The 137,385-nt window shown below is 38.8% G+C and overlaps 1 protein-coding gene across 2 annotated transcripts; it reads left to right on the top strand.

Moving 5' to 3' along the window:
* The first annotated feature begins 14,627 nt into the window (after positions 1–14,627).
* CPEB4 (cytoplasmic polyadenylation element binding protein 4) lies at positions 14,628–79,807 on the top strand. Of its 2 annotated transcripts, XM_037500964.2 has the most exons (9): positions 14,795–17,163; positions 33,396–33,477; positions 54,347–54,397; positions 65,223–65,396; positions 69,325–69,414; positions 69,758–69,876; positions 71,135–71,249; positions 72,630–72,811; positions 75,162–79,807. In XM_037500964.2, the coding sequence occupies exons 1-9, from the start codon at positions 16,039–16,041 to the stop codon at positions 75,387–75,389; spliced, it is 2,166 nt and encodes a 721-aa protein (XP_037356861.1). In that variant the 5' UTR covers positions 14,795–16,038; the 3' UTR covers positions 75,390–79,807. The 2 variants fall into 2 exon arrangements, with proteins under 2 accessions (XP_054547738.1, XP_037356861.1); XM_054691763.1 differs by lacking the exon at positions 54,347–54,397 and having other exon boundaries at positions 14,628–17,163.
* Positions 79,808–137,385: the final 57,578 nt, after the last annotated feature.

The raw sequence follows: 137,385 nt of genomic DNA on the forward strand, positions 1-137,385 counted from the left end.
CCCCTATTGTGGCCACCATCCCCTATGCAGCTGCTCTGCCATGCAAATAAATCCTGTTCTGAAGTCCCCTGATAAAGGGATTTATTTATCAGCCCGACCTTGGTATCCCATTTGCTTCAGCAAATGAACGGCTCCCCCTTGCTCTCAAACATTGTGACTTGAGGTGCCCCATGTCTATCAGGATCCCTGATGATCTCCCCACCCCCTGTAAACAGCAAGTCCAGTTTTGAACCAGAAATATCTTGCCTTTCTGGCTGCCGAACTGCTTGGCTCACCTAGAAGCAGAGCATGGGGAGGGGAGGGGGCAGACGTCACTGCTGGCCTCTTGGTGACACACTGGAGCCGGGTCCAGCTGCATTCTTTCTGTCCAGCCCTGGTGCCAGCCTGCCGAGGTCTCCGCCCCAGGGACATCCTGATGTGGCACATTCTGGAGTCCAGCGCTGCTTTTGTGTTTCAAAGGAGGACATTTCCTCTTTTGTTTTTTAATTTTTACTCTAGAAGCTATTTTTAAAGGATCACAGAAATACACAGGCTTATTGTAGAAAATGTAGAAAAAGCAGAAAACTACCCACTGTAACAGATCTATAACCCTTACTATCTAGAGATGACCAGCACTCACACCCCCACTTGGGATAGTTCCTCCTGCCCCTTTGTGCCAGTGAAAGAACAGGTCCTCTGGGTGTCCTCTAATGGTGAAGTAACACTAAAGCAGCATGGGGGTGGTGGGGGTGAGAAGGGAGGGATTGTGCTGTAATGTTTACATGCAACAATCAGAGTCACAAGATAAAGGGCAAAAATATATCAGTGACTCTGTATCCCTGTGATTATTTATAACTGCATCTAGAGATCATGTCAAAACTCTACATTTGAGACCTTGACCAAGTGGTTCTCCTGGGCCCCTACCCCACCGCATGGGCCTTAAGCACATCTATTTGTGTTCATATCTATTTGAGACCGTCACACTTTTATATTCTGAATGCTTATTTTGTGAACAGTTTTATGAACCACTGAATTCTTCTGCACCAAGGTTTTGATGGCTGCTAGCATTCTACTATGATGACTTGTCTTTTAAGCTTTTTGCCCATAGTGAACATTGCAGCTGATTTCTTCTTTTTTCACTATGATAAACAATACTGCATTGAACATCTTTATATGAAAATCTTTGTGACTCTCCAGGGTTATTTTTTTTGGATGGATTCCTAAAAGGAAAATTACTGGGTCACAGGATAGGAAAATTTTAGTTTCTTGTTTCATGTTGCCCAATTTGCTTTTAAATAGGTGGTACTGATTTACCCTGAAAGTTAGAACATGATCACTGTTTTAATTAATTTTTAATGGCAGAAGTATTTCACAGAATATACTTTCCCTGTAAGAGGTTTTAAAAGGCAAAACACTATTAACCATCTCTTTTCACTGAAGCCTGCAGAGATACCCATGGTTTTCCATTCAGCAAAACTTCTCTAACAATGCATTTAATTAGTTGTGTTTGTACTGTATAAAATTGCCTATTTATGCACTAATAAAAACTTGCATATATCTGTAGCTATAGAAAATGTGATTTTTATATGTGAAAATTTACTTTACAAAAATGAGATCACACATATTATATATGTACTGTTTGATTTGTTTTTCTCCTTCAATTGTTGTGGAATTTTTTCTGTGAATATATAAATCTACCTCTTTATAACTTTCCATGCATTTCTATGGGACAGATGTAGCCTAATTTTGATAGCCAGTTTTTATGCATATTTAGATTGATCTCAATTTTTTCATTTTTACAAATAGTACTGCAATGTCTATCCTTTTCCATAAGCAAATGATTTGAACAAGCTTCTTCTCTACTGTAGAAATCAAGAAGTGGAATTTCTGGGTCATGAGATTTGCACATTTTTAAAATTGTAATAGACACTTCCAAATTGCGATGGCCTTTTTAAGTTACTTTTACTGGGGATATTCTAGAATGCCTAGGACTCAGGCTTACTTATCAGGATGTAGTTCTGAAGTATTGTACTAGGTAGGATGGGACCCAAAGATCTGTTATGTATTCATTCACTAGCCCATCCGCCTCTAGCTTCTGAGAACCCAGCATGACCGCTGACATAGTCCACAGTCAATGAATGTGAGTTCGGTGCCCTCTTCTTCACAAGCCACACCCTCGAGGGGCCCCAAGCTGACACCTGATCTGGTTCCACACCTGCCAAACCCCAGCTCAGCTTTCCAGAAGGCGCTCAAATATCCCCTCTCCTTGGAAGCCCTCCCTGGAGCCCTGGCTGAGTAAGGCAACCTCTCTGACCCGTCCCCATGGCACCCATATTTATTAGCTTGTCTTGCTTATTACAATTTGGAAATCAGTCATCCCTCCCCAGTTACAATGATGCAAGGAATTTGGGCCTCTCCTGACCCATATTTGTGAACTGTTGGCCGAATGACAGCTTGCAGACAAGACAATCTGTCCTTCTAAAAGGCAGGGGCCAAGTGTGTGCAGCCTTCTTCATGCAGAGCTTAACAGGAAAAGGTTACAAACAGCTAGATAACTGATAATTGACCCTTGATGATGATCATGATGTTGATAGAAATGATGAACAATTGGTAAGTAAACTATACACTTTCTCACACACAAATTTAGAACCACATCATTCACCTCTCCTGGAAAGTGATTCTAACACTCCTTACTTCAATATTTCTCCATGAAATTTAGATGCTTCTCATGCAATTTATCTTTTAAAATGCATCATGGGGAATGACAAATAGCAGCAAGAAAGCTGCTGAAAGAGCTGAAAGCTGGCAGCTTTTTGTTATAAATCCCTGGGTAAGATCTCAACTATGAAGGAAACATATAAAAAAAAAAAAAAGACCCAAAATAAATATATCAAAATGTTAATAGTGGTTGTGCCAGTGGAATTAGAGTAATGTGTGATATTCTTTTCTCTTATTTTTACTTTTTCTCTTATTTTCACCTTTCATAGTCCTTTACTACCAATATAAATTCATCTTAAATTAGAAAAATAGAAATAACCCCCTACCCAAAATCTTCTAGTTGTTAATAAAATTGTTAAGGACAAAACTTTTTAAAATCTGTGATGTATATGCATACATGACAAGAAAGTCACTAATTCAATAATAATTTTGGAGCCTGTGAGGTATCAAGGACTATCTAAAGGTTATTCAGGACCAGCAGGACATTTCATTTAGTGTCTTTTTGTTATAACCTTGATGAGAATAAGAAATCCCAACTGATGTTGAATGAAAGGATGTTATTCAAGGAGCAGGCTGTGTGTCCTTTGCTTAAAGTTGCATTTTCTAAGAACCTGTCAATGACATCCAGCGAAGACTCACTACAGTGATAAACAAGCCAGGTAGTTTCCACCCTCACAAAGCTCACTGTGGGACTCATGTACTAATGGGGGTACAGGCAGCAAGGAGACGGGGATGAAACCCATCAGCAGGCCACTCCTAGTATTTGCTAACATTTGAAGGCCCAGGGAAAGAGTTTACATGGAAATCCATCTACCATATGTCTAAATATTGACAAGTTATAAATCGAGTTAACAAATTAAGTAACTTCTAGTCTCCTACCTGACGTATACCTTTATAATGACCTGGAAGGCCAAGTTCAAAGCTAGAAATCTCAGACGTCTCAGATTTCCTTACCTGAAATTGATTCGAGGGGGAGAACTGGTTCCCAGCTAACCGCTCCCCACCCCCACACTATCCCTTGACACACCATCTGTTCCCATGCCTGACTCTATCTCACCCAGGACAATCAGAGCCTGCACAGCCAAACTTTATTCCCTTCCCTCCCCTCGAAAATATCCACCTTTCTCTTGGCCTCCCCTAGGACACAGGCTATGTCCCCTAGCTGTGCTATTCCCCCATAAGAGAACTAAGGAGAAAAGGACCTCTGCAGGCTAGCAGAGCAGCTCAGACATGTGGTCCCTTGGCACAAGCAATGCAGGCACCCCAAGGCTCCACAGATTCCTGGCTGCATGGGGAAGGGCATACGTGGAACGGGGAGACAGTGGGGCCTCTAACACAAGCCAAGGGCAGTGGTCCCAAGTGCCTGGTCTTGAGCAATTCTTTCAGCTGGGTTGCTAGGGACTATGGTGAACCAGACATCAAAAACTCCATTTAAGAGCAGCAGTGGCCACTTAGCTCCAGGCCGGTTGCCCTGTGTGAGGACATGGATCTAGATATGGATCCATGGATATTTGACTTTTTAAAGAGAAGACCCAAATCTGGGGTTTTTTTTTTTTTGAAATTGCATATTTTTTCATGTTAGAAAGTCAAAATAAACAAACAAATGTAACATCACTCTATAAGTCAAACTAAAAATACCTGCTTGTTATCTCTATGGATGCGATACAAATACAAATTCCTTTGACATGTTGCTTGACTACTATTTGGTTTGAAAATTATATTTGCCAATTCGTTCATATCACTTAAGTCCATAAGCAAATGACGATGTGGATCCATTGCAGTATAGTTGTTTGAATTTCACACATCTCATGTTCCTCAGCAGAAATCCAATTTACTTGGTACCTTCCAATACTGATGTAGGTCTCCATAAACCAGCAGCAAAAGCCTGGTGTGTGATCTGCACATTTTTCTTCCCTGATGCTGACTTTCATTGTGTCTTCTCTGGTCTGTCGTAACAACCTGGGCAGACATATCTCCCTGCACTTCGCACATACTCTTCACATCTGTCACTCCAAGAATTATCCCCATGTCCCCCATACTTACCACAGGGCTTATCATATGGTAAATGCCAAGTACATTTTATTTATTCTGAGCTGAATTTTTGGGTGGTTGGTTCTCTGTGATGACTTATATCTTCCTAGTCATGAATGAATAATCATAGCTGACATTTCTTGGGGAATGGCTACCAGCTAGGTGCTGTGCTAAGAGCTTTATAGGAAATAGCTCAGATAATCCTCTCAACTAAGCATGCAACAACAATTTTTATTCCCATTTTCCAGATGCAGAAACTGTGGCTCAGGAGTCATTCATCCAGTAAGTAGCAGAGGTAGGACTTGAAACAACCTTGCTTGATTTGAAAAGTCAGGGTTCTGAACCAGTTAACCAGTGCTTCTCTAAAAGTGCCCCATAGGAGTCCTTGAGATGTTTTTAGGTGACACACAGAGGAAGGCACTCTTGTTTCAGTTATTAGGTAATTATTTGACTTAATATGTCTCTATTTCAGAGTGTATTAGGAAAAAAATAGCGACAATATCTTTTTAAGGCATTACATATTGATTTTTCTATTTATATTAGTGATACAAAATTTTCCTTTGAAACTTTGAAACTTGACTTTGGTGAAGGTCTACAAAAGTTGAACCCATTAACAAATATGTTGGGGGAATTATAAATAAAATAGGTAGTACAACCCATCAAAAGGAAATATGAAAAGGAATAGAATTGGAAAAACACTGCACCAGAAGCCACCATGTATGGATTAAAAAGTAACACACACACAATAAAACCAATTTTTAAATTCTCACCATGCAATTACACATTCTAGAATGTTGTTTAAAACACACATCCGGGACCCTGCCTAACAAGGACTCTAACCAGCCTCTAAACTTCTAAATTTGAAGCGTGTTTATTTCTTTTTCCTCTTTCTATTTTTGGAACTTAAATGGCCAAATGGATTTAAAAAAATGCCTCTAAATAAAAAATGAGCTAGGGGCCTGGAGCTCTCCTCTGCCTCATTTCAACTCTGAGCAAATGGTGAATTACAACACCCCTGGACATAGTGGTTTCTAACTACCAAGCTGCCAGGCTTTTAAATAACAGCGGCACAGAAGTATGGCCATAATGCTACCTATTTCCCTTGCTAAATTATTTAGGCACTTATTATATTTTACATGGGCTGTTGAATCGGAAGATACTTTGGTGGGGACCAGGTCATTTCAAGAAGCCCATTACTGCGAATCAACTCAGCTACATTAGAAACTGGCATATTCAAATTCTATGTGATATTGCTCATTAATATTACATAATTACTGCTTCTGCAGTTGTTTTTGGGTGATGATAACTTTATATGTATGTGTGTGTGTTCGTGTGTGCACCATCCAATGGCTTCGAGGCAATCCACTTCATTAAGAAGCTGTTTAACATTAAGGGTATATCAATAAAGACTAGCTTAATGCAATCGTGGACTATACCTAAGATGACGGGACCAGATGAAGCTAATACCCTGTGTAATGTGTTTTACACATGACAGAAATGGTTTACTAAGTTTATAAAACCACTCTCCAGGATTCACAGTGACGGATTTGCTGTAAGATCAGCAATGTGATAGAAGTTTTATGTCAGAAGTAACTTGATGTATGCTATTAGGAGATTGCTCTATTTTCCCCCAATAGCACAAAATGGCAATAAAATCTAGAGTTCAGTTTGTAAAATTTTCCAAAGTATGTTTGTTGCTAAATTCAACCTAACATTGATTGGTTTGCACTTGTGACATATAAAAGAACAAATAATCATGAATTCAACCTTAATTCAACCAACACTTATTAAAGACCTACTATGTGCTTGGCATAATGCCCAGGGGGGTACAAGAGATGAGTCTCTGATCCAGAGAAGCAACTCTTTTGGGTGGGACCAAAATAGTCTATTATGTAGGAGTCAGTTATAGGCCAAAAGCTGTGCCATCCTAGGAGAAGACACCCACATGTGCCAGGGGGTCAGGGAAGACTGGGGAGCGTGCCTCAGTAGGAGCTCCCCTGGCAATCAAAGTAGATGTTCTGGACAAACAGACACACCTAGAAAAGCCTAAAGAAACTGTGTGGTGAACATAGGAAACACTTGTTGACTCCTTCAAAGATGTTCCTTTCTCCTTTGCTAGCAGAATCCTGATTTTATTTATGCTTTACGTTGGGGTCCTTTGGTTTCAGGGAAGATGGACTCTATCAAGGCATGTGGCCCAAAGGATATAGCAGGAAACAGGCCAGAGGGCCTTTGGGAAAGACTTTTCCTCCTTGATCAGAGGCAAACTCAGAAACTTTTCACTCTTTGAAGTCCTCTGTTCTTAGCTTCTGTCTGGTAGATACCTTAAGATGCTGAAAGGAAGTTCAAGAGCATCCAGACATCCCAATCCAGACCCCTGACGTGGTGGACCAGGCAGTACCAGCAACCACTCAGCTCTAGATGTTTTGATGTGTAAGGAAATCACCTCATATTGTTTAAGTCACTCTTACTCATCATTCTTTTGCTTGCAACAAATGGCATTCACGATGAGTGGAGAGCTGGTGGAAACTCAAGTTTTTCAGGATGCTTGAAACAATGCTATTGTAGAGTTGCAAGAGATGGTGCTGCAATGTCTTGCAGGTGCCAGGACATCAAATGCAAGGGATGCCACATTAAGGAGGCTGGCAATGCCTTTCAGACAATGAATCCTTCCCCAGTGGGGGGACATGAGATGCACAGACAGGACATTAGTACATACTCTGGAATCATACAATGAGAAAATTTGTGCCTTTTCCATTATTTTTCAGTCTTTCTAATTATGTAAAGAAAATATTTTCAGAAGGACCAAGTCTTCAGTACTTTTCTCAATTTAGGACTCTTTTTTAAAAAAAAAAAGATTTTTAATTTATTTATATAAGAACTGGGGTACAGATCAGAGGAGTGGGAAGGTGAGAGAATTCACCAGAGACAGAGCGGGGAGCAGAACAGGCAGACGGACCAAAGACACTGCTGAGGGGAGCAGTGGGTGAGACAGGAGAGATCTGCTGCACCATGTGGGTTTCTCCCTGGCCGGATGGGAATCAAACCCGCACTGCAGAGGCTATGGGCAGCTTCACAGCGTGGTGCTCAACCCGCTGCACCACTGGGGAGGCCCTCTTTTTTTTTTTTAACAAGAAAAAAAGAAGACCTGAGGATTGGGACCTTTGATATACATAAAATATCTTGGAGGAATTCAATACCATTCTTTTTTCATTCTTCTTATTGTAACAATTGCCTTTTGGTTATAGCCAGTGGTGATAGCTTTTCATTTGGGGTGGTAAATCAGGTTGCCCTAAACAAGTTTTCAAGTGTTTTTAAAAGGTAAGCCAACTTACAGAAAAATATGAAGAAGGAATAGCTCAGGGACTATTCTCTGCAATATGATAAAAAATGTGACACTGAAATGAAAATCACTTAATTTAAAAAAAAAGTTGAATACATCAGGAAGTCACTGAAAGTACATAATCATATTGTAATGTAATTAGATTTCCTATGTAGGAAGGTTCAGGGAAGCCAGGTTAAGTCTGAAGACTGGCATTTATATACAAAAACAACCTTGGTGAGAAATGATCAGGCATGAACCAAAACAGAAGATGGAAACAAAGAGAAGATGCTGAGGAGAGAATATGAAGAAAGCCTGGTATCCAACTGGAAGAGCATAGGGGAGCAGAGGGAGGAGTTTTCAGCACTCCTAAGTTCCCCCAGAGAATGCATCAGGGCACCACTCAGTGACACAGCAAGAGGCAGACTAAGGGTGGCCACATCAAAATGAGGCCCTTGTCAAAACCAGGTGGGGATGGACTGTGGCCCACTGGTTCTAGAAGTGCGTTCATTAGCAACATCATTATCACCTGAAAATGTGTTAGAAATGAAAATTCTTAACTCGACCCCATACCTGTTCAATTAGAAGTTCTGGTTTGTTTTACCTAGTTCTCCAGGTGATTCTAGTGCATGCTAAATATGAAGATCGTTGAGTAGAAGAAAGTGTTCTGAGTCAAGATACCTGGGGAAAATAACTGAGCTGTTTTAGATAAGACCTTTCTCTTGAACTCAGTTCTCACAGCTGCAAAATGAGGGCATTGACTTGGTATAGAGCCAGCAAGGCACAGGGCAGGTTTTCTATTGATTCAGGCAGATAGGTAAAGGAGAGTCCTAGAGCCCTCAATGGCTTTTTCATGCTTTTAATGATCCTTCTAAACCATTTGCAGGGCTGTGAGGCAACTAGGCACAGGGCAGGCAGGGCAGCCTAGGGGCAGGGAGGCTGGCAGGCTTCCTAGACTAAGGTGAATCATCACTCTTTTTGGGCTCTCTGGCATTGTCTTGTGGTCTCTGCTGGTCTCTACTCCTCTCTGGCGCATGGTTCTCCGATGCCCAGTCCTCTGCTGTCCCTCAGTCTCTTGCCTCAAGTGTGCCCACTCATGTACGCCCACAACACACTCCAGGTGCCACCATAAGGCACGTGTATAAGACCAAAAGTGTCAATCATAGATGCTAATGGTGGGATGGTGGAAAAAACCTGACAACTTCCATTTAACTCTACACTTGGCTATGTAAGACTTCAGGTAGGTAACAAAATCTCTAGTCTCAGAACCCCACCCCCAAGTATCTGCCTTCTTTATCTTCTTTGGAAACAGAATGTTAATTTTTAACTAAGTACATGAGTGTGAAAATAAAGACCCGTACTTCCCAATCTCTTTTGCCAGTAAATATGGCCATCTGGCCAAGTTCTAGAGCAATGGCAGGAGAACGGAAGTGACGTGTATGTCTTCTACAAAGTTTGTTCATAGAAAAGGGCTATTCCCTTTTTCATCTTTTCCTCCTCCTTTGAAATATGATCTGAAATACAGACATCATGGCTGGAACTTGATCAGCTAACTTGGGTCATAAGACACGGTTACATTTTCAGGCGGAACAACAATGAGACAGAAGGAATCTGGTTTCTGATAACTTCTTGCAACCACGCGCCAGCCCTTTCTTGACTCTCCCAAACGCCTTTCATATGAGAAAGTAACTTTGTTTTTGCCATTCTTATTTGGGTTTTTCTGTGCTCTTACATTATTATTAGAAAACCCCTAATGCCTAATAACTTAGTGAAAAAATACTATAGAAAAACTTATTCAGCATATCTTGGGGGCAGGGGCTGAGAATGTGCATTTGATAGGCTCCCAGGGAAATTGATGTAAACTAAAGTTGGAGGTTGGATGCTTATGAATCAACCCCTATTATTGTTGTTCTTTAGTAACACGCATTCTCCAAAAATAGGGGAGCAAGAGATGTGGACATAAAAGGAAAGGACCATCTTTAGTGTGCTTTTATATAGGTGACCTTCTTTGATCCTTTATTGCTTAAGGGTTCCAATGTGAAACTAATTTGGTAGTAAAAATTCCTGCTGAAAGGAAATCATCAGATGAACTGGACCAGTGCCTGTGAGTTTATGGCTATGTGGGGACTAGAATTTTGGTTTCTGACTCCCATCTCTCTGACCTCCGGTTTCTGCTGCTTCCCTGCAATCTTCTGAAAAGCTATTTTCCCCCCACAGGATCACAGGTGAAAATCCCCCAGCCTAGCCACAGGGTGTGAGATGGCAGCTGTTAGGCAGTATGACCATGGTTTTGATACAGGGAAGTAAAATGTGTCCAATCAAAACAGCAAGGGGTAATCTAGGTCAGCAGCCTGTCCACATAGGTGGTTGGAGCCACAAAGGAGTCCAAGTCATCCCACGTGATGTATGTCACAGTTTGGAAGGTCAACTCCCTGTTCCACCTCACCTAAATCATTGCCAGGATATGGTGATTTCAAGTGGAGCATGTCTGTGTCCTAGACCTTTCCAAGCTATTTATTCAGCAACAATGCATTGGAGGAACTGGCTTCACCACTCTCCACCAAAATGGTTTGTTAACTATGGACGCTATGTTAATGATAATACTGTAAATGGGGAGGCAGAAGGTAAACAGTGTTTAAAATGTTGCACAGATTATAAACAACAAACAAAAGGAGAAAATACAACCCAACAATTAACTGTAAAAAAAAACCACAATGGCACTTGGTAAGTAAACATGTACACTTTCTAATATTGGAACAGGGTGAAGATCAGAGGTGGGGGTTAATAAAACCTACTTTGGGGGGCTTGGTTTTCTTTCTACCATCTTGCTTTCTGGCAGTGAGCTTCCGGTTACTCTTGGAAAAGAGTCTATTCCAAAAGTAACTTCCTTATTCTCTCTTCCCCTAGCATCACAGGACCTGCCTTTCAATATTGTCATTATTAATTTCAGTAAAATATATATGCCACGACTGCTTTAGAATACTTATCAATACTGCCAGTCAAAGCAACTGCTAGGGGGCCTGGACCATATACCTGTCCAGACTTGTCTTTTTCCCAGAGCTCACTATCCAAAACATCCCCAAGGACACTGTGTCCTTCAATTCCATTACAGAAAGTTCTGGGGCCACTAACTCTACAAGGATCGATTGCTTTACATATTTCTGCTTGCAAAATAAGCTTAGGTGCATTTAATTTATGGTGGAATTTGGTGGCCTTTTTTTTTGTATGGGTGTTGTATGTCCATCATGTGCCTCTGACTGATGGAAAGACGTGGAAGCAGGGTTGCTGCATTGTACAATTTCAGAGGGTGACATTCACATAATGGTCTGTGTTGTTTTAATGAGTTGTGCAGTGCACAACCTGGGCAGCCTTGGGTAGTGGCCCTGATTGCTGAAGTCATCAGACCAGCCCCAGGGGGAGCTTGGGTGTGTGCTGTTGGAAGAAGGCTGACAATATAGACTTCAAGAGCAGTGGTAGAGGACATCAGGCTGGAGTGGGGCAGAGTTCACTCTGTGATTATAGGGCAAGATTTCTATCACTTGCCAAGCTTTAAAAGAGGCTGGTGAAGGAGATATTAGGGCCCTGCTTCCTGGGAGGTTCCATGTTTGGGGTGTGGTTGACTTCAAACCCCAAAGTGGGATGGGCAGTAACCAGCAAAGGTACATACATTTACCAACCTACAACTTCTCGGAAGGTGTGTCAGCCCTCACTAGACAGGGAGGGAGGGAGTAGATGTCGTAGTTTTAATCTAGTAGCCTCTTAATATTTGGGCAGAACTGGCTTTTTCTGCAACCCAAAAGCTTTACAGTATACATGCTTCGTGGGAGGAGTTCTTTTCTGCCAGCAGAGTGTTCAAGATAGCACTCACCTGCAACCAACTGGAAATCCCTTTGAAGATCCTAAGCAGGGCTACTGAGTTAATATCATGGTTATCTGGGCCAGTTTTTGGGTCCAGAATGTTTCCCAGGAGTGAAGCCCTGAGCTGGGTGCCCTGGGTTTCTGAGTAGTCAACTGATCCAAGAGAATTGTTTTTCCCCTTCTTTTCCCATGCTCCTAGTTCTAACTGCCTGACTGAGGTCTACAGTAATCATCCTACCTTCAGCCCAGCCCAAACCTATCACCCATGCTTGATTTAGCTTTAAAAGATAAGTCTGATCTAGCAGCACCCTGACGGGGGCTCAGGCATACCTCCTCCCTCTCGAACTCAGCACAGGTTCCTCGATTCTTTCATGCACACACCTACTTCAAGGCTAAAGACACTTGTAAAGAAGTGCTTTGCCTGGAATTTGTTAATAAGGAACTGACATTTTTGAAAATCTCATAGGAGCCCGCACTTTACATGTATCTTAGATCATTTAACAACCTAGAAAGGGAGGAGTTGGAGGCTTTAGGGGTGATACCCACAGTTACACAACTAGGAAGTAGTAGAGCTTTGATTCAAATTCCAACTGTTTGATTGTAAAGATGGTCCTCTTTTTTCCAAGTCATGGATGCTCTTTTAGTCACTAAGAATTGGTAGTTCCAAAAGACTCTCAGCCATCTTCTGGGCACTCAACATTTATTTGTTAATTCAATAAATATGTCCTGAGTCTGGTCTATGCTAGGCCTTTGGCTGGCTACCGGGGACACAAAGATAAATCAGACACAACCTCTGCCCTCAAGAAACAAAGCCACTGACAACCAGCAGTAATTAAAAAAGAGGAATTTACAAGAGAGAGGGGCAGTCAGGGAAAACCATCTTGGAGGAAATGATATCTAAGTGAACCAGCTAAGTCTCAAGGTATGTTCAGTTGTGGGGCATGAACAATAAAGTAAGACTCACACCCTACACTCAAAGAACTTGCAGTATAAGAGCAGAGACAACACTCATCCTCATGCACAATAAAAGACAATAAAATCATGGAGTAAGACCCCAAACAGGTGTTCTACACCTAAGTGTTGGAGAATTGAGAATCTGAGATAGCAGAAATTAGGGCCATTGAGGGAAGACTGTAGGAATGAAATGGAAGCTTCCTCTGCTCATAAGATTAGCCTTAAAAATCTTTAATTTCTCTTTTTTCCTTAATCTTGCTATGTCAGTTCTGGCTCTATTCCCCCCACTCCGCCCCCACCCCACCCCCATTTTTCATTTCCTACTAAAGGAACATTCACTATACCACATCTTTAGAGCTTGTGCTGAGACCAAGGCATTACCCTAGTCCCTGGTAGTGATCATAGTAGTAGGGGATGTACAAAGATCAACAAGACCTGGGACCCTTGAACAGACAGTGAGTAACCTAAATGACACAAATCTGAGAGATGTGAACGTCAAACACAAACCAGATAGAATGAAATAATTCAAATAAAGGGGACTATGATTCAGGAAAGATTTCATTGTAGCTGGTTTGTTCATTTATTTCTTCAGCATTAAATCACTAATGTTTCCTATCCCCAAAATTCCTCTAAGGGCCCACAGATGAGCACAGGTCTGGGAGATATACCACCATTACAATATAATGTGACATCCAACAAAGAGCTGCACATCGGGTCTTGGATGCTCATAAAAAAGAATTCAGAAGACAGTTGGTAGCTTTCCAACTAATTCCTAAAACGAATTAGGAATTCACCAAATGGAGAAGAGAGGGAAAAGAGCATGTAAAAAGGCACAGAATATTTGGAACTGCCTGACGTGGGGCGGAGGAAGATGGGGTGTTAAGAAATATTGCCTACACAGTGGAATGAATTTGGCTTTTTTCATCGAGGCAGTGGGGAGCCATTGACAAGATATAAGTAGGACAGGGCCATACAATTTTCGTTGTACATGTCTCCCAGGTACACCGGGCAGGGTGCACTGGAACAGGATGGAGATGGGTGCTCAGCCACAGACGCCTGACGCAGCTGGATCTTTGTGCCTGAGAAACTGCACCAGACCAGACGCCAAAACGAGCTAAAGAAGTAGGGGGTGGGGATGGGAGCGGGGGCGGGGGGGGGGCTGGATAAAAGGTGAAGAGAGAGTTCCGCGTGAGGTCTGCATTCAGGACAAGGACGTACGCAGTTCTAAGCACCGGCACAGCTGCTGGGAAGACCCGCCTCTCCTTCCAGATCCCTCTGGGGCGGAGCTGGGGCTCCAGCACGTGACGCCTGGGGAACCACTTTTACTGCGGGCAGTCCTCCCGTTCACAGGCGGTTTCACGGGTCGCCACTCTAATCCCCAAGATGTTGCTTTTCTATAGTGTTCGGACAATCCATCCTCTTGCGCGCTTCCCTCTCTGCTCCTCCTAGAAAGCGTAGTTATGGAAGATAAACGGCGAAGGAGTCCTTTGCCCACACTAAAGATGGCGACGCGCTGCGCTCCTCCTGGTCGGGAGGAGCGGGCTCCAAACGCCAGGCCTCACTGGGCGAGGCGCAGACGGAAGGGGCGTCTGTCGAGGTAACTTTTCGACCTTCCTGGGTGGGGACCTGCCTCTGGGGGCGTGGCCTGGTCTAGATTCTAACAACCGATTGGTCCAGAGGCAGGTAGGAGGGGTGTCCACCGCACCCCACCCCTCCCTCTTCGAACCGGAAGTGTCTCTCGGTCTTTCCAGCTGGTTGTCATTTCACTCGGCTCGGTCCTGAGGAGAAGGACTCAGCCGCGGCTGCGGGACCCGGGCACCGGGAGGCGGTGGCGGCGGCGGCGGCGGCGGCAGCGGCGACAGCAGAGGAGGAAGAGGAGGACGACGGGGAGAAGAAGTCGAGCCGGGCGGAGTCCGCGACAGCGACGGCGGGGGCTGCGGGACCGGGGCACAGCGACGGAGCGGCGGCGACGGCGGCCCAGCAACCGTGAGGAGAAACAAAAGCCTTCTAAATTAGAGTTTCGTTAAAAATCGGGGGGAACGAGCGAGCGCAAAGGGGAGAGGCCCTTCTCGTTCAGAGTCACTAGCCTAGTGGGTTTTTCCTTTTTATTTTTTCCTCTTTTTTTTTGCCCCCCCTGCGGAGAATCGAACTGAGGGAACTGAACAAACCGCCCCCGGGTCCCATGAGGGAGAAAAACCCCGGAGCCGCAGAGAGGGGACGAGGCCGAAGCCGCAGGACCGTCCAGCGCGCCCCCCTGGCCCCCGCACCCCGGGGCCGCCAGCTCGCCCCGAACGGGTCTCGCTAACCCCTCCTGGCCGTCCCCCCCGCCAGAGGGAGAAACGGGTGTTTCCAACCCATTTCATGGGGGAGAGGAGGCCAGGGGCAGCCCAGGAGCAGCGACCGCGGCGAGATCTGCACCCGGAGCCTCGGGAAGCAACTGAGAGGCCAGAGCTGCACCCCGTGAGAGAGCAGAAACAGGACCCGGCGCAGCAGCAGCCTCCCTGCAGTCACCCTTCCATTAGGCAGAGCTGATCTCCTCTCCCGCAACCAGGAACTCACCTCCACCCCAGATAACCTAATATAATCTATCTATATATAAATATATATAATATATAATGTTCTTAAATTATTCCTGATTTTTTTTTTACCCAAGCTGCCAAGAAAAGAACGTATTCTCTCCCTTTAGCCCTATTCTAATTTTTATGTGAGTGAATCTAAACTGCTGAGGAAGACCATATGTGATTGTTAAATTATATATATATATATATATATATATATATATTTTTACTCCGCGCAATGCTTATTCTTCTACATCCATAGATGCTTGAGAAGCTGTGTTTTTGTCATTCATGTACATTTTTCCTTTGGAAAAAGAAAGCGCCTATTTTACTAACCAAAGACTTGATTTTTACCCTCTTCGTTTTTATTCCCGCCTAGAAATAAGCCCAGTTGGATTCATGTCAATGTTTTAAGAGATTTTTTTTTTTTAGTGTATTTTTTTGCCTTTCTGAGACCAGAATTCCAAATCAGAACTATTTAGGGTGATAAGCTGCAATCTTTGAGCTAGCTATAAATAAGACATTTCAAACCAACAAACATTTTGAGTAGAGGATAAGAAGGCGTGAGACATCAGGTTGTCATTTTTTATTGTGAGATTCTGATCCTAAAAATAATAAATGGGGGATTACGGGTTTGGAGTGCTAGTGCAAAGCAATACTGGGAATAAATCTGCTTTTCCAGTCAGATTCCATCCACATCTGCAGCCTCCACACCATCACCAAAATGCCACCCCCAGCCCTGCTGCTTTTATAAATAATAACACAGCTGCCAATGGCAGCAGTGCCGGGTCAGCTTGGCTCTTTCCTGCTCCAGCGACCCATAATATTCAGGATGAGATCTTGGGGTCAGAAAAGGCAAAAAGTCAGCAACAGGAACAGCAAGACCCTCTAGAAAAGCAACAGCTCTCGCCCAGCCCAGGTCAGGAAGCTGGAATACTGCCTGAAACTGAGAAGACGAAATCGGAAGAAAATCAAGGGGACAATTCTTCCGAAAATGGCAATGGGAAGGAGAAAATAAGAATCGAATCCCCTGTGTTGACAGGGTTTGATTATCAAGAAGCCACGGGGCTAGGTACTTCGACCCAACCCTTGACATCTAGTGCATCGTCTCTTACTGGTTTCAGTAACTGGTCAGCCGCGATAGCTCCTTCTTCCTCTACAATCATCAATGAAGATGCAAGTTTCTTTCACCAGGGAGGGGTCCCTGCTGCTTCGGCTAATAACGGTGCTCTGTTGTTTCAAAATTTTCCCCATCATGTCAGCCCTGGCTTCGGAGGCAGCTTCTCCCCTCAGATCGGGCCTCTGTCACAGCACCACCCTCACCACCCTCATTTCCAGCATCATCACAGCCAGCATCAGCAGCAAAGGAGGTCTCCTGCCAGTCCCCATCCCCCACCTTTCACACATAGAAATGCTGCTTTTAACCAGCTGCCTCACTTGGCGAATAATCTTAACAAACCGCCCTCTCCATGGAGCAGCTACCAGAGCCCCTCTCCAACACCATCTTCTTCCTGGAGCCCGGGAGGTGGCGGATACGGTGGCTGGGGAGGTTCCCAAGGCCGAGATCACCGCAGAGGGCTGAATGGAGGAATAACGCCCCTGAACTCCATCTCGCCTTTGAAGAAAAATTTTGCAAGCAATCATATTCAGCTCCAGAAGTACGCTCGCCCCAGCTCTGCCTTTGCGCCTAAATCCTGGATGGAAGATAGCTTGAACAGGGCTGACAACATTTTTCCTTTTCCGGTAAGATTATGTTCCATTAATAGATTAAGATGAATAAGGAAATGGCATGGTGTAATAGCTATTTAACTAAGAGATTTTGAATTGTCCACATTCCTATTGGAGCTCCTCTTAGAAAAATGAGTTAATTGCCAGATATTGTTTTGTCAGGGAAGGAGTGTAATTTGGAGCAAAATACTGAGCTGTTCCTTTGGTGAATTTCTCATTGCAATCTTTCCATAAATCGTATGAATTGGTATAATTATGAATACCAGGTAGCTAGTGATGTCATAATTACTAACCATAATACTCTTTTAGCCTGACAAGCGAATCAGGGTTGGTTTTTCTCTACTCATTTAGGTGAGAATAAATAAAAACATAGATAAAAATTGTGGACACTGATGAGCATTTTCTGCCCATATACAGTAACTCCATAAGCTGAAACACTTCTGTCTCCACTATAAAGTAGCGACTTATTGAAAACCAACTACTGAATTATAATTTTCTCACTGGTCACATCTGGAATCTTTCTGAACCTTACAATCTGAACAAGTGTGAATTTTTCAATTCTGCAACTCCTCTTAAACCTTTTCTAAAATTCTGGCCTGCCTTGGGTCAGCAAAGACTGCTAGAGCAATGATGGAAATGTTTTCCTCATCCCCATTTATTTTTGAGTACAGTAGAACTGTTGATCTCAGAGTAACTGTTTTATGATGCCTTTCACCCATTTGTTTATTTTCCAGTGTTAACACTAGGGGTGTAGATAATTAAACTGTTTCTAAAAATAGATCTAGGCAAAGATCACTTGTCTTTCTTGCTGGCCACTATGATACCCTTGTTCTATAAGTGTCACACTGTTTGATTTTTCTGTACAACGAACAGCCAGTTCAGTTGATAGATAGGAGATAAATGGAATTTCATAATTAATTAACTTTAGATGCCCAACTAAAATTGTTTACTTTGGGGGTATGTCCTTGTATGTGTTAGGAAATTCATATAGGATAAATAAGCTAACATTGAATCAGTCTTTACAATAACCCCACGAGGTAAATTCTGTTATTATCCCCATTTTACAGATGAGAAAATTGAGTATCAGAAAGATACAATAACCTGAGAACACAGCCAATAGTAGTACAAACTCTAGGTTAAAAAAAAAAAGGATTAAAAATATCCGTGTCATCGTGTATGCATGTGCTACTAATATAGGGTTATTTTAGAGCTCTTTCAGCAAGGGCTAAAACAGATTACAAAATAGTTGCGTGTCCCCAAATATGATGTCAGCACAAGCAAAATTATCTGTTGTAATTAATTATTTGCTTAACAGGAGGGGATGTTCGCTAAGAGAGTCCTGTGTCATTCCATGGAATTAAATATCCCTTCCCTAAGGATTCAGATTTAATGTTCAGGGTGTATCTTAAAATATTTGATTTATTAGTTTTAGAATTTTAAAAATAATTTTTAACTTAAGTGTCAGAAAGCTGTTGGCTTTTGCATTTAGAAATGGTTATTACTGAGACTGATGAGCAATTACCTTGCTTTAGTGGTCAGGAAAAAGGCCATTTGAGATAATCTTATGAAGTCTGTTTTTTTAAAGTTGCTTTGGATATTCCTTTGAACATAAATTTAAAGGAAATTGAAAGCAAAGGTAATTGTTATGAATAATTAATATGCTGGCAGTTTAAAAAAAGCTTAGATGGTATTCTGTACATTTTAACTGGATCAAGTTTTGGCTCAGAATTGAAGAGAGTTTTCTTTCTTATTTTGCTGCTAGGCACTGACACAATGAACTTACATGACTTCATGGTTTGTTGTCCATTCTCAGTTTACCCACTTTTGGTATAGGTTTGCTTCAGGAAAAATTGCAGTTTCAGAAAATGAATAGACTGTCCATATTCAAATTACTCATATTTTTATGGGTTTCTGGAATGTGTTTAACCTGTGAAATATTTTCAGTCAGACAGTTTCTTTAAAGGTTAATCTGGTTTATGAAATAGTAATAAAATAGATTAAGATCCATAGTTAAAGGTATTGTTAGAAAGTAACTCGTCCTTAGAATTATTTTTTGTGCTGGTTATGAAAAAAAGATGAGTCAATGTACCTGACTCAAATATGGTAGGATTAGAAAATTGTTGATTTCTGCTCAAAAACATGTGTGTGTGTGTGTGTGTGAGAGAGAGAGAGAGAGAGAGAGATTGAGAGAGAGAAGGAGAGAGAGAAGGAGAGAGAGAGAAAGGGGTTATGCTGAGAGCAAGCAGCATTGGGGTGATTTGAAAGTTACAATAGAAGTAAGTGATTTGCGAAAACCTTTATGACAAGAAATTCCTAATTGGGTTTTGAAAAAAATCATAAGAAATTAATCAACTGACTACATGGTACTTATTTAAATGAATGCGGTTTTATGTTTTTTTAAACAATTATTCTTTTGAGTTGGTTTTTTGGCAAGAAAACATTTTGAGTTGATATGAATGGCTTGGTTAAATTTGATATGAAAAACTTGAAGGAACATACATTAGAGTATATTTGACAGAGAGCGAGGAGAACTAGTTTGTGGTCTTGACTTTATCCAGTATCAAAGAATTTGGGGGCCTCAATTTCAATTGTTGTTAGAAAAACTTAAGTGTTATGGGAAGATCTTGAGATAGGAATTATCAAGAAATTATTCACACACAAGACATAACTCTTGATCATTATACTGGGTCCTCTTCACAAAGACATTATACAGGTGAGAGTGTGGGAGAACCTCCCAAAAGCATGCAAGATGAGAAGAAACTGTGAATAATTGATACATGATGATCAGAAGCTGATTTAAAGTTTTGAAAGTGGAAAAGAAGTGAATATATTTATCACTTCTAAGTAGTCAATACTTTTCTTGGTTGTTGCCTTTAGTATTTTATACACACACACACACACACACACACACACTACTGAGCTAGTGCTTTCACATGTTATCTCACTGCCTATATAGTATTTCTCAACCCTCTGCATAAAGCTTGGTTTTATTGTGCCAGTTTCAAAATGAAGAAAGAAGGTCTACATTCATGTGACTAAAGGTTTGATTTGACCCTTACATTAAGGGAAGAAAAACCCTGCACATCTTGCCAGATATATCCTGGAATACTGATTCCAAACCAAATAATATATTGGGGCACCTGCCAATAATTATATTTGAGTATAGCAAGTCCTTGGAGCAATGCCGCTGTCTTTACAGGAAATTAAGAATTTGTGTAGTATATATTCTGATACCCTCTTATCTGCAGCTCCCAACTCTGGCTCCCATCCTGGCTAAGAACCAGGAAGTAGGAAAAATAAAAGGGACAAAATCTGTGTGTCATAAAACCAATCCTAAAATTTGATTGAGAGGGGAAAATTTTATAACTTTGAGCCTACTTGTTCCTACTTTAGACACAGTCATTGTGGATATGTAAAATTGTCTTAACCAGGCAAATCCTTCATGCCTCTTCAATAACTCTACTTGTGTTGTTAGTTTTGATCTTTAAAATTATGTATGGCATCTTATATTTGTAAACAAAGTTACTGTATTGCTTAAATTCTGAAAGTCATGGTGAATTATTAAAAACTGTCTAAAGTGCAACCTCATTACATTCTTTGTTTCTTAATATAGTCCCAAGAGGGATCTTTGCATAGCAAACATTTTCTTTGACTTTTTTCTTGACAAAACTCACTGCGTTTTTTATTTAATTGTTCAAACAAAATTGTTCTTGTAGAAAAAGAAGGCATATTTTTATCATGATTTATAGCAATGTGTCATTTTTAACTCAAATTGAGTGTATATTCTCATCACATTTTGAATTATTGAAATGGAAGTTCCACTTTCAAGTTTTTAGAAAATACTTAGTAGATAGGAAGATAAAGATGTAGATTCTATTTTTAGTCAGTTTTTGAAGGTGAAACTTGAAAGGCTATTTTCAAGGCCAAAAATGTAGTGGAGTGAACCATAGGCTCTGGATCCAAACAGACTTAATTTGGACTCTGCATTTTAATTAGCTGTGTGACCTTGAGCAAATTCCTCATCAAGATAATAATACCTAACAGTTGAAGGGCTATTGGGAGGTACCATAAGTATATGGCCATATCTGGTAGCTTACATTTTTTTAAAAAAAAGATTTATTTATTATACAAGAAGTGGGGTACAGGTCAGAGGCGCGGGAGGGTGAGAGAATTCACCAGAGACAGAGCGGGGAGCAGAACAGGCAGATGGACCAAAGACACTGCTGACGGGAGCAGTGGGCGAGGCAGGAGATGTCTGCTGCACCATGTGCGTTTCTCCCTGTCCATCCGGGAATCGAACCCACACTGCTGCGGACAGCTTCACAGCACGGCGCTCAACCCGCTGCACCACCAAGGAAGCCCTTTTTTTTTTTTTTAATTTAAAATATAACTCTAATATTGAATAAAATCATGAAATTAATTACAAATATAGTATGAGCGTCTATCAAAGATTTGAACAGTCCTTTCTTTTGCTGATCTTCTTATGCATACTTTGTTTCTCTGGAATACTCCTTTGAATAAGGTAGATACAACCCAAACACAGATACAACAATTAGCAGAGTTATCAATTTTCTTGAAGTTTTATAATTGTATGTATAACTAAATATTCATTAGTATTAGCGGCCTGTATCTTTCAGCATTTTGAAAAATGTTGCTTCTAGTTGTTATTTTAAGAAATTTAGAACTTTTAATTACTTTTGTATACTTTAAAGGAGACTATATTTTATTGGTGATTTCCTTGGTAAGAAATGAAAAAGGTACCATAGATTTGAATTGGACATATTTTAGCTTTTATCCTGGAAATAAGTTTTCTTTTTTATATTTTCATTAACTTAGCATATATTTATTGAGTACCTACTGCATTCTAGTATAGGTACAGAACTAAAGATCCTATAAAAATTGTTTTGATTTGATTTATAGTGTGTTTATGATCTAGTCTTTGACTGATACAGCTTTGCATTTTTTTCTTATTATAAGCAAATTGGCAACAGACCCAATAATTTCATTTCATTGTAACCCATGAGATGTTTAAATTTCCAGCAAACTAACAGATCCAACTCTAGGTATAACAAAAACAATATGCAAATGGCATTTCCAAATATTTTATTAATAATCATGTTTATAAATATTCACTTGTACACACAGACTTTTTTAAGTTTGTTGTACCATAAAAGGCAAACTAAAACCTATGTGTAGCAGGATTCAGTTGCCATTACATGTCAGAGAAAGTCTCCATTAGCTACTTATAGGTCCTCTCTCATGTTTACAAACTGAATTACTATTAAAGTTGAAAGACTTAAGCTGTACAAGTATTGTATTTAGATTGCACAATTTCTATTTGCTGAATATTTACCAGTTAGAGCCAGTCATTATTTTTATAAGTAAATTATAGTTAATCTTCCAGTATTACACATTTTAAACCCACATTTATATTTAAATATTATGTAACATACTTTTAATGATAGTTCTTCCAGGTGTTTTTGAAGAATATATCTGGATTTAGTCAGTAAAATAGCTGCTGTCATTTTACTGTCTGTAAGAACTTTCCAAAAAAAAAAAAAAAAGCCCTCAATATAAGAATATTGCTACTCTGAAAAATCTCCTAACTATAGTACGGAAGTTAGGGCCGGAGTCTAAATATGGTTCTGCCACCTACTAGCTGTGTGAGCTAGGACAGGCTACCCAATGTTCCTCTTGCTTCATTTTCACTTTTCTTTGGTTTATTTGAGGATGGAATCAAATGTTTAAAATTGACTTCCAGAAGATTCTCTTGTTATAAGAAAGCAAGTCATTCACTAGAAATATTAATTAAAAATCTTGTGAGTAGCACAGTTTCTTAAAATGTATAACCAGTGTGTGGTAATTTGAGCTTCATTTTAAAGAAAACTTTAATAAACTGGAGTATGAATTTTAAAATACAGTCCCTGTACTTAAATGATATTGGGAATCAGGCTAGATGATACTCTCATTTTCTTGAGTCCTGCTGGCAATTTTAGTGGTCAACTGGTTTCTCTTTTTTCTTTTGGTAAAGATTTTTTTCCTGCACTATATCTTTTAAAGTGCTCATAATGGAAAACTATAAACATATTCAATAGTAGTCAAAATAGTACAGCAAATCCCCATGTACATGTCACCGGGCTTCAACAGTGATCAGTTCCTGAACATTCCTTATCTAGCTTACCAGCTCCCTTTCCCGCTTTATGTTCTTTTGAAGCACTTCACAGATATTGTATCATTTCATCTGTAAATGGTATAATATGTGTCTCTAAAAGATAAAGAGACCTTTTTTCCCCTTAAACACACACACACACACAAATATTTTCAACTTGATTTTTGAAGAAAGATAGTGAGAAACTGAAGCAAGGCCCACACTTCTGTTGCACCTGCTCAGCCTGTTTCACCACTCAACCTAGTGCTATAATCTCTAAGGAAGCCACCATTGGCCTCATCTCCTCCCTCTGGGAGAGCAGGGTACGTGTGGTCACACAGCCATTTAAAAAAAAAATGAAAGAGAGAGACCTAAGTAAGCTCCCAAATACAGCTGGTGACTGTATTTGTATTCCCAACCTAGGAAGAAGATTGTCTAGTTTCCCTCATTATCAGCCTTACCTTAGGTTAGGCTTTTGTGGACTGGAGAGAGGGAGCTAAGAAAGGAGAGAGAACAGAAGTGAGTGCTTTTTTGGTTGTGTTTTTGTATCTTTTTCTGGTTTTATTTTTAAGAGGAATTTATAGATTTGGACTCTTTGGCAGGCCTTTGCATAAAACTTTTTCATCTCTTACTCTTTACACAAATGTTTGATGCTTTCACTGTCCCATGCACTGGCAGTTTGTGACAAAGGCACCGGTGCCCCGTCTCCTCATGAAGTGTACAGATCAGATGATTTCTTGCTTTGTGCCCTAGTGTTGGGAAGTGACTTCTGCTAGGAAACTGGAGAGCTGAGGATGTGGGCATGGAGACCATGAGGGCCCAGAAAGGCTGGGTATGGGCTGCTTTTTGACATTGCTGTCATGGTTCACCAAAGAGAAGAGATTTCCTGCGCAGCAAGTCATGGGCCTCAGTTTAGGAATAAACTGCATTTGGGGGACCATTCTCTCTATTGACTGTAGACTCTCATCAGACCCAGCCAAACAGAGAAAGGTAATTGACAGCCAGAGATAGAGGGCCAGCCAGAAGGGCCTTTATAATTTCATTCTGTAGAGCTGAGTGTTAGGAGTTTTTACCTAAATTTCCTTAAATGAATGACCTCTTGTTCTGAATAGCTTATGAAGTAGGAGAAATCTTATACAGATATTTTGGGGCTTAAGGGGCTTAAGCTCATTTGGATTATGACAAGGGGCTACAGAAAGCAGCACTGAACAGCTGAATTATTCAGATACAAATATTCCCTAATTTAAAATGTTAGTTTCACTTCAGGCTCTTTTGCCATTGCACTGGAGAACTTTGTGCATAAACCATCATTATCAGCTCCTTTCTCCTCACCACAGCTTTATAAGGGAAGTGTTATCCTCATTTTTGCTGATGGAATCAAGGTTCAGAGATACTGCAGAGTCAAAAGTAAGTGGTGATTTAAACATAGGTCTTGGAATAGATTTTAATTACTTTTCTCTCCATGCAAGGTGAGAATAGACAAATCGCCAACAATAAGACATCTATTGATCCAGGAATGAGCTACTCAAGTCTAGAATGACAGTTTGTATTTTTTAAATACAGTTAAATTGTGATAAGAAATGTTTACCACTTCAAGGATTTCTAGTGCTCAAAATGAGTGTTTTATTTAGTGAAGGTGGGAAAAAAGGAACATTTTCTCTAAGATTTTCTGAAATAATCTGATTCATCAGTTTACATGGAAGCAAATGGAGTTATTGATCCAATCAAGGTAATACACTGAAGACATTCATTCATTTAGTTATAGTTTATAACCCTAAGATCTATCACATTCTTTGCTTTCATTAAAGAGGTCATCATGAGAAAGTACTGACTGAAAGAGGGAACCTGGGCAAAAGTATGCGATGCTGCTAAATGTGGTTTCTCCTACTTCAGATAACTACCCCTTTGACTAACCTCTGACACTCATTCTCCAAATCCAGCCCCTGTATACAAGAAAGGATTTCATCCTTGGCAGGTGTCAAGAGATTGAAATTTCTAGGTCTTCACAAGGCTCATTTAAATGGACCATTCTAAGCTGCTGCTCTGAAGTCAGCCACCACTTATTGTGTGACTTTGAGGGCAGTTAACTTTTTTTTTAAGATTTATTTATGCATACAAAAACGGGGGTACAGGCCAGGCCAGAGGTGCAGTGAAATACACTGCCAAGGGATGCAGCGGGTGAGACAGGAGAGGTCTGCTGTGCCATATGGATTAGCTCCCTGGCTGGGAATTGAACTCGGGCTGCAGTAGCTGTGGATAGCTTCATAGTGCTGTGACGTAACTGCTTGCGCTACCAGGGACACCCCAGTTCGTTAACTTTTCATAGCTTTACTTACCTAAAATTGTACCCATTTTACATAATGGTTGTGAGAAGCCAATGTATGTACGTGATGCACACCTCCCATAATTCCTGGGAGGTGTGCAACACTGAACCAGAAGAAGCCCTAGTCACTTTAATAATGGTGGTGGTGATGATGGACTTACTGTGTTCTAGTCATATGCTACAATAAGTGGCCATAGAGATGAATGGAGTGCCCAGTTCAGTGGGGGCATAGCCATAACAGAGCTGGTCAGTATCCTTCAGGATGTCAGAGTGTTGAGGGACACAGGGTGAAAGGACTTGTCCTGCACCTGAATGTAAAAATCACTCAGAAATGGGATTTTGAGAATTGATTCCACCGTCAACTTTTGATATGTGTGGGGTTAAGTAATATTTAATCTAGAAGAATATTTACATTTTGGCAAATTTTGGATCAAAACTCCCACACTTACCTTTGATTAATTATGGGTTGTATTCGCTTCTCAAACTTCCTATTTATTTTGGCTACACACTAGCATAGACTTCCCTTTCAAGCCAAAATATTTTCCTTTCTGTCTTAACCAGGGAAAGTTTAAGGTGGAAGGAAATTTCCATAGGCTAGTACAGATACATAACAGTCTGAGCAGTGATAATCACAGTGACGTCTGTCGGTGGGAAGAGAATGAATAAATTACATTCAATTAATTACATTTTGTGTTTCAGACCCAGGCTGATGATGCTAAAACATGAATTCAATTAAAGAAGAAAAATAATCAATAATAGAGTGTTGTTGATGGTTGATGTGTTGAAATTCAACTTGATTGTAATATATTTCTAAGTTATGTACCTGAGAGCTTGGAAGAGAGGGCGTTGTTTTGGCTTTCTCTTCGTTCAGAAACCTAAAATGGCTCATGTAGACCATGCGTAGTCTGTACTTCATCATAGCTGGTCAACCAATATATAAGCTACAAATCACATCCTCAAGTATCTAAGGAAATTAACTTGTTAAATGGCATTGTTTAACTCCATGGTTCTCAAAGTGTGGTTCTGGGCTTTACTTGAAAACTTGTTAGAAATGTGAAATCTTGGACCCTAATAACAAGACCTGCTGAATATGAGACATCAGAGGTAGACACAGTAATCTATGTTTTCACAAGACCTCTAGATGATTCTGATATATTCTAAAATATGAGAAACACCAGCTTAGATTAATCATCTGGATAAAAAAAAAAAGCCACAAATGATTTTGGTTTGTGGCAATCTAGCTGTTCTTACTGATAGTTCACGTGCTTTTTGTGGCTACTTGTGGAATGTTATGAAAAGCTATGTCATCAGTTATATATGCTGATGTAGCTCTTTCTATTTTGCCATCACAGAATTGTCCAGGTGTGTAATAAAAGGACAGGACCTGCTCTTTGAAATAGTAATTTGTTTGTTCAGCAGGTTATTTTTTCAACTTTAATTTTCATAGTGACTTGTGTGGTTTTTTCCTTTAGAAATTGTCCTGTGAAGTTGAGATGACAGAAACTGAAACCAGCTAGTTACTGACATGCAACTCAATATATTAAGTAAAAAAAGATTGCAAAACAAAACGAGGTCTGACCATCTTAAATTTGCTTTGCTGAACCTTGAAAATAATTGGTGGCCTTTTGTTTTCATTCTTAAGCTTCACGGTCACAGCTTTCATCTTTAGCTCAGTCTAGAACCAGAGGCCAGGGTTCAAATCCTGCTTCCTGGATTAGACGTTATCTGACATTGATCAAGTTATTTAGTCTCTCTAAGCTTCACTTTCTTTTTTTTTTTTTTTCTTTCTTTTTTTTTTTTTTTTTTTAAGATTTATTTATTTATTTATTTTATACAAGCACTGGGTACAGTCAGAAGCGCGGGAGGGTGAGAGAATTCACCAGAGCCAGGGCGGGTAGTAGAACCGGCAGAATGATGAGGTACACTGCTGAGGGGAGCAGCGGGAGGCAGAAGAGGTCTGCGTGCCATGTGGTACCCTCGCTGGTGGACCGAGATAGAACCAGCGCTGCAGAGGCTATGGGCAGCTTTGCAGCCCAGTGCTCAACCGCTGCACCACCCGGGAGGCCCTAAGCTTCACTTTCTTGATCTGTGAAATGAAATAATAACTGAACATACCTAATTGTATAGGTTTATACACATGTGAAGCAACAGAGTGTGGTAAATATTAACTGTTGATATTATTATTCCTACTATTACTACCACTTCTCCTGTGGTTGGCAGTAGAGAACTTAGAATTGCATTGGTGACAGGTCCTAATTTGCACATGTGTCTGTTATCTCAACAGGGAAAAGGAAGATAAGGCTTTTCTGTGTCTTCCTTTGTTTTTAGTATCTCTGATATCTTTCTATATTACCCTTACACACACATTTTGTTCTTTCTTTTGTTTATTGAGTAATTGATTGCCTACTGCTTGCCAGGCACCAACCAGCATGTTCATGCCCTCAGGGCCCTGACAGAATAGTGCTTTGTTTATTCAAATGTTTGTCTTAATTAGCCTGGTCCTTTGAGTACTGTGACCATTACCTTTACCCAGGGAAGCATCCCTTGATTTGGAGTTATACTTGAGCTTGCATCCTAACAGAGCACTAACCTGCTGGTATAGTAAACTGAATTTCCTTAGACTCCATTTCTACCATTAAAATGGGAATAATACAGTCTAATTTATGAGGAGGTTTGAGAATTAAGACAGTTCAATAAAGTACCTAGAGCAATGTCTGGTACTTAGTAGCTGCTCAGTTAAGGTAGTTCTGCTTGGCTACCATTACTCCATAGGCTGCCCAGTGAAAACTGGCAATGGTGAGTCAAAATTAATATAATTTAATATTATATTTATAAAATATATTTATATTGTGTTTATTATATATTTATATTATAGTATTATTATTTAATAGTTCCTCTCACTTTTAATTTGAAATTAGGACCTCTCCCTTTAATGAATTAAGTTGTGGGGGTTTTTTGGAAAACGCTTGTTATATTTTATCATATATAGCCTAATGAAAAAGGTTTGTGACTGTCCTTTGAAGGGTTCATTTTCTTATTAATCTGTCATTGTCCTACATTTTGTGGAGAAAAAAAAGTGATGAACTTTTTACTGCTCATTTTCATTCATATTTTTGCATCATCCAAGATTTTGAACTGTAAATCTTAGAAGAACAGATTATTTTCAGCTATCAAAAAGATAGAATACAATGTATTTTGAGCTAGTTCATTAGAGAGCTAATCAAACTCTTACCTTTTTGGATCAGGAAAGGAGGTCTAGAGGGCGAAAGTGTTTTCTATTTTATGGTTAGTTTACTTTGTGGAAAATAGATCAGAGGTTATGGCATTTGGCCTAATTAGTAATCAGAAAAAGCAACATGGAAGATTGAAATATGGAAGTCAAAGTCCCCTGGATTTGACACTTTGGTTATTGGATAGGAAAACCAGCATTGTTTGTGCTGTCCTTCCTCCTTGGATTTATGTATTTGTGTCTCTACCTTTCCACATGCTTCCTACATTTTACTTTTTTTTTTTTAAATTGACTATTGAAATGAATAGAAAAGATCAGTGAGGGAGTAAATCAAGAGTGATAAACTTTAGACACCCTTTGAGAACAGAATGTTTACTAGACAAAATATGTGACTTTTGAACTCTGAATTACCAAAGCATCATAAGAAAGAAAATGTTACACAATTATAAGATAGTTTATAACAATTATAATTGCTAATAAAGGTTGGATTGTAGTGAAGTATACATGTTAGACCACAATTGGCAAGAATGAGGTACTTGTGCCTTTGGGTCTCACATACTTTGCTTTTATGAACCCTCAGCAATTTGAGACTCCATTTCCTTCTGAATTTATACAAAACCTGAAAACTCTCTCAACACATTGTATCTAAGAGGCAGTACCAGTTGATCAGAGTACACTGGTATTTACTGGTCACCTCTATTAAATCATGACAAATTAAAGTATCAGTGTAAAAAAGATAGGAGGTTTGTGCATTTATTTAATCCCACAAAAATGAGAAATTATTATTACTTTGAAGTAACTTTTAATGTACTTCAGCAATTATAAGTCAGTGTTTGTTAAATTAGCCAAAAATTTTATGTTCCAGGCAATAGGGGAGGCAGGAGATATAAAATAGTTTTTCTAAATTCCAGTACCACATTTAGGAATTTAAAGGTTAAAGAGGAGGCTTCTTCAGTTCCTGGAAATAACCCTTATAAAACAAACCAAATGAAAATACTGCAGTGTTCTTTATCAACTGCTTCTCTTTAGGGCTCTTATTTAGTGATTGGCAAAAATGGAAATTCTGGAAATTCACAAGATTGCTCACTATTTTAGTTGCGTAAAAAAGAATAATGAACTGAGACACTCTCTGCCCCATAAGAGTTATTTTAGCAACAGAAAATCTACAACTTTATATATAGCCAGGAAGGGGAAATATAAAAACAAACAGTAAGGTAAGGAAGTAGGAGACAGACATTTTAAACATTAAAAAATTACTTGAAGGAATTCACCGATTGATTGATTGATTGATTTAGCAAACATTTGCATGCTTTCTACCTACCAGGTCTGGTGTGAGGCACAACAATACAGAAATGTAGGACAAGACCTTACAACCTTTTTCACACCATGGCACATGTAGAAAATAATAATATTAAAACAAATTATCTACTAAGGAGCTGCTGCCACACCAGGCCCTCTGGGCAGTTCTGTGGGATGAGTGTCTTGGCACACTGTCACCCTTTGCAGTTAGACACATGGGGAATGTTTGGTGTGAGACATACATACCTCCTGCCCTTGGGAAGCTGGCAGAGGACAGAGGCAAGTGAACGAGCACCGAGTATTACTGCCTCCAGACTGTTTTGTATTGGAGATCAAGGTAGTAGATGGCCCAGGTAGGCTGAAGAGAGGGCAGATCCAGCCACTGTAGAATGTGATGTTTTATTATTCTGTCAAATAATGTGAAGGAGGTACAAAGGGAAGACTGTGTACCTTGAATTTTTTTTCAACCTCACTTTTTTATTCATTTTTTTCCCCTCCAAAAATCACCCTTGCCAATACTCTATCTGCCTCCCCCTCCACCATATCCCTTCTACCTCTGGTAGCCATTATCTTCTTTTCACTGAGTTCAAGTGTTATTCCTACTACTCTTTGCATACCAATATTTTTTCATTATTTTATATTCCACAGATGAGTGATATTGGCCTTTCACTTTCTGACTTATTTCACTTAACATAACCACCTCGAGGTGTACCCATTTTGTCCCAAATGCCATCATTTCATCTTTCTTCACAGCTGTGTAATATTCCATTGACTATATGTTCCATAATTTCTCTATCCAGAAATATTATATTAACTTATTTTTTTAAAGATTTATTTATTTATACAAGCACTGGAGTTACAGGCCAGAGGCGTGGGAGGGTGAGAGAACTCACCAGAGATAGATCAGGGAGCAGAACAGGCAGAAGGACCGAAGAACACTGCTGAGAGGAGCAGCGGGTGCGACTGGAGAGGTCTGCCACGCCATGTGGGAATCTCCCTGGCCGGCCAGGAATTGAACCGGCACTGCAGAGGCTGCAGACAGCTTCACAGTGCTGTGCTCAGCCCGCTGTACTACCGGGGAGGCTCTGTATTAACTTCTTTCTCAAATTATACCTCAAAGCCACTTTGCTACCAAGAGAATATAAGCTCATTAAGGGTTTTGACGTAATTCAGTGTTTGAGATGAGGAAAAATTTAAAAACAGAAAGTTTCTCTCTTTTGGGAGCTCTATCCTTCAGAAATTCTGATTCTGGTCACATGTCCTCCTGTTGAGTAGATGAAGATGACAAGGGAAAGAATCAGGAGGAAAAGTAGGAAAGATGTGCTGGAGAGTGAGTCATACCACTTTAGAGCAGAATAGCATATTAAGGCACCTGCTTTCCATCACCATCTTCATCTACACCCCCTACATCCCAGGGAAAAAAACAGTACTTCTCTCTACCACTTAGAATATTGAATTATATTAAAATATAACTGCCCTTGGACTCTTTGAGTAGCAGAGGTAAAAAAGTTGGCATCATGAAATAATTTAATTCCATAAACATTACTGAATATCTTTGTTGATGGGGTGGGGTCAGGAAGAGTGGTTCCTCCTTTAGGGAAATAAAATAATAGTACCGGGTGAGTATGTTGTGGAAGGATAGAGAGAAAATGTCACATTGATAAAAAAATGCACTCAAGTAGGAGAGTGGAAAAGGTTTTTTGGTTTTTTTGTTGTTGTTGGTTTTTTTTTTGTTTTTTTTTTTTCTGTGGGACCCTCACTGGTGGCCGGGGAACGAACCGGTGCTGCAGAGGCTGCGGGCAGCCCCTCAGCCCAGCACGCAACCGCTGCGCCACCAGGGGAGGCCCAGAAAAGTATTTTTTTAAGGGATAAAATCAAGAGGGCTATTTTTAAAAGCCAAAAATTTGAGTTAAAAGGTAGCATAAGAGAAATATAACTGAAAAGAAATTTCTGGAATCCTGCTGGTCAGATTCCTCTGGATACCTCTCTTCCCTTAATACTCTTACTGTGGCCATGCTATATATATATGCATTTGTTCTTAAGGTGGAACAGAACCATGTATGGCTGCTTCTTTAAGAGTTTAATTTTGAAATGTTTTTATCTTCTGCTGTTCGCTTATCAAGCTAAACTTTAATTCAGTTATCTCTAGTACTTTTTATCCAGAAGAATGCCAGAGCAGTTGGGTCACTGTATCTTTTAAGATTGCACACCCACTCTTGAAATGCATTTTGTTAAACTGAGGTTTAGACCACAGTGTCCTTTCCACCCTTTTTTCCCCTTGAAATTTAATGGCAGAAAATCAAGCCTACCTTTGCAAATTAAGTAGTAAATAAGAATCTAAATTTTTTTCTTTCTGTTTTCTCAGCCAGGTTCTAACTTTGATTAGTATCTTTTTATCTGTTATTTACCAAATAATGCCTGGATTGTTTAGGGACCTAATAACTTACCCTATTAGGGTCAGGGGAAGACAACATGCTTCAGCAGTTCTTGCTTGACATTCTTGTTCTTTTTTCTTAGAGAAGGCTTAATAACAGCAATGAGAGCAGTACTGTATGCCATTATTCCAAATTTATTTTTCTATAAATAAGAAGGAGATTCTACCAAGAGTGTTTTGTGTGTGTATTGGGGGGCAGGGGAAGGAAGAAGGGTGTCTTGTTGATTTTTCTATATGAGTTTTTATTTTAAAAATAAATCCTCAGAGATGGTGGATTAGTATTCAAGGACAGCCTTGGTAATCAGGAGATAGCTGAATCAATCATGTTTTAATAATATTTTTATTTAAAAATAAGAGTAAAATTTATCTTGTCATGATTTCTTAGTGGTGTTTATTTTAGAATAGTTTGCCACTTACTGGCCTTACAAACATTAGATGACTATTTTAAGACATTAGCTTATAAGAAAGTGTAATTGAATTACACATATAGATGCCAGTTTAGTGGGTAACTGCTGGAACAGGTTTGGGAAGCTCTGCTACATTACTGCAATCTTAAATGACAGAGAAAGGATCTAAATTTTATTTTTATATTTAATGTTCTTCACTGTGGAAATTAGTTTTGTTTTTGCTTAATTAGTAAAAGTAATGCTATTTTTTTTTAAAAAGAAATTATTAAAAATCTAATCACTACTGAACCTTACACAGAGAAGGAGTAAAACTGTCACTTTTGATCTGTTCCCATGGAATGCAGCTTATTGTCATCCTCTACATTTAAATGCTATTTTAAAATTGATTTGTGGCTCTTTGTTTACAGGATCGCCCCAGGACATTTGACATGCACTCGCTGGAGAGTTCACTCATTGATATAATGAGAGCTGAGAATGATTCAATTAAAGGTAATTTTTAAATAGAAATGTATTTTGATTTTAGTAAGTAAAATTTTGTATTACCCATGCAATCTGGTGAGCAGTATGGAAAATATTATGGATTCATATTTGTATCTAGTCAGCTTCATGCATTTTACACATGTACCCTTTTTGTTAAAAATCAGGCATATCTAATGGACATCCTCTGTAGGCTTTCATAATGCCAATGAAGAGAACTATAGAGCACTACTTGCCAAGTGTGGGCAGTTTAACTGGAAAGATATAAGCCACATACCTCATCTTATATATCTGAGGCAAAAACTGCAAAGTCCTGAAACTTCAAATGTCTAGTCCCCCTATGACAGTGACTATACATACTCTAGGAAGAGGTTAAATGTTCATCAATTTTTTTTGTACTAATTTCACATTTAAAAAAAAATGGCCAGTGGTTTTGAAGTTAAAATGAAGTTTTGTATTCTTGAAAGATTTCCTATGTATTATGTTAAAAAATGGCTATTCCTACTTGGATTCTAATCTTAATTCTATTACTAAGTAGCTGTGTTATCTTGAATAAGACATCTCAGTTTGCCTATGATTCATTTCTTCATCTTTATCTAAGAAAATCAGAGTCATCCTTATAATGAGGGACTTCTAATAGGGAGCTTTAAAAATAAAATACAAATGCCTGCTCCCTATTCCAGGTGAGGATGAGGCTTGGCGTGTTATGTTTTAATATCTCATGTAATGTTAATATGTCTCTAGAATTGAGAATTACCAGAATAGATGTTTTCTAAGGGATTTTTTTAGTTCTGATTTTTTGAAAACTATCCCCCATTCATTTTTCTATACAAAAATCTGTTTGTTAGTAGTTTTTTAAAAAGAAATTTAGAATGTTTGGTGTTTTTGGTCATTCCACTTAAATTGTTCATTCATATGTTCATTCATTTAGTGTTTATGAGCCTGCAGGAATGGCTTTGCACTGGGTCAAAGGTCTCAAGGTAGCCTGCTGCTTCAAGTGGTAACCAGCCTGGCCTAGTTTTCTTTGAGTTTTATTTGCATTATTATTGATGCAGTAAATCTGTATTTTTCTACAGACCAATAATGATACATTTTTTTTCAGTGAGGAAAGCTTTTGGAAGTCTAAGAAATGAAAAATTATATGTGAAAAAGAAAAAAAAAGGGTGCATCTATCTGTTGAGGTAACTTTGAAATAAGACTAGTGTGAGGGTCTCCAATGAATTCCTAATAGATTTCTGAGATTTGACTCTGATGTAGATGCACACTATTTCTGAGCAAAGATGATCTCTTGCCCAGAAGTTTCTTTATTTTTGCCACTTCTTAGCATACTCAGTTGGGTAGACCTTTAGCCTCCTGGTCAGAAAAATGAGGAGACTCAAAGGCCTTTCTAGCATTAGAAAAAACTGCACACTCTGGGCTTTCCTGGTGGTTCAAGGGGTTAAGCGTCAGTTCTGTGAAGTTATCTGCAGCCACTGCAGCATGAGTTTGATGCCCAGCCAGGGAGGTGACCCACATGGTCCAAGAGACCTCTCCTCCCTTGTCTGCTGCTCCCCTCAGCAATGTATTTCTGTCAATCTGCCCATTCTGCTCCCCTCTCTGTTCCTTGGTGAACCCTCTCACCGCCCCCCCATACCTCTGGTCTACACCCCAGTTCTTATATGCATAGATAAATAAAAAATAAATCTTTTTTTTAAAAATGTAAAAAAAAAAAGCTGCTAAAGGAGAAATCTGAATCACATCTGTGGCTTGTACCAGTGTCACTTTCCCGCTTTGCAACGAGTTAGATGTTACCATTTGGGGACACTGGATAAAGGGTACATGGAATCTCTCTCAACTACTTTTTGCAACTTTCTGTGAAACTGTGATTATTTCAAATTAAAAGCTAAGTATACAGAAAAAGAAGCTAAAGGACATTTCTTCATTCTTAACCTATTTGCTTCCTTTTTTAATCTTTCCCCTAACCCTCTTAATGTACTTAGATACTAGGGCTAGTAAATAATTAGAACTCATTTTCATCATCAGTGCCTATGTCTTTTATAAGAGAAAACACCGATTACAATGAACAGCAAATCTAAACACCTTATTACATAATGCTTCTAAGAGCTCTTATGAGAGTTTGCACCTATTATTCTAATAAAATTAACTGTAGTGTTTCCTTGGTTTATCAACTATAGCCAGGACTTCTTTCTCAGGTTTATTTCTTCTTTTCTAACTTGCTAAATAGGTTGCTAAGTAAAGTTCTGCCTTTATTCTATATTCCCTTTTTAATTTCTTCTTGCCAATTTTAATCTAAATTTTCTATAAATTTATCTGTAGGGATAATCAAAGTTAAATTTGATGACAAAACTGATTGACCTCGCCTGAGAACACAGGTTTTGTAAAAATGTGATTTTACCAAAAAAAGTGTGGCAGAATGGAAAGACCATAGGTTTTGGAGTCAAATAGATCTGAATTTAAATTGCTGTTGTGCACTAGTGTGTGGCACTTGTAAAGATTGAATGATATGATGCATCTGTAAAATCCAGCATATTGCCTAGTTTATGGAAACATGAAGCGAATGGTAGCAATTATTATTCAACCTCTTTTAAGTCTGTTTTCATGCTTATATAATGAGAAAGCCAGCTTCAGTTTTAGTGCCAAAGTAACTTAAGTATATTAAATAAACTTTGTGTATTTTTTTCCATCAAAAAGCAGTAAAGATAAGTGGATAGTCCTAAAATGCCAGAGGATAGATAGGTGTGATTTTCTTTTAACCAATATGATGAACTTTATATCACTGTAGTCTGTCACTATCAAAATGTAGTTTTGCTTAGAGGAATACTTTATTTCTTGTCAAACTTTCAAACTCTCTTTTCAAAACAGATAGCTATTTTAGATCAACTCTGTTGAAGTTTAACAGTGAGACTATTGTGAGATTTTGTTTAAAGATCAAAATAAAAGTTGAATATCTTTCAAAACTAATACATTGTCCTTTTAAAATAAGTGTTTAGGGCCTCCCCGGTGGTGCAGCGGTTGAGCGCTGGTTTGCGAAGCTGCCCGCAGCCTCTGCAGCACCGGTTTGATCCCCGGCTGCTCCCCGGCCACCGGAGGAGGGTCCCACATGGTGTGCAGACCTCTCCTGCTACCCGCTGCTCCCCTCAGCAGTGTACTTCGGTCCTTCTGCCTGCTCTGCTCCCCGCTCTGGCTCTGGTGAATTCTCTCGCCCTCCCGCACTTCTGACTGTACCCAGTGCTTGTATAAATAAATAAAAATAAATCTTTAAATAAAATAAAATAAAATAAGTGTTTAAAAGCTACCTATTCATTTGAAAAGTCTATGAGCTCTGGTTTCTTAGAACAGAAAATGGACAATTCTATGACACTGGAAAAGAATAACATACCTCTCAGAAAAAAGTGTGTAAAAATTCAGTTAAAGGAATTTGTTTTAAATAAATTCCACCATAAGGTAGGCACATTTTATATTTGCATTCATTTTATCTGAAAAATAATTTCATAAAACATATTACAATGACCTCATTTATTTTTATATTTCATTTCCTCATAGATATAAACTTTTTTGTGTATTTAAATAATAAAAACATTTAAATGTAGACATTTTAAAGATAAATAAATAATAAAGCCTAAACTTGTTACAAGATCTACAAATTGAATTGTATGACTATATTGTTTATTTAAGTTTAAAAAAACAAAAATGAATTTGTCTTTTCCTTTTGGAAAAAAGAACTCTTAGTATAATGGGATTTAAAAGTTTTATTTTTGCCATCTACAGACAAGATGCTTAATGTGCCTAAGAATCTTCAAATATAGTTTTGAATTTCTTTATGAATTGTTTCTGGTTCCAACCGGCTTGCTAGAAACTTTTTTATCCTTTCTTGTTTTCAACAAACATGCAAAAGGAGTTCCAACCTTCATTCCATACCTTGTGTTAGTTTTTGTTTTTTTTTTTTCAATAGTTTATCTAAGAATTTTAAGGTTACATATTCAAAGGACGTGGAGGCTCTTGGGGAGGAAAAGCAAACTCCCTCTGTCTTATCTGTGCATCCCTTCTCTGATCAGCTGGCATGTCTGTACTTTATTTTTATCCACAAAATTGTGTATTGCGTACTCCGTTCCCAATGCCAGAGACAATCCACAGAAGCTCTTCCCCGGAGACTGATTATTTCATTTTCTTTACTGCACTCCAGTCTCATAAGCTAAGAGCCTGAGCTACAGACTGATTTTGAATTTTGATCTTCCAGGTGGCAGCTTGTGCATTGCTACAATATTATTAGGCTTAACAAGTATTTTCTTTACCTAGACAGAAAAACCTTTTACTATTGTAGATGCTCAGATGATTATTTGGGGACTGTGGTATCTTACCATTATTTGTGTTTTTTCTTGCTTGTGAAATTGGTATTTACTGTTTAGAAATGGAGCAGCATGCAATAGATTAAAACCATGTGTGAGTGCATCTGTTTTCAGCCTTTGAAGCCTAGGTTACACACAGTGAAATAAAGATTCGTGAAGCAGTCTTATATTTAGTGTATAATAGGAGAGACCACTGAAAATGAAGGAGCCTTTTTTCTTCCTGTGAATGGAGGGAATAAAAGAATATCGACGTAACTCAACGGAAAGTAGTTTATGGAATGGAAGCTGAGGGAGACAGTACTGAAATAAAGAGACAAAAAATAGTACTTCAAAATTATCAGATATCAGACAGAGTAGAACAATCCACAGTTTCATAATAATGGTTGAGTATTTTAAATCCTATATATGAAAACAATTTAATACCTAATTTGCTTCATTTCACTAGAAGCCAAATGAGACAGCAAAATTATTGAGAGAACAAAGGCAATCTGTTAATTGTCATAACGTTATAGTTGTTCTTCAGATATTAATTAACTAAATTATGAGTCAGAATATCATCATATTTTTCCTCAGAAGATTGTGAAATTGGAGTCATTTTCTCTTCATAATGTGTTAGAATGTATGTTACTTTCAATTTTTTGGAAAGGGGAGTATAATATATCTACCCCTATCCCTCCAGGTTTTGGGCCTTTTAAATACTTGATTTGAATGTAAGCAATAATGATTATGAGAAGCCCAGGCTGCTTAAAACACCAACATTTTGGTGCCCAGAAAACCCATTGCTTATGGAGAGGAAATAGTCGGGGTATGTTTCAGTTAGACATTCCTGCCTCACTTGCCTCATGCCTTCATTTACTAAGAATTTAGAGCTGGATCCATTCCAGAAGTGCTATGCATTTAATTCCTAACTACTGAAGGTGTGACCTTGCGTTTTAAAACACTTTTGATAATTTTTTCTTTTATTTGCATATTAAATTTGAGGACCCTTCCCCCACTATTTTTCAGAGCTATGAATTTGTTTGAAATGAATGGTTAAATGAGTGGGCAACTGATGATTCCATCTGTGCCTCCTTTCTTTGTTGCTAAGCAAAAGAATTCATAATCTCTCTAGGAGAAAATCATGGAACACAGGTGAAAATTTAATACACAAGCCTGTTTCATTAATTTTAGATTTTTTTTATGTCTATAGGAGTATTGGGATAAGTATTTAAATTCTATATCTTTACAATGGGGGTGGATAAAGTTCATATTACTTTTAAAATGCTACAATAAATAATAACCAAAAAATTTAAAATTTTCCATTCATACACATTTCTCTTAATATTCCCATATTCCAAATTGCAGTCATGTAACTCTCTTTTAAAGAACAGATGTTAGATACTGATACAGATGTTTTAGAACAGATATTATATATTGACTTTATATAGACTGAGATATCTCTGGAAGTCTTCTATGAGTTGCTGAAAATAAGACTAAATAAATATCATTCCATTATAAATTTGAATTTTGGAGTAAAGAAAAAATTAAAAAACAAGAAACGCTTACAAAAATATCTGTTGCTATAGTATTAAAATAATTTGTTTTCATAAGTGGTGGGGGTTATCAGTTTTTACAGTATTTTCTCTTTTAGTCGAATCAGTTTAGGGGCAATTTGAAGACTACTATGCACTAGTATGCATTTTGCTCCTTGTCACTTTTCTAAAGGATTAGGTAGACATTTTCCTTTAAAGGATATCTAATGGGGCCTGTGCTATAAAGAAGAAATGGGTAATGCAAACTCGCTAATTTTACGTTGGTTCATAGTCAGATTTCTCCTTCCAAGTACATTGCTATTACATAGCATTGGATGTCTTCTGGTAAATCAGGAGATCTTTGAATATTGCAAGTCCTTAAGATTCAGAGTAGGCCTGGCAGCTGCCCCATATGCAGGCTGGAGCCTCCCTGAAGTCTGCTGGTTCTTTCTAGCTCTGTTTGGATGATACCAAGTAATTCAAAGCAGCAGAGCAGGGGAGCGGCTAAAGTCTCTGGAGCGGAGAAAATCGCCTTACTTCTAGAAGCCTCATGAGTAAGGGAGTAAGGCCCATAGCAAAGAATATAATTTCAATCCAGTGACAATATGCTTTGTGTATGGCTGTTTAGCAGTGAAGTGGTTTCTTCTCCTCCTGCGCTCTCCCTTTCCTGACTGCTGAAATGGAACATCCTAAACAGTCTTTCTCTTTTGCTTGGCTTGCTGGGGCGGCAGGATGGGACCTGGGCTTCTGTGTTGAGGTAACTTCCTTTGTGAGGAAGAGGGCACAGTAGTGGGGCATGGTTTTCTTTGTATTAACTGCTATGGGGTAGGTTCTTAATTTTGAACTTCTCTCTCCTTTTTGGTTTATTTTTGGTCTAGATTTGTTAAATTCCTCATAGTCCTTTCTAGACAAAGTTTCCAAAGGTGTGGATTTTGAACAGTGTGACTGTACTTTTTCAGTTTGGGGATAGCTGCTGTTTTGGTTGGTGTTTTGGTTTTTTTTGGTTTTTTTTTTTTCTATTCCCTGATTCTTTTAAGGAGAGGAGGGGAAAGGGAAAAGCCTGGGAGAACAAAATGTGATGTTTGTCAACAGTGATATGCTCATAGCCTTGCATCCAAGTCTTCCTTACTTTAACCTCTGAACTGAAACCAATTTGGTTCATGCTAAAGGCTCCTTGTGCCTTGGCCAGATCTTCATCGGTCCAATTTATTTACATAATATATACTGGTAAGTAGAAAGGAGTGATCCCCTTGCCCTCTCCCTGCCACACACTTGTGGTGGACTATTTGAACCTTGCTTTTATTTGTTCCCAAAATTACATAAGCGGTTGTCACACATGGGGAATCTGTCTTCAGTCACCCCTGATATGGGTCCATAATTACTTAACTAGTCCCCTTATCTTAGTTGTGAACATTGAAAACAAAGCAATCTGATTTTGAGTCCATGAAATCGAGTAATCGTCTTAAAACACTATTGCAACTCTGATTTTCCCGGATGAGAGGGCGGGCAAAGGGGATGGGGGGAAAGTGACAGTAACTTTTTGTTATTGGAGGTTAAAGGTGAATGCTGAATGCTGAAAAAATTATTTTAATTCATGAAATTTTTTTTCTTCACAATTGTATGATGGCTATTGTCACTTATTTTTGTTTTACACACGTTCAGGCAGAGATAAACTATATTTAACAGTTAGGCACTTAGAGATAAACAAGCAGTAATCAGGTAGCAAATTGACAAATGCTTTTCTGCACTGTTTTACATTTTTATGTTAAGTGTAAGTAAAGGTTTATCAACTGGTCAGACAATATTATTTCGCATGCAGGAACAAAATATGAATGACCTTCAAGGAGTAAGGTTTTCAAACTTTTCAACTATTTATCAGTTATAAATATTAGGGAACTCCCTACAGAATGAAAAAGTAGGAGGTCCAGAACATTCATAGCGATCATTTTGCTCATTCCTTATATCCAAATTGACAGTATATTCTGTACCTTTTAATAGTATCACTTATTTTTCTGTTTTTTTTTTTTCCTCATCTGTTATAAAATTCTACAGAAAGGGACCGTGTTGTCTCATTTCCTGACAGCTACCAGAACCTCTGTCCCAATTCCTACGTCCTGAAAGTACCTTTGATTATAGAGTAATACAATAGGGAGTTGTCTATAAAAGTCTTAAGACTTTCCTTGATCGTGTTATATAATTTTGGAATATGTTGTTTGCCGACTTTGGGGGAGGGGAAGCAACGCTACCTGATTCATAGCTGTCACAAAAATATCCAAGACTTTTTGCATTCAATTTAGCAACAGGAAGGATGGAAGAGTTGCACAATTGTGCCACAAAATTATTTCTTCCTGATATGCATGGAATTTCTGCTTGAATATTGTGTGCAGTTGATTCATTTGTCAGCTGTTTGTCTGATTTATAAATTTCTCTAAGGACTGCTCCTTATCCATGCCCCCTCCTTCATTTTGTCATTTTTCTCTCTGCCAAGTTCAAAGAGAGACAACCCAGTGAATTTGTTGCCATTCAGCAGTAAAAATTTGCAAAAGGAATACTTTTTAAGTAGTTTTAAACTGGCTACTACTTTTTTAATCAGATATTGAGATGGACAGGCTGCCTCTGGGCTTCATTATTTTGTCTAATTGACTGATTCTGAATTCAGCCCTACACCAGTACACTCAGTTCTAAAAGCAAGGCTTTGTTTTATTCTGGGTATTACCTGGTAACCAGTCAATTAAGAACATTAGTGGAACTCTGAAGGGAAAACAGTTCTATAATCTCTTTGGAATCCAGTTGGGCTGGTGCCACTTGCTATATCTTGGGAAAGAAAAGGAGGAATCAACCAATTAGAGAGCAATTTATAATTCTTAAGAAATCAAAAGTAAAGTACAAATCTTAATTCTGAAGAGCTGCTATTATTAATTGAAGTATAAAGAACGTAAAACAAAAATCTAACTTCTACTGGCTCTCATATATCTAAATAATAAATGTCTGGCATCATTAATTAGAGATATTGAAAGCAGGTATTTGATCTCTATATTATAAATGATCAAAAGTTGTTAGCTTATAACAGACTTTCTCAAACTGTAAATAAGAAAAAAAAGCATTTAAAATTGTGTTCAAACCTGGCTCTGCCATTGGGAATTATACAGCTTTACAGCACACATTTCTCTTAAAATTTTTTTCCCTCACATGTGATTGGGGGCACTTAATGATCTCTAAATTGCCATTCCATATAGTCGCTCTGGTGTGCTATTCCTAAATAAATAATAACTCCTAAATAAAGTTGAAAGTTTTTACTGTGTAATGATAGAGTAGCATGAATTTCATGTGATTTTGGGTGTGGCAGTATTTAATACTGAGTTGCTATAGAAGAGATATAACCAGAAATCAATGAAATTTAGTCAATTGAGTGAACGCTTGGTTTCTAGACTACACCTTTTCTTTTTGAGAGGTCTAAAATATTATGATTATGAAGTAGTTGTTTAAATCTGGTCTTATGAAATGTTTCTGTTATGAATATGTGGACCATAGTGTCTTCAGCAGGGAGAATTATTTGATGGGACCTGTAAGTCCATTAGGACTGAACATTCTACCTGAATATGTTATTTACATATACATGATTATCTTGCAAAAGCATGTAGATGCTAATGCAATTAAAATACATTCAAAGGTGTTGTGGCATTCATAACAGCTTTCTATCAAGGTTTTTTATTGTTTCTTCACTTATTGTAGTCACCAGAGAAGAGGTGAAGGACTTTGGTGCAGAGCCTTTATGAATTTTTTGATCAAACAAGGTCTTAATAATTAACAAAGGTTATGAAACATAGCAGGAGAGAACTTCTCTAATTGTTCTGCTTTAAACTCCTGCCGTTAGTATGTTTCTCATTACCAAAAGAACATAACAAAAAAAGTGAATTTAACAGAGTAAATGGAAAGGAGGACAGAGAGAAGTGAGACGGTCAGTGAGAAGATCCTTTACTGAATCCCAGGTTATCCTCTCCACCAAAAAGCGTTTTCTTTTTCCGTTGACTCCATTCACACATAAGTCCTACCTCCACTCCCTTCCTCTGGCAAGCACCAATCCATTCTCTGTATCCGTGAGCTTGTTTTTTGTTGTTGCTGTGATTTGTTCTTTAAGATCCCAAATATAACAGAGACAGATCATAGAGTATTTGTCTTTTTCTGTCTGGTTTATTTCACTTAGCGTAATGCTCCCGAAGTCTCTATGTTTTGTTACAAATGGCAGGATTTCCTTGTTTATGGTCAAATAATATTCCATCATACGCATGTTTATACAAGAAATTATTTATGTAATATATATATAGTTACAAATACACAATTTCTTTATCCATTTATCCATCAATAGAAACTCAGGTTGTTTCTGTTGTTTCTGTAAACTCATGTTGGCTGGTATAAATAATGCTGTAACGAGCATGTGATATATATGTCTCCAAGTTAGTATTTTCATTTTCTTTAAATAGATACTCAGAAGTGGAGTTATTGGACATATGGTAGATCTATTTTTAATTTTTTTGCAGAGCCTTCATACTGTTTTCCACAGTGGCTGCACCAAATTACATTTCCACCAACAGTGCACAAAGGTTCCTTTTCCTCCTCATCCTCCCCTTGTTATTTCTTTTTTTTTTTATAGAGGCATGTTTTTTATTTATTTATTTGTTTTGTTTGTTTGTTTGTTTTTGTTTACACATGCACTGGGTACAGTCAGAAGCGCGGGAGGGTGAGAGAATTCACCAGAGCCAGAGCGGGGAGCAGAACAGGCAGAGAGACCGAAGTACACTGCTGAGGGGAGCAGTGGGCGGCAGGAGAGGTCTGCGCGCCATGTGGGACCCTCCTCTGGTGGCTGGGGAGCAGCCGGGGGTCGAACCGGCGCAGCAGAGGCCGCGGGCAGCTTCGCAACCCAGCGCTGAACCGCTGTGCCACCGGGGAGGCCCCCCTTGTTGTTATTTCTTATCTTTTTAATGACAGCCATTCTAATAGATATGAGATAGTGTTTCATTGTCGTTTTGACTTGCATTTCCCTGATAATTAGTGATGCTAAGCATCTTTCCCTGTATCCACCAGCCATCTGTATGTCTTTGGAAAAATGTCTATTCATAGCTTCTCTTCATTTTTCATTTTTATCTATTTTGCTACTGAGTCATATGAGTTCCTCATATATTAACCCCTCATTAGAAAAATGATTTACAAATATTTTCTTTCAGTAGGTTGCCTTTTCATTTTGTTGATGATTTCCTTTGCTGTGTAGCCAAAATATGACTGTGGAATTTTGTCTCTAACATTTGAAGCCATTGGACACAGGGCTAGGAAGGGGGACTGCTAGGCAACATTGCACAGTGCCAGGGTCCAGCGGCAGCCATATGACAAGAGGGGTGCACCCTGAAGTTGGGAGACATGGCAGCCCTTCTTTCAGCCACGTGGTTGGACAATCTTACATTTTAATTTCTGCTTATATTTCAGCTCCACAAACATTTGAGTATATTCCACATACCGCGCAGTAGCAGATAAAAGGATACATTTGATTCTGGTCTATATTCTTCCTTTCTGAGGTAGACCTGGACATTAGGTGTAGACATCAGTATTAACACCAGTTCCAGTGAAAGGGCACTTACTTATGATACCATTTCTCTGACTTTTATTCTGCTTTCCTCCTGGGAGTTATTTCTAACCTAAGTCCTTTCATGTGGGTTTTGTGACCTTCCTTTTACAATTCAGAAAGTGATGTTAAGAGATATGCAATAGCTTTAAGTCCCTCAACTAACTGTTACCTAGAAGACCAGGATAGCTGTGGCTATGGCTGCTGGCTTAATAGCTTAGGTATTCATTATGTTGCATTTAAGAGGATGACAAAAAAAAAAAAAAAAAAAAAAAAAAAAACCAAAAAACTAACTTACACATTTTTGTCTTAGTGGGTTTAGGCAGCGAATAGGCATTAACATTTCTTAATTTCTGTTTAGGAGACTAAGAGCACAATTTAAGGTCTGTATTTTATCATAATATTCTGTAGAAGATTGAGATCTCACACTTGCTGGTTTCTTATGGAAAGGTGTCTTCTTGGGAGCTGTGATCCAAATGGAATCTCTGAGGGAACTTTTCCAAACTGGCTTGTTCTTTTCCCTGACTCTGATTCATCAGGTCTGTCATGGGACTTAAGCATGTGTAGTCCCAGAGTGATTCAGATGAACTGCTCTCCCTCCCTACCCCCAATTTCAGTCCACTGTGAGCCCCACTTTGGAGAGAAAACATTTACATTCTAAGCTCTCGGAAGCCAGTCATATAGCAAGTTCCTATCAAGCATCTACTGTGGCACTATTTTAAGCTGTTGGGAAACACCTGGGAATAAATCAAAGACAATTGACCTCATGCAGCTTATTCTCAAATAATTACCAGGCATCTTTTAATGCCTGTTTATCATTTCATTTGAAGGTTGATAAGTCAGAAGAAGACTCGGTGCCCTAAATATTAAAAGGAGAAAATAGGATCTGGACCTTTTGAGAAATATCCAAGGTGACATTAAATCAGATATGAAATTCAAGTACATTCTTTATTAGAGCTCAATAAAGTCATCAGAATTTATATTAAATATGTGATTACAGTTGATGATAGGTATGAATCATCATACTAATGACTTGCTGATGGCTTTTGGGTATTTGGATTTTGTAACCAGTTTTTAAGGGTGATTCCTCTCTCGAATTCTCAGTCATTTGCTAGCAACTTAGCTTATGATACCTAGGGATTTCATAAGTTTGTCTTGATCTTTTATGTTCATGATAGCAGAGAGCAACTCCTCAAAATCATTTTCACTTTGGGGCCAGATCTCTGATTCTTTTTGTTTATTCACTGTTTTTAAAAAATGTGCCTCTTGCAGCATTTCTTTTAATCAAAACTTTTTTGCAGGGTAGGAGAATTTTAATTTACTACTGTGGCTTTTTTCTAGATTGCTTAGAACCTTTCTTCTACCAGTCAGTCTATTTTTCCACTTTTCTTTCCATTATGTTATTCTTTTTCTTAACTGACTTTGGACAGTTTCATTTGGACAAAAACTATGCCTACTTTTTTAAAGCTTAAAAACAGCCATTCATCAGTGGTATCATAACATCCTCTTAAGGCAAGTTATCTTGTTGCTCTGTCCTCTAAATGCAGCATCCAGAGTCAGAAGGCCTCTGGCAGGATAAAAATAGCCTTCCTGCTTGCCGGTTTCTTGTTAGGTTTACTGGCAGTAGGAAATCTTTTGAATTCCTTAATTGGGTCAGCTCTTTGCTGGTTTCTCTCTAGACATTTCCCTCTCTGCCTGATTGCTGCAAGATCTAATTTTTTTAGATCTTGCAAATGTATGCCTGCCCAGAGTTAAAATCAGACCAGTCCTTCTTTTTATGAAACCTTATACAATCTGTAGAAACATAATACCTGTGACTTGACTTATCTGACAGATAACTTTTTTTTTTGCTAGGATTACAATTTGTTTTTTAACTACCATCACAGTTGAAAAATTAAATTTGAACTTTTGGTTACAAAAGGAAGATCCTTTCTGACTTTATTAAAAGGAAGAAATTTTAAAGTTGAATTTTATTTTCAGTTTTTATTTCCTAAAATACTTCTGCTACTTTGCCAGTTTATTTTTTTTTTTATTTTCTCTCCCTCATAAAAAAATTAATCTCCCTGTTTCTAACCAAGAACATTAGCAAACTCATTTCTCTGAAGTTGAAAAACCCCCAGATGGCCACTCCCTTCTCCAATATTCTAGTCTAGGTCTTATATGGCTAAAAGGAATCCTTCCTCTTTTTTGTTTTTTCCCTTCTGACAAGAGAATAATTGTCGGTTATCTCTGGCTTAGAGTTGCGGAGGGACAAGGAATTAATATGAATTGAATACCTATTATATACTGGGGAACTTTTCTAGGCATTCTGCAAAGAATATCTCATGATTTTCTCACAAAAGCTTTGTGAATGACCTCTGTTTTACTGAGGTTCAGAGAAGCTAAAAAACTTGACCTAGGTCACAAGATGGAAATGGTCCCACTCTACCCTTTCCATTGCATATTCTATGGCAGAGAGGTCACCAATTGCTGGTTCTATGTCAACTGTTCATTCAGCTTTTATTTGTTAATTGAGCGTATTTCTCTGCTTTGAATTCTGGGATGCAGGATCTCAAATCTGTCTTCAAAGATCTTGTCCTCGAGGAAACATAGTTTAGAAATAGGTAATTAAAGTATACTAATAAGTAGAAATGGTATGGTAGGTGGCACATAGGGTTATTTGAACCAGAGAGCACTGGTTTATGGCAGGAAAACTTCCCTGAAGATGTAAGGCCTAAGAGAGAAGCTACCTAGGCAACAGGGTGGAGGCTTGAGTGGTGAGGCATTGGGGACAGAGAGGTGGGCATTCCAAAGGAAGGAACCCAAAAGTAAAAGTTAATGGACTAGCGGCTGTGAATGTCCAGCGTACCTAATGTGGAAAAGGGAAGGGCAGCACAGAGCGACGAACCTGGAGGAAAAAGCAAAGGGATGAATTCGAGTATGTTTATTATAAGTCCTGGCTTTTAAACTGAAAACCACATCTGCCTCAGAGGTTTCTCTTTCTAGCCTAAACTCTGTGTGTATAGTTTTAATCAAAATGGCTTTTTGGGAGGGGAACAAGACTCTCCAGTTGATATCAGTTGATCAGTTTTTTCTTCATGATTTTGAATGGCAATATCGCTCCAGAAATTTGTTGTATCACAGATAGGTCAGGAAGTAGAGTAAGTCTATTAATTTTGATTTGGTGAGTTACTTTTTGGTGAATAGAATCAATTATTTAATATTATTATCTTTTAATTACTACATGGTAGAGCACATGGAACACTGTTTACTACTTTATTGATATGTTTTCAGCATTTGTATGAGCATGAAGTTGGTATTACAAAACAGAATCGATGGTCACATTTCTTGAGCTTTGCCATGCGTTGTCGAGATCCCCACAGCGCCATCTTGCTGCAAGTCTCAGGCAGTGTTGATAAAAACTGCAGACGAGGAAAGGCAGATGGAGGAGCATCTCCTCTGTCACAGGAGAGCTTTGACTACTTAGATGTGAACTAAATAAAATCAGCAGGAGCAGAGGGAGGAGGAGCACCTCTATTTAAACAGCAACAAGTACATGTGTATGTTTATGTGTATATATCCAGGTGTTATATGTTTGAACTAACTTGAAATAGACCTAAGCCCATACTTCATTTCCCTATTAGAAATTTTTAATGATATTTATTAGATACTTAGATACTCCTCCCTTTTCTTTGGAGGATCTTAGTTTTTATAGTGTGAGTTAGTCAAAAAATTTAACACAGAATTTCATGCTGAATGTCACTTTTTGTATGGGACTGCATGGTTATATTTTGGACAGCCTTGCAGGTTTATCCCCTTATTAGTCCTTGGCCTACATCATGTGACCAACAATGCTGGCATAACTCTGAAAAGGAGAAGGTCATAACATGAAATCTAATATCACTGTAAAACATTTGATATTTTTCAGTGTTTGTATTTTAAGTGGCAGCATTAATTTTATCATTTCCTGCTAAATCATCAGTACCAATATCTGAGTTACTTTTTAGAAAATAGCTGTTATTTTATATAATTTTGAAAGTTATACATACATGTCCTGCTAACATAGTGCTTTGTTTCCTTCTATTCTTTTCTCTTGCCATATTGACTAGATTACTTTAGTTAGAATCTTAAAAAAAAAATAATTACATACTGTTCTTTTGAGTACCTCCTCCACCAACAACTCTTAGTCATTCTGGTTGGTAAATATTGGTTCTCTCCACCTCACAAATGCTTAGCATAGAATTGCCTCGTTGGAATACGAGTTTTTCTAGGCTATAAAATTTGGTGGTGTAGTTCTGCAGAGTCACACTGTATCAGTTGCCTATATTTGGCTAGGTTGAGTCATGTCACCAAATATAGTCTATGCCTTCTGCAAGATGTATGCCAGACTTCTGGCTCAAATGCCACAGCTGGCCTCCAGAGACTACTACCTTTCTTGTCATAATGTCCCTTAAGATTAGGACTTCTGATCAGGCAGTATTTCTTTATAACATAATCAATTCCAAGAACCTTGAAAGATTTAATTTTTTCTACCAAATAGGTTCTATTGCCTGAAATCCTAACATGTCCTCCTCCTTTGAGGAATTCAGTTTTCAATGTGCCAAATCCTGGCTTGTGTTTATAGATAGATGAGTTATCAAAAAAACAAACCAAAAATCTCCTACAAATACCACCTATATCACATTAGATACCTCAACTTTTTTCATTTGGCTTCATTTTATTCATTTGTGAAATGCTCTTCTTTTAAATTCAGTGGAATGAGCATGTTGAATACTTAACTGGTGCCCACTAGGAAACTCAAGGTAACTGTAAAAAAAACAGCAATTCTGGTTTCTAAAGGGGGAATTATGTGAAAGTGATAAGAAAGTTAGCTAGTAGCTGACATGATTGCATAAAAAGGTTGCCTGTTTTGACATAGGCAGAAATAAAATTAGGTAAATTAATCTAAAAAGATTTCCTTTTTGGTTGAGCTGTTCTAGGAAAAGGTGAATTTGAAACAAACAAACAAAAATTTGAAAACTGTCTTCCACTGGGAACAAAGAGGGACACTGTCTCAGACAAGAGGGTTGGGGGTGTTGTCAGTAATTCTAACCATGGAGTAGAAAATTCAGAAATGCCAGTGTAAATAGGCATCCATATAGTAGAGAGGATAGTAGTGCAGAAATGGAGTATGCAGAGACTGTGAAAGGCTTGTGACTTTATTTTTTTTAATTATTTTTTAAAATGTATATATATTTTACATCATTGTTCTTTTTTTTTTAATAAAGATTTATTTATTTATTTATACAAACACTGGATACAGTCAGAAGTGTGGGAGGGTGAGAGAATTCACCAGAGCCAGAGGGGAGAGCAGAGCAGGCAGACTTGACGAAGTACACTGCTGAGGGGAGCAGCGGGCGGCAGGAGAGGTCTGCGTGCCATGTGGGACCCTCGCCCAGTGGCCGGGGATCGAACCGGCACTGCAGAGGCTACGGGCAGCTTCGCAACCCAGCGTTCAAGTTCAACCACTGCGCCTTGGGGAGGCCCTCATTGTTCATTTTTAAACAATGTTTGTTCCCTATCCCCCCACCCAGGTGTAATCCCCATAGAATTTCCTTCACCAATTCACCTGTGCACCATCACTACAGTTCCCTGTGCTGCTCCCTCCCTCCAATCCCCCTCCCTTCTCCTCCCCTGCAGGATGTCTCTGGTTTATAATTGTCTGTTTGTTTTTGTTGTGTTGTGTTTTGTATTCTTATTTTTTTCCCCTGATGTCTTATTTGGTTCCCCTATATTCCTCCTATAAGTGAAACCGTCTGATATTTTTCTTTATCCTTCTGACTTATTTTACTGAGCATAATGCCCTTCTAGCACCATCCATGTTACTGCAAATGGCATGAGTTTATCTTTTTGATTGCTGATTAGTATTCCATTGTGTACAGATAGCACATCTTCTTGATCAAGTCATCTATTTTTGCACATTTGGGTTGTTTCTAGGTTTTACCTATTATAAATAGTGCTGCAATAAACATAGGGGTACAGGTATTCTTTTGAATCAATGTTTTTGTATCTTTAGGGTAGATCCCTGGGAATGGAATTGCTGGGTCATATCATAGCTCCATTTTTAGTAGACTGAGGAAGCTCCATACAGCTTTCCATAGTGGTTGGACCAGTTTGCAAATAGAAAGCCCAGAAATAAAGCCACACATATATGGACAACTAATCTTTGACAAAGGAACAAAGAATATGCAATGGAACAAGGACAGTTTGTTCAATAAATGGTGCTGGGAAAACTGGACCACCACCACAAGCAAAAGAATGAACTTAGACCTCTCACCATGTAAGTGATTTTAACGTCCCGTGACAGGGCCTCCCTGGTGGTGCAAGGGGTTGGGCATAGCACTGTGGGGCTGTCCGCAGCCTCTGCAGCGTGAGTTTGTTCCCCGACCGGCCAAGGAGCTACCAACATGGCACAGCGGACCTCTCCTGTCTTGCCTGCGGCTCCCCTCAGCAATATATTTCAGTCAGTCTGCCTGTTTGTGTTCCCCACTCTGTCTCTGGTGGATCTTCTCACCCACTGTACCTCTGGCCTGTATCCCAGTTCTTATATGCATAAATGAATAAATCTTAAAAAAAAAGAAGTCCCATGACATTTGTAATAGGAACTTTCCAAAGATTTCCAGAAAGGAAATGATATGTGTGATCCATAATAGATGTCATGAATGGATGACTTTAGGTATTTGAATAATAGAAAGAATTACAGAAGGATAGGGAAGACAGGTTAGAGAAGTATTATGAAAGTTTTTTCAAAGGTTACCTTTAATGTCATTGCTTACATTTGAAAAATTGAAGTAAAAAGTATTACTGATTGCTTAACAAAATGTCACAGATATATTTGCTAACCAGAGGCCAAATTGATTACAGCCTGGCGGGAATTATATACAAGAGCAGGTCAAAAATTAAAAACAAGTATCACTTTCAGAGTTAAATGATGAATCTTGCCAGTGATTCTTCAGTGTCCTATCATGTTAGCTAAAGGATAGAATTTCTCTGTTTAGAAGTCTAAGGAGCAGAGAAAGTGTCAAAGCTTACATGCTTTGGGAATGGAGAGTAGGCTCTCCTTAGATATGCTTTGAGGCAAACTCTGAGAACAGAGATAAGGGACGTTTTGTTCCTATCAAGTTGAAATATTCTTCTTATCTCTCTTTCCTTTAAAGGTACCCAAAAGTTGGGTTTTTGATAAGGTAAACTTGACTTATTAAAACTGGGCCAGCCAATTTGGCAATTTGTCATTCTCATTGTTAATTATCCTTCTTTGATATCAAGTAAGAAGCATAATTCATGGTTGGAACAGCCATGGTTTTGATTTAACATTAAAAAATTAGAATATCTTCTTAGAAATAACAAAGCATTTCCTCCTTGCTTCAGTTAATACAGTTAAATATTTTTGTTTCTGTGTTGCCTTGCATCATCTTTAAAAAAAATTTTTATGATATATAAACATGGCACATGGATAGTTAGTCTTTACGGAGGGTTTTAAGCTACGAATGTATACGTGTGTTCTGTTGGAGATTATTGGCTCCTACTTTGAGTTTACTGATAGGAAACAGTACTTACTCCCTCCTAAATTTTTAACAGTTAAGGTCATGTTCTTAGTCTAGCATCCCAAGTCTGTGCTTTTTAAAAAATGTACTTGTGACAGGTCATGTGTTCTGTGCTTATAATGAAAACAGTCCAAGGGGAATTCACTGAATTTGGAAACTTGTTTTGCGTACATTAGCATCAAATATTGAAGCTAATTTTTAGAAAGAAGTTGTTATAATATTAAATTTTAGTTCTTCCATCTCCCTTCTTCTTCTATCCATCTCCCTATCTTCTTCTACTCCATAAATAGGAATAAGCTGAACTTTTAAGTGGAATAATTAACAAGTTAATAATTTAAAAAACCCTTGCATTTGATTTTAAATTGTAGGTCTCGGTTCATTTATGGGATGCAGAATGTTTCATATTTAACTCTAGTTTTAGATATGGATTAATTGAAGCTGTTGCAATAGAGAACAATTTTTCTTTTCATGGCATGAGTTCTTTTCTGTGTAGACTATTTCAAAGAAGGATCTTAAGAGAGTGAAAGACTAAAGTTCCTCTTGTAACTATGTGGCCATCGGTTTGATAGGACTGCATATTGGCTAGCTCTGGTTTCTGCATTGTTCAGTGGAATTAGGAGCTAGTCTTCCTGGTATCTTGGGAAGCTTGCCCCAGTTTTGCGGCTAGAAGAATCTTTACTTACTCACTTTTGCATAGTCTTAGAGGATCTGTTGTGGTTGTGTGGGGTCAGATTTTAGATTGCTATTTTCTAATGCAGTGTTTGTAAATCATGAGTCATTTTTAAATTTTTATATTACTCCTGACTTACATAGTGCTGCACTGTGTAATGATCATGTTCCCCTGTCCCCCATGCCTTACATGAATAATACTTGTTGAGAATCTCTGCCATTCTTACCTAGGTGGTTGTAGATGAGCATGTGCAATAGGGGAGGCTTAAAATATGTTGCCATCATGACTTTTATAATTTATAGCACAAAATTAGGTGCATAGTAAGCAGAATTAGGTACATAGTAAGGAAGGATCTGTGGTTAAGATACCTCCACATGTACAAAACAAAAATGTAGTCTCTTATAATGGAGAAATCCCATTGCCATTTCTCCCATTTATTTGTGGTTTCCACTTTGGAAGATGGCACATCCACCAAAATTTTAATGTCTTCATAGATTCTTTTTTGATTGACATTTTGAGTGCCAAGTTTAGGTTCATAACGAAGTGAACCCCTTCAAAATGCAAAGACAATTGACCCAGCATATATTGAGTGCTTCTTAAATGCTCTGGGCATTGTGCTGCTTATGTACTTTGATATTTTCTGTCATGTGTAAGTAATACATGCTTTTCTTTACCATCTGTACTGATTTGCCACAATGTGCATTTAAACCCATGAGCGTGTCTGAACGTGTAGGCCTAAGGCTAGCACTGTTTTTTGAGTCACAGAGAAAAATAATTACTGTTAATTACATAGCTCTAAAAAGCAACAAAAAACTATGCATATGAAAAAAATTCCATTTATGGGACACAGAATATGAATTTGGTTATTCTGAGTTGGTATTAGAACAAAGTGGTATAAAGAAAATAACTTTGGATGGGAATTGGAAATTACAATGACCAAATAATTAAATATGAGGGTTATGTTATTTTCCCACTTTCAAACTTGTCTTTTTTGAATGTGAACATGCTGATTGTTGTGTCCTCTGACTCATTGTGTCATTAGCACAGCAAAATTTTTCCCGTAGTCTAGCTTTTTAAATACCTTACCTATTAAAGTTATTAATTCAACTCTATTATTGAATACATTTAAACCACCTATGAAAAAAATAAACTTAGTAACGGCCTTCTTTTACCTTCAGGTCGTCTAAACTATTCATACCCAGGATCCGATAGCTCTCTGCTTATTAATGGTAAGTGATGATTGATTTACCCCAGTGAAGTTCACAGACTAGCAAGTTAGTACTAGGTGAAAGAACATTGTAGTTATGCTTCAATAAGTGGAGAAATGGCACTAGTTTGTTCTGTAATGATAATTGCAAATCACTATTGAGCTATTTTATGAATAATTATTTTTTTTCCTCCAATTGTGGTAGGAACTTTTTTTTAACTTTGAGAGCCAACCGATTCCCTGTCTTATAATTGGCGACACTGAGAATAAATGAGTATCCCATTATGGTGCAAAACGATGGCTTTATCTAACATTAGCTTTTGTAGAGTGACCTTTGAAATGTCAACATAAAAGCCATTACCATGTAGTCAGAAAAATGTTCCAGGGGAGAGGAAAGGGTAATCAGAGATCTAAAACCAGAAAAAGCAGCCCCAAACCACTGTGCTTAACATTGCAAAGGACAAGGTCATTCACTGTTTGCTGTCTAATGACAACAAGAAAAAGAAGTTTTGCTGGCCTTTATAGTGTCTTCGGTACATTTTTCTTGCCTGTTCTAAATATTATTAATGTGATGTTGAGTTCTCTTTTTAAAGTCCATGATGCTGAAGCAAACTAAATTTTCTAGGGAAAGAGGAGACATCTACTCAGAGAACAATTAAAGAATTAAAACCTATCTGTTTTGTAGTACTATAGTTTAAAATAATTGGATGGGATATAGAGGTCTTGTTTCCTTCTTTTCTTCTCATTTACTATTAAATATGAATTTCAAGTTTGTGTCTTTATAACGCATAAATGCCTTCTATTGTTAAAATTCATTTAGAATCCCAGCACCTCTAGGAAATGTTCTTGACTAAATAGCTACATTCACATCTTTCCAAAAGCAAAACAAAACCAAAAAAGAAACAAAAAATCCTTCTGGTATTTTTTAGTATACCCCAAGATATACCATACCTTGTCTATGGTATATTGTGAATGGAGATTTTAAAATTATTTTTGTGACTTGATCTTTATGGTAGTGTTTGACATCAGCAGTCTTGTAGAACACCTGATTGTTGAGCTAGGAAAAGTTAGAAGGATGTTTGATTTGTGTGAGTTACTGGGTGCATCAGAACCTCTGGAGACTGCACGGTTTGTAAAAACCTCACTTGTTCATTAGACTTTAGTCTTTTCATGCTACAACTGCCAAAAATAATGCTAAAATATAATATTTCAGCATAAATGTGTGTAGACTGAAAACCAAAGCCTGTGGTGACAATAGCATCAGGATAAGGTGGAGTAATATAAGGGTTGCTGTTGTTGCAGGATTTTAGCCTTTCCTGTGGAACAGGTTCTAGAATCAGGTCCCTGTGCTGGACATGACAATGAACCAATATTTGAGATACTGCTGTGTGGTCTTGAGCAAAGTGATCAACTCTTCTTTGTCACAATTTCCTCATTCAGTTGCTAAATTAGATCAGTTGCTCCTGGAGTCCATCTTTGTTGAGGTGAGAAAAATAAACACTCTACAGTAGGTTTTCCTTAAAGATAAAGTTCACTTAATTTTGAAAGTCTATTATTATCAGATTGCTTCCTTCCTCCACTCCCCCTGTTAATGTCCTTTGCTTTAAGAATACTTTTTAATGACCCACAGTTGGTTAAAAAAAAAAAAAAGGTAACTTTTTGCCCCCACTGATTTATATTTTGAAACTTTACTGGTTTGTAGACACTAGCTAGGGACTAAATGGTTTTTACTTAGCATACATGGAACTTTAGTTTGTTAGCAAAGTATATGGTCTGAGGTTAATGTTATCTCAGACTGAAAGATAGGAAGATAAAGAAATGTAGAAATGTCAAAGAGGGGAAACTGGGGCTCCTGCAGCAAGACCCTAGAGCTTAAGGTTTTGACTGCCATGATCTCACATCTGGTATTAAGCTTTGACAGGCCCCAGAACTTGATATTGCCAGATTTGATCAAGTGTTCTTAATAACTAGCCAGCAATGGAAAGATGCCAATGCATGCATTTATAATGAGGACTAAAACTTCTGGATAGACAAGATTTTGGAGTTGACTAATAATCGTTCTCTCTCCAAATCAAAATCCAGAATACAGGTTGCTTAAAAGTCAGAAATTAAAGCAAGGTGGAGAGATGTGGAGATCACTCATTCATATTGATCTAGGTGTAGTGATTGTCCATTTTCTTAAGTCATGTTTATGAAACATCTTCTTTGGAGGATTGTTTAAATTTGATTAAGTTTCTCTTTGCCATATATAGCTTCTTAGTAATTTTATTTGCACTTTAGCTCAGGTTTTAGGGATAGCTCTGTTTCAAATAAAATATAATGAGTTCACTGTGCTTAGTGAAGATAAATTAGAAGTCACAAATACTATCTATGTGAGAGGATTATGGTAAAGATTAAATGCATGTAAACCACTTAGCATAGCACCTGACTTAAATTAGAAATATTAGTACTAAAGATCTATAAGGGAAAAAAACAGAAAAAGAATTAAGATGGTTTGTAAAAGTTGTCTGTTTGAACATGCTGTTTTAGTCTATTATTAAAATAGATAACCTAAAATTTTAACTGTATTCACTTTTCACTGCAGCCTCCTTGCATGTTATATCCATGCAGCCTTTTCTTAAAGCAGGAAATAAAATACTACATTGTATTGCTTTATATTCGTTATTCAATTTTAAGACTTTAAGGAACTATGAGAAGCTGTTCCCTGTCCATCATAGTCTATTTAGGCTTTTAAAAAGCTTTAAAGGGACTCCCTGGTGGTGCAGCAGTTGAGCCCTGGGTTGCAAAGCTGCCCGCAGCCTCTGCAGTGCCGGTTCGATCCCCAGCTGCTCCCCGGCCACCGGAGGAGGGTCCCACATGGCACGCAGACCTCTCCTGCTGCTACCCGCTGCTCCCCTCAGCAGTGTACTTCGGTCCTTCTGCCTGTTCTGCTCCCTGCTCTGGCTCTGGTGAATTCTCTCACCCTCCCGCACTTCTGACTATACCCAGTGCTTGTATAAAAAAATAAATAAATCTTTAAAAAAAAAAAAAGCTTTAAAAAGTGATTATGTAGCTATTCTACTTTGTTTCAGCTCTAACTTAAGAGCTTTTTATTTCAAGTCTCCTTTGCATTGAAAGCCATTTCTCATTCCATAAAAATATGGAAGAACTGTTTACTCTCTTCTTACATGAATGTTTGAATTTTGACTGATTTTTATTATATAACTTGCTTTGAAATTTCGAGCAATCACAAAACTTTTTGGAAAGAAGCAGAGTTTAAACCCTAAGTAAATAAAAAGAAAGAAGATTCAGCATAGTCTACCACTTCAGCAGTTTTTATTGGAATACTGTTGGAATTGTATGTATAAAAAGATAAAAGGGGCTTACTCATCCAGCAGATCAAATTACCTTTTTTTTTTTTTTTTTTTGTGGCTATGTTCAATCAGCAGTTTTCCTTCTAGGCAATAACCTTTCAATACCACTCATAACTTTTAGAAGATATTGCCAGTATAACTCAACAAATAATAATTGATAACTATGCTAACAACCTTATAGTGTATGTTAGGGAATTTTTCAATTTATTGCTGTATTATTAGTTGTAGAGATTTTGTTAAGAGGTATTTTGGTGGGAAATCCATGGATTTAAATGTATAAAAACCCCTAAATTTTCTAGCTACCTTTGGGATGCTGTCTGATTTTGCTAGAGTTGCCATACCAGCTACCACAGACTGGGTGTGTGGCTTAAACAGAAACTTATTTCCAGTCTTGGGGACTGGAAACCTGAGATCAAGGTGTCAGCACAATTGATTTTTCCTGAGATCTCTGTCCTTGGCTTATAGATGACTGTCCTTTTTCTGTGCCTTCATATGATTTTCCCTTGATGTGCATGTGTGTGTCCTAATTTCTTCTTGAAGGGACACCAGTCATATTGGATTAAAGTCTCCTCAGTGACCTCATTTAACCTTTATTATCTCTTTAAACACCCTGTTTCCCAGTGCAGTCACTTTCTGAGGTTCTGAGGGTTAAGACTTCAGCATATGAAATTTGAGGAAAGGACACAGTTTATCTCATAGCAGAGACCTTTTGCTAAAAAATCTGATGTAATAGATACAGAGTTAGGGCCTCCCCGGTGGTGCAGCGGTTGTGCGCTGGGTTCGAAGCTGCCCGCAGCCTCTGCAGCACCAGTTCAATCCCCAGCCGCCAGCGAGGGTCCCACATGGCGTGCAGACCTCTCCTGCCGCCGTCTGCTCCCTTCAGCAGTGTACTTTGTCAGTCTGCCTGCTCTGCTCTTCCCTTTGGCTCTGGTGAATTCTCTCACCCTCCTGCACTTCTGACTGTACCCAGTGCTTGTATAAATAAATAAATAAATAAATCTTAAAAAAAAAAAATAGATGCAGAGTTAAAGAATATCCATTTTGTGCGTATAAAAAGCAAAGCATGAAATTTACTCAGTTTTACCTCAAATTCCTCTGGTGTGTCTTGGTTTCACTCTGAGATAGACATCATATTAAAACATTACTTTCCCTTTCCCCATATCGAAACTCTACCTAGAAAAATTAATATGCAGCCACCATCCCATGTATAAAAATACTTGTGCTTTGTCCTTTTTTCCCAAACCTCTCATTCCCCTGCTTTAGCCCTTAGGATTTATGCTTCAAAAATGAGCATTGTGGCAAGGAAAACTACAGAACCTCAAAGCATATTAGGTCTTAACAAACTTATGTATGTATTTTCTCTTTCTTTCTCTTAGAAGCATCAGCTACAATATTTGTTTGTGCCAGAGGAGAAGATTAGTAAGAAATCTTCTAAAGATTAGCATAGAACAACATCTCTTAATCATAGTTCTTTGAAATGAAAGGAGTAAGATTGCTTAAAGCTGGGGTTTGGGGGCAGACATCTATGAAAAGGGAGGGTATAATTTACCCAGGAGAAGTGTAAGTTGTAGCCATTTACTGTAAATGTATAGAACATGTCACTAGTTGCTGCAATAGGGAGCATGTTGAAAGATCCCTTTGTGAAAAAGATAATATGAAAACATTCTGTAAATTCTAGAGTGCTGTACAATTGTTAGCTATAGTAGTCATGGCAAACTGAGAGTAGTTGTTGCAGATTAACCTAAGACTGTATAGACGAGTTAACTTTTGAGGAAGGAGTATTTATTGAGCATCTGACTGAGAATTATATCTACATAAAGATATGTATATCTTTAAATGTCTTATTATTCTCTCCTTGGCTCTGTTTTTATAATTAAGAAACTGAGGGCTTGGGATATACAGAAGCTCGAGTTACATTCTCTGCCCTTCTCTAAGTTTACTCTTTATCCATAACAGTCTCATATCTTTATTATATCTTGCCAGTGTTCTTTGTTGTACCAACAAGCTAAGCAAACACAAGCCAATGTGTTTGGAAATGCTGACTATTAAGCATATATCTAAAATAATTTCATGATAATGAGCCCATTAAGTTAGGGGTTGATTTATTAAAAAAAATTCAAAATGGTTTTTGCATCTGTTGAATTGTATGCCTTGGTCTTTGTGATGACGATCTACTTTTTGGTTCCACCATCTTAATTTTTTTAGCTTCCAGCCTTTGATTTATATCTTTTTAACTGATTTATTGATTTGACTGATTCTCCCACATACAAGTTTTTAGCCCTACTGAAAAAATCAGTTATTTGATAACATCATCTTATCTCAGCCCTCTCCCTTTTTCCCTTTTCAATAAGGGGGCCATAAGAGATAGATGGAGAGCTTGAGGTGGCTCAAGTAGCCATAATAGGATCTGTTCTTTCATTGCCTGCTAAAACCTAGTAATATTTTCTCTCTCATAGCCTAAAGTTCTATTCTTTACAGAACTGATTTGATGCTCTCATGTAGTGATGATGCTTTTCTTTAATAGATCAGTTGTTTGCTTTAATGGAAGTGTCTAGAGGAAAGCCAGAAAGGATCCATTAATAAGTGTAGTAGTATAGTGTATGTAATAACAATAAACAAATAATACTGAAAAGAATAAAATTTAAGAAGCAGAAACCTTCTTTCCCCCATCCCAATTCCTCTCCCTAGAGAGTCTTTGCTTCTAGAAAAAATGGTGATGTATATTCCCATAAATCAATTTATGTCTTCTTAAAATTTACACAGTAAGGATCATATGGTACACATCTAGGCACCTCATGCCAACTACCTCTTAGAGAACTTGAGCTGTAAGCATTTGAATAGGTGCCACTTTTTAAAATGACTGTTTCTTCTTATAAAAGAAGTGCATTTATGGATACCATGTTTGTTTTCCAACTATAAATGTTACAACAAATGAGAAAAAAGATAAATATTTTTGTTGTTATGAAATTACACACACACACAACCACATGCACGCACATGCATACAATGTACGTTGAAAGAAAGTCCTCTCAAGTCTTTCTGTAGTTTCTTTGCAGTCTAGCATCCTAAACTAGTGGATTATTTTCCTGGAGGGAATTTAATGATCATAGTAGGGTATTTGTAAGCTATCTATCCTAGAAAGACATTTTGTAAATGAAATATCAATAGCTGTAATAACAGTATGCATCCAGAAGTTATAAAAATTATAATCATACAGTGTTTTCAGGCTATAACACATTCTTGATCACATTAGTATGGACATTAAATTATTGAGTACTTCATAAATCAAAACTAAGAAATAAAAACAAAAGTAGATAAACATAAATAATATTCATTTTAACTCTCATAGGGACTAGAAGACTTTTATTCACTGATAGTAGCATTGAAATATTTTGTATCTTTTAACACTGTGTTCTTTGGTAATTAAAGGAATATGCTGAGCAGACTATATTTCAGTTGACTTAGAAATTTTTCAAAATGGAGATTTTCTTAAACACAAAATGATTTTTTTTTTTTTTACTTGCCACTTCCTCAATTTTGGGAAACATCAGATAATATATAGCACTTGATCACTGTGAGACTTGAAATCTGTCTGACATTTTCCTCAAAAAAGTGGTGAAGATCTGTGTTACAAGTATTCATCATAATGATGGTGCCAAGTATAATTTGAAATCTGTAAAAAAGTGTATTTAGGTCTCACATACATAGGATGAAGTGGCACCACTCACCATTCTGCTAACATCTAGGTTCTGGTTACATAGGTGTGTTCATGTTGTATATTTTCCTGTGTGTGTGTGTGTGCGTGTATATATATATATGCATACATACATCATGTGAAAATCTCATTAAAAATAATGCATACAATTAACCATTTTATAATAGATGGAAATAAAAAATTTGAACGTTCGCATTTTCTGAAATCTAGAATGTTATTGTTTTTATTTTTATGGTACAAATTTATACTAATTTGCCCCATTTGATTGGACAGTTTTTATAATTATAAGCACACCTATAACTGTTTTCCCTTAATGTGGGAAAATGTCCAAATAGTTTTCAGAATTTAACCATGAATTCTTTTATATTAAGCAGCTTAATTTTGTAGCTATAGTTTTTATGTTAATTGAAAGCCCACTCTTTCATTTTTTTCCCTCAGAACTTCAATCAACATCAATCAACTTTTTAAAGTAGATCAATCCAAGATTTTCAAATCTTTGTTTCTGCAACTCCCTTACCTTTGAAACCAGTTGTATGAATGTTCTTTAAACAAGCATCTGCTTTTGTAATATCATTTGTCTTCCTAACATCTGTCAGTCTGACTAAGTGAACAAATTACCCCTCCCCACAAATTTAGGATGTATGGAAGTGAAAATTTAATTGGTGGGGGAGATTTTGTGGTTTTAATCCATTTGCTTGAGTACTTTTATTGAAATCCAATGTTATCTAGTTATAGTAAAAATGTATTTTGGTATGAGACATAATTTCATTTTGGAAAATGTGCACATGACACTTCTAAGTTAAAATTATACTTGGCATTTATCTAAAGGACTAAGAATTAAACCCTGACCAGGTGCTATACCTTTTAACTTTGAAAACCCATCCCAGCTTCCTGTTTAAACCTCATATCCAGGCAGGTCCCCATTTGCCCCTGGGCTTTTTTCCCTGGACATTATAGCACCCCTACTTGTGGCATTACAGGCATGCAACGCCCTTTCTCTTTTTCCCTAAAGGTCCATCTTAAATGCCACACCGCAGTTTCTCTGATCTTTAATCAGACCAGTTGCTTTTCCTCCTTTGTTCCTGTTACACCTAACACATCATTATTATTATAGTAGAAGGCATGTTACATTCTCATTATTTGCTGGTGTGGCTATCTGGCATTCATGGTTGCTAGTTTACTGTAGTCAGGGCCCTGTGCTATTTATCCATACTGCTTCGCAGATCAGGCATTCAAGAAATGTTTGTTGAATAGAATTGAGGTATTTGGACAACCTGGACTTGTAAGTGCTAATTGTTTTCAGGAAAGACATTTTCTCAACAACTTCCCAATCTAAAGTTTATACCATCATTTCCTGAGTATTCAGTTGTATGCATATAGGTATATTATATACTTTCCTTCTTATCTTAGCTGTTTAAAAGTAAACCTATTTGTTTATAAAATTTTATAACTATTACTTTTCAGCACTTGGAACATGATGTAGAAGATCTGATTAACAATAAGAAACCTTTGGCTAAAAGAAAATTTATAAATTGCCTAAAGATTTCATTTCTTATGACTTTATTAAGGATTAATCATAAAATTGCTATTTATCCCGAAGTGATGAAAAAGTCACACATTAAAAATTAAAATATTTAACTGCATTGCTAGTTATCCAGAATTCTGAGAGAAAATAAGATAAACATGGTGGCAGTCAGCTTAGGTCATATTACATACTCCTTTAGTTTCATATTACATTGGACATGGGGTGATGATTATAACAAAAGTAGCCTTTACTTAATACACATAAAGTTCAATACAGCTTAATAGTATACATGAAGAACATAAAAAAATACATTAAATTGACCTTGCACCATCCAAAATCCTTGTTTTTGAGACAAAATCATACATAGTCAATTTTTTTTTTTTCAGTTTCAGAAGCTGGTAGATGAAATCACAGTTGATACTTTTGACAATGTTTGAAAGGTTGTTTTTTTTTTTCTCATTTGACATGCAGCAAGGACATATGGGCGAAGGAGAGGTAACATTACTGTTTCTAACTTTTGACTGTCTCAGTTGTAATTTGGAGAGACCCAAGTTGGCTCAATTTTTTACCCTTGTGGCGGGGAAGGGGAAGGGGAATAAAAGATAGTTTTGATCAATCCATATTTTATGTGTTATAGTTAACATTATAGATAATTCTAATTTGAAGGTATCAATGAGCTCTAGAGAAATTATCAGAAAAGTAGGATTTGGATTTGAATAAAAATAATTTGCCTATGTTATATTATAAACTCAACTAATTTATAGCTGAAGATTTTCTTCCCTTTTTTTTTCTGAAAGAAATTTCTTAGAAAAAATTAAGAATTTTGGAAAAGGAAAATATAGTCTGATTAGTCTCAATGTGATTATATTGGAGGCTTGAGTATACCTGAATCACATCTACTTTTTGAACAAAGCATAATAAAGGAGATTTGGTTTAAAATGGGATTAGCTAAATAAATGAATATAAATTACAAAAATTGGGGCGGGGGAACTCTCAAAATTTTACTGTCTAATGTCCTTGATGTGCCTGAACAAATCTTATTTTTGCTGACTGTAATGCTTTTGCCTTTTCATAAGAAGTAAATTTGTTAAATAGCTCAGTTTAAAATTGTAAGTGATTTTTTAATATCATTCAGGAAATATACAATTTTATAGCTATTTTTATCTTCAGTATATAAATCTTTTGAGCTATGGTATTATAGTATACATTTCTAAGTGTGTACTGTTATTATTTGTGTTTAGTAATGAAAGTTGAAAGGAAAGCAAGTGTGGTAACAAAAGGACACTAGAATGTTTCTATAAAAGGGGAACACTGAAGGTGCATTTCTGTAGGATCCATGAGCAAATTCTTTATGTAGCATCTGAAAGTAAATGGACAGCCTGAAAAGTAACAAAACAGTGCTTGAGAGATCCTGGGGATATGTGTGGCTTTGTTTTCCTTATGACTTAAAAGTTCATATTTTGCTGTTAAGTAAATGTGGGGACAATATTAACCACATTCACATCTCTGGTCTTCCTGCTTATATATTCAGTACGACAGGATTTTTCAAACACTTAGTTTAATGGCTAGTTTTTCTAATTAATAGCATGTATAGCAACCGGTAATTACTTAACTAAAAGGGAATATATCCTTATTATGTCTAAAAATCTCAAATTGTGTAATGAATTGACATTATAGAACTCATTCTGTAATGTCAGTGTCTTCATTATACACAATGAAGTTGCCTAATAGCTTAAGTAGTTTTGGACTATATCCCATTAGTTAAAGTAAAACTAAGATGAGTGCTCACTTTAAAAATCGACTTGTTCGTTTTAAATACCTCCTTAGAGGAAATTGTACAGGCTATATTAATGCTTTTTTAAAAAGTGTAAGTGATATAGCATCTGATAGTCAAGTTTACTGCTCAGTGGACTTGTCTAGGCTGCCAGTAGCCGTAGGCCTGCCAAGGTCGTGCATTGTGCTGCCCATTGCTTTCAAAAGACCTGCTCTCTCCTGCCATACTTCCATTTCACCTCACTGAAGCTTCTGGATCCCAATGGGATAGTGGAGCATCCCTCTATTTAACCATGAACTTTTTCTGTCACCCAATGGTGACTTTAAGGTGATGGGAAATCAAGAGCTTATCTGTGGATCCTATGTGTTAGTAAGAAAATAAAGCAGCAGCTTTGAGCTTTGTATTCCTTGAGTTTTGTGCAAGATAATCACCAGCAAGGAACGTTTTCTGTTAGCTTTGTTTTCCTGCTTTCTATTGCAGGTCAGTCTTCACTGTTTCCAATGGAAGATGGATTTTTGGATGATGGCCGTGGGGATCAACCTCTTCATAGTGGCCTGGGTTCACCTCACTGCTTCACTCACCAGAATGGAGAAAGAGTGGAAAGATACTCTCGCAAGGTGTTTGTGGGTGGGTTACCTCCTGACATCGATGAAGGTATGCCCAGACTGGCATGTAGTAGGTAACTCATAGACAATGGTTGCTGTTATTGTTATAATCATCTTGTCTGGCTTCAGGTTTTTTGTTGTGATTGTGCTGCTCTTTTGCCATGTATTCCTGTCATAACATATAAGTTCACAGGAGGACGGGGAGTAGGACTTTAGAAACCAGCTGAAACAAATGATTGAAAGAAATGAAAATAAGTAAAGGTCATTGGAAAATTTCTCAAGAATTCTGTTGTGGACAAACAACAATGCTAATTGTGTTTTTGTCCATGTTTGTGCTGTGCTGGTTGAATTTAATGATGTATTTTTCTGTTTCTTCCTTACCTTTTGTGAGTACACCATAAATGTATATAGTTAATTGCTTAAAGTTTAAAATATTAGATGAAGGAAGAACTTTTGAAAAATGCAGCTAATAGTTGTAACAAGAAAAGGGATCTTAAGGGAGTCATATTCTGTGAATATATTTTCACTCATCAAATATTTACATGCTTTCTAAATACCATGGGCTCTTCTTAGGCTTGTTTGTAGCAGTAACCAAGATAGAAAATCGCTGCTTGCAGAGAGTTTACATTCTAATGGGGAACAGCAGATAACAAATGTATAAACGTGTAAGAAAATATCACAGAATAAGTGTTAAAAATAAAGCAATGTAATATGATATGTAGGACATGTGATGCAGGGAATCTTCGTTGATTAGGTGGTTAAGAAAGTCCTCTTTCAGGAAGTGATATTTGAGCTGAGACTTGAATAAGAAGCCAGTCATGCAAAGATTTAGAGAACTAGTTGGCCAGCTGTATTTAATTCATCTGTGGGTCTAAGTGATGCAAATAAAAATCAAAGTAACCATAAGCATCTGTATATCTGTGGTTGCTTTTTTCCTTATTTATCTTATCTTGGTTTCCTGATGGGAAATAAAAATAATTAGTTTTATAGAAAATAGAAGAGTTTGCTCTAAAAATCTATAAGGTATAACAGTAAAGTTTAATAATTTCCCATGCAGACAGAGATCAAATGGATTGTGTCACTTCATTTTCCTTCAGATGATCAATCTTTTTGAAGGTTGAGACAAAAATAGTTTCAAAAAGTCAAAGATTGAAATAAATACAGAGTTTTGTGGTCTACAGTGAAATGCCTTGCTCCTGGAAGCAAGCTAAAATTTCAGGTAGACTGAATCAACGCTAAAGGGTGGGGTGTGTTCACATTGTTTGTCCTGGGCTCCATCTGGTCACAATAGTGGTTGCTCTTATTGAGTTCCTGGGTGTGTCCTTCTCTCTTTCTCTCTCTCCCCCCCTCCTTTTTTTTTTTTTTTGGCCAGAGTTCTTATTTTCTTTATTATTGTGGATGTTAGATTTTTTTGCTCTCTCGGGTAAAAGCTTTAGCTCTCCTGAGCCCCAGATGGCCTATAATGAGTAAATCCTATGCTTACATCCAAAAGAGGAAAGAAGACTGAATTTTAACTGACTTTGCTTGGGACTACTCCTCCTCTGGCCTCGGTAGTCTTTATCTTTTTTGAAAATTATTGAGCAATCTGAATTGTACAGTTTCAAAGTAAATTTGACCAATTTGGTAAAAGAGGTGGTTTAAATTGAACAAAATTAATGGGAATCACAATATTCATCTTGCTTTATATGTAAAGCCAGGCATGTTAATAAGTTAGTAGCAATTTAGGTAGACAGGCCTTTCTACTGTGATATGACATGTATACCTGGAGAATACTGTGTGCTGTAGGATTGTGCACTGAAAATTACAGGGTTTATGGGCAAAATAGGGTTAGAGGCAGATCATTTAAAACCTAATGAACTTTGTACTGGAAGTGTTAGCAGAACAAGAATTAGTATCTCAGAGATAACTTGGACAATTCAGTCAGGTAGCTCAGCTTGCTTAGAAGCTGCCTCAAGCACAAAACCAATACAGCAGAAATGCTGCTTGCAAGCTTAGAGGCAGTGCATGTAGAAACGAACCTCTGAGCATGCTAGGAAGTACAAACTGAGGAGAGAAGAACCCTTCAGGGTTGGGGATACATCTCTCTGAAGGGAGAACCCTAGTTGCCTTGCTCATTTTCAGTTTTCTTGTAAAGGCGCTGAAAGCGCTGCTGCCTACACATCAACCGAGCTGGGGCCTTTTCTTCTACTGGTGAAAGTTATATAATTCTGCTTTCATTCTGCTAGCTCACCTTGCCTAGGAAAATTCATTTGTGAAGCAGTACAACTTTCCAAGTTACACTGACACCATTCCCCTATTTACCAATCTCACCTGAGCTAAATGTTACCATAGAAACAGGTGTTGTAGCAGAATAGAATGTACTGTTTTTGGAGATGAAAGTCGTTCTACCAGACTGGAATTTGAACATATTTCCAACTCTTTTATGTTACTCTGTTCTGTCCTACTTGCAGGTCTTAGTTATGTATATGTGCTTACCTATTCTTTTTAGAACTTCCTTGGAAATTTATTTTCCTATAGTCTGTTTGTTAGTTGTCCTGCTATATTGTACAGCCTAACTTGCATCACTTAAAGTAGTAGTAAACTGTGATCAGGTCTTTGCTACCCATCATTTCCCTTCCCTTCCTCACAAGGTTCAGCAACTTTGGTGTCCAAGAAAGTGGGTTGGCAAGGAAGGCAAGGGTGCCAGGTGGAGGGGGTGTGTGTTTGGTATGTGTATGAAGGGGGTCTGCTCAGAGGCCTGAGCAGCAGTGTACATGGTAGCCAAATCTTAGTTTCTAAATACCTTTTATTGATGAAAGGAACCAGGACTTCTTGGGGGAAAAAAAGAGATTGATTTTAGGGCTCAGGCTTAGAAAGAAGAAGGTGGGAGTCTGGGGTATCATCTTAGGTCAGAAAGTATGGAAGTACTTAAAGAATGATGGGAATATGTCAAAAATGATAGGACCAGGGACTCCCACTGGCCAAATCAGTGATGACATTGGGGGTAAATTAGGTTATCAGGGTAAATGAGAATCAGATTATGACTCATTGAATACAATAGGCCCATATGGATATAAATAAGGGAAGAGCCTTCCTTAGTGTATAATACTAACTAGTAAATGTGAAAGGAATTATGGAAATAGATAAGCATTTGGCAACTACCATTATGGTAGTTGATATAGACAGAAGTTTTCAATGCATGCCAAAGCTGATAAGGGAGCAGGATATTGATGCATAGCATAGTACCTCTGCACCCACCAAATACTAATAAATACAAAGAGGGGAATGGTATACTTTAGTGAGATACCCACCTGACCAGGTGGTCACGATTAGCATGCCCAGTGTGGGACAGGGCGACTCAGTCACAGTGACTTTCCTGTTTCATGAGTCTGTCCCTGAGGACACAGAGTACAGAACCAGATTGAGAGTCATACTGCAGAATGAATGGCCTGTGTATTTTAAGCCTGCAAAAGACAGGCAAGAATGGGGAGCTATTCCAAACTGAACTTTCCAAACTGAAAAGGACTGATGCTCTAGGGACGTGACAACTAAATGCAGCATGTTTTGGATAGGGTTGTGGATCAGGGGGAAAAAAAAAAAAAGGAGATATATTCGAATAGTTTGACATTTGGATGGATTCTGTGAACTCAGTAGAATGGTATCAGTGTTGATTTCCTGGTTGAAAGAGTTTTATGAGGGTATATAAGGTAGTGACCTTTTGAGCAGTTGCGTTTTGGGATTATAGAGTCTCATATCAGAGAAAGATTGATTCATGCACACACACAGACAGAAGGAGGAGGAAGGAAATAGAAAAGGAAGGTGGAGACAGCACATATGTAAAATATTAATAGCTGCAAAATCTAGATGAAGGGTGTGCAGCTCTTTGTACTGTTCTTATAAATAGTAGATTTGAAACTGTTTTTTTCTAAACTACTGTCCCAAATGATCACAGAAATATTTAAATCCACTTTTTTTTTTTTTGCTTTGTCATTCATTAGATGAGATCACAGCAAGTTTCCGTCGCTTTGGCCCTTTGATTGTGGATTGGCCTCATAAAGCAGAGAGCAAATCCTATTTTCCTCCAAAAGGTAATTGCCAAGATTCTATATATATGTGCTGTTTATCTTATATTGTTTAATGAATACTAAAATTTTTCATTGTTAAACCTGTATTTCCCAAATACGCCTTGAAATTTCCACCTAATACCTATTTTCAATTCAAATATAGTTTTACCCCAAAAGATGTTTTAAGATAATACCAAACTGATCTTAATGTTGATATTATCTAACTGTGGGTGGGAATATTTAGTTTTAATTTTCTCATCTTTTCCATTCTTTTTTTTCCTTCCTTAGTTTTATTCTTCCTTTATCTTGAAGACATACGAAAACGTAAGAAAACATACAAGCCTTTTTTTTTTTCCTTTTTTGACAGGCTATGCATTCCTGCTGTTTCAAGATGAAAGTTCTGTGCAGGCTCTCATTGATGCATGTATTGAAGAAGATGGAAAACTCTACCTGTGTGTATCAAGTCCCACCATCAAAGATAAGCCAGTAAGTGCAGTCTAGCATGAAAATAGCTTCTTGATTTTGCTTCCATTCATCAGCTCTGACATCCACAGGCATCTTGATGTGTCTATTAATTGACACATTTAGAAGAAGAGTCAAAATGAACAAGTTTCATTACTGTTGTCAAGCTCCTAACAATAGCACTCTATTTGTGCTGCTTTTTTTTTTCATTGAATTTTTGCTTAATTAATATATTGGTAAATCTTTACTATTAAAAGGCTTTACTTGATAATGCATTTGATGAAGTGGCTGAATTTCTTCTGAATAGTAAGAACTCAAGTTACATGTATATGTATGTCTTTCTTTCTCCTTCCTCTCTTTGATCAAGGTATCATCTAGTATTGTCCTTACCTTTTTGCCTATGGTACTCTTCCAAAATAAAATGAATTGCGTGTGTACATATATGTACATTACATATGTGTATGGTTTTTTTTTTTTTCTTTTTGGAGAAATTTTTCTTTATCATAAAATTTAGTCTTTAGGAATAGTGCATCTGACCTGTTTTGACTAATCTGGTAAATCAGGAATTTATTATCCCTCAGCCTAGGGATGAAAGGAATTGTCAGCAACCTCAGATAAAGCAAAAATTTGTAGAGCTCCTCTTAGTGTCTTGGGCCTATCCCAGAGTTCCTGTGGCCTAGACTCTTTCTACTTATGTTCCCAGTCAATCCTTAGGGCTTTGTTGATGTGCATATTGGGAATACCCCATATCAACCCATAGCCTTTGGTGTGGGCATTTATTACAATGAACAAATGCAAACAATTAAAGTGGGGTGAATGGTTCTTGGTTGACTGAACTAATAGACACATGAAGTGTTTTATCATTAATATTTTTACTTGGAACTGCTTTTGAAATAATGCAGCATATTTGCTAGTGTACTCATCAGCATCAAATATGATATTAAATTTGAATTTTGTGTATATTGAAGGATTGGGTAGGATAGAGGCTCAGGTAAACTTGCAAACAGCTAATTAACTTATAGATAATTAAAGACTTATGAAGCTATTTGGTGTATAATAAGCAATTAAATTGAACTTTGCACCTTGGCTCAGTTTGCTCTTAAATGTGAAATGAAGGGTGAGATACACTATTTTTAAGTCATTTCTAGCTTTACAGCTTTGTTGATTTGTAGTGATGTGAATTATTGCCTTTAAAAAAAAAATTCTACAATAATTTTAAATGTCTTTCCCCCCTATAATTTTCTAAATTGAAAATGAGACATTTTGTTTGCACATACCCTAGGTACAAATTCGACCTTGGAATCTCAGTGACAGTGACTTCGTGATGGATGGTTCACAGCCTCTTGACCCACGAAAAACCATATTCGTTGGTGGTGTTCCTCGACCATTACGAGCTGGTATGATTTAAGCAAACTAACAACCCTCTTTATCCTTTACTGTCCTTGCATTATTGCCTAAGAATGAGAGTTGTAGAATCAAAATGTCTGGGTTTGAATTTCTGTGCTCTGCTCCCAGTCAGTAGTCAAGTGATCTTAGATAAGTGGCTGGATTTCTTTAATTCTCAATTTTCTCATCCATCAAGTGGAGTAATAAGTGTATCTACTTTATTTATTTTTTTAAGATTTATTTATTTATTTATTTATTTATACAAGCACTGGGTATAGTCAGAAGCGCAGGAGGGTGAGAGAATTCACTAGAGCCAGAGAGGGGAGCAGAACAGGCAGAAGGACTGAAGTACACTGCTGAGGGGAGCAGCGGGCGGCAGCAGGAGAGGTCTGTGCGCCATGTGGGACCCTCCTCCGGTAGCCAGGGAGCAGCCGGGGATTGAACCGGCGCTGCAGAGGCTGCGGGCAGCTTCGCAACCCAGCGCTCAACCGCTGCTGCGCCACCGGGGAGGCCCAAGTGTATCTACTTTAAATAGAATTGTTTTGAGTGTTGAATGAGACAACAAACACAGAATGCTTAGTGTAGTGCTCACGAACCTAACGATCACCACTTTACACTCATCATCCCTTCAGGAGTAGATTAATGTGTTGCAATGTTGCATGTTTGTTTCTCACATCCTCATGTGTTCATCAGCTGTTTACTATGCTCTGAAATACAGTAGGATTCTCACAGTATAGTGTATTTCAGAGTAGTATACCAAAGAAGTTACATCCCCCACCTTAAGTAACTTTAGGTTTAAAAGTGTAAGAGAGATAAAAGCATAAGATAAAGACAAATGTAGTTTTCACAACTGTAATATTTTACATGGAAGAAAATACATTCATTACGTAAGCTTTTATTAAGAACAATTAGCAAATAACCTGACTGTGGGGGTTTTGGTGGAGGTAAACTAGAATGACCCCCAAACAAAGAATCTACTAATCAGTTTTCAGTGTTCAGATGATTATTTCATATAGCAATACATTGCTAATTAGTAAATACATGGCAGTAGCATGCTACAGAGGAGACAGGTCAGTGTGCCACCCAGCATTGTCATCACTTAACCATCCATGACCTCAGGTAAATTGATCATTCTTTCCATCTATGCCTCAGTTTCCCAGGGAAATTAGCACTTACTTAATTAGGAGGGTTGTTATAAAGAGAACACATGTAGAATGCCCAGCAGAGCACCTGCTCTCAGTTAAAAAGCAAAAGACAATGGGTTGTAATAACAACTTTGATTTTAGGAATGACACACACTCAATACAGATGAACTGCTTTTGATGAAACCTTTGGTGAGCCAGATAAATTTTCCTGATTTCACATACCCTCTTTGCTTCTTTCTCATTTAGTGGAGCTTGCCATGATAATGGATCGGCTGTATGGAGGTGTGTGCTACGCTGGGATTGATACTGACCCTGAGCTGAAATATCCAAAAGGAGCTGGGCGAGTTGCATTCTCTAATCAGCAGAGTTACATAGCTGCTATCAGTGCCCGCTTTGTTCAGCTGCAGCATGGAGAGATAGATAAACGGGTAAGTCCTAGATCACATTCTGGAAATTTCTAGATGTAACCCTCAAAAATGTATCATCACCAAGATTAGAATGAGGAAATTCTATATGACAATAAATTGACACTTACAGTTATGCCTTATAGGACCAAAGCAATGTATGCTCTGTAATACAACTAAGAAATTCCTATGAATGTCCTCTATCTCTTAGTTTTTTGAGTAGCCTAACCAGAACACTCACTGTCTCACTGTAACCAATTTACTTGGTCAATTTAATTTCCTAAACTGTCACCTCCATTTACTCATATATTCAGTTAGTCCATCATTTGTGTTATATCAAGTATACAAACATGAATGCCCTGGAGAGCTCCTATTTTCCACTCTGCTAGGTAACAAATAATTGAATAAATTCACTTCCAGAATTGAATGTCTTAGAAATATTTCTTTGTAAGAAATGAAGTAGAAGAAATCATAATCTTTTCATTTGAAGTCTATTCCACCACCTAAAATTAGGTACTAATTAGCCTTATTTCCAACACATCTTAAAATTCTTCTTTGTTGGGTTTATCCTCTGAATCAAAAGGCTGGAGAAAACCTCAGAGAGCGCTTTCCTCTGTTGTATTTGAAACTCTATATTCCATTATGTGTCTTATTTCTTGGCATTCACAGATTTCTCATCATTCTGTTTCATGCGCTTAACAGATGTTTTAATGCCTAGGACAAGAAGTTCCTGTGCTCATGAGTTTATGTTCTGGTAGATTGAATGCTATCTGATATCAGTACTACTCCAAGTGTGGCCTATGAACTGGCTACCACTCGGCAAATTGTTACTTGCTGTGGTAAAATAGGAATTTACACCAGAATGTGAATCAGCTCCATTAGCAAGCATGATGAGCACGATGGTTAGTTCAGCTGACTTTTTTTTTTTTTTTATAGAAAGACCTTGGTAAAGGATGGCAGCCATGTATTGATTTACATGCTGGTGTAAGCCCCTTTCATGGCAGACTGGCACTTTCATCAGGACTGACTTAGATGTCCAACACTCTAGGCATTGTGCTCAAAGAAGCCTTGATTGATGGATTGGATTGTGCTGGTCAGGATGTAGAGGCTATCCAGTCACTAGAGGTTTATACCCATTGCTCATATTCCCTATCATGTGCATTCTACTCCAGCAGCAGTGGCCATCTTACCATACTGTGAATATATTAAAGAAAAAGGTATAGCTTCAATTATAAGTGGAGGAAGCAGGGAGGGGTAATTGCAGCATTTGTTAACACAGCTACTTCATTTTTATTCCCTCTAAAAAGTGTCCATATCTTAGTCAACTGTCCCTCTTGCCTCACTGCTTCATTCCCACATAGACTTCAGAATCGTATAGTTAGTCATTAGAAATTCTGACTTAATTTGTCTTCCGCTGTGATCAAAGTCTTTGACGGGTATTCTTGTCATTCTGAATGTCATGGAATGGCCTTCAGGGCCAGAAGTCTAATGCTCTAGTTCTGTCTTCTCTCCCTGCCTTCCATGTCACTCTTCTTTTGTTCATAGCTAACCTTTGTCAGGGTTACTTGTCAGAACTGGATGGCACCAGTGGTGGTGATAGCCTGACATCAGGGAGTTTCAACCACGCATCTCTCCAAGACTAAAAATAAACAACTCTTCTAGCTGGTGAATTAATAGCCAGGTTATTTTTAATGCTTGAGAGGCTCAAATGACAGGTCGGTGTATTGAACACTGGAACAGGCCCAGTTTAATAAATTCACCTCTGACTGTTGGGCTCAAACATACCATTGTTAGTTAGCAAGAACAAAGCACAGTTTTAGATTGTGAGTAATATGCTGCAGAGCTAGTTTTCCCAGAGTTCCAGGTTTGTGATTATCACCCAAACTGTGTGCACTGGAAATAGAAACCATGAACCAGGCTTGATTACAACTCAGAAGCTTGTGACTCAGACGTCAGGCATCTTCCCTCTCATTTGAATATTGAAGTGCTATTTTGTGGAACTTGGAAGCTCTTTGTTGGTTTTGTTTAAATTATAATTCCACATATGACAAAAATTCAGATCCACTAATTAAAATGGCGGTTTTTGTCTCTGAAAAATCCTGCAGGCTTGTCTCATAATGTCCTAGTCTAAACAGTTGGCTTTACTTTATTGTTTCTGGTGCAATCCTGTTTTCCTGTGAGAAGTGTTTATTTATATAAAATGATAGGCATGAAAACCTTACCAGGTTCTTGGACTGTCTTTACTTTGGGAAAGGGATTATTGACCCTTCCCTTTGGGCACCATGGCACAGTGGGTGGAAGTGTCCACAGGGTAAGAGTCACCTGGTCCATTCACTGAAAAATGTAAACTCCTTTCTTTTATGTTTGATTGCAGGTGGAAGTTAAGCCATATGTCTTGGATGATCAGCTGTGTGATGAATGTCAGGGGGCCCGTTGTGGGGGAAAATTTGCTCCATTTTTCTGTGCTAATGTTACCTGTCTGCAGTATTACTGTGAATATTGCTGGGCTGCTATTCATTCTCGGGCTGGCAGGGAGTTCCACAAGCCCCTGGTGAAGGAAGGCGGTGACCGTCCTCGACATATTTCATTCCGCTGGAACTAAAGGATAACTACAGTGCTCATTTTCAGGCCTCAGAATAAGTGCACTCTTCTGTTAATTCTGACCCCTTCCTCAACCTCTTCACTCTGGCATGTCCTTTTGTAGCCGTCTGTAACTTAACAGTAGTATAATGAAAAGAATGACCTATAATATAGGTGTTTTGTAGATTCTCGTGTCACTGAAAACAATATGTATGAACTCCTTTTTCATATTGTCATCATGTTGTGTGGAAGTTTTCTTCTCTTGTTCTGCTGGAGACCAAGAGGATCCAGACTTCCTGCAACATTTTCTTAGAGGAGAGAGAGAAATATTAAAAGAGAAATGAAACAATAGAATATTTTGGGTTTTTAATTAAATTATTGTTAATAATATAACATATAAGAATACTTTTATTAAAATAACCATGCAACAAGAACACTATCAGTCTACCCTGACACAAATTTCCCCAGGGAAGTGCTTTTGCCTTTTCCTTTCTTTTCTTTCATCTTTTTGGCCTCTCTCTTTTCTCCATCCCCTTTTTATTCTTTTAACAGCAATGGAGGAAGTTAACCATTATTAACAGGAAAGAGCATGTTAAAGCAAACACAAATGCATGAGTGAGATTGAAGCAGCATTATAACAAATTTTAAGGGTTTCGAGGCAGAATATAATTTCATTATGCCTCAAAGTTACTACCACATCAGAAAAAAATAGTAAAGTAGGCAGAGCTAGGTTTATTTTCTTTTAAATGATTTTTAAAATTCAGAATGTAAAAATTGGGTAAATTTACTACTGAGGGGAGTGCACTTATTTATTTTTGAACGTACTTATCTGGTCACAGCCCCAGGAAACCTACCAAAGCTAGAATTAATGACAACTGGTGGGAAAACTAGCATTTCCTCTCCGAAAGAACAAATGTATAAATTTTATTTTTGATGTTATATATAACTCTATATCCTAATTTCCTAACACTCATCAGGTGTCAGCCTTTGCTCTCCATTTTGACATTAAAAAGAAGAAACAAACCAGATCTAGAGATACCTCAAGGAAATCATTTTTGATTTTGTGTTATAGTACATTTGTAGCCCAAACCGGAAGACAAAACCAACATACAAATTGGCCTCTGATTACTTACTTTTAGATTGGCTTACTTTTAGATTTAAAGTTACTTTGGGTATCCTGTAATTTAGTTGTAACATAGAAAATGAAAAAAAAAAATTAAAAAAAAGTTAAGTAGTTGCAAAGTGTTTTGCACTGTTGAACTAAGTAACTGTGTAAATCTGTGCAAAGGTACGTATGTTTATCTTACTCTTCCTATAAAATAACATTACAGTTTCAGAACTTAGCATGGGACATAGTCAGTGTTTGAAGTGCCAACTTCATCAAGTAATGCATGCTTTATTATAAATAAAATTCTAGCTTTGAAAGGCGTTATTATGTGTTGAACAGTATGCTTCAGGGGTAAATTTAAAATAGTCTCTTGAAGCCCTAGTCATGGAAGTAACTTTTGTTTTAATTGACATTCTCTTATTAAATGCCCTATCCACCATTGAAAGAATTATTCTCGGTGTGCAAAACATTGAAAAAAAAAAACCCAATGGCAATCTTGCTAGTTGTGCTACCTAACAGTACCATCTTGGATCCTTCAAAACCAAAGACTTGCCCCAGCACTACGGTGGAACCACCTGGCTGATGACCCCTACTGGTTCTCTTTAGGAAAAGCAGTCCTTTATTTTTAACACAGGCTTTAATGAACTATATACCTGTTAAGTTCCAAAGGTCAAAATGGAGGCATTTGCTGTCTAATAGTCAAACAGAGAAAGGGAGCTGCTTTTAAAGAATTCCCTGCAAATATTGAAAGCAGTCATGCGGATGGAGGGTGCTCTTGTGTAGCTGGTCAGGGACTTTTTTTCTTTTCTCCTGAACTACATAATTCTAATCGGAATGTTCATTTGCCTCTTTTTATTCTTTTCATTGCTTGTAGGTGGCTTGGGGTGTGCTATTGTGCTGTTCCTACTCAGTAAACAGGTGTGATGAGTTAACAAGAAATAACACTGTTTGAGAACTAGCTTTGAATAATAATTTTTCCCTTTGTACATGACCTGCTGAATTTCGGTACAGTGTTTTTGTAGCTAACTTATTTTGTCATGCACATAATGTATATTTGTTATGCACTACTTTTGTATATCTTGTTTTTCCAACAGTGAACATTTTTAGGCACACTTTTCACTGACGGGATATCTCTTTATGCAATACCTCAATTTTTCATATTGCAAAGAGTAGCTTTTTGTACTTTTATTACTGAGAGATCTTCATATACTTCATTTTTTAATATAAATAATTTTAATAAATTTTATTTTCTTATATTCTGCTTTTTATACATTTCAGTGCTCTGCATACATTTTAAATTATGAATGTTGTGCACTGGCAATGCTATTTTAGAGTCTGCAGAGAAGAGAAAGCATGTTGCTTAAACATCCTTCCCCAGCACCAGCTGTTGGTGTACCTATAATTTAAGAAATAGTCTATGTAAAGTCACAAATTAATGAAAAAAATTCGCATGAAAATGACAGATAACACTGTAGTTCCTAAAAAAAAATTAAATGCATAAGCCTAGGGTAGAAATTTAAAAAAACAAAATTGTCTACAGCTTCTTACTAAGTTTTTAAAATTATTCATAGCGCAGACATTTTTGGTGAATGTTTAGCCATTTTTAATATTAATAAATTGATGTTAAGTGTTTGATTCAGAGATGTCTGCTCTTTTAAATTATATATAAAGAAAAAAAAATAGCCTGCCGTGAGACAGGTGTGTAATGTTAGTATGCATGACTAATGTAAGAAATTGTTATTCTACTAATATTTACTTGTGATTGTGTGACAAGCGTGTTTACAGATTATTTGGTTACACTTCAATTTACAGGGCATAAACAATTATTATCTATTACTCTGAACTTTATTGATTACATGTCCTTCAGATTACATGGGATTGTAGTTGGGAGTTACCATGTAACTCAAAACATAATTAACATGTAATTAGTTTACAGATTTTAGGGTATCACTTCAATTTACCAAGCATGTAGTTCTAGCGCACTAGCATGGCACCAGCCATGTACTTACAATGTAGTTACAGAGTAATTACATGGTTATTTTTGCAATGTAAAATAAAGTGTTTCTGATTATTTTCTATGTAAAGGAATCCTCTCCCTGCTCCCTTCTGGTCCCCACGCTTTGGTATAATATATCTACTTCTCCATACACAGACCTCTGCAGAATGCAAAATAAAACTTGCAGTGAATGAATTTAGCATTTTATGAGAGTGCTGTTGGAAAGACTTGATAATTCACCCCTTTTGTTTTGAAGAGTTGAATCTTCTGTTCAAAGGTGATTTAAAACTTGAATGTGATGAATTGTGGCAAGTTAACTTCAAGTTATGTGCAATACTTATTTCAAACTTTTGAAAGATCTTTGCAGTGTAATTCTTTGTTTTTAATCGCAGACATTTAAAAATGTCATTTTCTACTGTTAAGAGTAATCCTCTTTCTTGCTGGTGTTTCTAAAGAAAAGAATCAGAAATCAATCTTTCTACTAATGTAAATTTGAAATTATTTTTAAAAATGGAATAAAAGAGGTTTTGGTCATTTGCTTTATTTTATTATCTTATTTTAAAGCTACTGTGATTGATAGCATTGTAAGAATTGGGACAATATTGTATTCAACTGTTTTATTTTTTATATTTTTAAAATTTAAAGTATAATTAGTTTTTATAATTTTCATCAGATTTTTGTTATATTTTTTGGAAGTGAAACTTTTAGCAAGTGGGTGTCTAGTTTTTACTAATCCCTAATGTTTTTTTCCCCAGTGTATTGCTCATATTATTAGAAGGAAAAGTTATTTAAGTATGTCAGTTCATTGTACTACTTGGCTGAATTTCCATATAGTTTTTACTGTGTATGGGGAGGTTGTAGTATTTATTATAGCATTTTAAATAAGGGTAATTCATTTTTTATTAAAGTCATTTTCACGTTAAGTTCCTATTTTTGTATGTTCTACTCTTAAGTTATATAACACAGTTCCTTTTTTAAAAGAGTTCATTTGTTGAAGTGCTAGTGGAAAATTAATGTTATTAAATAGTTTGCAAATGACTATTTATACCAGTATGCATATAATTTTTAAATATTTGTAATGTGAGATGTTGAATGAATAAAACTTTTAACTCAGCTTTCTTTTAATATACTGATTTATTTTCAATGTAAGTGGACTATGCTCTCCATGGTTGGGAACATAACATTTAAAAAGCATTTCGAATATAGCCCAGGGTCAAGGCAGAACAAAAAACAATATGAAAAGGTAGCCAGTCACCTAAGTACTAGCGACAAGTGTGCATTGCTGGCGTGGGCCCCTGCGCTGGTAGTTCACATGCTGCCCTGCAGAGGTCTTTTTATTTGTAGCCTTCAGTGTGCTTGCAGGGCCTGTACTCAGGATCTGAGCCTTCAGTCACCTGCTTAAAGCCAACTGTGCGATAAAAGTAAGGAAACATGTTTATTTAATAAGAAAAGTCAGTATCTTTGTGAGTCTTTGTCAGTGAAGAACCTTGATTTCTGGCAACTCTACAGGAGGATCTTGGTTACTCAGTCTCTTTTGACTTTCATCCCCCAATTCCTCCTTAATGTCTTGTGAATTACAATCCTCTGTGGCCTCTGGGGTTATAATCTCTAGAGTGTGAATTGAGAATCTTGCCTTTGATTTGGTCTACCAATCATGAGGAGTACACTGGGGTACTGTAACGTGTTAGTATTTATACTTTCACTGAGACTATCCCATTTTGTCAAATTTAATTTCTGCTCTTATCTTTAGTATGGTATTCTTAAGACTAGAAGCAGCAGTTCTAGTCCTGAGACAAATGGACTATGGAGTCCTCAGTTGTCTAAATCGCTTCTAGATCATCTTTCCCAAAAGTCAACTCTTCTTACTGTAGGGGTTCTGAACCCCCAGGAGTACCAGATCACAGAAACTCTGGCTCGCCACAGTCAAATCTTATCTGACAATACCCAAACTCCAGTGCTCAGTGAAGGACCACTGAGGACCCCTGGGGACATGGGAGATGTGGGTGGCAAATAATATGTTGCCATCCTTATTCTGAAGAATGCTGGGGTGGCATTGATACTGTAAGAGAGGGAGACGCAAGACAGTAGATTTAGTTTATTTCAGGAGGTATTTCCTTTAAGCAAGTGACAGGTCAACTCTGAGTGATATAACAAGTCTATCTTGAAGTACTAGGGTGGTGATTCTGGACAGGGTGTGAGAGGCTGTCAGAGCTGCATTTCCTTTTTTACTGGTAGTTCCCCTAAACCCACTCGTTCTTAACCATAACAGTCGAGCTATTTTAATAACCTCATTTGGGTTATTGGGTTTGTATCCATACCCAGTTCAAAAGGCAAATAAGCATTTTAGGAATTTGAGAAGTCAAGTCTGATCCAAAGTCATGGGGAAAGTAAATTCCTGATTTAAAAAGGGGACATGGCAAATGTCAATGAAGTGAATTGAAGGCTAATTTTTTTTCATGAAGTACATAGTGACAGAATATTATAATAAGCCACCTGTGCTTTTATTCTCCAAGAAGTGATCTTCAGAGCACTCATAGGCCACACCACAGAAAAGGACAAATAATAAAAAGTTATGTCATCAAATAAACTTAGGAAATGCGGCACCCTGTTTCTTGGGGAGGTCACAACACACAATTAGCTTATTAAACCTTTGAGAAGTTCTATAGTGAAGAAATTGATTTCCTTTATTTAAAGTAGCCCCCTCCCCAATTCCTTAGACCGCAGACTATTAACAGATAACACAGGATCCCATGAAACATACTTGGGATACATGCTCTACATGTTAGTATGGCTTCTGGTGTTCTTGGTGCTGTCCCTCCTTTGTCATATCTAGAGTTGTCACCTTCGTCCACATTTAACTTTATTGGGGTTCTACCCACGTGCCCAGCTTCTAACCTCTATTCCATTTCCAAGTCCTTCACTCCCTTCTCCCACTCCTCCCATGCCAGATTTTAAAAAAAGAAGTGGTTCTGCAGAATGAGCCATCACCTAGCAAAGCTATTTTGATTCTACTGCTTACTGGCTCAGACCAGCCCCTGCTTCTCACGAGTGTTACAAACACCTCTTCGCTTTAGGAACTAAGCTCCCAGTCAGCTATTCTGTCATATGCAGTCTACCTTTCTCATAATTCACATTTCCCTCTTCAAAAATGTCTCTTGATAAAGTTCCCCCCCGCACTGCCACCCCCACCCCACATTCTGAATATAAAGATTCCAAGCCTTGAATAAACTCTTAAGAATTCAGAAAACGAACATGTGTCCCTACTACCAACTCTTTATCTAGCAAAACCAATTCAGCCTCTTGGGAGAGAACATTTTGTTTTGGCACGCCTGAGTCTTGTGGAGATATTTTAAGTTCACATCATCTTCTAATCAAATTGGGTGCCGTTGGCTAGTTTGGATAAGTGTCTTATTGTAATTCAGTGTGGTGACCAGTTCGCCTCCAAGAAGTTAAAAATGAACAGCTGCTTCCAAATCCAGGGTGCTCGCAAACCACCCATGTTTTTAGTTGCACAGAATCTGATGGTGTGTGAGCAAAGAACGACTTGTGCGTAGGTGGGAGGGTGGGGTGGAGGGGGTGAATCAGGGTACACAAATGCCAAACGCTAAGCCTGAGCTTGCTTTCTCCTTTCATGGGTGTGCTATTTCAGCGAGCAGGGCTTTGGTACCATAAAAATGTCAATGTGATTGAGCAAATGTCATGATTTCCAACTCGTCTCCCAGCCCCCTCCAACACCAACAGAGAGAAGAAAAGAAGCACCCAGACCCAGGAACAACTCCACCCTCTCCCCCAGAACCCACTAGCGGCCATAAGGCATTTTAAACTAGTTCTGAAATAAGTTACCCAGGAAGAGAACTGGTGGTAATACAGATATTTGGAGCTGCCTGCAAGGTTAGAGGCACAAACTAAAGACTTGAGCCTCCTTGATTGAACAACTTGAGGCAACAAATGAGGGAAAAGTGAAATCCCCTTAAGTGTGCGGAGGTGGAGGGCGCATGATGTGGACCGGCCTCGGGCTTTCTGATCTCCTGATTCTGCAGTAAAAATGGTTTGGTTCCAGAGTCTCCCCCGGTGGCACAGCAGTTGAGCGCTGGGCTGCGAAGCTGCCCGCAGCCTCTGCAGTGCCGGTTCAATCCCTGGCCGCCTGGCGAGGGTCCCACATGGCACAGCAGACCTCTCCTGCCATGCCCGCTGCTCCCCTCAGCAGTGTATTTCATCAGTCTCTCTGTTCTGTTCCCCGCTCTGGCTCTGGTGAATTCTCTCACCCTCCCGCGCTTCTGACTGTACCTAGTGCTTGAATAAATAAATAAATAATTTTAAAAAAAATGGTTTGGTTCTGGAAGAGAAAACCAGTAATACTGATCACTTGTGGTGTGTCAACACCCCACACGTGAACCTGGTTAACTTAACACCCCCACGGGACCCTGAACAACGTGAAACCATCTCACGGTGAAGCTGGCTGACTTGCAAAGCGGCACAGCTAGTATGTGGTGAGAACTGGATTCCTACCCTAGCTACCAAATTCCCAGTACTCCCCCTTTAAACTTCTCTGCTGCTGGAGTGCCCGGGATAGGATTGTTTTTATTAGGTTGGGTTTTGTTCTTAAAATCAAAGTTTCATTTCTAAACCTAATCTGGATGCAAGCACCTGAAAGTATATACAAATGGTGAAACAAGAGTTGCAAGAGAATATGAGTTTCGGTTGTGAGTCTTGAAATGTGGTCACTTGTTCCCTAAGAACCAACGCTTGGTTCAAGTTATAGAGCTGGGTAGTAGAGGTCAGGTGGAAGCTTTCCAGCCTGGCGAGCCTGCGAGACTCAGGTTTACCTCTACAGTTCCTGTTGGCCTTATCTGACCTCCCTTAAACATGTATCTGTGGTTCAGTGGCCAGACTTGGGTGTACATTCCAGGAGTGGGCAGGCAGTTGAAATGTCATTGCTATTGACTTTGAGGAACTGCAGACTGCACTGACTTAGGAAATTGTCAAGAAGTTATACTGAAATGATACTATTATCAAACCCACCGAAAAATCATTTGCCTTTGTTTTTGTTTCACAAAAATGTCTTTAACAGTAGCTGACAAACTATTCTTCATGATAGTTATGTTGTCTCCCAAATTGCCAGGGGATTGAGAAGTGGCCCAGTCAACCATAATCACCGGGGTGTCAGGAAAGGATGGGTGGATGGAGGGATGGAAGGAAGGGTGCATGGGTGGGTGGACTGATAGACATAAACATCGAAGCATATACATTGTACATCAGACCTTTTTTCAGATTAAAGGAAAATCTCATCAAAGAGAAAGGTTTAACTGCTTTCTGTAGAACTATAATTAAACAACACATTCTCTACAGAAATTGAGCCTCTTCTCATGCATCTCGTCCTTTGAGACGCTGCATGGTTTCTGTACTCTCACAAAAATAGCTCTGAAATCCAAAGAACCAGGGACAGGCTTCTTTCCTGGTGTGTCCTGTGAATTTTAAAACAGCACTGGAATATTTTGCTTCTGGACTGAGATGTCAGAATCATTAAAATAGATTAAAATTCTCTTCTGCAGAGAATTTTATATTCCTGATTTTGCATGCGTATTTAAAGAAAAAAAAGAGAGCTAGAGAAGAAGCATTTGCCATTTTTAGAGCACGGGAGCCCTGGAATGCTCAGCTTTGATCTTTGCGGCAGCCTGAACAGCTGTTCCTGAACAGATGTGACGTGACGCTGTACAGCCGGGAAGAACCAACTTGCAATTGTTTGAACATAGATTTGCAGCAAAACGTCCTTCTGTGGAAGACATTAAGGCCATCATCAAATACAGTTATCAGCAACTTCCTTTTACTTTGCTACCCAAGAATTCAAATATGAACAAAGACCAAACACAAATTCTAAAATTGGAAGGGATGCAAATGGAGATGCAGATACAGTCCCCTAAGGTGTCCTACTTAAAGTCAGAATCAGGGCCTCCCTGGTGGTGCAAGGAGTTAAATAAGCACAGCACTATGAAGCTATCCACAGCTTCTGCAGCACTAGTTTGAACCCCGCTGGGCCAGGGAGCTACCCACAAGCAGCAGACCTCTTCTGCCTCGCCCACTGCTCCCTTCACCAGTGTATTTCAGTCAGTCTGCCTGTTCTGTTCCTCAATCTGTCTCTGGTAAATCCTCTCCCCTTCCCAACCCCCACACCTCTGGCCTGTACCCCAGTTCTTGTATGCATAAATAAATACATCTAAAAAAAAAAAGGTCAGGATCAGCTTCCTCCCCAGGAGGTGTAGGGCAGGGAAGAAGGTGGATTATAGGAGAGTAGAGGAATGGGAGGGGCAGGAAGAGAGGATTCAATTATGAAACACAATTGTGTATCCAGAGGTTAATAGTACCTCCCTCCACACACAGTACAGCCCAAACTGAGGACACCCTCATGCTCACAGTTTCAACTCTGTTCCAGGGCCAGGCAATTTTGCAATTTTGCAGTGACATCCTACTCACCCTAAGAGGGGAAATTGGAACATTTCCTAGATTTCCTTATTCTCATATTTACCTTTTTGAACTACATGCAGACAGTGGGGATCTATAATCTTCAGATGTTGGAGTCCATACAGTTCATAAATGTCTTCTTTTTCACCAATTTTCTTTTTTGATAAATTTGACGTGTGACCATTACTTGTAAATTTAAGCATATTATTTTCATACATTTATCAATATATGTTGTCATGATTGCCACTGAAGCAATATTTCTCACATTACATCATGATAGTACAATATGATCGTCTCTTTCATTATTGTACTGTGCTTCCTCCGTTACTGAGAGCAGCTAGTGCATCTCTACCACAAAGCACTCAATACACCTTAACCATGATTAGCAGCATCACAATTATCCTTGTTGTTGCCATCATTATGTATGCACTTACAAAGTGCCAGCCCCTGCGCTGCCTTAGGGGCAGGTGTGGGCGACCGGATCACTGTGCTGTTAGAACTTCTAATGCAGCTTTTCCACATTACTTTCCTCCCCAGCATTCTCATGGCTCTGCCCCGTCCAGGCCCCGCCCCATCGGGCCTGCTGGGAAAGCATGGAGACTCCAGACCCGTGCCCACTGCTGCAGCGCCCTGTCCTAGTTATCTTTCTTTCCATCTTAGAAGCAGCATTCCTCTCACAGTGGGGAATCATGCACTCCAGTAGCGTCTGCATTACCAGTTTGAACATAAACTCCAAGGGACTAGGGCCTGGGCCCCTGATTTTCAGGAGGCTTTGAGGAAAAGAAGTAGGGGGAAGGGGTTGGGAGCTGGAAATTAGCCTTGTGTCTCTCTGCTAACAGTTCAATTACTCTGCCTTTGAGAAAATGTAATTTTCAGCTCCTCAATCATTTCTCCTCTGCCCTTAAAAACTGGAAGTATAGACAAAGGTGATCTTAGGCACTGTGGAAACGAAGTCTACTTGGGTTTTAAAGGGAAGTAAAGTCAAACTCAAAAGGGAGCATTGGGGTTAGGGTCATGGCTCTAGGGTGAGACCACCCAGGTTTCTGTCTCTTTTGCCACCACCGAGTGACTGTGGCTACACTAGGTAACCTTGAGGATCAGGTTTTCTCATTATATCTGCACCATTGGGCTCAGGGAATATTAAATGAGGCAATCACAGAAAAAGCACTTAAATAGTAAACATTAGATGCTCTCCTCATCATTACCAGTATTGTCCCAGATCTGGCAATTGCAAGCTGCAGCCACCTTGGGGAAGTCCCTTTACTTCTTTGATATTTTGCATGCACCCTCCAACAGCACCCCACTATTTCTGTACAGAGGGGACAATGACACTCATCGCCCAGGGCTGTGGTGACTATGAGATTGGGTGAAAGCCTAGTACCCTGCTGGGCTGCAGAGGAGCCTCCTCGCACACTCACCTTGTACCAATTCCATCCCCCTCTCCCGCACTAAGATGGAATAGATATCTGGTGTTGCCATTGCCTTGCTAAAATCCTCCAACAGCATCCCATGTCCCTGGAGATGAAATCCACATGTCCCTAGCCATGCATCATCTGGCCCTGGTCCCCACCCTAACTTGCTCTAGACACTGGATCCTCGCTCTGTTCCTCTAATGCAAATTCCCTTTCCTGGGGTGGGTCTTCTTACCACTGATGTCCTTGGGAGAAATTATCTGCCAGTCTTATTCCACACTCCCCCCTACCTCAACTCAGAGCAGAGCTGCCTCCTCATTTACTCTTCAGATCATTAGCTTAGAAGACACTGAAGGATAGACTTCCCCAAGGTGCTCTGTTAGGCTTCTCCGAGTTGTGGCAACTTGAACGTGGATTATTTCAAACTTAAGCCCCGTGTGACCAAGGGGCACCTGAGACCCCCAGACTTGTCTGCTCTAAAGTGATCCAGCTATCCATGCACACAAAGGCAAAGGAGATTCTTAATGTGAAATATCTTTAATAGAATTAGTGTTCATAGAGAAGAGAAGAAAGGATGTTTTCCCAGTAAATACCCATCCTCTTGGGCAAATGCCTGGTCAAACATCCTTGGCCCAAAGTGGCGCTGCTGAGGCCTAAAAGCTTGCTACAATTCTTCTGGGAGGGAACTATAGGACAGGGCTCTGCAGCAGGTCCCAGAAAGCTGGGACAAGGATATACCATCCTCCCCACGTGTCTCTTCCAAATGTCTCCACATTTCTCTCCTCCGCACAGCTCCTTCCATGTCTTCTTTCCAGCAACACCAGAAAGCCAGTTGGGCTGCAGAAGCAGGAGCACTGCTCTTTTTTTCTTCCCCAGGTCTGAGCTGCCGTCCACGGTATAGCTTCACCTGGCTGCTCAGCCCTGACCCTTAAGCTAGTCCAATGCAGCTGCTTATAAGGGAGGATAGGGAACTTAGTACCTCCGCCTTTCATGGAGCTGATCTGTAACATGAGGAGAGGTCCTGAAGTCTCATGAGAAGCTTTTACCCTTCCTCTAACTGCCTAAAAGGATTAGAATTAGGGGCCTTACCAGAATTAGAATTTTTTATCAGAAATGGCCTTCCTGTCAGAGAAATTTATCTGGCAAGACAAACATTGAATTACAGAGCATCTGGTCTCCTTCAGGTGTCCCCTCCTCTCGCCATACTAGCCCCTTCCTCTCTCCTGGAAGCCCCAGACCTCTCTCCTATTTTTTCGCTCAGGACATATACCCAGATTTTGCCTCACTGTCTTTGGACTCCACGTGTCTATGTAGATTTCCATACATAAGTAAATAAATTTATTCTTTTACTAATCTGTCTGATGTTAATTTGATTACTCAACCAATCTAAGAAGAAACCAAAGGGGTAAGTGGAAATTTCCTCTTTTCCCCACCAATACCTTTGAGAGAAATTTCTGGATCATTCTAGCCCCCTCCCCTTCTAATTAGCACTTGTCACAACATGTAATTATCACTATGTATATAAATTGTTTACCTATTTTGTTCAAGGGGCTAGACAAATGTTGTCTTATTCAGATTTGTGTCCCCAGGGCCATCATGTGCCTCACACAGCTTGAGAGTTTATTAAATATTTGCTGAATGAGTGACTCACAGTATCCAACATGAGTTCTCTTTCCCAGACCAGCTCTCAAAATTGCCAGTAAGAGGATCGCTGTGCTCGAAAAGGGCCCAACAGCTGAAGGGGCCCCAAGGCTGAAGTATTTCACAAGTCAAATGGAGATTGGAATGCCTGATAAGGGCAGCTCAGAGCACTAGAAAGCCTACACCTTGGGATATTGTTCAGTGCACCCCTGTGGCCTGAGAATCTGCATTTCTAGCAAGCTTTCCAGTGAGCTGAACTTGAGGTCGCTGCTTCCTACAACACACCAGAGTAGCAAGAAACAGCCCTGGAAAAGCCTCACCTTTTCCAACCCTGAAGTCAAGGAGAAGGGGAGGAGACTGGCTGGCTGTAGTTATGCCCCTAGAGTTGAAAACTGTTCTGGACCCAGGCCTGGGTGTAGGAAGGAGAGGAACAAAGGAAGAGCTGGCTCCTCCCTTTGCCCCAGCGCAGCAGCTGCTAGACCCAGCAAGAGGCTGGAGCTTGCTATTTTTAGAGTCTGCCTTAGTCCCAGAGAGAAAATTCTACCCAGGAGTTTGCTCATTCATTTCTTCATTCATTTCTTCAATAAATATTTGCACATTGCTAGGCTCTGAGGATAATTTGGGGACAGAGTAGGCAAAATCCAACCTCTTGGCACTTATCTTGGAGACAAAGACTTAGGAAGTGTTTGTGTGTCTGTGTCTCTGGGATTTGGGTGAGTCACTCCAGCTCTCTGATCCCTAGTGAAATGAAATGAAATACCCAACACTGGGAGCTGTTGGCTTGCTGGGAGAGTGTCAGGAGAGAATGTCTTCTGAAGATAAGGCGCTAGTGTTATTTACAGAGTCACTTGTAGGAATTTTGAACTTGCTGCCTATTAGCCAAAGGAGGTCATCTGCAAAGGGAGATTACATCATAGTTTCTTTTTTCTTTAAGATTTATTTATTTATGCATACAAGACCTGGGGTGTAAGCCAGAGATGGGAGAGGGTGGTGGTGAGAGGATTCACCAGACAGAGTGGGGAGCAGAACAGGCAGATCTACTGAAATACACTGCTGAGGGGAGTAGCAGGCGAGGCAGGAGAGGTCTGCTGCACCATGTGAGTTTCTCCCTGGCAGGGGATTGAAGTTGTGCTGCAGTGGCTGGCAGTAGCTTGACAGCACTGTCTTTAACCCCTGTGCCACCAGGAAGGCCCCACTGAGTTTCTTTTTTCATTCAATCATTCATCCAAAAAAGTGTCAACAATTTCTTAGGCTCTGGGAGATTGTGGGGGCATAGCCAGCAAGTCCCTGTCCTTTGGGCATTGACATTCTGGAAGGGGAAGTCAGATAAGTGACAAACATACAGATGAACAAGAAAACAGTAGTGATGAGAAAAATAAAGCCATAAAAGGGTGGAGATGGTGGGCTGCTACTTTAATTGGGACATGTGAAAAGGCCTATTTGACAAGGGGGATTTAAGTGGAGACCTGAATTACAAGAAAAAAACAAGGCATGCCAAAATGGAGGGAAACATATTGCAGGCAGGGGAGCAGAACTAGGGGAAGTCTTGAGGCCAGGCTGCTCATGGAAGAGCAGTGTGGCTGGGCACGGCAAGGAGGGGGTCATGAGAGGAACTCAGACAGGTGGAGGGACAAGACAAGGCAGGACCTTGCTCGCCAAGGTGGAGACTTAGCATTTTATTGTATTTATTTGGAGATGGAGAGTAGTGGCAGGGGGAGGAACAGGAACTGGTCACATCCGAAGGTCATAATGGCAAATGTGTGGAAAGTGGACGGCAAGGGGAGCAAAACCGGGGGCAGAGGAACCATGCAGGAGGGGACAGCAGTGATGTGGGTGAGCTGTGGAGGTGGATGTCGGCGGCTTGGACCAGGAAGATGGCCGCAGAATGGAGAAAGCTGAACACATTAGGCTGCAAGGTACGGGGGACAAGCAGAGTGAGGAAGGCGCATGCAGATGACCTCAGTTTTGGCAAAATCCCACTTGCTCTACTGCTTTTGGAGGCAACACCATTCATCATGCAGTCAGCTGTGCAGTGCTCATTCCACGCCCTTGGAAATTCTCAGCAAAGGCAAAACCTTCATGATACCAGACAGAAACCAGTTCTGTTCTAATCCTACCTAGACACACAAACTTCAAAAGGAGGGTATTGGTTACACAGGGAGATTTTTATTTTTTGGTGAATATTATAAATACTAGTTTTTAAAAAATGGTTTATGGAAGTAACTTTAGTTTACCACCCCTTGTATGTTTGGAGGCTATAGGTTTACACTTCTACAAATGGATATTACTGCACCATACCCCTGACCAAAACCCCAATAATCCTCTATCACTGTCCATTGGGCCCTTTCTCCCAACACAGGGAGATTTTAACCCAGAACGCTTCCTGTCTTTGTTGTTGCATTGCAATTCCTTGCTTGTTTGAAACGGCAGAAGAGATCCTACTTTAACAAGTAGTGGGTGGCTCTGACATGTTGAGCAGGCTCTAATTTTGATTAACTGTTATTCTCATTTGGTAGGGCTGATGGATGGAAGTTGAGCTAGAAGGATAATGCAAACAGCCCAATGAATCTGAGAGATCTGGCTCAAAAACCTGGAACATGTGTGTGTGTGTGTGTGTGTGTGTGTGTGTGTGTGTGTGTGTGTGTGCGTGTTGGTTTGGAGGCAGGGTATACTCAATTTACCTGCTGCCAGGTCTAGAGATTTCTTTCTTACTTTCCCATAGGGCGCAGTCCTCCCATCCATTCAATCCCAGTAAACTGGGCTTTGGGCTTGGTCCCCTGGGGCCCAAGGTCCTCTCATTCACAAAAGCAGAAAATGGGGACATTGGCACTATCTGGAGGTTAAACAATGGCCAATGGGATCCATTGATTGGTGTAATGAGACTTCATGCACCCTTAAACTTGGGGATCATTATCATACCCTCTGCCTGTAACACAGGGAGACTCCCATCTTTAAAAAGAAATCACGTAATTTCTTGAGAAAAGCTAATTCCGTCATGTTGTGTTTTGGAGGTTAACAGCCTTTTTTTGTTTAATATAAGCATTTTCAATATATCAGTGTTTTCATTTAAAAAATGCCTCTTTCCTCCTTATCCGCCCACCCCAGCCTCCCAGTCCCCCATGAATTGGCCTGAACCAATTCCTGGGGCTAGCTTTTTAAAAGCTGGGGTCCGCTTAGCAGTCATGACCATTCTAATCCCCCTGCACCAGTCCCTTGGACTTAGTCCCCTTTCCACTGTCAGGAACACAGTGGAAGCTGCCAGAAGCATGTGGCAGAAGCAGTGGAGGGTGAAGGCACAGCATTTCAGGCGCAGATGAGGTGGGAAGGCCCTTTTCTGACAGTCATCTGTGGCTGCCTCCTCAGGGGGCCATATGTCCCCATGCCTGCTGCTGGCTAAATGGAATTCATGACCAGGAATCCGAATCCCTTGGTTTTCCTCTCAGCCCTGGCAGTTGTCTGATGAGGGGTGGGGGAGGGAGGAGCAAATCCTCTCTTTTGTGGGCTGAAAGGGCATCTTACACAATTGCTTCGGTATTCCCAGTCAGGGCACCACACAAGCATGCCCTGCCAGGGCCACTAACCCATCATGCAGAGGAATTGAAAACACACTTTTCTCTAAGTGCCATTTTCATAAAGCTTAACTGAAAGCATCATGGTTTGAATGCAGGCTTTTCACTCCTTGATAAAAATAAAAATTGAGTTGTTTCTTAAGGGAGATTGGGGGGGGGCAGGCAGAGACAATTTTATCTGGGAGCTGTGACTGCCACCTGGTGGATGATGTCAGCAAAGCAACTAAAAAAGCTTTCTTGAAGAGTGATTCATTCATTCATTCATTTCTTCACTCTTCTTTTAATTGTTTTATCCTGGAGCAGCTTGGGCAAGGGGAGGGGTGTGTGTGAGCAGTTGTGATAGAGTCAGTCAGTTAAGGGCATGGATGCCTGAGCCACACTTCCTGCATTTCTCCTATAGGACTCCTGGCTCTGATTCTGGCTGAGCTACCAAACCTCTCCTGTACCTTCACTGCCTTATCTGTAAAATGGGGCTGAGAATAGTCCCTGTCTCAAAAGGTGATTGTGAAATGAACCTACACACTCTACGTAGGAGCTTAGCACAGACTGGGCTCATATAAAGGGTTCAATAAAAGTTGGTTGGCGGCAGGGAGGCAAACATGGGGTTAGGGGCACCTTTGAGCATACTAAGTACTGGTCCTGCTGTTGGGGCATTAGGGACATGATGGTGATCAGAACTATTACCCTTAATTTCTTCAAGTTCACTGTCCGGTGACAGAACTGGATGTGAAAAGTGACATTAATGAAAATCTAACTGGGGGCTGAAGGGCAAGGCTGGAGCCAAAGGCTATTATAGATGGCACCCCCTATGGGGGCACAGGTGAGGATTAATATGGCCAGGTGGAATATGCCCTGGTAAGGAAGAATCAGTGGGGGTGGGGACTCTGATAGAAGCAGCCCCTGGGGTCAGCCATTCTAGCCCCACCACGCCAATCTGCTGTTGTGGGCCTCTAGAGGTTGTGGAGAGGATTCCAGCAGCCATCCTTGGAGGAGGAAAATCAAGAAGTTTTGCAGGTAGCCAGGCAGCTGAAACTGTTCCCAGCTTTGCTGCCATTAGAGCCCGGAGGGGAAGGTGAGGGCCCAGAGCTGAGCAACTTGCTGAGCTGTGTGACATGGGCCATTTGTCTGGTTGTTCTGCTGCTGCTGTTGGTTCCAGTGGTGCTTGCCTGCTACTGTCTGCTGTTGCCTTGGGTGCATCTCGGTGGCTCTGTTGTCTCCTGCTGCCTTTACAAGTTGGACCCCGGCCTGTTGTCTCTGGCTACCACATGCTCCAGGCCCTCAGTGGTGGGAAGATGTCATCTTGACCCTTTTTGCTCAGATTATGTGTTCGAGGTCTTCAGTGGCAGGAAGATGCCTTCTTGGACACCATTTTGTTTAGGACTTCTAAACACTGGACACAATTTGAGGTGAGATAACTGGCCACTTGTTACCTCAGTAACTCTTTGTTTCGCTGTTTGTTAAATAAATCCCATTATTGTTCCCTGAACCTGAGTGGTTTTGCAATTGTGTGCTTGGGTGAAGAACTCAGAGAGTGACCAGTAAATTATTTGGGCACTGTCCTTAGCCAGCTTTAGTGCCCCTTATTGCCTGGTAACACTTCTACCCACCAGTCTCTCCTGTCATCCTGACTGTCATCCCATCAGCAGCCATCCATGCTGACTTCCAGTAAAGCACAGGAAAGGACCCAGGTGACAGGGACAGGAAGATGGAGATCTGTGATTATTCTATGTGGGTAGGCCAAACCGGCTTATGAAGCACAGTGGCTTCCTGCTTCTGGGTTCCTTACATTTGTACCATCCCTGCTCTAGCCAGAGGAAACCAATTTGTGTCAGATATGTTGTCTCTCCTGTTAAGGAAAAAAAAAAAAAAAAAAAAACCAACAACAAACACTGAAAAAGGAAAAGAGTCTGCTCAAAACAAACAAACTGGAGAACTATTATGGTCATAACATATTGAGGGGCCAAGATTCCAGGAATGATTGAGATGACTCAAGATTTGATATCGCTTTCCCTCCTCCAGAGACGGATGGTTTGTGGGTGGCAGCCTAGAGGCTGTTGAGCAGAACTTTAGGCTATCTCACGGAGTATAAGGAACAAAATCCAAAAGCTCAGAGTCAGCCAGGGAGAAATTTGGTAAACATGTTAGATTTTAAGTTGGGACACCTGAAGAATACACCCTGAGGAGTAAGACCAAACAAGATACACACCAATCTTTATCAAGGCTGAAGCCACAGCATAAACCAACTCAATCCCTTGATAGGATTAAGATGAACTCACCCTACCTTAACTGCCTACAATAAACAAAAGTAAATTCCCTGTGGAAAAAGAGAACATCATCTGGATCCTGGAACAATCTTTGCAATTTTAATTATATAATATCTGGCATCTGGTTAAAAACAAAAAAAGAATACCCCAGTACATTAGGATTCAAAAATCAAATAACAAGACAGAAAAATACCTAGAGAGAAAAAAGTTGCTACAATTATTATAATGGGATTAAAAATAACTGAAAAAAGTTACAACTTTTTTCAACTCAATAAGGAGTTTAATGACAGATTAAATGCCACTGAAGGCTGGGGGCGGAGCAACATGGCGGCGAGGAGACGCTGCGAGTAAGATCTCCCATTAAAAAAAGTGAATAGGGAGGAAAAGCGGCAGGTCCCAGTGAGAACTGGGACACGGAAGATAAACGGGTGACGCCAGCGAACTGCCCGAAGAAGAAAGTGGCCATAAAAGAGGACCAGAAGGGAGGGAAGCGCAGAACCCTGCTCCCCTCCCCCGCCCACAGAGGCGGCACTCTCCGACCGGCAGAGAGGAGGAAACAACACACTAAAACGGCCAACAAGAACAAACGACGCAGCAAGTGGGACTGTGCGTGGAAAGGAACTATTGCAGCCACCACACCCCATGAACGGGAGCTGTGGGGAATCCTGCAGGATTCGCCGCGGAGGTGAGCTCCAGGCGCCATTAAAGAGAGCCCCGCCCAGGAGGAGACCAGCACCAGCACACAGCCCCAGCCGCCCGGTAAGCCTGCCCGGAAAAGCGGCGTGCTGGAAAAGCAAACGCGGATCGAGATCGGGATTGAGCGGAAAAGCGCGCTGGAAAACCAAGTGCGGATCGGAATCGGGATCGCGCGGAAAAGCAGTGCAGTTGAAAAGCAAACGCGGATCCGGATCACAGCTGCCCAGGTCCCCGCGCCTGCGACCTAGGCTTGCGGGGAGACGCGCGGAGGCCCTCACTGAGTGAGCAGGAACCAGGCGCCCAGGCACAGGAACGGGATTCAAAAGGCGCCATTCCCGCGCCACTGAACTGGGCTACAGCCCGTGTCCTGGAACTGAGGGCTTTGGAACTGAGACCCGGGGCACGAAATTAGGGGCGTGGGTTCCCCACGACGGTGGGGCACAAGGCAGACACAGCACCCCAAAGCCGTTGAGGTGTACCCTACCATTCCCGCTCTGTTCCCTGTCCCACGGGGTGGAAAATCAGCTCCCCAAGGGCTCAAGGAGAGATCTCTGACGCCACCTAGCGACTTGAAGCCAGCAGAGGCTCCTGGAGGAGCCAGTGGCCAGCTGAGGAGTTAGCTCACGCCGGGCCCCTTCCGACCAGTAGTCTGAGCCCACAGGGGGAGCGAGCACCCACAGCCGGGGCAGATCAGGCACGCAGAAGAGTGTGCCTGAGACCGGACGCGCAGGGAGTGTGTCCCACATCACCATTTTAGAACAGGGACATTTCTTCAGTAAAGACTACCTGCAGAAGGCTTCCTCAGGAGCCAGAGGTGAGCGGGGGAAGTTCACCCACGCCAGACCCCCTCTGGCCTGCAGTCCAAGCCCAGAAGGGGAGCAGGAACCCACTGCAGGGGCAGACCAGGTGCACAGGGGAGTGTGTCCCCACATCGGCATTTTAGAACAGGGACCTTTCTCCAGTAAAGACTGCTTGAAACTGACAGATGGCTCCTGGAGGAACCAGAGGGGAGCAGAGAAGCTCACCCAAGATGCCGGCCAGTCCCAACAACACAGTGTCCCAACGCATATGGCAAATTAGAAAACAGACAGTAGGGAGTAGAAGAACCACACGCAACCTAGCAACTCCCCAGGGAAAAAGCACACCACAAAAAGAAAACCAGCCCCCAGATTGCAACGACAGTAATTTGGAAGAACTTCTGAGCCTTCCAGAAAGAGAATTTAAAATTGCCGTGATTAAAAAACTGACAGAAGTCATAAAGGAAAACAATGATAAGGGAAAAATAATCAACGATCAGAAGAATGAAATTGAGTCCCTAAAGAGGGAAAACAACGGTCAGAAGAATGAAATTGAGTCCCTAAAGAGGGAAGTAAAAGAAATGCAGGAGATCAAAGAATTAATGGAAGAACTAAAGAATTCTGGGAAAAGCAATGAAAGCAGAATAGATGAAATGGAAGAACGAATAAGTTCTCTTGAAGACACAGAAATAAAAAGAACCAAAACAGAAAAGGAAAGAGAAGTACGAAGGAAAAAGAACGAAGAAAGACTTCGGGAACTATCTGACTCCATGAGGAAAGGAAATATAAGAGTTATAGGAATACCAGAAGGAGAGGAGAGAGATGTAGGAACAGAAAAAATATTCAAAGAGATAATTGAAGAGAACTTCCCAAATGTGAAGAAGGAGCTGAAAATTGATTATACAAGAAGCAAGAAGAACACCAAACTTCCACGACGAAAGGAAAAATACAGCAAGACACATAATAGTAAAGCTCCCAAGAATCCAGGACAAGGAAAAAATAATGAAGCTGGCAAGAGGGAAGAAACAGATAACATTCAAAGGAAAGCCAATCAGGCTGACATCAGACTTCTCCGAAGAAACACTACGGGCAAGGAGAGAGTAGAGGGACATAGTCAACAGACTCCAAGAAAACAGATGCCAACCAAGAATACTCTATCCCGCAAAGCTCTCCTTCCTCTTTGAAGAAAGAATATGGACCTTCCCAGACAAACAGAAACTCCGGAATTTCATTACAACTAAACCCCCACTCCAAAAAATACTACAAGGAGTCCTAAAGCCAGAACCTCAGAGGGATGAATAACAATGAAAGAAGGCCAAAAAAAAAAAAGTTATTAAAAGAATAAATAAATAAAATCAAAGGAAAGACAAACACAATGGCAAATACAGATGCTAACATATCAATATTAACTCTAAATGTAAATGGACTAAACTCTTCAATAAAAAGACACAAAGTTGCAGCCTGGATTAAGAAACAAAACCCAACCTTTTGCTGTCTCCAGGAAACACATTTAGCTACAAAAGATAAAAATAGGCTTAAAGTTAAAGGATGGAAAACAATCCTACAAGCAAATGGACCAAAAAAGAAAGCAGGAACAGCTATACTTATATCAGATAAAACAGATTTCAAACTCAAAAAGATAAAAAGAGACCCCAATGGTCACTACATAATGATCAAGGGGACAATACTTCAAGAAGAAATAACACTCATTAACATATACTCACCAAACAAAGGAGCACCAAAATATATCAGACAACTGTTGTCCTCTCTGAAAACAGACATCAGAGAAAACACATACGTAGTGGGAGACTTCAACACACCACAATCAACAATGGATAGATCAACAAGACAAAAAATAAGTAAAGAAACCAAAGCTCTAAATAAGGACCTAGAACAATTGGGCTTAACAGACATCTATAGAACACTAAACCCCAAAAAAACGGAGTACACATTTTTCTCAAGCGCACACGGATCATTCTCCAGGATCGATCACATACTGGGGCACAAGACAAACATCAACAGATACACCAAGATTGAAATCATATCAACCATCTTTTCTGACCATGAAGGCATCAAACTAGAAATAAACCATAAAAAGAAGGCAAGGAACTTTCCTACCTCATGGAGATTAAAAACCATACTACTGGAAGACCACTGGACTAATGAGGAGATCAAAGAAGAAATTAAAAAATTCTTTGAATTGAACGACAAGGAGGACACCAATATCCTAAATGTATGGGATGCAGCAAAAGCAGTAATAAGAGGAAAATATATAGCAATAGAAGCTCACATCAAGAAACAAGAAAGAGGGCCTCCCCGGTGGTGCAGCGGTTGAGCGCTGGGTTGCGAAGCTGCCCGCGGCCTCTGCAGCGCCGGTTCGATCCCCGGCTGTTCCCTGGCCACCAGAGGAGGGTCCCACATGGTGCGCAGACCTCTCCTGCCACCCGCTGCTCCCCTCAGCAGTGTACTTCAGTCCTTCTGCCTGCTCTGCTCCCCCCTCTGGCTCTGGTGAATTCTCTCACCCTCCCGCGCTTCTGACTGTACCCAGTGCATGTATAAACAAAACAAACAAATATAATAAATAAATAAATAAAACATGCCTCTATTAAAAAAAAAAAAAAAAAGAAACAAGAAAGAACTCAAAGAAACAACCTAATCTCGAAGCTCAAAGATCTAGAAAAAGAAAAACAAAAAAACCCCAAAACCAGTAGAAAAAAAGAAATAATAAAAACCAAAGCAGAAATAAATGAAATTGAAACTAAAAAAACAATCCAAAAGATCAATGAAACCAAGAGCTGGTTCTTTGAAAAAATCAATAAAATAGACAAACCCCTAGCCAGGCTCACAAAGGAAAAAAGGGAGAAAGCACAAATAAACAGGATCATCAATAAAAGAGGAGAAATCACAATGGACACAGCAGAAATCAAAAGAATAATCAGTAACTACTATGAACAGTTATATGGAAACAAGTTTAACAATCTAGAGGAGATGGACAAATTCCTACAACTCTACAATCACCCAAAGCTAGATAAAGAAGAAATAGAACACCTAAACAGACCAATTACAAGCAGCGAAATTGAAATGGTAATCAAAAACCTCCCCAAAAACAAAAGCCCAGGACCTGATGGATTTACAAATGAATTCTACCAAACATTCAGAGACGAATTAGTGCCTATCCTTCACAAACTCTTCCAAAAAATTGAGAAGGAAGGGACAATACCAAACACGTTCTATGAAGCCAACATTACACTAATACCAAAACTGAACAAGGACAACACAAAAAAGGAAACTACAGGCCAATCTCCCTAATGAACACTGATGCAAAAATCCTCAATAAAATTTTAGCTATCAGAATCCAACAATGTATCCATAAGATAATTCACCACAACCAAGTAGGATTCATTCCAGGGACACAAGGATGGTTTAACATCCGAAAATCAATCAACGTTATCCAACACATCAACAAAAAGAAATATAAAAACCATATGATAATATCAATCGATGCTGAGAAAGCTTTCAACAAAGTGCAACACCCATTCATGATAAAAGCCCTTGAAATTCTTGGGATACAAGGAACATACCTCAACATCATAAAGGCCATCTATGACAAGCCAACAGCCAGTATCATTCTCAATGGTGAAAAGCTGAAAGCAATTCCATTAAGATCTGGAACAAGACAAGGATGTCCACTCTCACCACTGCTTTTCAATATACTACTGGAAGTCCTAGCCAGAGCAATAAGACAAGAGAAAGACATCCAAGGAATCCAAATAGGAAAAGAAGAAGTCAAACTATCACTATTTGCAGATGATATGATAATATACATAGAGAACCCCAAAAACTCCACAGAAAAACTAATTCAACTCACCAATCAGTTCAGTAAAGTGGCAGGATACAAAATCAACACGCAAAAGTCAGTAGCCTTCCTATACACAAACAATAAATCTGAAGAAGAAGAAATCAAAAAGACCATCCCTTTTTTTATTGAAACAAAAAAAATCAAATATTTGGGAATAAATCTAACAAAAGAGGTAAAGGACCTATACAAAGAAAACTATAAAACACTGTTAAAAGAAATAGAAGAAGACACAAAGAAATGGAAAGACATCCCCTGCTCATGGATTGGAAGAATAAACATTATTAAAATGGCCATCCTACCAAAAGGAATATACAGATTCAATGCTATTCCAATCAAAATTTCAATGTCATTCTTCAAAGAAATAGAACAATTATTGATGAAATTCATATGGAATCACAAAAAACCCCGAATAGCCAAAGCTCTCCTGAAAAAAAAAGAAGGGAATGGAGGCATCACACGCCCAGAATTCAAACTATACTACAAAGCCATAATCATCAAAACTGCATGGTATTGGAACAAGAACAGACATACAGACCAATGGAATCGAATAGAAATCCAGAAATAAACCCACAGATTTATGGTCAACTAATCTTTGACAAAGGAGCAAAGACTATGCATTGGAGCAAAGAAAGTTTGTTCAATAAATGGTGCTGGGAAAACTGGGTCGCTACATGCAAAAGAATGAAGCTTGACCACTACCTCACACCATACACAAAAATCAACTCAAAATGGATTAAAGAACTAGACATAAGACCTGAAACCATAAAATATATAGAAGGAAATATAGGCGAAACACTATGTGATTTGCACATCAAAGACATCTTTATAGACACATCACCCAAATCAGTGATAGTGAAGGCAAAGATAAACAGCTGGGACTACAGCAAATTAAAGAGCTTCTGCACAGCAAAAGAGACAATAACAAAAACAAAGAGAAACCCCACCAACTGGGAGAACATTTTTGCACCCAACACTAATGATAAAGGACTGATCACAAAAATCTGCAAAGAGCTGATGAGACTCAACAACAACAAAGAAAATAATCCAGTCAAAAAATGGGCAGAAGAGCTAAAAAGAAACTTCTCTGAAGAGGAAATGCAAATGGCCAACAGGCATATGAAAAATGTTCAACATCACTTGTCATCAGGGAAATGCAAATCAAAACTACCATGAGATATCATCTTACACCAGTGAGAATGGCACATATTAAAAAAACTAGCAACAACAAATGTTGGCGAGGGTGTGGAGAAAAAGGAACTCTTCTGCACTGTTGGTGGGAGTGCAAACTGGTCCAACCACTGTGGAGAGCTGTGTGGAGATTTCTGGACCTACTAAACATAGAGCTTCCATATGAGCCAGCAATTCCACTCCTAGGTATTTACCCAAAGGACACAGAAACATCCATTCCAAAGAACACCTGCACCCCTATGTTTATAGCAGCACTGTTTACAATAGCTAAGCTTTGGAAACAACCCAAATGCCCAAAAATAGATGACTGGATCAAGAAGATGTGGTACATATATACCATGGAATATTACTCAGCATTCAAAAAAGATAACACATGCAATTTGCAGCAACATGGATGGCGCTGGAAGGGATCATGCTCAACGAAATAAGCCAAAAAGAAAAGAAAAATACCGGATGGTCTCACTCATAGCAGGAATCTAGAAAACTTAAATAAGGGACCAGGAAAATGAATAACTATAAGAAAGTGAAAATCAAAATCAACCAAAAACTATGAACCAGAGACACTTTTAGGGGGGCGGGGCAGGAGGGAGGATTGGGGTCAGAATGGGGGGGCTGCAATTGTATGGGGAATATAAAAATAAAATTTATTATAAAAAAAAATAAATGCCACTGAAGAAAGCATTAGTGAATTGGTACACAGCTCAGTCGAAAATAACTAAACAGAATCACTAAGAGAAACAAGAATGAACATTGCAGGAAGCAGCAAAAATGATGAATGGAGTAAAATGATTTAACATGAGCAGTGGAGTCACCAGAGAGAAGGGAAAGAATAGAACCAGAAGAAATAGCTAAAGAAATAATGGCCCAGGATTTACCAAAACTGATAAATGATGTCAAATCACACATTTAAGAGGAATGAAACCTAAGCATGATAAATGCAAAGAAAATCATACTTATAAAACTACTGAAAAACAAAGACAATAAGAACATGTGAAAACCAGGCAGAGGAAAATAAGATATATTATTTTCAAAGGAGCAATAATAGGACTACAAGTGCTTCCTAAAAAAAAACTAGAAGTTGGAAGACAATGGGATTTCTTCAAAGTACTGAAAGAAAATAGTTGACAATCTTGAATTAATTACTCAGCACAATGTTCTTTAAAAACACAAATAATTACAAAGAACATATTAGATTAATAAAAACTAAGTTAATTCATCGCCAGAAGAATCACACTATATAAAATTTAAACATTGTTCTTCAGCTAGAAGAAAAACAATCCCATTTTGAAAACTGATATGTGGGAATGAATAAAAAACAATGAATAAAATAAGTACATCAGAAAACCAAAATGAATATCAACTGTATAAGACAACAAGAATATTAACGTCCCACAGTGCTTAAAACTAACTATAGAATTACTAAAAAATCAACACGCTTCTTACAATAGACATTATAAACAAACTGATGACGAATTAAAACCATGAAACACTAACCATAAGAACATAGAACAAAACATCATCATTAGAGATAAAGAGACACACTTTTTAAAGATAAAAGTTTAAAAATAACAGAATATATAATAATTCTACCTATGTAGGCAGCTAGTAACAGACACATAAAGCAAATACTGATAGAACTAAAAGGAAAAATAGACAAACGCAGTCATAGTGGGAAACTTTTAGCACACCTCTCTTAGCAACTGACAGATCAATCTAACCTAATTTAACTGATAGTACAAACAGACCAAAAGTTTTCAATAAGGATAAAATGACTAAGAAACCTCCATAAGACACTTAACAAATCTGATCTAATTTACATATATAGAACAGCATACATACTTTCAAATGTACACTGATAGTTCCCAAAAGCAGATGACGTGCTGGATCCCAAAGAAAGTTCCAGGGCCTCCCTGGTGGCCTAGGGGTTAAATCTCAGGCTACCACCACCACAACCTGAGTTCCATCCCCTGCCATGGAGCTAATCCACGTAAGGCACAGCAGACTTCTCCTGTCTCGCCCACTGCTCCTCTCAGCAGTGTATTTCAGTAGATCTGCCTGTTCTGCTTCCGACTCTGTTTCTGATGAATTCTCTCACCCCTGCACCTCTGGCCTACACCCCAATTCTTATACCCAAAAATAAATAAATAAAATCTCAAAAAAAAAAAGTTCCAGAAAAGCTCAAACTGATAGGGAGCTAGGGAGAAAGGGTTGGGCATCATACCTAGTATAGGAACCTACACATACACACCCAGCATAGGTTGCACATACGCCACTATATGACTAATGATTTGTTTTCTGTAAATTAAAACTCTTGTTTTAACTGAGATTCTTGCTCCAGTGATGCCCAAAGTAGTGCTAGACATTGATGCCATTGTGTGTACCAGGATCAAGATAACTGGGAAGCTGTAAGTTCAGGGGGCTGACTGTGATGACCACTAAGAACATCAACTGTTCTGATGGGCTGTTCACTTATGACTGTCTTTGTGTAACTCATTATAAAATGGCCAGCTCGAAATGAAATAGTAGAACGGTCTCCTCAGGATGCAATGCCCACCGTTCTGTCAGATCAGTGGCCACAAGCTGAAAAATAAAAATGCTCAATTCCTGCCTCTGCTTACTGGCTTTTTGATAGTGACAGAAACCAGACTTATTCTACTAACAAAAAAGCCCGAGTAATTCAAAATATGATTAGTGACCACTATGAAATTAAGCAAAAAAAGAAAGAAAGAAAACCAGAAAACTCACAAATGTTTTGAATCTGAACGGTTTAACTTATATATAACCCATAGGTCTAACAAAATTATAATTAAAATAATTTGTGGAATGAAATTATGACACAAACAATAATGTGGGTTGCATCTAAAGCCATCCTCAGAGGAAAACAGCTTTATATATCTATTATCAGAAAAGCAGGAATTAGAGTAAGGATATTATAAAAAGAATTATAAAACAACAGAGGGAACAAAGTCAAAAATCGATTAATTGAAAGATTAATAGAATTGATTACCTACTATTGAAAAAAATCGGGAAAAAGTGCACAAATTATCACTATCAGGTGTGAAAAGGGGAATGGTTATGGAACATTAAGAAAATAATGAAGCCATATTTGAGCAACTTATGCCATGGGGTTTAAAAGACAGAGACATGGACAGATTTCTAGAGGAACACCACTGAAACTGATTCCCAAGGAAATAGAAAATCTGAATACTCCTATAACTATTGAAGTCCTCACAAAGAAAATGCCATGCCTAGATGTTTTCATCAGTGAATTCTACCAAATCAATAAAAAAGAAGCTCTAAGTAATTCTCGTTCAGGGTCATAGAAATAAAAAAAAAATATTAGCAAATAAATTCAGAGGTATACAAAAATTCTAAAGAAAAATATTGATATGCTGGACTACATTAAAATTTAAAACTTCCATTTATCAAGAGTTCATGGAGCAAATAAAATGGGGAGCCATAGACAGAAAAAAATATTTGTAACACAACTGCCAAATAGCTAATACACAGGAAATACAAGAACTTCTCTATATGAATGACACGATAACCACATGTATAATCAGACATGAGATTTAAACACACACAAAAAAAATGATATTCAAATGGCCAATGAGCTCAACCTCATTAGTTATTAAGTCAGTAAGTCATTAGTCATTAAATCAAATTATAAGAAAATGAGTCCACAGTGTGACGGCTAATTTTTTGTATCATCTTGGCTAGGCCCATCCCCTTATCTCAGATTCCCCGCCTCCCTCCTCACAACTGGTCCATCTTCTCACCTGCCTGCCCTCACCACTTCCCCACAGTTGTCATCCCTGTGCCCCACTATGACAGTGGTTCAGCCCATCCTCTCAGCTTCTCCCCCACCCCTACAATGATCCATTCTCCCATGGGTCAAATATTCTACATGTTGGTGAAAGCTTTCATAAAGACAAGATTAAAAATTCAAGCCAGTATATTTTGGGTAAAGGAGATTACCTTCTATAATGTGGGTGGGCTTCATTCAGTTAGTGGAAGCCCTTAGTTCTGCAGCAGATGACCTTCAGCTTCAAAAGGCAGCATCAACTCTTCCTTGGACCTCCATCTTGCTGGCTTAGCCTAAAGATTTTAAACCTGCCAGCCTCTACAATTGCATGGGCCAATTCCTTAAAATATGCTTCCCTTCTAAGTAGTACGTACATTTGTAGATAGGCAGATAGGCAGACAGCAGATACACACACATCCTATTGGTTCTCTTCTTTGGAGAACGCCAATACACATATCCATCAGAATGGCTAAAATGAAAAAGCTGACAATGCCAAGTGGCAGTGAACACGTGGAGCAATTGTAATTTTTATTCTTTGCTGATGGTAGTGCACATTGGCACAACCACTTCTAAGCCTGTTTGTCAAGAGCTACTAAAGCTATGAATACCCTAAGTAATTCTGCGCTAAGATGTATCTTCTATAACATATGCTCAACACAGTATATATATTAGAATGTTCCTAGCAGCACTATTAATAATGGCCCTAAAGTGGAAGCAAGCAAATGCCCATCAACAGTGGACTGGATGAATGCATGATGGTTTATACAGATGAGGTACAAACTCCTGCAATAATATGTATCTCGCAAACAATTTGAATGAAAGAAGCCAAACACAGTGGGAAAACCTAATTAATGTTCTTTGAAATCGAGGAAGAGGAAAGGGATTGGCACTGGGTAAGGACATGAGGGGCTTCTGCAGTATACCATTTCTGAAGTGAGTGGCTATGTTATGACTATATCCACTGTGTGATAATTCATCCATCTGTACAATGATGTTTGGTGTATCTGGGGGCACATATTTAAACAATTCTTTTTTTTTTTTTTAAAGATTTATTTATACAAGCACTGGGTACAGTCAGAAGCGCAGGAGGGTGAGAGAATTCACCAGAGTCAGAGCGGAGAGCAGAGCAGGCAGACTGACGAAATACACTGCTGAGGGGAGCAGCGGGCGGCAGAAGGGGTTCACCCTCACCAGCGGGGATTCGAACCAGCACTGCAGAGGCTGCGGACAGCTTCGCAGCCGGCGCTAAATCGCTGCGCCACCAAGGGAGACCCTTCTTCTTCTTCTTCTTCTTTTTTTTTTTTTAAAGAAAACGTCTTTGTTGATGCCTAACTCTTTGGAGAGCCCACGCCACATTTTGGAGACCCAGTTCCTCTGCTTAAAAAACGCAGGATAGATTTAAAGAGATGGTCTATGGGAAAGCTATTTGTAAAATATGCAGGTAAGAGTATTAAAATATTATGCACTTCATAGGGTGTGTACTCAATAAATGTGAGCTGAAAATTAGCTTCTTTTACTATGTGTCTGATGCTTAACGTGCCTTATTTTGATCTATCTTAACACAACAATCCTGAGTTTACATCTGAGAAAACTGGAGGCTCAAAGAGGGAAAGTGACTTCCCCAAATAACCCAGCAGTTCATGTTCTCAGAGGATTCTGCTTCCTCTGGCCTGCTTCTGCTTCAAGGGCTCTGGTTCCCAAACTTACCACTTTCCAGAAGGGTCCACCATCTTCCCAACCAAGAACCTTCAGCTTCCCTGGGGCCTCCCCTTTCCGGCAGGTGCTTCACCCCTGACTTCCTTCTCCCTTTTCCCCCCAGGTCACCTGGATCCCTAGCCTCTCAGACCTCCATCCCTTATTCCTTCCCTCTCGCGGTTCCCTCTTCCCACTCCCCTACAAGGTCCTGCCTTGGAGCTGGCACCGCCAGAGCGGGCCTCACTTTAGCGCCTGCCTCCCCCAGGGTCCGCTCCTCCCTGCCCAGCAGAGCGTTCTTCCCCGCTCACCCCAGCTCCACACAATGGTCCATCCCACGGGCTCCTCCTCCTCTTCCCGCCCCTTCTAGCCCCCCCACCCCCGCACCACACAGAGGTTCAGCCCGTCCTCTCGTCTCAGCTTCCCCCGCCTCCCTCCTCCCGACTGGTCCATCATCTCACCTGCCGTCTCCCACCCTTTCCCCCGAGTTGCCACCCCCGGCCCCCACTAGGACAGTGGTTCAGCCCGTCCTCTCAGCTTCCCCCCGCCCCCACAATGGTCCGATCCCCCAGCTACCCCCGCTCCTCACGCCGCGTCCCGGCCCCGCCCCCTCCCCGCGGCCCCGGCCCCGGCCCGGCGCTCTCCACCTCGCCCCTGCTTCGTTCCGCCCCTCCCCCGCGGGGCGTGGGCTGAGGGCCCTCGGGCGCTGCCGGGGCCGCGGCGGCGGCGATGGCTGAGGCAGGCGGGGAGCAGGGCGCGGCCCGCCGCGCTTTGTCTACGTGACGCGCTTCGGCTCGCACCGGTGTGGCGGCGTCTTGCAGCTGCGCGGCCGCGGGGCCCGGGGCTGTGGGAGCCCTGCCGGGCGGCGGGGCGCGACGGCTGGGACCCCGGGCGGCGCCCAGTCGCCCCCCGGCTCCGGACCCTGGGCTCCCGCGGCCCCCCGGCGGCGCGTGCAGGTGGGGGCGGGGACCCGGGTGGAGGGGTGTTGCCGCCTGACGGGGTGCCGGCTGGGGGTCCCACCTTCCCTTCCTCCTGGGCCGCCAGTCCTCGGCCTCCGCTCCGGGCCCCGCCGACCCCCCCCTCCGCCGACCCCCCACCGAATTCCCCCCCGACGACCCCCCCTCCGCGCCGACCCCTCGACCCCCGCCCCCTCGACCCCCTTCTTGGGCCTCTCGGCCGGAGCAGCCCCGCGCCCCCGCCGGTCAGCCTACTTGCTGGTGCTGGGGCGCCAGGAAAAATCCTGTCACTACTTCAGGGGGGCCTAGGAATGGGCCCTGAGGTGTACGTGGGCGTCCTTGGAGAGGAGGGAAGAGCTGTGAATACCCGCAGAGGCTGCAGGCTGAAGCCCTGAAGTCCTTCCCCTCTTACACCGCCACCTCCAAGTTGGGGACCTTGGCAGGCTGGTGGTATCCCACTGGGATTCATTGAGTTTATAAATTAGTTTGAGAAGTTAACATATAAAAAAAATCGGGTCAGTGCCACTCCCCAGAATAACTTTCCATTTCTTTGGTATAATGTGTCTTTCTGAATGTTTTATATCTTTTTTTTCCCTTCTGTAGGTTGTGCGTGTATCTCTTAAATCTGTTCCTAGGTATTTAATCTCTGCTGTTGGAAATAGGATTTCCTCTTCCATAATGTCTTATTAATGTTTGTGTATATGAATCCGGTTGATTTTTTTGAAATCAATTTTAATTGCGATGAATTTATATTTTGAGATTTGTCAAAGTTATGTACTTGACCAACATACCACCAAAGGCGTGATAGGAGATTATTTCCATCTCCTGCCGCTTTTTTTGAGGATTCATCCATCTGTGCTTGTAAAAATAGCCTTATTGAGATATAATTCAGTCCATTTAATTCACCCATTTTTAAGGTGTACAATTCAAAGTATATTACAGTTGTGTGACCATCCCAATCAATTTTGGAACATTTTATTGCCCTCAGAAGAAACCCTGTATCCTTTAGGTCTCACTCACCATTCCTGCTGCTTATTGCCCCTTCCAACCCCCCACCTCAGCACTAAGCAAGAACTAAACTTTCTATCTCCATAAATTTGTCTATTTTGGACTAGTCATATAAATGGAATCATATAATATGTGGACTTTTGTGATTGACTTCTGATTTTTTATGTTAATTTCAGATTATAGTACTTCACTGAATTCTTTTATTATTAGTTTTGTCATTGATGGTGGTGAATTTCCAGGTACATAATTATATTATTTGTAAATAGAGATCATTTTATTTCTTTTTAACCATTCTTAGGCACAATAGATTTGTTTTACTGCATTGGCTGATTGCTCCAGTACTCGTTGAATAATACTGGCAATAGTGGGCATCCTTGTCTTGTTCCTGATCTTAGTGGAAACACCTCTTGTGTTCCCCATTAAATAAAGTATTAGCTTTAGGACTAAGGCCAGTATATATTTAACTCATTGAAAAAATCCCTTAACTTTTATTTTTATTATGAATGGGTGTTGAATTTTATTAATGGTTTTCTTAGATCTATGGTGATAATCATTTTTTCCTTTAAGATATATTAATATGACATGATATAAATGGACTGCCTAATATCAAACCAACCTTGCATTCCTGAAATAAATCTCACTTGGTTATGCTGTATTCTTAAAGTAGTGTTGGAATCAGCTAGTAATTTGTTTAGTATTTTTGCATTGGTATTTGTGAGAGAGAGTGATCTGTATTTTTTGGTATTTTTTTTCTGGTTAAATATCAGCGTTGATATTTCTTTTTTTATATAATTTCTTTTTTTATTTTTTAAAGATTTATTTATTTATACAAGCACTGGGTACAGTCAGAAGTGCGGGAGGGTGAGAGAATTCAACAGAGCCAGAGCGGGGAGCAGAACAGGCACACCGACGAAATACACTGCTGAGGGGAGCAGTGGCGCTGCAGGAGAGGTCTGCGTGCCATATGGGATCCTTGCTGGTGGCCAGGGATGGAACTGGTGCAGCAGAGGCTGTGGGCAGCTTCGCAGCCCAGCGCTCAACTGCTGCATCACCCGGGGAGGCCCTGAGTTGATATATCATCAATTAAAAACCTTCCCTTTCTTCTCAGTGCTATAAAATGCACATAATGTTCATGAAACATTAGGTCTATGTGGTGTTAGAATGTTTGGTAAAATTCTTTGAACCATCTGGGTCTAATACATTTTGTGGACTAAGTCCCTAATTATGTGGAAATTAGTCTCTTTAAGCTTCCTAAATCTGAAGTTCAGTTTTGGTAATTTGTATTTCCTTAGGAAAGTATCTATTTCTCTAAGTTTCCAAAATTATTTGCATAGAGGTCTGCAAAGTAGTGCTTTGTTTTGAAAATTTCTTCTGTTTTGGTAATTATTTCCTCTTTGTTACTTTTTTTCTTTTTTGGGGGGGTTATATATGTGCTTTCCCCCTTTTTTCTTGATCAAGTAATGTTATTTTTAAATAGGATTTTGATTTATTACTTTTTAAAATCTAGTCTCTTCCTCACTAATACATAAAAATAAATAATAAAGCTTTATTGTTTTCTTAGTGTGCTTTCCTTTGGTTTCCTTTATTCTTTTTAGTCATTTAATTAATTTGTTTTTATTCTTTTTATTGATAAAAGTGCTTAGTGCCAGGAATTTTCTTCTAACCACTACTTTAAATCTCACAGATTCTAATGTTTTTATTGTCACTATATTTTTAATTCTATAATTTTAGTTTCTATTACCCCTGATGCCCTAGAGTTGCTTAATGATTTAAAACTTTTTACATTTCTAGGACTTTTTTGTTAGTTTTATTGCATTATGAGAGTGTGGTTTGTATTGTCTCCATTGTTAGTGATATTTTCTTTGTGACTTAATTTATGATACTTCCTTTGTTCTTTTTCTCCCCCAGAAACCATGAGATTGGAAGACTTTCCTTTTAAGTCATGACGGTCCCTTTAAATCATGTTTGTCCTTTAAACTGAATCAGTCCCATTAATTTGCCTACTTAGTAATTTATGTGGTGTCTGGCCTTTTGAATCATACATTGAAATCCCTCCCCTATAGTAGGTGCTCTGATCTGCCACATTAGTATTTTCAGATTTAGGGTAGATTGAATCTTTCTGTTGGTCACTCAGCTGTCCTACAAACACCTTTCCAAGGGTCCTTCCTTTCTTTCTCTTGCTGATCACAAAGCCTTGGGCACACAGGGGATCATGACATTACAATTTAATGATTTTCTCATTTTATATACATTTATTTTGCAGTGACAACATTCTCTCTTTTCAGGTAATACCGAGGGTATGGTTTTGTGTAGAATTTTTGTAATGTGACATTATTTGGGGCAAAATTTTGGGAAGTTTGGTACTACACACTTCCCATTGTCTTTAGCTGCTGTAAATTCTGCATTAAAAGCTTTTGAATAAAGAAGTGTTCTTTTTTTGGGGGGAGGGGGAGGTGATGGTAACATTTTATTTTATTGTGTTTTTAAGATTTATTTGTATTCATTTATGCATACAAGAACTGGGTGTAGGCCAGAGCTATGGGTGGGTGAGAGGATTCACCAGAGAGAGCGGGGAGCAGAACAGGGATTGAACTAATACCACAGTGGATGGCCACAGCTTGACAGTGCTGAGACTTTAACCTCTGCACCACCAGGGAGGTCACATTTTCTAGATTATATATAATTTTTATTTTCATTTTTATGTAGAACTAGGGTCTAGGCCAGAGTGTGGGGGTGGGTGGAGATGGAGGATAAGAATCGAAAAGTTGGAAAGGAGGTGCCATAAGACCAGAAACCTGGCTCTCACATGGTGGGAGCTGGAGTCTGGGGAGAAGCTTTATTTTTTTTTTTTTTCCCCAAGAAGTGTTTGTTCTTGATGTATAGGGAAGACCAAAGCCAAATTTGAAAAATACAAATATTTTATTTGGTATCCTTTCAGAATTAAATTGATAATTTAGATGTATCAAATGGTGCTTTGTGTACTTGATTGACTCCATGAAGTGAGCTGTGAGGGGAAGCCTTTAGAGATAATCCAGTGGGGCCATCATTTTAGACTCCGGATCACTCTAAAGGCCCTGTTAAAAGACACTCAATTTTTTTCCCTCGTAACTGTATTGTGATTTAAAAAACCCCAGGAATAATATAAGACACTTTAGCCATGAATTTCCAGCTCTTTTGAGTACTAAAACAGATGAAAGACTTAATCTTGGGAGAGGAGAGAAGGTTGTAGTGGTGATGCTGATGCTGCTGGTGCTGGTTGTGGTGCTGTGATGGTGGTAGTGGTGGTGAACTCTAAAAAGAAGTTAAGAGGAAGTGTGGAAAGAATTTAATGTATCTGGTAGAGAGTTTATACTCTTTAGCACTGAGAGATCAAAGAGACAAGTAATAATCTTGAACTAAGATAGTAGATTGGAATTGAAAACAAAAACAGATGAAGAAACTCATAGGGGAAGGGAAGGGGATGCAAATTAGTGCTGGCGATAACCACATATACCAGGTAGAAAAAACTGGGTAGCAAAGAGCGAAGACTATGAAGATGGTTTTCTGCTTTGGTAACTAATTCTAGGCGGTGCTGACCTGCATGGCTGCTCTGCTGGGGTGGAAAGTGTTAGTAATAACAGTTTGTCCTCAAGTTTCGTCCTGAAGTTTTGGAATTTTTTACTGTTCATTTATGTCAGGGGTGACAGCCTCAGTTCTGGAGGAAGGAGAACTGGGAGGGAGAAGGGGTGGAAGAGATTAGAGGCAGTGCAGTAATCCAGTGTAAGACAAAAAGCTCAACTATGGCAGTGGCCACGGAGGCAGAATGGACGGGTCAGATGATTGACTGAAAGAGGGAGGAGGGTTTCAGGCCAGTCTGAAGTTCCTGTGTAGGCAATGGGCTTGATGACTGAGCCATTCCCTTCAGTGACCACCCTGCTGTGCTTGCAAAACCAGGAGCTGAGTTAAAGGAAAGAGGATCAGGTGTAGACTTAAACTAAGTCTCAAAGCGCTTGCATGCTTTGATTTTAGTCAGTCTTTAGTGTATCTAATCTTACATTTAAATGTATATTCACTAAATACTTGTATCTGACTCCCTGGGAAGAAAAAAGGTGAATGATTTATCCATTCAACATATATTTACCATCTCCCATACTGTAGACACCAGGTCAGGTGCTCATGACACAGATGGATCATACAAATTGGTCTCAAGGCACTTAACCATGAATAATGGGACTATAAACTAGTAGACATGAGTGCTGTTGAGAGACACACCCTGGCAAAACTTTGATAGTACAGGGAAAGGACAGGCCCAGAGGCAAGAAATGAAGGGCCATGTGTGAAGCAGTTGCTAGTCAGACAGTAGAAATTGTCAGGAATATTGGCTTTGAAGAAAAGTATAATGATTCCAACCTTGATGAGTTACTGTTGAATACTGAACGAAGTAATGCGTGCAAACTGCCTTGCGCAGTGTTGGCTTTAGTGTAAGTCCCCAGTAAATGGAAGTACCCTAAGCAGTGGCAACTTGAAGGGAAGGGAGCAATTAGCCCAGAGTCTTGCACATAGTGGGCATTATAAATGTTTATTGAATTTTGAAACAGATTGTACAATGCCTTGGAGACTGTCATTTGATAGTGACTGAAACTTTTGGAATAGGGTTTCAGAGAGGGACACACTTCTGTAAGATAAACTTGTAAGTTGTTCATAAGGTGTGCTAGACAGAGGAACATACACAAAGACTTTGAGAGAACATGTGCTCATTGTTTTATGATTTTGTCTTTGGATACACAAGCCCTTAGGTTTCCCACAATATTAGGGAAGTGATGTGGTTTAACAAGTGGAGTGCTAGGAAGTGCTAGATGCTTCTGGAGCCACTGCTATGTGGGGGCTATTAGTGTTTGAGGGGCAGTTGTGGAGAAGAGGTGATGTGCGAGCAGGCAGGAATTTGCCTGGCAGGGATGTGTGTGTGTGCCTATGCATGTGCACAGTGTCCTAGCCAGCTAGAACAGCATGTGCAAAGACTGTGAGAGGAAGAACAAGACATATTTGAAGAACCACCAGGAGTTTTAACTGGTTGGAAGCAGAATGTGTATGTGAAGTTGAATAGAGAAGAAAGGGACTGTAGAGATACCCTGGGGCAGCAATGAGTTTCTGGTATTTGTTTGTTCTATTGCTGACCTTTCTAGGATTTATCCAATCAGAAAAGAAAAATCTAGACAATTCTAAAGTCATTTACTTCTAGTTTTGGGTGCCCCATAGTATTAGCTAATTGGTAAACTGGTATTATTTAGTGGTCAGAAAAAGACCAACAAGTGTACAAGTCCCCAGAGAGAGCTCAAGAGTCATAAATAATTGTCTCCATCTCAGGATAGTGACTCCTTTGAGATATGTGTTGACCATGATATTTTTACTTTCTCAATATCTTTAGGTTTAACCCAGAAGAATTTAGCTAAAACGTTTGATTTTCCGATACCTTTGAATGAAGCCTCCAAAATAATGAAGAAAAAGAAAAAGGTATATTATTGTAAAGGGGATTGAGCCACATTTGCATTTAAGATTAACTTCTCAATACAAATGTTGAAGCTAATTTTACTCAACAGAGTAAAAATTGTTCCATCTTTTGAAAAGTTTAATTTATTGAAATGACGAAATAATTTAGCAGCAGTGGAACTGGGTTTGGAAAAATTTATTAACCATAAAGAATAATCTTTCCAGTGTTTGCAGGTATAAAACACATTTTAATCAAAATGTAAACTACTGGGAGATTTTTCAAAGCATGAACATATATGTTCTATAGAATGTAACAAACTGGTAGACATTGAAATATAAGAAGAAAATCATGGATTTCATATAAAATAATGCATCTACATTGGTTTCATATTGTTCTTTCAAAGGCAATGGGTATTCATAAAGTTTCTAGCAGGAAAGCTGACAAGGAGGAACCTTTACTGATGAGCAATTTTTATCTTTGGTTTTCCAAAGGTCACAATAACTTGAGTGTTTTAAACATACTTAAGATCAGTTGTTTTGCTAATATTTGATTTTCACTCTTTGTCCTATAATTCAGTTTAAATAAATTGTCAGTTGAGAATAGCACATGAAATTATATTGTTTCTGAACTTTGTTTGATTCATAATATGTAGTATAAAATAGCATCCAAGGTGATTAATCCTTGCAGCAAATGAATTTAAGAGTAAGCACCTAATCTCACTGTACTAAGAATTCTTTTTTTCCAAGAACTAATTCCTCTTGAATATGGAGAAAATCACAATAGCCAATATTTACTTGTAACTACTGTGGTAAACACTGGGGCAAATGCTTTACATGTGTTTTTTCATTAACTCTGCTAATCTGAGGTATGAAATTATTTCTAGATGAGATTAAAGCCCTTGCTCAAGGTGAAGCTCATGGTAAGTGGCAAAGCCAGACGTTAAGCCTGGATCTAGCTGTGTGATTCCATGTCCTCTTTGTATTAGTCTAGACAAAGCCTTTCTACTCAACATAGTCCTCTTTCTAAAGTCTTTTTGTTCTAATGTATTCAAGCGCCCTAGTAATTTTGCTTTGATATGTTTTCAGAGAAATGTTTTATTCTCAACTGGAATAAAATACATTAAAAATTAAAATCATTGCCCAGTTGTTTAGACATAGGGATACAAATTCACTATTTTTATTACCTTTTATAAGAAAAGTGAATGTATTGGAACCATTTAAGTAGGACTTTATAGACATTGCCTTTGAAAGAAAACTTCACCCAGGCAAGTTTAATTGTTGCAGAGAAGAAATACTAGGAAGCTGGAAAAAGCTGTCAGGGAATTTAGTGATCACAGGTAAACAACTGCATTTTAAGTGTTAGGTCTCTAAGAACTAATGTTGCTTTTCAATGACAATATCAATTGATAGGCAACACAGCTGAATCACTCCCACTTGCCTCCATCAAAATGTATTCCTGCTTCTCTGCTCAGTGTTCCTTAACTGTGCTTGTCTTTTTAGGCTTCAGTGTGGAATAGTGTATACAAAGTAATTTCTAGAATGCTGGAAGAAAATGAGAAGTATAGACTCAGGCTGAAATGCCAACAATTATCTAGTGAAAGTAAGTTAACAATTTTTGTTGTGTTAAAAGAGACAGGCTTCTATTATAGTTTAGTTAATCTTGGATGACAGTAGACTAGTAGTTTCCTGAATTGTCCATCCAATGTGCAAACTACAGAAATGAAGCTACCATATTACTGCTATTCTCCATAGTTAAAAGTACAAAACATTTTAAAGCCATGAGTGTAGAGTAGCCCAGAGCTGTAGGACCGCAGAGGGTGAATGGAATTTACAGAGTAAAGGGAACACACTTTTCTTTTCAATTTAAATTTTAATGCCAAATTTTTAATACAAATTATAGAATTTATCCATATTGATGAAGAGAAACATTTTACCTCTAATATATAATTATAATTCTGTGTCACTTCTTATAGTCACTTCCTTTCCATGGATGCTACAGTACAATTTAATGCATTAAACAAAATCTGCTTTTGAGTTATGGCCTTGATGTCATAATTTCATTCCTAGAAAACAGCTCATAAATTAAACCATGCTCTAAAGCTGCATGAATATTGAGTTGATACTATGGCCTGAGCAAAATTAGATGTAATCTGGTATGCTAATGAAAGTAATTGGAAGTTCTGCATTCTCAAATAATTAAATTGGATAAAATTTATGCAATAATGCCACATGAATTGATAAATCATAAGTTATTTCTTTCCACCACATGCTTGTCCTAATACACATACTACCGTTACAAATGCTTCTGTAGTTTCTTAGTACAGTCACTTGATGATAACCTCTATTTTGACAGTACATCTGCAGCATGAAATTTTGTGAAGAATACCTTCATAAGTTAATAATTAAAAAAGAATGCCATTCCATAAGCAATGTAACATTGGAAACTCACTACTGTTCATGCATTATTGTATCAACAATAGCATGAATTGTTTGTAATGATGGCATATAACCAAAATTCGAATTAGTGATACTCTCATTTTCTTATCCAATTAATAGGAGAATAAAACAGGAGAGCGGATTAGGAGGAAAAAAGAACTCTGGTTTTTAGGTGAAAAGTGTTTTTGAATAGGCAAAGCAGTATGGGATAGAACTGTAGACATTGTCTAGGTGATAATCCAGATCCAATTACTTTAATAAACACCCTAGCTTTATCCAATTTTCCTTGGCCACAGTCTTTACTTTGTCAGGTTCTTTGTGCATCTGTAAGAAGTCTTCTACTAAACAAAGTAATCGTGTGAGGGTTATTTAACAACCTAATATGCTGTATTTTCCAAAATAGTCTCCAAATTACAAAGGTATCCTTGTAATTCATTGTTTTATGTTATAATTTTAAATTAGATCACAAAAGGTAATAATTATGTTATTTAAAATATAAAGAGGAAACCAGTGATAAAGACCAACTTGAATTTTCCTTGTATTGTATGTTGTTTCTAGACTCAAATTACACAAGATGAATTTTCTTATCATCTTCCGGTAAGAATGCATTTAGATAACAATTATTAAGTATAGACTTTCTCCCCTTCCCTTTCACATCCTACCTTAACTAATGGTGTATACCCATGAATAATTCCTGCCTGTTTTTCTTCCATAAAACCCAGTATTTTACATATAACAGTCACTTGTTAAATGTTACTGACATTTAAGACTTCATTTAGGCCCCTCTTCATAGTGCTACTAACACTGCTTTCTCCATGGTCCATATTTTTTCTTCTTCTTTTTGTTCATTTCTCTGCTTAGTTCTTTCTCTTTGAACATGCTGTTGTGGTATTTTCTTACTAGTACTTCTTCAAGTTTTCCTTCTTAGTTTCTGTGGAGGCTTATGTCATGGTTCTCTTTCTGCCCTTCTCACCATATTTTCTGTGTATATTTTACTTGTCATTTTTGCTGCTATCTAATAACAAATGCTGCCCCAAGAGTAATTGCTGGTCCTACTTTCTATTTACATATTAACTCTGAGGTTATGCTCTCACTTATAGCTTTCAATACTCTTTCAGGGTGCATGACTCAACATCGCTGCTTTACCCCTGACCTCTGGTTCTGTACATTTTTTTTAAATTATTCTAGTTAGTTTTAAATTCCACATGATTTTCTGAGCACATCATTTTTTCCTTCTTTCCAGTTGTGCCCTGCTAATAACCTGGGTTCATTCAGTTCTTAGGGGGAGATTACATCTAGGTCGGTGGGATTTGGACAATAATAGTAGAAAAAGAAAGATGGAAAAGAGAAATTGAACTTTAACAAGTGGTAATGTGTGTGTGGGGGGGGTGAATATATTTTAGATGTGGGTGTGAACAAAATCATGAGTCTCAGAAAATGTTTAGGAATGTACAGTTTGATTAAACCTTGTTTAGAGTAGTCATAGTGAAGGAAGCTGTAAAATTACAGTGAGACTGTATCTTAAAGGGTCTCACATGACTACTGGGTCACTTATTCATAATCAGTTCAGTAGGAAATGAAAAATATGGAACATTTTTTAAAGCTTTTATTCTAAATGATTTCAGAAAAGCAAGAAAATACCCTTTACCTAGGTTCTCTGATTTTTAATATCTTGCAAATCTTTGCTTTATCATTCTCATACTTGTGTTTACGTGCATTTCCAGCAAGTCCGTGTAGATGAGAGAACTTCAGTGTAAGGATTCAGGGCAAAGGAGAGGACTGAGAACAGAATGTCAGGCAATATCTAGGATAAAGAGCAATTCTCAGTTTCAAAGGGGGCATCCTAGAGGTTTAATCAGTAGCGATGAGAGATGATTGACGAGGTAGGTGAGTACACATGAAACTTATGGTGACCAAAGGATTTCCAGCCCATGGGAAGTCAGTGACCTTGTTCACTGAGAGTGTAGGGATGCAAAAAGTACAACTATAGAAATATGTCAGCTGGGAACATTTTCAGAGCTCCAGCACTTAGAAATAAAGCAGAAGTTCCGAGTGAAGACAGTATTTGAACAATGACCTTGTTTGTGATTGGCTGAAATGGCCTGGAAAGGCTTGTGCTATGTTGTTTCTCTGACATAGTTCCTATAAATGGTGGTTGAAGTCACCCACGGTTGGCAGGAGTTGGAGTGGCGAAGAAAAATAATGAGTTACACATTAACTCCACCAGAAACTTTTTATGATGAAGCAGAGAAAATAGAAATTAACAAAACATAAATAGGAAGATGCAAACTGTTGCTTTTCAGTCTTAGAAATGTTAAAAATTTTCACTGACTACTGGTTATGAGTGTTTTTATTAATGAGATTCAATTTTGTCATCTTTTATTTAGGATTAACTTACCTTTGGATCTGTTTACTAAAGAAGATTATGAAGAGTTTAAAAGTAGAACTTTAAATAGACTCATAAATATTTGTTAATTTTGCTGTGTTTTGTTTAAAGTGGACTTTAGTAATTGAATAGAAATCTACATTCCTTATAAATTAATAGTATTTCTTTGCAAATTACTAAGATTTTAATTAAATATTATTATATACAAGTATTATTTGGAAAATTAACACTTATTTCACATTCCTTTAAATGTATACTTAAAATTTAAATTAGCTTATACTACAATTGCATGCATTTAAAATTGCCAACTTTTCTATTTTACTAATGAGTCTGCAGTCACTGCTTTATTCATCCCTTCATTTAGATTAACTATTTTGAATTAAACTCAGATTAATTTAAATTATTTTTGACTTCCTCACTTTTTCTAAGTGTCTCAATTATTTTATGATGAAAACCTACAGTTTACATAATTTGGGGTATGAAAAAATTTATATAAGCCATATTTTCATTATAAGGAATATTAGTAAATTTTGGCAAATTCTGTTTTTTAATATAGAATATTTTAGGAAAACTTTTAGGCAAAGATCAGAGGAGACAATCTTCTCCTTTCTGGGCCCCTAATTAATAGATATGTTATTTTTAAGTCAATAAAGGAAAGGTTTACAACTCTGAAAATAACTTAGAAGTATTTTATATTGAATCCCTGTTATTTTCCACTCAGTGTTAAGTAGCAATAAATTTTAAACTGCACTAGTTTTTCTGCTTTTTTTGCTAATGCCATCTCTCCCCCTAAATTGTATCAGCAGTCTGGGTGGAACTAGAAACTTTGGAGGCAAAGAAAGAGGTTAGTCCATGATCAAGTTCTGCTCTTTCCCCTTGAAGTGGCAAGTCCTTCTTTTCTCTAGCCAATATAATATCAGTGTAGATATCTATCCTTTGCAGGGGTGGGGGGAGGAGGGATGTGGGGGGAAGGCAATTGAAAGGGTGGGCTTCCTCTATTCTCTTACAGTGACATTACAAAATAGCAATAATACAAAATTATCATTGGAAAATATATAATGACTAAAATAATGCATAGGTTTATTTCTCTAGTGATAACTAAATTACTTCAGGAGACTAGAACAAGCAAGGATTTCTGGTAATTTGTTCTAGTAACTATTTGCAAAATCCACCCATTTCCACTCCCTGGGCACACTCTTTGGGCAGATGGCTTAGCCTTGTTTGCCTTGTGGTGTCCAAAGTTTCCCTGGCATGGGGGATTATGCATTTTCTTTGCTGGGTAAAAGTTTTAGGCTGCTAAATTCTTGGTTTGTAAAGCTCTAAATTTTAACTTATTCAACTTAAATCTTTGCAAAAATGAGACATTTACTTGTTTATGCCATAATTTACACTGCATAAAGGTCACCCCTCACCTGGTCATGCATATATTTCTTTTCCACTAGAAACTTCATCATTTTAATGAAAAGTTATTTTACATTTCCTGTCTATTAATTCCAACATCAGTATCACATGAGTCTGTTTCTGTTGATTGCTTTCTGGGTTGAACTTTTTTCTTGCTTGTCTCTTAATTTTTAAACCTCTAATGCTTAACTTTTGTTTGTAGAGAAAGAAGGATTTTGAGAGAACTTTATAACTTTCCTGTAGTGATGTTATTTTCCCATCCAAGTTCTGCACCACAAGGGAGACTTTCTCTGGTCTTTTGCTTTGTCTGCAGTCTTTCTTTGAGCACCTGGAGAGATATATGGAGAAGAGCCTCTGAACAGGTGAAAATTCTCCTTCTATCTGTGGCTCCAGGGAATTCAAAATGGCTCACTTTCAACTTTAAGCATTCATTAAAATTGTATCTGAATTATTCTTACCAACTTATGCGGTGTTTAACACTTACCCCACATGGGCAGGTGCTGGTATTCTGTGTCTCCTTGGAGGTACCTGCCTTCCTTAAATTTCAAGGAGGTTGGCTGCACTGTGACCTCAGTAATAGTTTAAGGAAAAATTATGATTTTTATATATATCCAGCTTTCTTTTTGTTAGTGTGGGAATGATGCGCTCCCTAGTTTGGTACTTACTAAATTGAATCCAGAAATTTGACTCATTGAATCTTAATTGAGTATAATTAATGTCATATGATCATGAAACTATAACTACCATGTCTCCCCCACTGTCAAATTTATGAACCTCAAGTATATAGATTAGATTAATTGGATTCATCACTAATCCTTTGTTCATGACATCACTGACTACTACATGATCTGCTTTTATGTAGTTATTTTTTATAAGCAGCTATAAACCTACACTACAAAAAGTATCTTGAAAATTGCTTATATATTATCATATCGCCTAACATCTCCCAACCCATCTCCCCAACTTTTCCTTTTCACCATACCATAAATGGAATTCCATAATCTTTGATTTCTTTGCTTAAATAAAATTTTTTAAAAAACATAAAGAAATCATAGATGTGGAATTCTGAAATTTGTATTAAAATCTAGGTATTTAAATTTCTTTTTTTTTTAAAGATTTATTTATACAAGCACTGGGTACAGTCAGAAGCACGGGAGGGTAAGAGAATTCACCAGAGCCAGAGCGGGGAGCAGAGCAGGCAGAAGGACAGAAGTACACTGCTGAGGGGAGCAGCGGGAGGCAGGAGAGGTCTGCGCGCCATGTAGGACCCTCCTCTGGTGGCCGGGGAGCAGCCGGGGATAGAACCGGCGCCACAGAGGCCGAGGGCAGCTTCGCAACCAGCGCTCAACCGCTGCGCCACCGGGAAGGCCCCACTGAGTTTTTTTTAAAGATTTATTTTATTTATACAAGAGCTGGGGTACAGGCCAGAGGTACAGGAGGGTGAGAGGATTCACCAGAGACAGAGTGGGGAGCAGAACAGGCAGACTGGCTGAAGACACTGCTGAGGGGAGCAGCAGCCGGCGAGACCGGAGAGTACTCCCGCACCTTGTGGTTATTTCCCTGGCCGGCTGGGAATCAAACCCACACTACAGAGGCTATAGACAGCTTCACAGCGCTGCGCTCAACGCGCTGCGACACCGGGGAGGCCCTAAAAAGGATTTTTTTATAGGGAGCTTGCAATACTTCATTTTATCCTCGGTGGAGATATAAAGTCCATCTTCTAGGAGGGGACGCTCAAAATCCTTGTTGCACTTTAAGAACAGGTGTATATATTAAACAAGCTAGACAAAACGATTATCAGGAAAATGCAAACCAAAACTACAGTAAATTCTCACCTGTCACCCATTTGAATGTCTATAACCAAAAATCAAAAGAAAACAAATGTATGTGAGAATCTAGAGAAAAGAGGCCCCTTGAACACTGTTGATAGAAATTTAAATTGGTATAGCTATGCAAATTAAAAATAGAATCATCAGCAATCTCATATCTAGGTATCTTTCCAAAAGAAATGAAATCGGTGTCATGAAGAGAGATCTGTATTCCCAATGCTCACACTCCACTTCTTCAAAGTAGCCAAGATATGGAAGCAAAGTACATGTCCACCAATGAATGAATAATTAAAGAAATATGTGTGTGTGCCTGTGTTGATATGCTATATTTAGATATCTATCTATCTAGTCTGTCTTTAAAAGGAGGAAATTGTGTGATCTGTGGTGACATGGATGAACCCGGAGAACATTATGTCAAGTGAAATGAGCCAGGCACAGAAAGATGAATACTGCATGATCTCACTTAGATGTGAAATCTAGATTGTTGAACTCAACAAGGCACAGAGTAGAATGGTGGTTTCCAAGAGCTGGGAAACAAGATGTTAGTCAAAGTGTGTGAATTTCCAGTTACACAGGATGAATAGTTAGAGATTTTCTGTAAAATATCATGACTTTAATTAGTAATACTGTATTGGATATTTGAGATTTGCTGAGAGTACACATACACAGTTCTCACTGCACACACACAAGTGATAATTATGTGACGCGATGGATGTATATATTATGCTTGATTGCAATGATCATTTCACAATGTATAATTACTGTAAAACATTACATTGCATACCTTAAATATACACAATACTTGCTAATTATACCTCAATAAAGCTGGAAGAAAAAAATAATAATAGATGTCTACAGTCTATTAATGCCCTCTGTTGTAATCAGATGGTCTCAAGTCCATAAAGGGAATTTCCCATAAGATCTTCCAAAACAATGAACTAAATAGGTATCTCCAGGTATACTCAACTCTGATTTTACCGTGGTGATTTACTAATTTCTTCTAAGTCAACTTTTTAAAAAAAGTTTGTTTTCTAGGACTCAGTAGATTTTTTTCTTTCACAGGAAATTATTCATATTGTTTCTATTGATTAAAAAATAACATGTTTTGGGGAGATGAGCTAACATATATATATGCAAAACACTCATAAAGCCATCCAGCAATTTTTTTATATCTTTAAGTATATGTTTTTACATATTTGAGATCATAATATTTACACAATTTTTATTCCTCTTTCTACTCCACATTATAGTCTTTTCCCATATTCACTATTCTATGGTGTTAATGGGATAAACCCAAATTTACCCATCCACCCTTTGGTTGTTACTTTCACTGCAAGAACTCAATCCCTCTTTGCATTAGACCACAATTACATAGTCATGTTAGGAGAGGTATTTCAACAAAGAACAGAATGCTGGGAAGCCTACACAAAACAGTGTGGGGTCTCAGGGATGACTTCTTTCAGGAAGTGGTATTGAAATGGTTAAAGAGTCATAGGAAATTAATTAAAGGAGTGGGAAAGTGCACTCCCCAAAGAGAGAACCACAAAAGAAGCACTGTGTGTGTGTGGAAAGTTTCTAGATTAGGGAGAACCTCAGTGTTAGAGAGGTTGAGGAAGCTGGACAGTTGTAAGGGGAAGAGAGGCAGGAGATGAACTTTGTGAAGCAGGTATGGGGCAAATTATAAAAAGCCTTGTAAGCCCAGCTTCATATTTTGGTTTCAATCTTTAAAAGGAAAAAAAAGGCCTCTGGAGAGTTCTAAGCAAGTAGGCAACAACTATCAGAATCTCACTGTACAGAGATTGCTTGGACTATCATAAAGAAAAGATTGGTAGGGAGGAAAGCATGGTTGTCAACACTAGTTAGGTAGGTAGGGATAGAGTAGACTAAGGGATAGTCACGAAGTGGGCAGGGATGCACTGATTGGAGAGAGATTTAGAAGGGAGAATGATTAGGGCTTGGTGATTTGAGGTAGGGGTGAGGGAAAAGATGTCAAGAATTTCTCTTCTGGCTGGAGAAAACAGACAACACAGAATGAGGAGCAGATGCTAGGGGAGAAAACACAAGTTCAGTTCTGACAATTCTGGGATTCAGGTGCCTGTGAACCACCCAAACGAAAATGCAAAGAAAGTTTATATATGGGTTTAGGGTCCAGAAGAAATCTCTCTCCTGGAGATACCTATTTAGGAATTATTGGTATGTGAAAGGGATGGTATAATTGCCAAGTGAGAGAGTTTGATGTGAGGACATCCCAGGACATAGCCTGTGGTGGATATTGTGCAGACCAGACAGATCGCGCTTCAGGACTAGAAGGCTTTTGTTTCTTGGCTACTGACTGATGGCGCTAAAACTAGTCACCTTCTTTGAGAATTACCTTTGGCTGAAGAGAATCACCTCACCCAAGGTCTAGTCATCTTGGAGAATGGTCCCTACCTACATCAAACTCCAGACAATCAAGAAGGGCCATTCTAGCTTCATAGGTACTTGCGAAATTGGCTTTGGGCTTTGTTGAGACTGCATGGTGGTCTAAGTTCTCCCTCTGATCTATTCTGCTTTCATCCCTTTCCTCCCTCACCCAGAAAGAATTCCTTAATAAACTCTCAGAATTAAAAAATGTGTGTTCAAAGTCCTCAGAATTGGCTTTTGGGGAACTCCTCTTGCAACGGAGACTTTCCATTCTATTGTGACTTATTTTACAGCATAGACTGGGAAGCCTTTTGTTAGAAAAGACACAAGTGGGTCATTTAACAGGTAAATAGTCCCATGGAATGCCCTTTAGAGACATAAATTTATAAGCAAAACTCAAAAACTTTCTTAAAAAACTTTTATTATCAATTTGCTTCCTTCCAAGTGGATCTCCAGATCTTAATTGGAAGGGTTCTTTTTTTTATATAATTTTTTTTATTTTTATATTTCCCAAACAATTGCAACCCCCCTTATTTTGACCCCAATTCCTCCTTTCCCTGCCCCCCACCCCCCATAGAGTGTCTCTGGTTCATAGTTGTTTGTTGATTTTGATTTTTTCTTTCTTATACTTATTCTTTTTCCTGGTCCCTTATTTAAATTTTCTAGATTCCTGCTATGAGTGAGACCATCCGGTATTTTTCTTTTTCTTTCTGGCTTATTTGGAAGGGTTCTTTTTAAGGCACCCTGCTTGTATTAAGCTGGTGTCAGTTTCTCACCCCCACGGCCTACCTCCTTTATTTAGAGAGTCTCTTTCATCATCTACTTCAAGCCAATCAGGAAAAATTTTTGACTGGTCTTTCTGCCATTTGCCTTTCTGTCTCTCTCTTTCCCCCTTTAAATGGAAAGTAGGCAATGTCCCCTTCCTTTTTTAAGAAAAAAAGAGTCTCATGCTTTTCATAGCTTTCTGACTACTGTTATTTGAAATTTAAATATAGACCTCCTAGCAATAGTATGAGCACAGCTTCCTTTTATGTTTGCCTCTGGGAGATTCTTAGAACAGATTTCTAAAAAGCTTATATTCCTGTCACACCATTAAATTTTGAATAACAGTCTTAAACTGACAACTTAACAAGATTTATAATGAGACATTTAGAGTGCTTTTTTCATCTCTTTCATTGGAGATATATCTATACATGGGAAAGAAAACAAAACACCAAATGCTAAGATGTAATGAAAATGGATCACAGAAGTATCACCAATCCTTTGAAAGTTATGTATGTAAAATAATTACTTTCAGATAAAGCATCATTTGAGCCCTTTGAAAAAGATTCACATTGTATTCATTTTCTCCCACTTCCAGTTCTGACAAGAGTGTCTCAGGAAATGGGAATAAAATGTGCATCAATGAAAATGAGGATTTGGTTCAACATCTGAAAAATATGGGGGAAATGAGAGGCAGGAAAAGGAGGAGAAAAAAATTTGTGCTACTTCTCTCATTATATGTGAGGGGAGTTCAAAAGAATTTGTTCTGTTCTTGAAGCTGGGAGATGAATGTCAATTCAAATACGACATATTAAAAACTGCAGACATAATTTTAAAGCATTTTGTGTGCCTTCCAAATAACTGGGAGAAAAAAAAATTTGTATAGAAAACAATGAAGGAAATAGCAAGGAACTATAAAAATGATGACAAGTATAAGATAATACATGTGATCCTAAGAGCTCATGTTAAGGAGTTAAAAGCCCCATATTTAAAAAGCTACTTAAAATGACCTCGTCAAGAAATAAAGTCCCACTGGGGAAAGCAAATACAAGCCATAGAAAGATGGGCCTGCATTTGTTTTTTAGATTGAGAAGAACTCAAATCACAAAACAGTAAGTAGGTCTAGTAGGTCATTTTAAAGTTAAATTCACAAGAAGATGTGACATCATGAAACTGCCAAAATAACTAGCTTTCATGCAACAGTGATGGAAAACAGCAGCACCTCTCTCATTTCCTCATAGAGACAGCAAATAAAAATCAGAGAAGGTATAGGAGACTGAAAAAAGGTTTAAGTAGAAGGACTACATGAAATAAAGCTAGAAACTAGTCTCTAAAGGTACAAATGAGCAACAATGAAATTAAAATGAAATGAGTGGTTCTCAGTCAGAGAAGCAAATCTTCAGTTATAAAACATTTTAAAAATGATAATAAAAACTAGCAATAATCAGGAGCAAATTAAGGTAATAGCATTAATTTCCTTTATTATAAAACAGGAAGAACACAAATCAGTAAGCTAGATATTTGGCCCAAGAAGTTCAAAAGAGAAAATTGAAAAATACATAAGAAGAAAATTTTTTAAAAATATAAATTACTAGAAAACTAAAACAGAACTGACTGATGTAAGAACCGGTTCTAAAAAGCTTATCTAATAATTGAATAATAAGGATAAATAGTTGTTTTGCATTTACAGGTATTGTTCGAGTATTTTGCAAGGTATTGTTCTAGTACTTTGCATATTTCAACTAATCTAATCCTTAGATTAACTTGATATATGTAAGTATTAGTCATACCCACAATTTATAATGAGAAGATTGAGGCACAGAAAGGTTTAGTAGCTTACCCAAGATCATAAATCTAGCAAGGGGCAGTCTGGCTCCAAAGACTGTGTCATTAGTTACCACACTATAATTGTGAAATTATTAAGAAAAGAGTTACAAACTCACTGAAACAATGCATAGCAATTAAAAATTATGAGTCTTAAGGGTAATATGATTTGCTAAAACACAAATAATCTAAAAATATTATTTGCAAGTAATTTATGTTGAATGCCACCAAGAATTATTAGGTAACTCTCAAAAGAATATTTATGTCTTTGTTTCAACCAGGTCAATGCCAACATACTTGCCTCCAGGCCCCAGGCAAGTCTTCACTCTGGGCTTCTCTCTCTCTCTTCTGGCTTTCTTTCTTCCCTTCTCTCTCTTCCCTCTCTCCTGCTTCTGCTTCTCTTGGTGACTATCTCAATACTCCTCCCATGGCCCACAGAAGTAAATAAGATAGTTTGCAACAATGTAACAACTGCAGGTGCCCCATCAGGCAGGGCAATCCTAAGGGTGGGAGGGCAGAAAAGCCTGAAAACCATTTGCCCTACATGTGTGTATACAGATAGCTTGTTCAGAGTTTTAAATGCCCCATCTCACTTTCTGGAAATGCTCCTTTCTTCCAAGAAATGTTTTTGTGAACTTCAACTAATCATGACTGAATGGAAATTGTCATCTTTCAAATCTCATTTCCTTTGTCAGAAGTGGGCCCTGGACTCCAATACGTGGGAGTCCTTCTTTGGTAGTTTTCAACTTAGGACTTGGGAGAACAAGTCTTAGATGGCATAATGAAGAACACTTCCTAGCAATGCTTCTTCTGAGAACAATCAAAATTTTGGTTAAATGAAAAAATAACTTTTAGAGAATGAGAGCCCATCATACTTATTAGATTGGCTAAATGTAAAACATTGAAAACACTAAATGCTGGTAGGAAACAGAGCAACAGGCACTCTCATTCACTGCTACTGGCAATGCGAACTGGTGCAAACACTTCGGAAGACAGTTTTGAGGCTTTTTACAAAATTAACATACATTTACTAGATGATTCAGCAATCACCTTCTTTTGTATTTACCCAAAGGAGCTGGGAACTTACATACACTTAAAAACCTACATATACATGTTTAAAATAACTTTATTCATAATTGCTAAAAATCTATAAAATCTAGAGGACCCTGGATTTTGTGGTGATATTTGAGATAATACACAAATGGCATGACCTATTGAAGACAAAAATTGATTAGCTGGGCTTCATCAAGATTAAAAATTTCTGCTCTGTGAAAGACACTGTCAGGAGAATAAAAAGTCACAGACTGGGAGATGTATTTGTAGGAGATATAGCTGGTAAAGTACTATTATCTAACCATACAAAGAATTCTTAAACTTTAGCAAGAAGAACATAAAAAATGGGCCAATGTCCTTAACAGAACCTAACCAAAGAAGATATACAGATGGCATATAAGCTTATGAAAAGATACTTCAAATGATGTCATTATGAAAATGTAAATTAAAACAATGAGAAACCATTACACAGTAATCAAAAGTAGACAAATTTGAGAGTATCGACATCAAATGCTCATGTATCTGACTCACTGTTCCTGAGAGTAATGCAGAATGGTTCAGACACTTTGGAAAACAGTTTGCCAGTTTCTTAGAAAACTGAGCATGCTCTTGTCATATGATCAAGAATTGTACTTCTTGGTACTTACCCACTGGAGTTGAAAACATTTATAAACAAAACCTGCCTGGGGCGTTATTGCAGTTTTAATCATAATTGTGAAAACTTGGAAGCATCTGAAATGTCCTTTAGTAGGTGAATGGGTAACCATATTATGGTATATCCAGACAATGGAATACTACTCAGTGCTAAAAAAGAAATGAAATATCAAGCCATGAAAAGACATGGAGATATCTTAAATGCATATTACCAGGAGAGATAAGCAATCTGAAAAAGTTAATGTACAATTACAACTCTATGATTTTTTTTTAAAGATTTAGCTATTTATTTATACAAGCACTGGTGTCAGAAGCGCGGGAGGGTGAGAGAATTCACCATAGCCAGAGCGGGGAACAGAACAGGCAGAGTAACGAAATATACTGCTGAGGGGGAGCAGCGGGCGTGGCAGGAGAGGTCTGCGAGCCATGTGGGACCCTCGCAGGTGGGCAGGGATGGAACCGGCGCTCAAGAGGCTGCAGGCAGCTTCGCAGTCCAGCACTCAACCGCTGCGCCACCAGGGGAGGCCCTGTGATATTCTTTTTTTTAAAGGTTTATTTATGCATACAAGAACTGGGGTACAGGCCAGATGTGTGGTGGGTGAGAGGCTTCTCCAGAGACAGAATGGGGAGCAGAACAGGCAGACTAACTCTATGATATTCTCATTCTATGACAAAAGGAGGAAAAATACAGATAGTAAATAGTAAAAAGATCAATGGTTGCCAAGGATTTGGGGGAAAGGAGAGAAAACTAGGTGGAACACAGAGGATTTTTAGGGCAGTGAAGCTACTTTGTATGATACTACAATGGTAGCATACACATATAACTATAAATTTCTCCAAATTATAAATTTCTCCAAACCCACAGAATGTATAATACCAAGAGTGAAACCTAATGTCAACTATCAACTCCCGGTGATGGTGATATGTCAATGTAGTTTCATTAATTGTAATTAATGTACTACTATATTAGAGAATGTTGATAATTGGGGATATTGTACTTATATGGGGCAGGGAATGTATGGGAAGGATCTGTACTTTCCACTCAATTTTTCTGTGAGCATAAGACAACTGTAAAAAATAAAGTCTATTAAAAAATGAAGTTAAGAGAAATTGCCAAATCTGACAAAGGACATTGAACCACAGATTCAAGAAGTACTATGACTCCTAATCCAATACATTCAAATCTAACCATACTTTGGTTCATCAAAATGAAACTGAAAACTAAAGCCAGGAGGAAATTTAAAAGGTCCAGAATAAAAACCAAACATTATCTTCAAAAGGAAATAATAAGATGGATAGTTGATTTTTTTTTGCAAGAGAAATAAAACAGTGGGATGTATTTTAAAGTACTGAAAAATAAAACCCCAACCTAGAATCTTATATCCAGCAAAAAATCCTTAAAAAAAAACAAAAATGAGAGAATTTATTACCATCAAAGCTGTGCTAAAGTAAATACAAAAGAGTATTCTTTAGGCAGAATAAAAATGATTATATATAGGAACCCAGAATTGTAGGCAGCTGCTGCAGGAGGTCTTGTTGCCCCAGCCAGATAGGATACTGACAAGCAGCTAAGAGAAAGGGCCTCACACCGTGGGGCTGAAGATATGGCATCCCTTTGCTTTTTGTTCATGGACATAGAGAGAGAAAAATTTATCAGAAAGTATATTAGGCAATAAATTATATGTATCAGCATACTGTAAGTAAATAGCACGGAAAATTGTTTGTTTAGAAATTAGTTGTTGGGCAGTTTGGCCCACTTGACAATGGGAGATGGTTTATTGAACATGCTTGACAAGCATTACAATACAATAATTATAATAGGTCCTTCTTTTGCCTTCTCTTGAAGTTTCTTGGGAAAGTTTTTAAATGAAGCTATTTGAGTTAAGGAGTTTCTAGGTAGAGGAAGTTCTGATAGCTGAGTAGCAGCCGGCCCCTGGTGTGAAGGCCAAGAAAATAAGAAAAGTTCTTTCTTTGCTTAGGCTTTAGCTGATGGGAATGTTCCGGTGGCTATCAATTGTGTTGGGCTATTGTTTAGCTGAAACAATGAATTTTAGTGTAAGACTTAGTTTTTTGTTAACCTTGAAGGTTGCCTTCTTGCTGAGAGCAGGAAAAAAGAGATGCGCTAATTGTTTCTGCTTTGTTTCTATGCACTTGATAATGTAATCTCAATGCTTGCAAAAAATGTATAAATAAAGAACCTGCTGAGCCTTTTGGCAGAAGATACTAGCACCTCACCAAGTGTCAGTGTCTCCTCATTCTACCTCATCCCCTTCCCCTCAGCCCCTAAGTTTCAGATCATTCGTATTCGCCGTCGCTGTCTCATCCTTTCAGGAACCCTGACACGACATTTTGCCGGAGGCTGGTCCCCGGCAGGCAGCAATAAAAATTAATATAAAGGGGGCCTCCCTGGCGGTGCAAGGGGTTAAGCACCGCACTATGAAGTGATCTGCAGCCTCTGCAGCCCGAGTTCAATTCCCAGCTGGCCAGGGAGCAACCCACATGGCGCAGCAGACCTCTCCTGTCTTGCCCACTGCTCCCCTCAGCAGTGTATTTCAGTCAGTCTGCCTGTTCTGTTCCCCATTCTGTCTCTGGTGAATCCTCTCACCTCCTTGCGTCTCTGGTCTGTACCCCAGCTCTTGTATGCATAAATAAATAAATCTTTAAAAAAATAATATAAAGGATAAAAATATTTCAGTAGCTCTACATGAACATTGGCTTAGTAAAACTTCATTATAATGATAATCTGTGATGGGTTTTCAATGTATGTTAAATTTAAATTAATGACAATGGGATCACAAAAGGAGAGAAGGATAGTGTAGGGTAAGGTAAAAAGTATCAGGCTTTTCTGCCCTCCTGTCATTAGGATAGATGACGGAACCCTGTGGTCCTGAATGCATGCCTGATGGCGGGCACCTGGAATAGGGTGTGGGCATAGGTAGATGGGATTCACCTGGCCTAAGACTGGGCTTTTAAGGGCAGCGTCACGGGGATGCCAGCAGAAGAGAACTAATGGAAAAGCTGAGAGAAACAGAACCACGAAAAGAAGAACCATGATAGAAGCAGAGAACAAGGCCACAAGAGAAGGCCAGAGAGCCCAGATAGAGTGAAGACTTGCTGGGGGCAGGGAGGCCTGCCAGCCTCCCGGTCCCCCAGCACCCCTGCCTGATGTGTACCTGGTAAATCCCAATAAAAGCCTGCAAAAGCCACTGAGGGCTCCATGACTTGCTACTCCCTTACCCAGTCTGCTGGATCAGAAAACCTGCCCTGTGCCCATTCCTGCCCTTTCAGATAGCAATATGGTTAAATTTTAAAGTTGTGTATTATTGAAAGGTAAAAATATTAATTTATATTATACTATAATAAATCAAAGTTGTACATTATCATCTTCGGGTGATAGACTAACCCTGATAAAATAAATGACCAGAGTAATAAAAAAAGGAACATGTAAAAGCAAATATATGTAAAACTATATTTGACTATATTCTATTCAAAATTCTATTCTGAAACTCTATTTGAGTAATCCAAAATAAGGAAGAAAGGAGAAAGAAATGAATAAAGAACAGATGTAACACATAGAAAACAAAGAGTAATATAGTAGATTAAACTCAAATATATCAATAATTTTAGTTAAAATAAATGGATTAAATAATTCAGTCAAAAGAACCCAATCAAAAAATATTTTTGGATAAAAGATATGTTGGATAAAATTTGCATATACTGCTTGCAAGGGCATAGTTCAAACACGAGGATACAAGGAGATCTGAAGTTAAAGGACTGAATTAAATGTATTTCCCATCACACATTAACCAAAAGAAAACAGACATAGCTCTGCTTATGTCAGAGCAAGTAAGTGGCAAGACAAGAAGCTGCTTAAAGAAATAGAAGACATTTCATTATGATGAAAAATAATCCAGCAGAAATAATTCTAAATTCTTATCATATAGCATCAATATAAAGCAAAAGTGAACAGAAATAAAATGAAAAGTAGTGAATCCATAGTTATCATGGGTTTTTTCTGCTGCCCCCATTGTAGTTATTGAAAAATAAGTTGACAAAAAATCAGTGCACAGATGATTTGAAGAACATGATAAACAAATCAAACCAGAATGACCTATTTAGCACCTGCATTCACTAACTACAGGATACACATTCTTTTTACGTGCACATGAAATATTTGCTGTAATTGGCCACATGCTGAGCCATAGTCTTTCTTAACAAATTTCAATTCATAAATAATATGTTCTCTGACTACAGTATAACATTATTAGCTAACAACAAAATAGATACCAAGAAAAGTTTCTAAACGTTGAGAAATCAAACAGCAAACTCTAGAGATAGGGGTACTCAGGGATCTTTATGAGAGGTTATTCCAAAAGCTGTTGCTAGCCTTCACTTTTTCCTCATGGAGGAAAATAATGTGAGAAAATAAAGCTAACATGAGAAAAGTAGAAAAAAGGTAGATAGGTGACAGACAGAATAGTTGATCTATTTCTGTGATGTGTACAGTTGGGCTAAGTGAGTTAATTCATTTTTTAAAAGATTTATTTATTTATGCATACAAGAACTGGGGTGTAAGCGGCCAGAGGTGCGGGGTGGGGGGAGTGAGAGGATTCACCAGAGACAGAGTGGGGAGCAGAACAGATGGATCTACTGAAATACACTGAAATACAATCTACTGAGGAGAGCAGCAGGGCGAGACAGGAGAGGTCTGCTGCGACCACGTGGGCTGCTCCCTGGTTGACCTGGGATCAAACTCATGCTGCAGTGGCTGGTGATAGCTTGATAGCACTGTCTTTAACCCCTGCACCACCAGGGAGGCCCAAGTTAATTCCTTTTTATTTCATGGAAGGCAATTCCACAAACTTATTATTTGTTGTTGTTCCTTTGTTTTCCCACTTACACCTTCCTTTGGGTTATTTTAATTTTTTTAGTGTTATAATTTTTGACCTTATCTCTGTATATTTTTGGTTATACCAAGGATTACCATAGACAAATTAACTTTCATACTTGGAATCAATGTTTAGCACTTAAAGTGGCATAGAGACATTCTCACCATATTGGTCCCTTCAAAGTTGTCTTATACATCACATCTAACTCTGAAAACCTCATCAGAGAATGCCATATATTTTTCCTTCCAAATATTTAAAAGATATTTTTCATAACTTAGCAAGAGAATGATAGTCTCCTATGTTTTGCCAGGACATACCATATTATACCACACCATGCTATCTTATATTAAATATCTCTCAATACCATTCTCCAACAAGGAGCTCCATACCACTCCAGCATCCTGTTTCTTCCTACAGTCCTTTGCCTGCTGTTACTTACCAGGAAACCTAGATTTCTCATTGCCATACAACAGGTACTGCCCCTAAACACTGATAACTCCGAGTAACCCTTTTTGTGACTCAAGCTCAAACTGTGTCAAAGGATTTTCTTTTTTCATTTGGAGGTAGTAAAAATAGAATCTTACACAAGAATTCACAACTGACTTCCTGTAGCTGTCTATATTGTATTGTCCTAGACAAAACTTACACTTAAAAATCAGTATTTTGGAAAGGAAAAAGTGGGGTATTAACATTTATAGGACTACCTCTATTAGCAGTGCCCTGTGTAGCTCTGATATGTCATATACATCATTGTCTTAGAAACATCTCTTTCTCTCTCTACATACACACACGTATACACACAAATATCAATTTTGTAATTGAACAATACATATAATATGGATTGTTTCCTAATATTCAATTAGCTAGTAGAGTGTATGTCTAGCATGTGAACACTGTAACTAAAGAATTTATGGTGTACCTAAGCATAGTCTTAACAGAGGAGTCGAAGACATTTACAACAAAAAACTTTAAGACATTATTAAAAAAGATACAAGACACAAAGAAATAGGAAGGTATTCCTTGCTCATGGCTCAGTAGAGTTAAGATATCAATAATTAAGATGCCCCCCCCTTTTTTTAAAAGACAGGTACTATTTTATTCATCTTTGCTAAATTCTTTTATATCTGTGGCTGGTGCAGTAATTCTAGTTGAAGGAATGATTTGTCATTAGCACTGTTATGATCAATTACCTGTTCTTTGCACATTTTAATCCAAGATTTATATTTAACACTTGTTTGGTTTTCTTGACTTTGGAACATTACCATGAGTCACTCAAGTAACATTTCTAAGGTAGAGTCCCACTGAAATATGTTAATTTTGCAGCTTGGGATTTTTATAATGTTAAACCTGGCATGTGATTTTATTCTTTTAAAGACATTGAGTTCTTGATACATTTCTTTAATCTGCTCTGGAATCATACAAACAATTGTATGGCGGTTATGCTTTGCTGGTGAAGCAATTCTAAGTATATATCGGGGCAGGGATCACTAAAAGGAGAAAACCCCATTTCTTCCCGCAGAAACCATTTACTTTCAGGTGAAACATATCTCAGAGCATCACCAGGAAATCTGTCATCTCAATTAGGAACACATTTAAGTTACAGAAAATATTAACTCTGGAGGCCTCCCTCGTGGCCTAGGGGTTAAGTCTCAGAGCTATCACTGCTATGGCTTGAGTTGAATCCTTGGCCAGGCAGCTAACCCACATGGAGCAGCATACCTCTCCTGTTTAGCCCGCTGCTCCCCTTAACAGTGTATTTCAGTAGATCTGCGTGTTCTGCTCCCCATTCTGTCTCTGTGAATCCTCTCACCCCCTGCATCTCTAGCCTACACCTCAGTTCTTCTACATAAAAAAAGAAAATATTAACTCTGGTGATATAAGTAATTATGAATTTATGTGGCTCCAATGACAAGATGTCTGGAGGTAGGTTGTCCAAAGCTGATGCAGTTGCTCACTGATGGTGCTAGAGGCCCAGACATTTTCTTTCATTTCTTTGTCATCTTCCTCAGAATGTCTCATGCTTAACAGCTCAAGTTCTTGAGGTGGGGACTGGATCTCCAGGAACTGTGGTAAAATAATCTTTAAAAAAAAAAAGAAAATGGCCTTCCTACCCATAGCAATATGCAAATTCAATATAATTCCTATCAGAATTCTAATGGTGTTATTTAAAGAAATAGAGCACACATTACTGAAATCTATATGGGCCCACAAAATAACCTGAAAAGCCCAAAGAATCCTCACAAGAAATGAGAATAATGAAGGTATTACATCCCTGCACTTCAAACTATACTATAAGACTATAGTAATAAAAGCAGTATGGCACTGGAATAAAAATAGACACCAGATCAATGGAACAGATTTCAGAACCTAGAAATAAACACATAATTTGTATGGACAATTAATTTATGACAAAGGTGCCAAGTGAATTCAATGGAGAAAGGAAAGTCCTGTTAACAAATAGTGTTGGGAAAATTGGACAGCCATATGCCAAAAATGAAACTAGAGCACTCTCTCACATCGTACATAAAAAAACTCAAGGGCCTCTTCTTGTGGCACAGGCGGTTGAGCTCAGCACTGTGAAGCTATCCGCAGCCTCTGCGGTGAGGGTTCAATCCTGGCCAGCCCGCCAGAATCCCACATGGCGCGGCAGACCTCTCCTGTCTTGCCTGCTGCGCCCCTCAGCAGTGTATTTCAGTCAGTCTGCCTGTTCTGTCTCTGGTGAATCCTTTCACCCTCCCACGCATCTGGCCTATACCCGGGTTCTTATTCATGAATAAATAAATCTTTTAAAAAAAACTCAAAATGAATTAAAGGCTTGAATTTAAGACCTAATACCATAAAATACATAGAAGAACATGTGGGCAAAACACTCTGAGACATTGGCTTCAGTGATATCTTTCAGGATACTGCTCCAACAGCAAGGGAGACAAACCCAAAAACAAACAAATGGAACTATGTCAAACTAAAATGCTTCCTCACAGTGAAAGAAACTATCACTAAAATAAAAAGATATCATACTGAGTGAAAGAAAATATTTGCACACTATACATCTGATAAGAGGCTAATATACAAAATTTACAAAGAATCATACAATGCAAGGAGAAGAAAACAACCCAATCAAAAATGGGCAGGAGATCTCAACAGGCACTTCACCAAAGAAGACATACAGATGGCTAACAGGAACATAAACAAATAACTTACCATGCTCGCAATCACTTATCATTCGGAAGTGAATACCAAAACAACAATGAGATACAACCTCACACCTGTGAAATTGGCCCATATCAAAAAAGGCCAGAAACAACAAGTGTTAGCAAGAGTGTGGAGAAAAAGGAACTCTTGTACACTGTTTGTGAGAATGTAGATTGGACCAGTCCCTGTGGAAAGCCATATTGAGCTTTCTCAAAATATAAAAAATAGATCTACCATACAACCCAACAATTCCACTCCCAGGTATCTATCTGAAGATTGTAAAAACACTAATTTGAAGGACATATGACTACTATGTTCATTGCAGTATTATTTACACTATCTAAGGCATGGAAAAAACCTAAGTGCCCAATGACAGGTGAATGGGTAACGAAGATATGACATATACACACAATGGAAAACTACTCAATTATAAAAAGATGAAATCTTTCCATTTGCAACAACATGGATGGAACTGGAGGGCAAAACATTAAGCAAAATAAGTCAGAAAGAGAAAGACAAATATAAGATGGTTTCAAGCATATGGGAAATAGAGAAATGAAAAATGAACAAACTCAACCCAAACCCTAGAAATCTGACTGAGAATTGAAATTACCAGAGATGAATGGCTGGGGAGCCAGGGGGAGGGAACCCAAATGGCCTATGTTGGAGGATAATGGGTGCTTTGGTGGTGGGCCTGTTGTGTGAACATACATACCCCTAAATCAAAACATAGTAAGCCAACACTGCTTCAATTAAAAAAAAAATACAACTAAGAAAACAAAAAGTTAAAGGGGATGGTATGACCTGTGAAGTGCATCATCAATAGCACTGCATTTTGTAATAAATACATTTGAACCACAGCTGGGAGAAACCAGCACTAACAGTCTTGACTTTGGAAGATTTGAAAAGTGTGTAAGAGCAATTTCAGGGATGAAGTAATTCATTCAAAACCTTGCCTCTGGACTAAAAGGAGTTCCCCTCAGCACAATCTCTTCTCATATTCATAACCATTCTGCAAGGAAGGTATTATTATTCCCACATCAGGGATAAAGAACTAGAAGTTCAGAGAATTAATGCAAAGTGTCCAAGATCCCTACAGTGAGAACATGGTAGAGCTGACACCAGGATTTTACTTTCTTTGATTCCAGATTCTAACCTGGAAACCATATAATGTGGACTGAATACAACTTTTGGTGGCAATGGGTTAGGGTTCAAATTCCAGTTCTTGGCCCTGTACCAGCACTGTGACCTTAACTGACCTGTATGATGACAG

This window comes from Talpa occidentalis, unplaced genomic scaffold (assembly GCF_014898055.3).
Source record: "Talpa occidentalis isolate TD23 unplaced genomic scaffold, MPIMG_talOcc4v2.1 talOcc4.9, whole genome shotgun sequence".
Classification (NCBI taxonomy): Eukaryota; Metazoa; Chordata; class Mammalia; order Eulipotyphla; family Talpidae; genus Talpa; species Talpa occidentalis.

Bases quoted from the DNA above. Each gene is read 5' to 3' on its own strand.
- CPEB4 (XM_037500964.2), top strand. From the start codon at position 16,039: ATGGGGGATTACGGGTTTGGAGTGCTAGTGCAAAGCAATACTGGGAAT. The intron at 33,478-54,346 runs GTAATTTTTAAA...TTTTACCTTCAG, and splicing joins TGAGAATGATTCAATTAAAG to GTCGTCTAAACTATTCATAC. The intron at 69,415-69,757 runs GTAATTGCCAAG...CTTTTTTGACAG, and splicing joins ATCCTATTTTCCTCCAAAAG to GCTATGCATTCCTGCTGTTT.